This window comes from Myxocyprinus asiaticus, chromosome 36 (genome assembly GCF_019703515.2).
Source record: "Myxocyprinus asiaticus isolate MX2 ecotype Aquarium Trade chromosome 36, UBuf_Myxa_2, whole genome shotgun sequence".
In the NCBI taxonomy this organism is placed as follows: domain Eukaryota; kingdom Metazoa; phylum Chordata; class Actinopteri; order Cypriniformes; family Catostomidae; genus Myxocyprinus; species Myxocyprinus asiaticus.
The window spans coordinates 25,274,351-25,395,139 of NC_059379.1; the positions used below are offsets into that span (position 1 = coordinate 25,274,351).

The following is a 120,789-nucleotide window of genomic DNA, read 5'->3' on the forward strand; positions in this document are numbered from 1 at the left end:
TCAAAGGTCTGATCACCATCCACTTGCATTTCAAGGACCTACTGAGCTGAGATATTTTTCTATTTTTCTTCAAATGTGTTCAGCTGAAGAAAGTCATATACACCTGAAATGGCATGAGGCGAGTAAATGATGAGAGAATTTTAATTTTTGGGTGAACTAACCCTTTAACCTATTAATGGCTTACTTATAGTTGTCTCAGCAGATTAAGCTGGGATAGAAGAAATTATTTTAACACTGAAAAGTTACGTATTTCACCTTTAAGTAGAAATAATATAAATGTTAATTTTAAACAACATGATATTAGCTGTTAAATCTTATTCATGTGACATACCTTTTTAAGTAAAAGTTGAATGAACTGATACATTTGTGTATATCTAACAAAGGTTTTCTTGTTATGCTGACATAAAAGGACCATAAGTTGAATTTACTTAAAAGCGTGATGCAAAAATGCTACATATTCATTGGCAGCCAAAAGTTTGGAATAATGTACAGATTTTAAGGAAATTGGTACTTTAATTAAACAAAGTAGCATTCAACTGATCACACATCTTATCACGTGGCTTGTTGAGTGTTGAGAGACATAGCGCGTGTGGAGGCTTCACGCCATCCACCACAGCAACCACGCTCAACTCACCTCGTGCCCCACCAAGAACGAACCACATTATTGCGACCACGAGGAGGTTGTGACTCTACCCTGGCCAATTTGGTTGCTTAGGAGACCTGGCTGGAGTCACTCAGCATGCCCTAGGATTCGAACTAGCGAGCTAGCGAACTCCAGGGGTGGTAGCCAGCGTATTATACCACTGAGCTACCCAGGCCCCTGAGTGTTATGGATCTTAACCCCATTGAGCTTTTGTGGGATCAGCTAGACTGTAAGGTGTGTGAGAAGTGCCTGACAAAACAGCCACATTGTGGCAGTGGGGGCGTGGTCAAGCGTCCGTCTGAAGAGAGAGAAAGCGGTAAGGGTGCTTGCACCTGAGCTAGATTATGTTTAACACCTGTCTCTAATTCCAGTGAGCATGGGGAGAGCGGCATATAGACAGCCACGCCACCAGCAGTAGGGAGAGAGGGACTGGCACAAGGAAGGCCACAGTGCTACAGAAGCTGTTGTGTTTAATCTATTGCGTTTGTGAAGCTGATGTGTTTAAGTAACTATATGCCTGTGAAGCTGATGAGTTTAAGTAACTCAGCGCCTGTGAGACTGATGAGTTTGCGAAATTGTAAAGCACTGATGTGGCCAATTAAAACTCGTACCTGAATCTGGAAACCTTGCTTCCCTGTGTTCTCCTTCCCTTCTGCCTGTGAGGCAGTGTTACACACATCTATGGCAAGTGCTACAGGAAGCATGGGGTGAAATGTCACCCGAGTATCTGGACAAACTGACAGCTAGAATGGCAAGGATCTGCAGAGCAGTCATTGCTGCACATGGAGGATTTTTTGATGAGAACTCTTTGAAGTAGTTTAATTTTTATTTTATTTGTAATAGTAATTTTTCACATTATTAATGTCATGACTATACATTGTGATCAGTTGAAAGCCACTTTGGTGAATAAAAGTACCAATTTATTTCCATAAGAGCAAAATCTGTACATTATTCCAAACTTTTTGCAGATTGTTTGTGATAAGGACTTTTTTAAAACCATTTTAAACAGATAGCATTCACAAAAAGCAATTTCCATATAATGAAATGAGCATAACAAGAAATAAAATATATTTAATATAGAAATTTCCATGAATTTAACAGGACATTTTGTTAATTTGTTTTTTTCCAGGCAGGAAAATTACATTTGCAAAATTCCCTGAAACAGTATTTTCAGGTTTTCCATGACTGTTCCCTCAGTGTCAATAACAGGTTCATAAGGCACCATTCAAATCATGTAATAATATGTGTCACAGCATATGCAGGCAGTGTAATGGTATAAGAATTCCCACACTCATTGACAAATATTTTGGGTCTGAAGAAGTTGGTAAAAACTGTACCACCTTCCCAGACAGGCCACTAAACAGGTGGTTAAACTGCAGGCTTTATTCTCAGGCTGTTTGTGTGGTTGTTTGTCTGGCTGGGCTACTGTAGCCAGGGGAAACTTTAACATGGATGAAGAGACTGGAGGGAGACGTGCTCGACCCATCGGCCTTCAGCAGACCTACATGTCTGTAACCTGCAGGAGAGACATTACAGAATGCACTTGTGTAGTAAAAACAGAACAGTTTGTGTTATTAGCAACAAAATAGTAACAATATTAATTCACAAACAGCAGCATACCTGTACGCATGCTTATGAAAGGAAGAGTAAACTGGCCCAGGAAGTAATTTCTTGTGGTAAAGTCATGGTCTTCGACCTTAAAGCGCACTAACACCAGCTCGGGCACATGTAGAATGAACTTAAAGGTGCAGTCCCATCTGGGGTTAAAGCCTTATGGAGGGTGGGAGAAAAGGGTGTTTTATTATATTGCTCCCCAGAGGAAAGAAAGTGAGGAATATGACAAAGAGTTTTAAGATCTGCCTGGCTCTCCCAGGACGCATCATAATTGATGTACCATTATTGTCTATACGGTGTGTCTTTTTTTTATTGGTGTCTATGGGAACCCCGTAAGTCTCCACCCATACAAGGGGGTCTACAATGGAGCTCAGCTTTTCTTTCTCAGGTTTAGGCAGCTGCTGGGCAGATATTACCTAAGAGAGGAGACAGAAATGGGAGTGTCATTATTTACTCACCCTCATGTCATACCAAACCCGTATGAAATTATTTCTTCCATGGAAACCAAAAGAAAAATTCTATAAAATATCTTCACACATCCTTTTGCCATAAAATGAAAGTGAATAGTGACTCCAAGTGGCCAAGCTCCATAAAGGACAAATATCACCATACATTTCTATAAAACCACATTAAAAGTAGTAACGTTTGGTCACAAGACACACAAGAACCAATGAGGTTTGATATTATTGACGTGTCACCATATTTGATTTATGCACTGTATTCAGGAGTTGATTAATGAGTTGAGAGTGAATAACTACTTTCGGTCTGTTCATCAAAGTGATCAGATATATTCAGAAGACTTGGAAAATAATAATATTGTCAACTACTTTTGCTGTGATTTTTTGTTTTTTTTGTTTTTTTTTGTTATTTATGGAGCTTGACAGCCTGGAGTCACTATTCACTTTCATTACATGGCAAAAAGACATGTGAATATTTAAAATATATATATTTTGTTTTGTTCCACAGAAGATAGAAAGTCATCCAGGTTTGGATCGACATTAGGGTGAGTAATTAATGATAGGTGAACTATCACTATCCCAAGTCGATGGTATATCGAAACATCGAAAATGCACTTAATATTATCCATCTGGAAGTGATTGGAAAAGTAGGTGTTCCATACCACGATAGAGGAGTTTCATTACTCATTTAAAAGAGAACATCTCAGCATTATACTGTAGTTCCAATAGATATATTTAAAAGTCGAATGTATGAACATTTAGAACTGAGCATCAAAATCTCTCGAACAGGAAACAGAGAAGCAAAATCCTTCTTAACAATTTTGAGGGTAAGTTGTCATAAAGAGCCCTCTGTTGTTTGCTTTACCTTGATGGTGAGAAGGGTTGGGTTGTGGCCAAGCCCTCCACTAGTGTTCTCAGGGTTAAACTCTGAATCAGGCTGGCACATAAAGCTTGGTTTCAGCACGTAACCACAGCGGCCGTTTGGTAAAAAACGACCTCTGTTTAGATCCATCTCTTCACAGTGGGTTTGGAAGTTTAATGCCACTGCAAAATAATTGTTCTGTTAGCCATAAATGAGAACTATAGGACTTGCACAAATATTCATTTTTTACATGTTGACAAGTAAAAGTAGTTGACTAATCAGCAGGCTTGACTAGCTTAGAGTTACTTTCAGCCTCTGAGTGACACTTGATTACTTTCAGAGCACTTAACAAGAAAACGGGCCTGTATGTGAACACTTTAAACGGCTACTTTAAAGATTAAAGGTGCACTCAGTAACTTTTTGTTCATGTCATCTTGGATTTACAGTGACACCTAGTGGTGTGGATGCAGCATCATTCAAAATCAACAGTTTTCAGTTACAGATGCCATTGTTGAAATTCACTATTCACAATCAGCCATGACTAATTTAATCCATGAGTAAAATTGTCCAAAAACAAGACGGTTACTGAGATTTAGCGAGTAGTATTCAGCTGGTCATGTGATTCTAAAATGGCAGCCCCCATGAGGGCGCCCCTCTCCCATGTAGAATAAAACAGCTTTTATAAGGTTACTGATATGACTCTGATCAATACTGATTGAGTCCTCATCTCAAGTGAGTGGTCATGATTTTATACACAGGTTTCAAAATTACAATTCATTTCTTTAGATGTGAAACTTTTCTAATGGGGAAAAAATTACTGAGTGCACCTTTAAGTATGTCATTTCTGCACCACCAAATGGAATTGCAAAAATAAACAATGTTTATAAACAGTTGTCTGAATACACCCCCTGCCTGCCGTTGGTCAAAAACAGAGCAATCAAAGAACCACAGAAACACAGTGCTTACAGTTTCCGAGAAAATTAACCTATGATTGGCTTAGTTATAGTTGTCTCTGCATCTTTTAACACAGAAAAAGTTACAAACTTCAGCTTTAACATGCTTTGTGATCGTAAAGTGCTCCAGGTTCACTTTATTTTCACTTATATGAATATGCAAACATTTTTACATATACAGTATATAATATCTGTAATGATTGCCATACAAACATAAGTAGGGTACAATGGGGTTAAAGGCACCCCTTTTTTTTCTGTTCAAAAATGTATCAAGGTAAAAAAAAAAAAAGATTTATATTTACTAAATATTGATGGAGCAACATAATTTGTGTAAAAATAAATAATAACGGAAGGTTGTTTAGATTAAAATTCAGTTTTTAAAAAAACTGCCTTTTACCCCAAGTTAGGGAGCCTTTTACCCCAGGTGTGGGGTAAAAGGCCCCTAGGGGGTTTAAAGTGATATTGTGTAGATACCAGGCCAATAGTTACAGCAGCATATAGACAGCAAGATGATTTTTTGAGTAACAAATAAAGATGATGCTTACTCAAAATAACTACTTCAGAAAAAGTAAACCATTTCCTGTTAATTTCAAACACATTTGGCATTTTATTACATCTCAAGTATTCTATAAACAAACTAATCTCTATTATGATTGGATGAGTCAATGTGAGCCCACTTTGAACATTTTTCATAACAAATCTATTCGCCTCACTTAAAAAAAAAAAAAAAAACTTTTTATAGGGGCCTTTAGCCCCTACAACAGGGGAGCTTTTCCTCCCAAATACTATAATTTCACTTATTGGACAGTTATTGAAAAATGTTTGATTTAATGATCTTAAACAAAACTGAAAATAATAAGTATTCTGTCTCAAAATAAATGTGTTAATTTCAGTGATTTCCATTAGCTACATAAATTTGCAACATTTTAAAAAAGAATAAAAATTAAATCAAATTGCCTCAAAATCAAACTTTACACACCACATACAAAGATTTCATTGATCAGGAAAATTTTCCAGTGTATAGTGACAAACATACGTATGTTTAGGAAAGTACTATGGTAGTTTTTGTTGTTATGTAGTATTTTGGGAGAAAATAAAATCAATGGAGTCTTTTACCACGTGGAGCCTTTAGCCCCGTTGTACCCTACACATCAAGGCATGCGAAATCAAAGTTTAGTTCGGAGCCTTCAAATGTTTAGGACCCCACTGGCTGTCACCATTTAAATTAAGTACTACTACTGAAGTCATGTGACCCATGACTTCCAGCATGTTGACTACTGGCAGAACTTATCGACTAGTCGGTGGAGCCCCTGGTGGACTCTGCAGTAATCTGCATGATGTTTTACTTTTCTTTCTTTAAATGATATTTACCCAGCTGACAGCCAGCGTTCCACATGTCTTGAGGGTTGTAGTTGGAAGATTGCACTCGCTGACCAGATGGGTAGATTCTGCTCAAATGCATGCTGTTGTGACGCACAAAGAGCTTCCCTATAAATGAGAGAGAAACAAACACTCAGAAAATACAGTTCAGTTCATCAGTATTTGATGGTCATTGAAACAAGCTGTGCACTGAGTATTGAGTAATTATGGAAAAGTGACTATGATATGATTATTACACAAGGTTTTTCATTTGACTGCAGAATCTGGATAAAGGTGAAGTGTGTAATTTTTTCATAATTAAAATACTTTTACTTTTCTTGATGTAATGTGGATAGACAACTAAATGTAAGCCAATTGTAGGTTGACTTCCTTGAAAATTTTAAACAGAGTGGCTCTGTTTTGCTTTCAAAACATTGCTTTGTGTGCTTGAGCATCCCCGCCAGCTTGACACAACAACACTGGCTCAACCAACAGCATGAGTTTGAGTGACTATCTACTGTATCTGACCGACCAAAGGAAGATGGGGGAAATGTTCGAGGATCATGTCTGAAAACAGTCATAGGTTTTGCTATTCCATTAGATGACACTAGTGGCGCAAAAATTACACACTTCCCCTTTAAGAAAAAAATCTAATACAATTGCGGTTAGACACACACTCCCAAACATGCACTCGCAAACAATACCTGACTCTTTGATAAGTTTCAATGCGCCACTCTCAGAGAAAGAGTTCATCTCATTGGGAGGATTCTTGGCAGATTGATTAAATCCTTTGAAGGAAACACCGCAGGTGTACAACACCAGATCAGACAGCTCCGGACTCAGCTTAGAAGCCTTTTTAGGAAAAGCAAAAATATGCTGGAGAGCAATAAAAATCCAAAGATATACACCAGCACATGCATGCAAACACAGAGACAGACACACAGACAAACACAAATAACACTGAGACAAAATGAACATGCACAAAAACGGTGAGAACAAACACTTATGTACGTGGATAGATACTTTTAAAATCATCTTATACATAGGTAGTTGACATGACATGTCAAGCAGTGACAGTAGAGTCCTGCAGTTTGACATGCAATACTTCATTTAAAACTACTTTAAACTAATTTTTTCTAATTCTTTTACAGTATAATAATACATGCAGACCTCATATTAAAGGAATGTTCAGGGTTCAGAGTTCCTGGTAAACACTGGAACGCCAGTAAATCCCTGATTTCATGACATTAAAATCATCTTAACATGAATGTAGTTACATGATGTAGTTACATGTGGACTGGCCCTATTCACTTCCATTGTAAGTGGCTTTCTGTAATTGCGATTTCGGCTTTTTGTTTTTAAAAATTATAAAAGTTTATTTAATCATTTTTGTGTGGTAATAAACATAATGCCACAAATGCTGCCGATTGAACATAATTTGTACTGAACCCAGAATATTCCTTTAATTGGGAGACTATGTGGAATATTTGTACTTTTAGAAACTCATTTGTCACACTGCTGTGCTATTTAAGTGAACTTCAAAAACCAAAAGGTGATTAAAATTGAAAAGTGGTTATTGTAGTTACATCAACTAAAATATACACTTTCCCTTATATATTCACATAAAATTTTACCTGCTCAGTCAGCCACCCACATACAAAAATGTATACAGTACCTGCATAAATTAACTGACAAATATCAAGCTGCATACACAAGAAATTGAATTGGACAGGGCTGGGTTTCCCAAAAGCATCATAAGCTTAAGTTGATCATAGACACCACTGGCACCAATGGTCTCTACGATCTACTTAGGCTTACGTTGCTTTTGGGAAATGCAGCCCAGAACAGTTAAAAGCACAGGACATAAAGTGCATGCTACAAATGTTGATGATGCTTTGCATCAGTGATACTCAATTTACTTTACTTGGTGGCCTCCTTATTTGTTTTTGTTTTTTTAAATGCTGGGTAAACAGGGGCCAGTGTATTTAAAGATCTGATAACAGATAGATTTTTGCTGCTAAATGGAAGGTACATTTGAATATGCTGCAAAAAGCTGTGATGATGCACTAGTCAGTGATGACAGTATTTGCATATCCTGATGCTTTGCTTCATTATTATAAAAAATAGAGACATGACTTATAATAATGAATAATTTGTTAATTAATCTGAATAATTAACAAATCAAGAGTAACAATGTAATGCAAGCAAGCAACATGAAAAATCTAGAACACTTCCGTTTTAAGCCCTTGAAATGTAGACAGCTTTATGGTAGCACTTTATTTTACAGTACTGTTCTACATTTACTTACTATATAATTACAACAACTACAGTAATTACCAGGTACTAACCCTAAACCTAACACCAACCCTAACCTTAACCCATATTAAGTGCATATAGTTACCTAAGTTTACTCAGTTCTTTCTTGGGTAAGTACTGAAAGTACACATACTGTAAAATAAAGTTTAACTAGCTTTATTGATCATCTACTCTTAAGTGTAGATTTGGTAGTGTTATAATCAACACGCTTTCAGGGTGTATTCTCAAGTCCGGATTGTGGATGACAGGCCAATGATAACCTTGTGGGTGGGGCCAGGACTTTGAGTATCCCTGCTTTAGAACAGACATAAGCTTGACATACAAAGACACACACACACACACACACACACACACACACTTACACAAACACAGACCTTTCGGACTTTGGGCTTGCTTTCGCCTTTAGATTCATCTTCTGAGGAGCTTGAGTCAGAGCTGGAGTTGTCCTGCTCTACTCTGTTCTTCTTTCCTTTTAGCAAGATCTTTCCTTTAAGGTCCTACCACAAAATGAACACATATTTCCATTTAAGTGTTATTCTAACATCTGGTCAATGCTCAGTGGTCATGTCACCAAATAGCTATTGCAAATAATCATATGCTAGTAATTAACAGGTGTCTATTATATCATAAAAGAGAGAGCACTCTAACTCATCTCAAAACTTCTTAAGCCTTTGAAGGACATTTTCAGTGCATGCCAGGACACAATGGTAACACAGTACCTTAAAGTATGATATTCTGTAAATATCTTTACATTGATTACACATAAAATATTTTAAATATAACATAAATATAAAGTTTGGTCCATGCATGGTTGGGACAATCAAATAGCAATAGATACTACATCTGGTGTGTATGAGAAGTATCCTTATACAGGTAGGGCTATAGGAAATACCTTTGCAAAAAACTGTGCAATTCTCAGATTTCTCACAGTTAACATGTATGGAAAACACAAACTGTAGTGAATTTCTCTGCAGGGCATACTGAATTTTTGCATAAAATTTAAAACAGGCAAAAGAGAAGAGAGACTGCTCTTGTAGGATTTTAGAGTACAATTTATTAAAACTGTATGAAGGTAAATCAGCAGAAAGCCAACCCGCATTACCTCTGGTGATGGCAGGCACTCAAGTGGCTTATCATTAAGAGGTTTGGTAACTAGTTTGTCCCCCAGAATGGAGCGCAGCTGCTGGGCCAGGATCACCTGCTGCTCCACAGAGCAGTGGTTCTCCAGAGACAGAATAAGAGGATATGGTGAAGCCTACAAAACAACAATTTGCCCATGAGTGTATTTTATTTGCATTTATTCTGCTTTTTTAACCAGGCAGGACTTATTTGTAAGGACTGGAAGAGATAGCTACTGTATTTGGCATATAGAATAGTTATAATGTATTTATACATTCTTTCCTTTAAAGAGGACATTTTTGTAACTCAATTAATATGTGAAAAGGTAAGACAATCATAACCGAGGTAATTTACATAGAAGTTGTAGATGTCTAAAAGGTGCAGCAGCAAAAGAGCCTGCTTAATTCTAAAGGTCAAAGACAGGGTAGAAAATGGTCGTGTAAAACAACGACTTTTTTGGTGCAAGAAACCATAAATAACAAAATATAACAGTTAGTTCCAGTTCTCCAATCAAATTAGACAAGCAACTTTTGAAGAGTGCTGATATTTACAGCACTGGGACGCTACACTGTTTCTATCTTGGACTTAAAAAAAAAAAAAAAAAAAAAAAACTTTATAAAAAAAGAGAGTTTAAAATATGTTCCATATACAACATTATTTATAAACATGTGAAGGCTTTACTCCTTTACCAGGAATTTAAATGATTAAAATAAATTGATTTAAATGACACATTTGGGGCCGGTTGCATAAATATGTTTTAACCTAATCTTACAAGTCAATTGTCAAAAATTTTCATTTAAGACTTTTCTTAACTTTTTCCAACAGTTGCATAAAAACTTAGATCCGTCTAATGTTAGGCCATACTGTAAGACTGCATAACCCTGGGGCCGGTTGCATAAAACTAGTTTAGACTAGTCTTACAAGTTAGTTGTCAAAAATGTTGGTCTTAACTTTTTCAGTCCGTTGCATATGTAATGGTAGCCAGCTGGTAGGTAGCTGTGCAGTGTGTAAACCTCACTCCCCTGGCCTCAAGAGGTGCACTAGCGACTGACGCTAGGGGCTGTGGCCTTTAGCCTCCTTGTTAGCGTGCCCCCTCCCATGTTGGAGACTCTAGTTCGAATCCTGCTCCGAGTGGGTTGAACAGGACCGGTTCCAGTGGTGCCGTGACCCGGATGGGAGTGAGGTTTAGGGGGGTGAGTGAAACGGTAGCCATCTGGTAGATAGCTGTGCAATGTGTAAACCTCACTCCCCTGGCCTAAAGAGGTGCACTATTGATTAATGCTAGGTGCTGTAGCCTTTAGCCTCCTCGTTAGTGCGCCCACCTCCCATGCTGGAGACGCTGGTTCAAATCCCCCTCGGAGCAGGTCGAATAGGACCAGTTACACATAAAAACATAGGTCAGACTAATTTAAGACCAAAATATAAGACAGCAGACCTTTAGGCTAACTTTTGTTTACATTCCATATTGCCATGGAAAATAACTGTCAGCTAAGCCAGTGGGGGCTTCAGTTGAGTGCTAAAGCGGCTTGAATTGAGACTTTGCCTTCTACAGCGGTAACACAATAGACCTTTTTCACACTCTGGGTTTTGGAACGTGGAAGTAAACGATTGCAGGGTAAACTTTGACAGTGATGAATGGGAGTGAATGGGAGATCACAGCAAATATTATTTTCACTTAACCATTTGCTCCAAGACCAAAAGAAAAAATCCACTATTATGTTTGAATGACTTTCCAGGATAGGAAAAAAAAATAGAGAGCGGTGGATTAAGACTGTAAAATGGGAGAAGATGCCAAATTTACTGTCACTCTCTCAGCAGCTGTAATAGAAACCCCCTCGCAGCTGTGGTAATTCGTTTTTTAAAACTAATTCCTGGGTAATATAGCACAAAGCATAATGTTATAAATTTACACCCAATATTTAAAAAATGTATGATATAAAAAAAGTTTGATAGATTTACACTGATAAATAAGGCGGAAACGTGTTACCACAGTCTGTGAAAAAGGTCTATTCCTTACTTTTTTTAAATTATTATATGGGTTAAAATCACAAAATGTGTTCATTAAAATCAAAGCATTACATTCTAATTGACATACTTTCAGCAAAGGAAAACTGTGTTGACCGCCCACTGTGGGCCATTTTTTTAAGCTGTTCAGTGTCTTACTTTTCCCATAATGCAATGCAAATTAGACTGCCTTACTAAAGACAACTGTGAGCTTGTCTTATGCAACAGGCTTTCTCTGGTGTCTTTAGCTGGTCAGACTAATTGTTAGACAAAGTCTTAAGTTAATGGCTGTGTTTATGCAATCAGCTCCTGGTCTAACTTTTATTTACTTTCCATGTTGCCATAGAAAATAACTGTCAGCTGAGCTAGTGCATGTTGAGACTTTAGCTGTGTCCCAAATGACACACTATACACTATGCACTTACAATATACACTAGGCACTCAGCCATGCATTTTTAAAGTGTAGTACTGTCCCAAATGGAACATAACATTTTTGACAACAAATCAGCATTCAGTGTTTAACAGCTAATGGAAGTGACATTTCAAATGTATCCGATGTGTTGCTGCTACTGTAGCTTTAGCGAGTTAGCAAACCTCAGTTCAAGACTTATATCTCAAATAATGTATAGTACATATTTACACAGCATGATTTGATGCTAAAGCATTCAACTCACATTTGTTTGGCGCCATGTTCGCTGATGCCACATTCTCCATTATTTATAACTGTTTTGCCAGACCAGCAACTCAGCCAGTTAATTCCGCCCCTTTCCCTACGTACATTGAGTGCATGAAGTCTCCAACATTCCACACTCCATTTTGATGGTTAAAGAAGTGCATTATCCGGGTACTAATAGTACACTTCTTTTTGTTGCATTTTCAGCATTAACATACTACTCGCACTACTTACACTACAAAATGACATAGAATAGTGCAGAAGTGTGCAGTTTGTGATGCACCTTTTGTAAAAGACTTTTACTTCTACCACGGTAACAAAATTCCAAGTATTTTTTATTATTTGAATCAATCTAAAATTCAAATATTTTGAGAAAGGTATACAAGACATTGCTCCAAAAAGGCAATGAAGATATAGGGAGCCCCTTACCTAACCCATTCCTAAATTTAACCGTGAGTGGGAGCGACGCCCCCTTTTGGAGTTGGTGCAACCTCCTTTTGGAGTAACCATGGTGCATTTCCGAGTAACTCCGCCCTCTTTTGGAGATTCTGCCCCCATTTAGAGATCTCTGGCCTGCAGCTATACCTAACTGAATATTTTCAAAGGAAAACTGTGTTGAGTGCCCACTGTCTGCCATTTTGTTTAAAGTCATTCAGTCAGTGGCTGAGTTCGGAATGACATACCACCCATACTACACTTCCTAGTATGAGTAGTATGGTAGTATGCAATTCCGAACTCAGCCACAGTCTATGTCCGAATATCCATACTTCTCTATTATAAAGTATGCCAAAAACATGCCAAGTCATGCCAATGGAGTAGTATATCCAACTCCTCAATATTCATGAAACATTAAGTGAGAAATTCCAGAGTAACCATTCTATTTCCAGTGAGTTTCTGAAGTGTGGATCAACCGGACATTTTACTATCCCATAATCTATTTGGAGCTAAGAAGTCAATGATATCTATACCAAGACAGTTGTTGCTTGTGCTTAAATGGTGCTTGTTTAACAAAACCATACTAGATTATTTTCATGGTTGTGTCTGTGACAGTTCGTGGTTTTGGATGCAGGGAGTGTGTCTCATTATGAAGGCTGGTACTAGGTAGGACACATCCTTTGTAGCACTGAGTGTCCTCAACTTAGAACTTGCTTCGTTTAAAAGAGACGGCCTTCGTAGGACAAAAGGAAACAGAACGTATCATGTTGCTATGACAGCACGCATCACTCTAAAACTGCACAAGCACTCTGAATGAGAAGGGAATCTCTGAGGTAAATGTTAGGAGAGTTATAACAATGTAGAGAGAAAAGAAAATGGATTTTGTGGCAGTACTTTTATATTTATTTCATAACTTTATATATATATATTTGGGACATTCCCCTAGCGGCCACTAGAGGTCGCTAGGAGGTTTAGGACTTTTATTTTGAAGTATATGTAGGTTTCTTGTGTTTGTTCTGTGTGCTCCCCTTGATTGATCCCAGGTGTGTCTTGTTTACCTATTTAATCTTTGTATAAATAGGCCCTCTTGTTCTCTGTGTCTTTCATGGTTGTAGTGGTTTGTTCTGTTCTCGTGTTTCTAGTTTATTGTGTTTATTTTAGGGATCTAAATTAAAAGCCTACACTTAGATCCTCCTTTTCTCAACTTGTCTATTGGCAAACATCACAGAAGAACAGACCCAAATATGGATCAAGCAGCTTTGGAGCTTTAGTCTCTTCAGTAAGGCACGAACTCCACTGAGGATTACACAAAGCAGTTCTGTGCCCTGGCAAGCTGTTTGAATTGGGGAGATTTTATGTTAAAGGACCTTTTCCGGACTGGCCTCAATGAACCCATTAAATCTTGTATGCCAGGAGGCAAATACCATGTCTCTTCGGAAAAACTCATTGACTGTGTTAATGTTGAGTTCTTCCCCTTACATTGTGGGGTATGACAGTTCTCCCACTACAGTATCCACCATTCTGTCACCAAATGAGGCAACCAACACCCTCTTGCCAGAAGCTGCGAGTGGTAAGAGAAAGAGGAGGAGAAAAAAGGGAGGAAAGGTATCGGACCCAATCTAGATGGCAGAGAGGCTTTCTACATTCTTCACGATTGCCACCTCGGAGATTCCCTTGATTGAGGTCCCTCTAATCCTCTACTCGGTGGTCTCAACCTTGGCGGTCCCGGTGATCTCAACCTTGGTGGTCTCAGCTTCGGTTGTCCCGGTGGTCTCAACCTCGGTGGTCCTGGTGATCTCAACCTCGGTGGTCCCAACTTCGGTGGTGCAGCTGATCTCAACCTTGGTGGTCCCAACTTTGGTGGTGTCGGTGGTCTCAACCCCGGTGGTCCCAGCCTTGGTAGTCCTGGTGGTCCCAGCTTCGGTGGTCCCTGTGGTCTCAAACCCGGTGACTACACCCTGACCACGCCCTCTGCAGCGCTGGCTGCCCTGACCACACCCTCTAAATCTCTGCCTCCTGCAGCCTCGCCCTCAGAGTCTCTGCCTCCTGCCACCTTGCTTGCAGCGTCCCAGCCTCCTTGCCCGCTGCGTCCCGGCCACATTGACTGCTGCATTCCTGGCAGCCTTGCCCTCTGTATCCCTGGCTGCCTAGACCATTGCGTCCCCAACTGCCTCGGCCATGCCCTGGTCGCCCTCTGAGGCTCCACTTACTGTGGCCTCGCCTTCTTAGCCTCCGCCTCCTGCGGCCTCGCCCTCTGGGCCTCCAGCGGTCTCACCCCTTGAGTCCCCACTGGCTCTGCCCCAGAGTTACCTAGTGCCTTGCTCTCTAGTGCCTTGCTCTCTAGTGCCTTGAATGCAGAGTACCCTAGTGCCTAGCTCTCTAGTGCCTTGCTCTCTGAGTTCCCCAGTTCTTTGCTTTGAGTCTCCAGCTGCCCTGACCCCTGAGTCCCCAGCTGCCCTGTCCCCTGAGTCCCCAGCTGCCCTTACCTTTGAGTCCCCAGCTGCCTTGGCCCTACCTGCATCCTCTGCTGCCTTAACCCTGCCAGAGTCCCTTGTTATTTTGACCCTATCAGAGTCCCCCGTTGCCTTGACCCTATCAGAGTCCCCCGTTGCCTTGACCCTATCAGAGTCCCCTGTTGCCTTGACCCTATCAGAGTCCCCTGTTGCCTTGACCCTCTCAGAGTCCCCTGTTGACCTCCTGGCCTTTCACCGGATCCATGGTGGTCTCTTACTGCCTTACCTGGTCCACCTTGTTCTCCTGGTTATCCGCTGGGTTCCCAGCGGATACCTGTTGCCTCGCCTGGCCCACCCTGGTCTCCTGCTCTCCCGCCGGATCTGCCCTGGTCATCTGGCCTCCTGCTGGATCCATCCTGGACTCCTGGCTGTCTGCCTGGTTGTCCCTTTCCTCCTGGCCGTCCTTTGGGTCGTCCCTCACCTCCTGACCATCCATCTGTCCATACCTTGCCCTCTAAGAACCCTAGTGCCTAGCTCTCTGGTGCCTTGCTCTCTGAGTCTCCAAGTAACTTGCTCTCGGAGTTCCCCAGCTGCCCTGACCTCTGAGTCCCCAGCTGCCCTGACCTCTGAGTCCCCAGCTGCCCTGACCTCTGAGTCCCCAGCTGCCCTGACCTCTGAGTCCCCAGCTGCCTTGGCCCTACCTGCATCCTTTGCTGCCTTAACCCTGCCAGAGTCCCTTGTTACTTTGACCCTATCAGAGTCCTCTGTTGCCTTGACCCTATCAGAGTCCTCTGTTGCCTTGACCCTATCAGAGTCCCCTGTTGACCTCCTGGCCTTTCGCTGGATCCATGGTGGTCTCTTACTGCCTTACCTGGTCCATCGTGTTCTCCTGGCTACCCTCTGGGTTCCCAGTGGATACCTGCTGCCTCACCTGGCCCGCCCTGTTCTCCTGGCTTCCCGTCAGATCTGCCCTGGTCATCTGGCCTCCTGCTGGATACATCCTGGTCTCCTGGCTGTCTGCCTGGTTGTCCCTTTCCTCCTGGCCATCCTTTGGGTTTTCCCTTGACTCCTGACCATCCAGCTGTCCGTACCTTGTCTCCTGGCCTTCTACCTGGTTCATCTGCCATGCCCTGGTTTTCAGCTTGCTTGCCTAGTCCATCTGCTCCACTCTCCAGGCTGTCCTTCTGATCCCTCATGTTCTCCAGGCTGCCCTTCTGAGCCCCATAATCACCTGCCATTCCTGTCCTGCCCTAGCTTGAACAATTTTGTTGTTATTGTTTTTTTGGGCTTCGGAAGCCACCCATTAAAGAGGGGGGTTTTGAGCTTGTTTTATGCAAATAAACTTTCTCTGGTGCCTTTAGTTAGTTTGACTAATTATTAGATGCAGTCTTAAATTAATGGCTATGTTTATGCAACTGGCCCCAGGTTCCCATATAGGCATCTAAGCTTATTCAAATCCATTAGTAAAATTATTGCTTTTATATCACGTGAGTCACACAAAAATGATTCAGTGTTTACACTTTGAGGATACATCAGACTTCAAATGGCTTTCTTATGGTTGTTTCTGCATTTTAAGCTGGGATAGGAGAAAGAATTTTTACATGAAAAATGACACACATTAGCTTTAAGGCAATAACACACACAAAAAAAATAGCGCTTTGCATTATTTTCGGCAATGAAAGCATCACATACATATTTGAAGATGGCGACGTGGATGGCTGCCTCGGTATGGAGCTCTCCAGTTCTTTTGCTGTTTTTGTTTGTTTGTCCTGTGTTCAGTAATTTATTTCCAACCAGTTTTACCAGAGACAAGCTGCTGAATATTCGGCAGCACACAGCAGACAATCTTTTACCGTTTTTTGATTACTCGGACGTTCTGTTGGACATTTTATTCAGAGGAGCAATGGTGCTGTACAAGCGCGCTAAAAGACACAAGCGAGGGAAGCGAGCCGGCGTGCAAGGTCAAGGTCCGACAGCGAGGCTTTTGAACCGCGCTGCCAAGCATCCATCTAGCGAATCTCCGTTCTCTTCCTAACAAAATGGATTAATTACTTCTAGTCACCTGCAAAAATAAGGACTTTGCAAATTCTGCTACATTGTGCTTCACGGAAACCTTGCTGAGTGAAGCCATTCCGGACAGCACATTACATCTACCATGCTTCCAGCTGTTTAGAGTGGATCACATTGCGGAGTTAACGGGGAAAACAAGAGACGGTGGAATGTGTTTTTACATAAATGAATGTTGGTGTACAGATGTAACAACGCTGATGAAGTACTGTCCTAATTTAGAGGCGCTCCTTATAAACTGCAAACCTTTCTACTTGCCAAAGTTTTCCTCGTGTATTCTTGTGAGGTTTTATATTCTTCCACAAGCGTGTGTGAGCGCAGCACTGCAACAGCTGGCTGATCAGATCACAGACATGAAGCAACAACACCCAGACTCACTTATTATTATTCTTGGAGATTTTAACCAGGCAAATCTCACATGTGAACTGCCCAAATACAGACAGCACATTACATGCCCCACCAGAGACAGCAGTACACTGGATCACTGCTACATAAATACAAAAATAAAGGATGCATATCGCTCTGTCCCTCGAGCAGCTTTGGGACTCTCTGATCACTGTCTGGTTCATCTTCTTCCGATCTACAGGCAGAAACTAAAATCAGCTAAAACTGTAGTAAAGACTGTAAAAAGATGGACCAATGAAGCAGAGCTGGAACTACAAACCTGTTTTGACTGCACTGACTGGAGTGTTTTTGAGGCTGCAGCCACTGACCTGGATGAGCTCACAGATACTGTGACATCATACATCAGTTTCTGTGAGAATATGTGCATTCCTACAAGGACTTTTTTAACATACAACATTGACAAACCATGGTTTACAGCAGGACTCAGGCAGCTTCGTCAGGCCAAAGAGGATGCTTACATGAGTGGGGATAAAATCTTGTATATTCAGGCCAAAAACAGACTGACAAAGGAGATTAGAGTGGCTAAAAGAAGCTATTCTGAAATGCTGAAAAACAAGTTCTCAGCTAAAGATCCTGCATCAGTGTGGAGAGGCCTGAAGGACATTACAGACTACAAGACACCATCCCCCAACTTTGTAGGAATCAATAACTGGCTGACAATCTGAATGTGTTTTACTGTAGATTTGAAAAGCCCAGTCTCACACCCCACACTCGCTCCGACCTTCACATCACACAAACATTTACACCTTCTGCAACCCCCCTCCTCCCCTCTCCTGCTTCTCAACCTGCACTTAGTATCTGTGAAGAGGATGTGTGCCGGGTCTTCCGGAAACAGAAGACAAGGAAAGCACAGGGCCCAGAACGTGTTTCACCCACTTGTGTAAAATCCTGTGCTGACCAGCTGGCCCCCATCTTCACACAGATCTTCAACACATCACTGGAACAGTGTGAAGTTCCCTGCTGCTTCAAATGCTTCACCATCATCCCCATCCCAAAGAAACCCAAAATCACAGTATTTAATGACTACAGACCCATTGCTCTGACATCAGCAGTCATGAAGTCATTTGAGAGACTGGCGTTAGCCCACCTGAAGGACGTCACTGGACACTTTCTGGATCCCCTGTAGTTTGCTTATCGAGCTAACAGGTCTGTGGATTATGCATTCAATATGGGACTTCATTACATACTTCAACATCTAGACAGACCAGGTACATTTTCAAGGATCCTTTTTGTGGACTTCAGTTCAGCTTTTAACACCATCAACCCCACTCTTCTATGGACTAAATGAACCCAGCTCTCTGTTCCTGCCTCTATCTGTCAGTGGATCACCAGCTTTCTGACAGACAGGCAGCAGCTAGTGAGAATGGGGAAATTCACCTCCAGCACATGTACAATCAGCACTGGTGCCCCCCAGGGATGTGTACTCTCCCCACTACTCTTCTCCCTCTACACAAACAACTGCACTGCCAAGGACTCCTCTGTAAAGCTCCTGAAGTTCACAGACAACACTACTGTCATCTGCCTCATCCAAGATGACGATAAGTCTGCATACAAAAGAGAGGTTGAACAGCTGGCGGTCTGGTGCAGTCAAAACAACCTGGAGCTGAACACGTTCAAAACAGTGGAGATGATAGTGGACTTGCGGAGGAACACCCAGCATTCACCCCGCTCACCATTCTAAACAGCACTGTGGCTGAAGTGGAGTTATTCAGGTTCCTGGGCACTACCATCTCACAGGACCTGAAGTGGGAGACCCACATAGACTCAATTTTGAAAAAGGCCCTGCAGAGGTTGTACTTCCTTCGCCAGCTGAGGAAGTTCAACCTGCCACAGGCGCTGCTGATACAGTTCTACTCAGCAGTCATTGAGTCTGTCCTCTGCACTTCTACAACTTTGTGGTTTGATTCAGCTACCAAGTCAGACATCAAAAGACTTCAAAGGATAGTTCAGACTGCTGAGAGGATTACTGGTGCTCCCCTACCCACCTTGCTAGAGATGTACACATCCAGAGTAACGAAAAGGGCTGGTAAAATCACTCTTGATCTCATTCACCCAGCACACTTCCTTTTTGAACTGTTGCCCTCTGGTCGATGCTACAGAGCACTGAGCACCAGAACAGACAACTGCCACCAAATACTTTCCTTTTTGTCAACACAACCATGTGCAATATTCAATCCATCCATTCCTACTTATATATACATTTCATTTCTATTTTTTAACATATCCTACCTCTTCTTCAATACATTACATCACCTGCACATAACTGTATATCTGTATAAAATATTCGAACAACATTATCGCTCTATTGTATATTTCTCTTTTTATTTATCTGTTATATCTTATTGTAACTGGGTTCACAGTTAGGGAAAAGGAGGAAGCGGGAGATGGCGAATCCAACTCAAACGGTATGTTTATTTTTTAAACTCAAAATTCACGCTTTTCAGCAGACACTACAGTCTTTTTGGCTTGTGTCTCATAACTCTCTCTCCTCTCACTGGGGTCCGGCTCGCTCTTAAAGCCCATCTCCACTTTCACTGCAATGACAAAAAGCTGTTTGAGACAATCATTGCCAGGTGATGATCCTGACCGTTCTTATCTCCTGATCTCACTCTCCATTCACAAGCCGGCACTCAACCATGCCCCCACCACCACACTTATTTTTTAATTTAATATCACTATATGTATATATGTTTAAATGTATATGTTTGTATGTATGTATATATGGTTGCATTCTCTTTGCACTGGAAGCTTCTGTCACCATGACAAATTCCTTGTGTGTGAAAGCATACTTGGCAATAAAGCTGATTCTGATTCTGACATAGTAGTTGAGCTGAAGGGGAAGAGGACCTTTCCGTGCTCACCCTGAAGGCATATTCAGCAATGGCCTCCAACACCTCCTTTAATGGCACCTTTGTTGTGAGAGTGTGTCCATGGTAAATAATTGGCTCCTTGTCCCCGTCCCAACAGTCCAGTTCCACACAGTGGCATCCGTGGCAGAGCGCCCTTCACCACAAACAAACAAACATCACATGTATGTGTGTGTGTGTTATTTATATTATTTGGTCAATACCACTGTAGAGAAAGCTTGTTTGTTTTTGTGTGAAAGGTCCAGTATGCTTGTATGTGTTATATGTTAAAAGGGCCTTTTGTGTGAGCACTGTACCTGATATAAGGCTCTGTGCTGCTTTCACTCATGAGCTGGTCTTTAGTGAGGTAGGTGTTGTGTGAGGAGGAGATAAAATAGTGACTGAGTGGGCGGCTCATGTCCTGGTAAACTCTACCATGCTCTGGGTTATAAACGTCATTCTCCTTAGACAGCATGTACATAGTAAAGCCATTGGGGGTCATGAGCTGGTTCTTTTGGGCTGCAGAAGACAGATCACAGACACATCCTTTGGCTCAGGGCTACAAGCCTGATAAACAAAAAAACTAGTCAACTGCTGTGAGTGGGTTTCAAATACAGGAACAGTAAATTTGGCACCTTTCTCTTTTTTGACAACCGTAATTGATTTCTTTCTACTTTTTTCCTCTTTTGGAAAGTCATGGAAATGCAATAGTGGATTTTTTCTTTTGCTGTTGGAGCAAATGGAAAAGCAAAATAATACTTGCTATGATCTCCTATTTACCTCTATACTTTAGTGGCGATTTGGTCATGTCTAGAAGTTAACCATCTGGCTGGGAAAGTCTCGCATGAGTCGAATGCGATATTTATACATTGTGTTTATTGTGTTTATCTGGAGTCCCACAGAAACTCTACACCTAACCTTATCCATAAACCTAACCCTAACCATAGTAACAGCAAACATGACTCTTGCTAGACTGTCCCAACCAGACAGTTATTTGCTAGACATCACCCGGCGATGTGTTCTTTTCTATAGTTCACTTCTGCATTCAAAACCTGGAAATGTGAAAAGCGTCCATTTTCCAGTCTACAGGTTTTCTCACGGATATTTTTAAATGTTATCTACCAGGGATTGTGTCTTTAAGAATATCGAAAGCACAGCTTAAATACCCCATTCATTGAGCTCATAGGTGAAGATGAGACTCTGTGCATGTACGAGTGTGTTGTCCTCGCCCTGTTCTTTCAGGAATTGCTGCAAATCCATGGTGGACAGGACGCAACTGTTAGCTGAGTACTGATGGAACACAGCATCCAGCTCAGGCCGACGCAGGAGCTCACGACAAAACAGCTCAATCTCCTCATGTTCCAGACGTCCATCTGCAGACTTGTCACATTTCTGTTACAAAAAGATACACACAAAGCAAATACAGATCCAACTAGACCAAAACATTGATTGCACAGACATGCTAAGGGATTGTTCACCCAGGACGCATTAGGGGCAAAATTATTATAGCAAATATTCTGAGCTGTTCACACAGGGCGTGGTCTGGTGTTCATCTAAACATGCCCTTGATGGATGCCTGTATCTAGCTGTTTTTGAATGCAAGCACTCGTTCTGTGTGAACGGCCACTTACAATGCCTGAGGTATCACAATGTTCTTAAAATCCTTTTTGCCTTTTTATTCACTGTTATCTTTTGATTTCTCAGCATCACAGGCAGATCTGTTTTGTGATTAGTCACTCAAGTGATTACATTTTAAACATCTCAAGCAGGTCAAGTGCAGCTTGGGTAGAAAAGTGCACCTTGAAGAGGCATACTCCTCATTCAAGTTTATGTTGATCATCTTTAGAAGCATCTGCACCTCTTCATAGGACATCTTCCCATCTTGGTTAATGTCGGCTTGTTTCAGATAAGTATGGATCCATGTGAGAGGGGTCAAGAGAAAAGAGGTTAAATGTTTTGTGATGCCTAATAAATTTAAATCAATAATACACTCAGACATCTTCTTGAATAAGATGCAGACACCAGTGTTGTTATCATTAATGAAAACTATCCACCTTTTCCTACGTCCCGTGATGCTTAGCGAAAAATATGGGCTTTACTTCCATTGTCAAGTAAACATAGCTGTTGTTGCCACGTACGTCCATTCATTCTTTCATTGTGGTGTTGGGATTTTGAGGAGAGCATGTCTGATTTCGTATGGACATACGTCAATCACTATATCGGTGTGTTACTGAATGATACTAAACTACAAAAAAATCATAAAGACAGAGAAAGTGCAAACAAAACCGGCACGCTATTTCTCTCATATGCAGTTGAGATTTAATCTAAGCACAAACGCGACATTTTGAGCAAAATTATTGGTTGTTTTAGTGGAGTACCTGTGTTAGTTCAGCTTCAGATGTGTGTGCTTGTCATCTTGTCACCCTGCATGTTCAAATCAGACAGACAGACAGACAGAGGAAGAGCTGTGAAGTTCTCATACTGGGGTATGTCATCGCTTTTTCAACTCTTCTGATCGGACGGTTATTTCCTTTTAAATCCGCAGGTAAGTTTAAACATTTGTTCGCCGAGTGATTGACTGGTGACAGGTGGTGCTTTGCTGCTGTCCGGGACGCATCAGGATGCCATTTTAAACCTCAAATGCAATGTGGTTTTTGACTTCCTCTGTATGTATTTTTTGTGATCCAATCACAAAACATTTTGCACCCCGTTTATAACTGTATTTAGCGCTGTCCTTTGTGATCGGATCATCCGAAACGCATCTTATTACCAGCTGTAAACAGGGTCTAAAATGACTGCAGCCAGAGCTAGGGAATGCTGTAGAACCACTTCCGGCGGAAGTCCGACCCACATTCGTTCCCCATTAAGACTCCCAGGAAAAAGGTGGATAATAAAGGTGAATGAAAACATTTTGTTAAAAATAAAAAAATAACACAATTGTGAAATAACTGAAAATACACTAAAATACACTTTCCAATCCTAACTAAAATAAAATAAAAGGCTCACAAATTAATTTTAGTTTTTGATGCACGGAACGTTACAAAATTAGTTTACAAATTTTAACCACTAATAGTTCTAAACATAAATAACTAATATTGGCATTATATTAATTTATTTTCTGTTATAGCATAATTACATGTACAGCTGCTTTGAAACAACGCGTGTTGTGAAAATAAATTTACAAATAAATTTGACTTGACCTCCAGTAGACGTGTAAATGCCTCTAGATAGCGTTAAAGGCATAGTTCACCCAAAAATAAAAATTATCTCATCATTTACTCACCCTCATGCCATCCCAGATGTGTCTAACTTTCTTCTACTGAAGTCAAATTAAAATTTTAGAAGAATACTTCAGCTGTGTAGGTCATCACAATGCATGTGAATGGTGACCAGAATTCAGAAGGTCCAAAAAGTACATAAAGGCAGCAAAAAATTAATCCATATGACTCCAGTGGTTAAAATCATGTCTTCAGAAGCAATATGGTAGGTATGGGTGAGAAACAGATCACTATTTAAGTCATTTCTACTGTAATTCTACACTTTCACTTTCACTTCCACATTCAGCCACGTACTATTTGGGCTGGTCAAAGGTGGAGATTTTTAGTAAAAAAGGATTTAAATATCTATCTGTTTCTTACCCACACCTATCATATTGCTTCTGAAGACATGGATTAAACCACTGGAGTCTTATGGATTCATTTTTTGCTGCCTTTTGGACCTTCTGAGTTCTGGTCACCCTTCACTTTCATTGTATGGACCTACAGAGCTCAGATATTCTTCTAAAAATCTTCGTTTGTGTTCTGCATAAGAAAGAAAGTCATACACATCTGGGATGGCATGTGGGTGAGTAATTTATGCAAGAATTTTCATTTTTGGGTGAACTATCCCTTTAACACAATGGCCCTGAGAAATTTAACAAAATTAAATATATTTAAATTATATCAGTTAAAACAATGCAACATTGGCAGCCCTAAAAAAAAAAAAATGTTTTAAAATATACTGAAAAACTTAATATAAACTTCAACTACAAAACACTGGAAAAACTTAAACTGGTAACACTTTACAATAAAGTTGCATTTATTAAGATTAGTTAACTACATTAAGTAACAAGAACTAACAATAAACAATGCTTTTTCAGCACTTATTAATCTTGGTTATTGTTAATTTCAACATCTACTAATACATTTTTAAAATAAAAAGTTGTATATGTTAACATTTGTAAATGCATTGTAAATGCAACTCAAATGAACAATTGTATCTTTATAAATTAACATTAACCAAGATTAATAAATACTGTAAAATATATTGTTAATTGTTGTTTCGTGATACCTAATGCATATACTAATGTTAACATCTACAACCTTATTGTAAAGTGCTACCTTAAAACTAACATAGAGTGAACAAAAACTAAAATTGTTTTAAACTGTTCATTTAAAATAAAATAGAAACTAAATTAAATTTATTCAAAACTAAATAAACCTGGCAGACACTTGCTCTCCATTTAAAGAAAAAAATGCTAGAAGGACAACTTTAATTCATTATCCTGATGGAAAAGAGAAGAATAACTTTATCAGTACCAAATAACGGTAAGGATTTGTCATGTCTGATTTGATTATGACCTGGGTTGATAAACTGGGACTCAAGAGTACAACTGACTTTGATTAGTTGTGCTGCTGAAGGATATTGGTCAAGTTTCTCTTTCTGGGTCATGTTGCTGACTCTGCCCTGCAGGGTGTGAATACCACGGGCCCAGCACTGCGCTTCCTCTTTAGTGGCACATTGGAGATCCAAGCTCTTCCTCCCTCCCTTGAATACAGTGGTGAGACTTTCTCAACATCTCGGATTGACAGCCCTCCTGCACACACTCCACTTCTGTCACGGTAACTGAAAGCAAAGGAAGACAATGAGGTATAGTAAGGCAGAATGTATTTTTAATCCGACATAACCAGGCTTAGATCAATCAAACATTTTAACTGATGGTTAATTGACACATAACCAACATCAAGATTTTAGGTTCAAATGTATATCTTTTATAAATATTTATTTATATAGGTTTAAATGGAGTATATAGCATTTCTCACCACAGGACGTCAACTTTCCAAAAGTATTTCATGTCAACTACCCTAGTATTGTTAATATTGACAGGCATGCCAAAATAAGGAATCAAATACTGAATGGCAAACACACAGACATCTTTGCTTTTCCAGTCTCTGTGTATAGTTCAATATACCAAATAAGCCAAAACAGCCTCTAAAATTAGAAAATGCCTGTGCCAGTGTGCAGGAGGTAGACAGCAGTGGCCTAAATCACAGAGCATGACAGCATGTAAACCGGACTTTGTGATCTTTGAGCTCCAATGGACCACAAGATAAACAGATTCCCTATATTTGTGTTCTGTCAATTGTTAAAACCATTCAGTTTCCATACAGAATAATTTGTTGAGACTAAACCCAAATGTTAGCTATTTTTAACACTGATTTATAAAGAACAAACCTTACACAGCCTGTTTTAATATATTTCCTATGGGTTTGCATATCCTGATTTATCACTGCAATAAAAACAGAAAGCACACTGTAAATAATCTCTCTGTTTATCTCTATATTGTGGTTGAAAGGATGAGGTATGACTTGCAACAGAACATCACCTAGCATGACTGCGGTATCAAGAAAGTCTCATTGGACCGAAGAAATGGAGGAAATATTAGTGGAACATTGGCAGGAGCACCTGTGCCTATTTGATGTTTCCTCTGAACTGTACCACAACCGGGTGGAGAAAGAGAAGAGTTGAAGATAAATTGCCAATTCTCTTGGACACTCAGGTAAGCAAATAGGTCGATTTTTCAGTAGGAGGTACCTTTTCATATTGTAACCAATAAAATATATGATGCCTTTAGGCGATTAAAAACATACACATTATATTCTGAAATGCATTACATATGATCATGCATTTGTTTTCGTATCTCGTATCACTTCTCGCGTGTACTCTGTTGTGAAACGTAATCTGGAGTCCAGGCAGAGTCGTCGGGGATTCGTCAATAGTGAAATATTTTGTAATGTGTTCACCCCTGTCGCCAATTCCTTGTGTAATTTGAAAACCCTACGACTTCCATGACAAGACAGACAGTTGTGTAATATGAAAGATACCACAGTCCGACGTCTTTGAAAGTCGTGTAGTGTGTAGGAGGCATTAAATGTAGTCAGGTCACAGGCTTGGGCCAGAACACAGATAAATCGGTCCACAGGCAAACAAATCCAAAACGGTAATCCAGAGACGTAAATCCAGCAAACGTAAGCAATGGTCATAACAGTAGCCAAAAACAATGGCAGAGAATAACGCTTGGTAAGGCAGATAACTGGCAATACTTCGCAAAGTGCTACTGTGAGTACATGCCTTATATTCACGGTGAAAGACCAAACAGGAACTGATGTGGCAGGAACAGGAAGTGACAGAGTTCAATATTCAGGTGAGGGCTCCCTCTGGTCGACGGGAGCCTGTTCAGACGTTACAGATTCCCCACTTTTAAAAACACCTCTAGGTGTTCCTCTCCTGGGACAACCTCTTGGTCTTGGGGCCAGGCGATGGATGGGTGGGCTTGATGAAAGTCTCTGATGAGTGATGGGTCCAAGATGTCTTTGGCTGGTATCCACGATCTCTCCTCTGGGCCGTATCCCTCCCAGTCCACGAGGTGTTGAAGTTGACCACCCCTCCTGCGAGAATTGAGAATCTCCCGAACTAGGTAGGCAGGAGATCCATCGATTTTAAGCGGCGGAGGAGGTCCCACATCAGTAGCCTCAGGACTCAGGTTTCAGGAGGGACACATGAAAATAAGGAGAGATGCGGTAAGTGGCAGGTAATTCTAAACGGTATGTGACAGGATTAACTTGACGTAAGATCTTGAAGGGACCTACATACAGTTGTGCTCAAAAGTTTGCATACCCTGGCAGAAATTGTGACATTTTGGCATTGATTTTGAAAATATGACTGATCATGCAAAAAACTGTCTTTTATATAAGGATAGTGATCATATGAAGGCATTTATTATTACATAGTTGTTTGGCTCCTTTTTAAATCATAATGATAACAGAAATCACCCAAATGGCCCTGATCAAAAGTTTACATACCCTTGAATGTTTGGCCTTGTTACAGACACACAAGGTGACACACACAGGTTTAAATGGCAATTAAAGGTTAATTTCCCACACCTGTGGCTTTTTAAATTGCAATTAGTGTCTGTGTATAAATAGTCACTGAGCAGGCTAGATACTGAGCCATGGGGAACAGAAAAGAGCTGTCAAAAGACCTATGTAACAAGGTAATGGAACTTTATAAAGATGGAAAAGGATATAAAAAGATATCCAAAGTCTTGAAAATGCCAGTCAGTACTGTTCAATCACTTATTAAGAAGTGGAAAATTCGGGGATCTCTTGATACCAAGCCAAGGTCAGGTAGACCAAGAAAGATTTCAGCCACAACTGCCAGAAGAATTGTTCGGGATACAAAGAAAATTTGCCTCAATTCGTCGCACAGTTCGACGATACTTGAACAAAAATAAGCCTTTACTGCACCAATGCCACAAAAAAGCCCGGTTACAATATGCCCTACAACACCTTGACATGCCTCACAGATTCTGGCACACTGTAATTTGGAGTGACGAGACCAAAATAGAGCTTTATGGTCACAACCATAAGCGCTATGTTTGGAGAAGGGTCAATAAGGCCTATAGTGAAAAGAATACCTTCCCCACTGTGAAGCATGGTGGTGGCTCACTGATATTTTGGGGGTGTGTGAGCTCTAAAGGCACGGGGAATCTTGTGAAAATTGATGGCAAGATGAATGCAGCATGTTATCAGAAAATACTGGCAGACAATTTGCATTCTTCTGCACGAAAGCTACACATGGGACGCTCTTGGACTTTCCAGCACAACAACGACCCTAAGCACAAGGCCAAGTTGACCCTCCAGTGTTTACAGCAGAAAAAGGTGAAGGTTCTGGAGTGGCCATCACAGTCTCCTGACCTTAATATCATCAAGCCACTCTGGGGAGATCTCAAACGTGCGGTTCGTGCAAGACGACCAAAACTTTGCATGACCTGGAGGCATTTTGCCAAGACGAATGGGCAGCTATACCACCTGCAAGAACAGTAATCCAGAGATGTAAATCCAGCAAACGTAAGCAATGGTCATAACAGTAGTCAAAAACAATGGCAGAGAATAACGCTTGGTAAGGCAGATAACTGGCAATACCTCGCAAAGTGCTACTGTGAGTACATGGCTTATATACATGGTGAAAGACCAAACAGGAACTGATGTGGCAAGAACAGGAAGTGACAGAGTTCAATATTCAGGTGAGGGCTCCCTCTGGTCGACGGGAGCCTGTTCAGATGTTACAGTGGTGCTAAAACTAAGAATTAAAAATTTTAACGTGTCATTTTTCACATTCAGCTGGGAAGTATCACATTATTAAATAGCACAAGCTGAAGTAAGAGCTGATCTAAAGTACATAAATCATACATAAACAAATACAAACTGTAAGAGCTTTATGGTAAGGGCACCTGCAGCACACACATCCAGAGGAAAATTTTGTTGCCCAGAAATTGCTCAATAGCTCAAGAGACGGATGGAGTTCTTAAACATATTTAATATAAGGATCAACTTTGCCTTTGGAAAAATTAAACTACACACAACCTTTTTATGTGGAGTGTGGCTATATATAGCTATAAAATTGATGTGGAAAGTTTAGCTCAGATAATTTAGAATTTGAAGAGAAATATTTGAGTTCAAATCAGGGACTAAAAACAGTTCAAAGAGCAAAAACGAAAACGAACAAAATTTTTAGAAGAACGTAACCGGAAACAAAGTGATTTTAAAATTGTTCCGGAGTGAAAACATTATTTTTAAATGCTAATAATTGGTTATAACCGGTTAATTTTTGTTACGATAATTTTTACATGAAATCATAGGCCAAAGGGTTTATCACAGTACATTTTCGGAACTACACAACTTCATGCTGCCCGAAAAAATGAAACATGTGATATGATCCTGAAGGAAACCGTGGCATCACACATTTCTTTGCCTAATTGCCCGTTGTGGATGTCGCATTCTGTGAATGAAGACCTTTTTAACAGCTGTATATAATTACTACATATACTGTACATGCACAGCTAATCCAGATACAATGAAAACATTATTAGAGGTAAAAAGTACTTTTCTCAGTTGGTTCCAAGTCTTCACTGAATTATTGTTAGATATGATGCATTAATACAGATTTGATGCTGCCGAGTTTTGACTCAGAAGCAGATCTGTAATTAAAATTATACTTAGGTAACTGTTAATTAACTGCTTGTTATGATTTCTATGCCAATAAATCCACCACACAAAATAATTGCTTATTTTCACTTATTTTGGTGAGGGAAGTGGCTTATTTTGGGCTTGTTTTTCCAGAACAAGTTGCTTATTTCACTTGTGAGATCTGGCAACACTACAATTGGTATTTCACCCACCACTTAGCACAGAGTACTGTCATTTTAAAAAGAACGATATTAAACAGTCTTTTATTTTGTTCTAACCGGTAACCTTTTGGAAAGGAGACTGAGTAACTTCTGAACCGGAACGAAAAAATAATGTTTGTTTAGTCTCTGGTTCAAACAGAAATCTCTGACTTTGATTGCAGACTTTGGTATCTTAACAAATCTGAGCACTGTGTGAGATGGTGAGATCTCTTCTGAAACTTTAGATGTGACGCATGTGAGGTAACGGGTCGATTTCTTATGAGAAAAATCAAAGAAACACAAGACTTGAGCAAAATTCTCCATTTGCTCTCCAATTAATCCTATTGCCGTCTAGGAGAAGCAAATGAGATATTAAAGAGATCTCATTTGTGATTTTTCTTACTAAAGGCACACACACACACACACACACACACACACACACACGACAGTGTTAGCATACAAGTGGGTATTCACACACTTGCCTCAGCCACATCACACAAAACATGATCTTTCTAACTAGAGGCAATTAAAGACCATAATTCTAATTTAGGCCATGTGGCACAGTTGCCAGGGCAATGATTATTATTCATGTAACTATATGGAGCAAACCATAATGTGAAGGGCTGCTTTCTAACCACCCAGCCATAGACTGTAATTAGAGCATACAGTGAAGCTTAGAGAAAAAAAGAGGAACCCCCCCATCTAAACTGCAAATAGACCAGCCCTGTAATGACAGTCAGTGCTGTGGCCTGTTTATACAGCCATAATTAAGTGGTATATTTTCCGAGCGGGGCTCTCTTCATAGCACAGAGTACAGAACATCACTTTTCATCTATTCACCTACAGATGTATAAAAAGCCTTAAAACATTTGCTTTTGTGCATAAACACAGATAAATGGTGAGAATGGCAACTCACAGGACTGCTGAGATTTGGCTTTGCTGGAGCTCTTGTTGGATTCACACCAGACCGTGATTCCATCATCCAGCAACTTTAGCATACGCTTCCTCTGCCAGCGTGGAGATCGCACCTTCATCATGGAAGCGCCTTGCAGCATCATCTTCACATCCTCATCATCCTGGACCCCTGCAGGGGTTCATTTTAGAAAGGAATGATCATTGTGGTGCTCTAAAACTGAGACTTAAAGGGATAGCTCACCCAAAAATGTTTTTTTTTATTTTATTTACTCCCCTCATTATGTCATTTTAAACCCATGACTTTCTTTATTCCATGGAACACAAAAGCAGATGACTGAGACTGACAATGATAGAATTTTCCTTGTTGAGTAAATTAAGCCTTTTAAGTTAACTTAAGTTTGAACTTGAAACTTATGGTGCGTTCACGTCATATCGAAATTACTGTAATTACGAGATTCCGACTTGTAAAAAGCATTCACGTCTTCGTAGAACTTGTAATCACAAGTTGTAAACTCAGGATTCTAAAAAGGCTCCGACTTTTGAACACATTTCTGTTTGAAATGTAATTTTATTATGCCATTGTTAACTGAAGCACTTTCTTTGACAGTTCAATGCTCTCAATGAAAAGTCTCTCATCAGTTACTCACCCTCATGCAGATGTGTAGATATGACTTTCTTTCTTCTGCTGAAGATTTTTAGAAAAATATGTCAGCTGTTGGTCAATTCAATGCAAGTGAATGGTGACCAAAACTTTGAAGCTCCAAAAAGCACATAAAAGCAGCATAAAAGTAATCCATACAACTCCAGCGGTAAAATTCATGTCTTCAGAAGAGATATGATAGGTGTGGGTGATAAACAGATTTATGTCCTTTTTTTATTATAAATGTCCTCTTTCAAACAGCCCTCCTAAGCGCTCTCTTCTCTCCTAAGAGTTCTTCTTTTGTCTCTGATGATTTGCATCCCTTTCTATAGTAAGAAAGTTCTTAAATGTTGATTTGTTTCACACCCACACCTATCATATTGCTTCAGAAAACATGGATTAAAACACTGGAGTTGCATGGATTACTTGTATGCTGCCTTTATGTGCTTTTTGAGCTTCAAAGTTTTGGACACTGTTGATTTGTATTGAATGGACCTACAGAGCTGAGATATTGTTCAAAAAATTTTGGCAGAAGAATGAAAGTCATACACCTCTGGGATGGAATGAGGGTGAGTAAATGATGAGACAATTTTCATTTTTTGGTGAACTATCCCGTTAAGTTTAAACTTAAGTCCAAACTTGAAACTAAGTCTCTAACTTGAAGCAATTGCACAAACTACTATGCAAGGGCTTAAACTGTCTTTGGACTTTCTAAAGTTGCAAATAACTTCTCTTCTTCATCGCTCATCAAAACAAAAACTGTTACACCACCTATTCAAAATTAGGGTTGTACCATATTAACAACTCATGTGAGTCAAGTGTAGAATCATTTAATTTACTATCCATCCATTTGTTGAACCTGTACGGTTCTTTTATCAAAGAGCCTTACATTCTCCTTGGGCTGTCTACTGATCAGAAATAACCCCTATACAAGTCTAAAAAAAAACAGCTCAACTACATACTTCTGTTAACAAAGGTACCATTCTAACAACACAAATCATGGGTCACAGTCTGTTAATCATGCATGATATGATGCAGATATGCCATTTACAACTTGTTCATTTCAAGTCAAAATGACTAACAGTAAAGTACAATAAGCTAAAACTGGAAGCAATCTGTTTCAGAAACAGCATACTGAGTTCTTAAGATACCCATGCCCTAATACAATTAGCTTCCACTTTAGTCTGAGGAGTGATTAGTGAACTGCCTGAAATGGATCCCAAAGGGGTATTTCCTTCAGCTTGTTCTTATTGAGGATTCACTGAATTACAGCACTGGGGGTAAGGTATAGCAAGTTAGTCGAGGAAGGCTGTTATTTAATAAATGATGAGCTCTGAAATTAGGGACCATAGACCAACACTGTCTCACACAAAGGGAAAAAGCAATAATTTGAGGCATGCTGATGTATGGATTATATATAATTTTTAGTTTAACTATATAAACCATGAAATATGATGTTAATGAACCAAACTACTTATATATATATATATATACTTCTAAATTTATATTTGGTGCTACAACATATACCACCATAACAACATAGGCAATAAGATGGAAGGTCAAATAACTCCAAATTCATCAAAAGACACATTTTCATCAGACATGGTTAATAATAAACATATTATGGTCAAAATGGTAAAGCCCACACAAAACACTGGAATAACTCAAATAAAATAAGCATTCATTAAATAACATAAAACACAGCCTGATGTTGCTAACTAATAAATGAAATAAGAATAAACATATGATGGATCATGGATTTCTGGGGACACATATTATTTTCAGTTAGGGCGGCTTAATGTTCCTATTTATTTCTTTATTACCATTTTATTGCTTTACATTTTTTAATGTTAAAAACACTGTCATTTTTCAGTGTACATATCTTTTGGATAGTATATGTGCATTAACTTCATTTTCATTCAAAAAGGAAATGCAGAGAGAGGGTTTTTTTTTCCATTATCAGTTTGCATAGTTATTGTCTCATCGACTGGATCCATCCATGCAAATTTCTATAAGGACATTTTACATTTAAATTAAAAATGTATTTTAGTAAAGTTGTTGATGCTCATTGACCCCACCCATGGGTTTGACTTTACTTTGCTTAAATGAGTTCACATTTACTCTATAATGTGCTGTTCAAAATTGTTCATAATGTTACATTATTAACTCTTTTCTGACTAGACTATAAAGTAAATGTGAACTCATTTAAGCAAAGTGACATCAGTTCTGGGGGGCATGCACATCAACAGGTTACAAGAAACAATATCTAAATAGAATGAAGTATGCATTTTCCAATTTGGCTTCCCTAATTTCCTCACTCCCTCGATTCTCCCTTGAGAAACCTAAAGCATTTTTGTGAATAAATGATCTTAAACCTGTTGAGGAATTGAGATGGAATAACCACACACAGCTTTGCCAGCGCAAAATTGCCTGGGCTCATTGTAATTCACATTACTACAAACCATTACTGTCTCAGTGGCATTAAATGATTAAGCATGCTCTAGAATGAGCATCTGCTGAGATAAAAATAAATAAATAAAAAAATAAAAAATAATAATAAAAAGCCATTTTATAATAATAATGATAATAATAATAGCCTAATAATAATTAAATTCCAGATGTTGTTGCACATCTTACCCAGATTTTTCAGGGGATCGTCTGATTTTGGCTGGGACGTCCCGGCTTCATTCCTCCCCTTCCCGTTCTTCATGACGCAGTTTTGGTCCATTTGCGTCTTATGGCTGGAGGGTTTATGTGGACAAAAACACAGTTGTCTCTTCAGTTACTATGCAGTGCTGACTCAGTTCTTCTAACTGAAGGCTGTTATGTAGGCTGTATGTTTCATGAAACAGCAAAGATACTGCCCCTATGTGATGAGGTCATGAATGTTAAAGAGATGAATATGAAAGTAGATGAAATTAAACTTCATTGGATCGGTTTGCTTTGCTGTTATTTATTTATTTATTTATTTATTTATTTATTATTATTATTATTTATTTATTTATTTACATAATTATTATTTCAGTAACTCTACCATATAAACAAATTCTGACCTACGCAAATATAACGGTGCTGCATTAAAGCGTTTAAAGCACAGATTTAGCTTTCCAATGAAGATGCCCTGCTTCATCTATGCGCTAAAACCCCAAGGAATAATCGGATCCATCGAAGTATGTTAAGAGCACATCACGTTAAAATGAGAATAGACATAGACATAAAACATAAATGTAAATATGACGATTGTAATCTCAATTGAAAACGCATAAAATAAAACACACCATTATAAACCCACCGATATATATATATATGCGAACGGGACTGCTGGACTCTCCAGTCCACATGATTACTTCTGACAGTAGAAAGCTTTGTGCTGAGATGAGGATTTTCTCTGGCTCCCTCTTGTGTTCTCCGTTTCAAAAAAAAAAAAAAAAAAAAAAAAAAAAAGTACTGAATCTATCAAAGCTAGTGAACTAGAATCTGATTTCAAGCCCGGCGGACACACTGACGCTCTGATATGTCATTGATGCGATTTAAAAGCATATTAGATGTTTATAATATTAATTTGTTTTTTAAAAGATCCTAAAATGTCATTTAATAGTCATTCAAATGAACAGACTCGACACGTTCCCCTCATCCTATAGACCAGGGGTACTCAATTGGCGGCCTCGGGTCCGGATCCGGACAAAGGACAATTAAATCCGGACCGAATTCTGGAGCTTTCAGCTACTTATCTGACACCAGGCTAAGTGATTATGTAAGCATATGTGTATTCGCCCGCGGAGCGGGAATAAAGCACGTTCAGCGCTACGCGTTTTCATTCCCGCTCCGCGCGCGTTGCCTCTCTCCCCGCTATAGACATGAGGCGCCGCATCAAGCCTAATTTACTGTACGAGTTGCAGGTGCGGTTATTTTAACAACAGTAGCGGAGACACCGCTACATATACTGGCATCTTTCGCTTAAACACACTGCAGAAAACAAAAATTAAGTAAAGTGAAACTATTTTCATCTGTCTGATATGTGATTCAGAGGTTCAGCTAAGCCAGGTTTGAGTCAGGACCTTAAGACTATAACGTTTTTTCCATCTACATTTAGCTTCATTAATCAGCATGTTAGGAGCCTTTCATAATAAACAGATTTTTGTTCTACTTTTGTGAAAATTAAGCAGAGATGTCATCATGGCAAGGAAAGCTTATTTATCCTTAAATTAATCAAACAGATAATTAATGCTTCACTGTTATGTAAATTGTTTGTTTGTTGTTAGCAGATTCTCACTTTAAGGAAAATATCAAAATGGTCCATTCAGGCTTTTACATTTTTATACATTTTCTCTCTGGGGACACCTCTGAACCCACAGTATTTTATCTGTCAAGAGGTCTCCTATGTCCCATACATAGGTATAGATTCTGAATGTAAAAATATTTCAACAAAACTGGACTGCTGTCATTCAGCTTCAAAACAAACTGTTGACCTTATCTTTTAATATTCACATCTAAGTGCCCTCGACTTATGATATCTTGATGTAATCTTTTAATCTTTTGGTAGAAAAGATCTCTCAGACCCCACTTGGTGTCTCTGGGCCCCCAATGTCCTCATCAGGATTTTTTTTTTTTTTACAAAGTACTATTGCTGTCAACATGGCAAGATATAAAAACTATTAAAAAAAAAATAAATAAAAAAAAAAAAAAAAAAGATATATAATTTCCTAGCCACATAACTACTGACACCATGTAAGCTATCCAGACTTTTGCTGGGAAGGAAATGTAGAGACCGGACCTCTTGGAACTTTAATTGAGTACCCCTGCTATAGACTAACAATTTATGACACTAATATATATATATATATGTATATATATATATATATATTATATACATATATGTATATAATATATATGTATACGTATATATATGGAAATATGAAATGTACAGCATTTTTGACGCGTCACATTCTGACGTCAACACTCATGTTGGGACGTAACGCGGCGACCAATCATCATCGTAGATAATCCACCACGTGACCGAATCAGGAAGTGAACTCCTGGCTGAAATTCCAAGTAGTGAAAGATCGCTTTTTTATTTTTTTATTTTTTATTTTTTTGAAGACAGCAGTAAATAGTTTTCAGACACAAGTTTTGTGCAAAGAGTGAGCTCACCCCGCTCTTTAAAACTGTGTTTTCAATGTGACCGATCACTTAATTGTTTTTGTTACAGTCATATAGGAGTGATCGGGTGTTATGGCAACAGCAGGAGTACAGGACAGGTGAGTTGAAGCTCGCTAACTCTGCTTGACCTCCTGACAAATGTCCTGAAGGCAGAAAAGCAAAGTCACTTGGACGGATATTTACATGAAGGGGTTGTAATTACAAATCCTTTCTGAAAATTGTCGTACATGAACTGAAAACACAAGTTCATTCTCTTCCTAAGCTTGCTTTCTGAATATTGTATAGAAACTAGAATGACACATGTGTCACCGGTGAATATAATTTACAGGTTGTCCAGTTAATGAACTTTCGGCCGCAGGAGTGTGGAAAAGATAGAGACCGTATGGTATGCCAACTCTTACAATGTCAGGGACCGAAGACTGTCAAAGGCGCTTTCAGGCGGCTGTCGACGTCATACAAAGCCTACCCAAAAATGGTAGCCTTGCTCACAATTGACTAAAATAACACCATCACTGTCATGCAGTTGACATCATCATCATAATGTTCCAAAAGTAAAATCTTCATCGCATGTCATTGCAAACATCTGTAGATTACTATCTAAACCAGTTTAAAACCAGTTGACAAATTATATGGGAGTACACCACACACTGATTTGCAATATTGGCATCTGCATTTTCAGACCTTTGCAACAACAAGTGACTCTTGTGTTAAATTGTAAACTCTGCTTGCACAGGTTCCTACAGACCCTCTTATGAAGTGATGCTGCACTTTTATGGTCTATACAAACAGGCAGTCTGTGGCCCATGTACAGTGTCCCGTCCTGGCTTCTGGGACCCTGTAGGCCGTTACAAATGGTTAGGTTTTTAACCTGTTTTCCACAACATATTCAAGTCCCATAATGTGCCTAATTAAAGTGTGATCCTGTTGATGGTTCCAGATCTTTTGGAACATTTTAAACTTTCTAAAATCATTGTAGCATTGTAGCATTGAAGTGTGGTTAACATAGAGATGGCATCTTAATGACATGTTTTCCTCTTGTGTCAGGGATGCTTGGAATCAGCTGGGAGCCATGAGCCGAGAGAGCGCAATGGCTGCTTACGTGGATGAAATTAAGAAAGTTGCACAAGAGGTGGGTCAACGTACAAAATTTCAGTGCAAACCCCATAAGTCCATAACGTAAGCTTAGAGAGAAGAAAAATATTGCTAAACGTTTAGCACATCGCTGTAGGTAACTTGCAAATCATAATTTGTTTTCAGAGAGGCCGTGCAAAAGAATTGTTTTCTTATGAATTAATCTGTTGTTACATGTTAATTTACAGGTAATAGACACTATGCCAATAAATGAGAAGACTGCACCCTTTTTCCACTATTTTGAACCTCTCTATCATGTCATTCATGATATGCCCAGACCTCCAGAGGCACTTATAACGCTAAGATCAGGTGTGTATGCATTAGATTGCTTGTAAAATGTGTGTTTGCGTAGGTGGCCGATTATGGAGTAAATCGTATACCCAGTAAATGCCAAATTTTGCCTTTTGAGAGTTGTATTTATGATTTCTGAGTTTATATTTGAAAAATGTAAATGCCAAAGAATCAAATGATGGTTTGACAGAATGTGAACTAGAAAGTGCAACACAAGAACTGGCACCTCAAGAGCAGGACCTCACAGAGACAGTCCCTGAAAGTGAACCTCATCTGGAAAGCACAGGTAGTGGAATGATAATCTATATGTGTGGCCTTTTGTCAGGTTGTCTATTGAGAATATTTTGCGGTCCACCAAAAACTTCCATTGTAACATTTTGTGAGACCAGTGAAGCACAATTCCCGAACAAATGACTCATATGTGCCGGTTCTTTTGAATCTGCTGTGAGAAACAAACAGCATGACCAGTGTACCCCTGTTCTTGAACTAATGACTCTTATGAGCCGGTCTTTTTAATCTACTGTGAGAAACATACAGCACAACCAGTGAACCCCGATTCCTGAACAAATGACTCTAATGAGCTGGTTCTTTTAAATCTACAGCACAAAACATACAGTGTGATCAGTGTAGCCCAATTCTCTAACAAATAAATCTTATGAGCCGGTACTTTTGCATCTACACCGCAAAACATACAGCACGACCAGTGTAGTCTGAATCCTGAACTAAAGACTCTTCTGAGCCATTTTGTAAAAACAAGGGCACGAAACATACAGCACGACCAGTGTAGCCCGATTCCTGAACAAATCAGTCATATGAGCCAGTTCTTTTGAATCTATAGCACGAAACATACAGAGCGACCAGTGTAGCCCAATACCTGAACAAATGACTCTTATAAGTCGGTCCTTTTGAATCTACACCACAAAACATACAGCGCTACCTCCCAAACGAATGACTGTTATTAGCAGTTCTTTTTAAAAAACTTCCTGAACAGCAAGTCATTCATTTCATCATGTCTGAATCGAATTATACCGAGAAATGTCACTGTGTTACAGTATGTGTAATGAACAATTAATAAAATATCTTAATTCAAATGTTTGTGTAAATGCACCTTGTGCTCGAATTTGTTCTGTTAAAATAGGAAATCATCTCAGCTTTTGAAAACAGGCTGCTGAGGAAAGTAGTGTAAATCCAGTAAGACTTGCATTTCTTATTTCCAAAAATTTATTTCTCAAAAGTACTAAAACAATTGTTAATGGAACCATTAAAGAACCGGAATTGTTACATGCAAGTTTATCGGAACTGGAATCGTAAAATACTTGTTTACCGCCTAGACATGTCTGGCCAAAGTGACTGTTAGAGCATTTAACTGTTGCATAACTAACAAGTGATGCCAAGATTTTCTGCACTATACCACTTCCCTTTCATCCCTGCATATGTTTGTAGAGCTAGCTTTGTCTGAGGGTCAGGGGCCGACTAGTGACTCAGAGAGTGAAATCTTCTGTGACTCACTGGAACAACTGGACAGTGTTAAGGTATGATTTTTGACAGATTCAAATTCTACATCCAGTTAATGTTTATCCAAGCTACAGTGGTTGCTATTGTTTGCCTTTTTTCATGTGTAAACAGCTTGCTGCAATGCCCGATAGTTTCCAAATTGGGCATGCACGCTCTGAAACCCCTGTAGTCCAGGAGCATCACTACACCCTGGTCTCTCAGGTGACTCAGATGGGTGCTGGACATGGTGGCGAGGGGGCAAAGGAAAGACATGGTAGCACCTTGAGAAGGAACGCAGGAAGAGAGGGTCAGCAGCAAAGCTGGAGAGAACCCTCAGGTAAGTATTATCTATACAGATTAATCCCACATTAGATACACAACCAATCTGAAATACACACACACACACACACACACACACACACATGTTTGTTTTTCTTCTTCAGTATACTAATGTCATTGTTGTTCAAAGTAAGTTGTTATGGAGTCTTCTGTGAATGAATGTGCTGTTCCATTGTAGATGAAAGTAAACCTAGCAAAATCCAAAAAAAAGCTAGCTGTTGGATTTACAATAGAATTTGGTGTTTAGTGGAGTTTCTTTTTGGTGGTTGGGAACTGTGAACTAGCCTTAAAGGAATAGTTCACCCAGTAATGATAATTTTCTCATCGTTTACTCAACCATTATGCTGTCTCAAACTTGGTTGACTTTCTCTTCTATGTTACACAAACAAAGATATTTTGATGGAGATATGATGTGATTTTATCCATAAAAAGCAAGTCAATGGGGTCCTACACTTTCAAGCTCCAAAAAGGACATAAAGGCAGAAAAAAGGTAATCCATACTACTCAAGTGTTTTAATCCATGTCTTCTGAAGCGATACGATTAGTTTTGGGTGAGAACAGACCAAAATGTAACTCCTTTTTCACTATTAATCTTGCCATCCACAATCTCCTTTGGAGCTCCTTTTTGGAGCTTAAAAGTTTGGGTCCAATTGAAATTGCAAGTTTGAGACAGCAAAAGGGTGAGGAAATGATGAGAGAATTATCATTTTTTGGGTGAATTCCTTTAAGAATCAGGGCAACCTCAGATCAATATTTTTATCTTGGTAGATGACAACAACAGTTAATTCCCAATAACTGTTGACAAAACACACAGGAAATGTTCTGTTATTTAAGTGAACATTCAGATATGAAATTGCCCATGGTACCACGTAATCAGTGCAGAATGACCAGGCTGATCTCTGATGCCCTAGATTTTTGGGTGCTGTCTCATATCCCTTAAATGTTGAATCCACGTTAGAGACGTCTGAACTGAGACAGATGCTCAGTCTGTGTCCAGTATTATTTAGTATTTGTTTTGCGTGTATATGTTTGTATGTGTGCATACATGTTTTGTTTCAGGTTATGCGGCCCACTGCTATGCGAGATGGATGGAGCGGTCTGCCTCGGGTGCTGGTTCAGGGGGAGAGGGTGGAGACAATTCTGAGGGAGGGCCTGAAAGGCTACAGGATTCCCAGGTGCAACAGCAGATCGTTTTAGCCTTACGGCAACTAAGAGAAGACATGCAAAGCGTTATGGAAAGACTAAAGGTGGTTGAGGGTCTTGCCACCGCAAATGTAAGCATCTTTTTGTCAGCAAGTGCAAAGAACTTGACAATGCAAGGCTCAACAATAAAGAAGCCTGCTGGCCCGGAGCCAGTTAACAGAACTGTCACTTACCCTATTGGGCCACTGCTGCTTTGTCCTTATTACAGATCAAAACTTGTGTTGATCATATACATGTGTTTTTATGCCTTAAACAACTTAAAGGGATAGTTCACCCAAAAATGAAAGTTCTCTCATTCTTCTGCTGAACACAAATGAAGATTTTTTAAATAATATTTCAGCTCTTTAAGTCCATACAATACAAGTGAATAGTGACCAAAACTTGAAGCACCAAAAAGCACATAAAGGCAGCATAAAAGTAATCCATACAACACCAATGGTTTAATCCATGTCTTCTAAAGCATTCCAATCAGTTTTGAGTGAGAACAGACCAAAATGTAACTTCTTTTTCTCTATAAACCATTACATCAGTACAGTAGTCTCCTTGGCGATCATGATTTCAAGCTCGATTACACTTCCTAGTACTCTGCGCATGCGTCAAGCACTAGGAAGTGTAATCGAGCTTGAAATCGTGACTGTGCCTAGAGATTGCAATGGCAAGACGTAAAGTGAAAAAGGAGTTACAGATTGGTCTGTTCTCACACAAAACCAATTGGATCACTTCAGTTGGATCGCATTAAACCACTGGAGTCTTATGGATTACTTTTATGCTGCCTTTATGTGCTTTTTGGAGCTTCACATTTTTGGTCACTGTTCACTGGTATTGTGTGGACCTACAGAGCTGAGATATCCTTCTAAAAATATTTATGTTCTGCAGAAAAAAGAAAGTCATACACATCTGGGATGGCTTGAGGGTGATTAAATGATTAGAGAATTTTAATTTTTGGGTAAACTATTCCTTTAAACAATAATTTTTCTATTTACTGAACATTGATGTTGCGGATTCTAATGGTTTAAACTTGTCATCAAGATGGATAACAGAGATTAGGTTTTGTTGAAATTATGAGAATGATTGTCTATAGAGGCATGAGTTAGAATGGTTTATAAATCTGTAACCCATTCAATAAGTAATATTTTGCTTCGTATGCCATAATTTTCCAGCACAAAAATGTCTCCTTAAGTTTATAGCTGTCATGAAGTTACTTTATAGCTGCTAGAATTGCAAATCAAAAGAAAACTCAACATTTCATGAAAAACATACATATCGTTTTTCTGGAACATTTATAAAAATACTGCTAAAAAAATCGAATGTATATTTTGCGGTGGGGTCAGAGAAAATATTGTCAGGACAAGTACAAATCTGAACTACTGGCCCAACTTACTGTTGAGCCCTGCAATGTGCATGGAGTCTCACTCGCATATGATGACAGCACTAAAAATAAAAGCACAGAAAGGTGCACTCGATTTGTCAAAACTGACCACTGTAAAGTACAGTTTGCATGATTTAAATGTGTGAATATTTTAATACTGTTTTGTTTATGGGTTTGAGTATGAGTCAAAGTTTAAGAATTCTAGATATAGCTCATGGTTATATAAAAATGGAATAAGATGAGTGTTTTGAATGGCAGAAACCTTAAACGTAACTCCAGTCAGCTGAGACTAAAATGTCCCTACAACCTGACAAATATAATTTAAATAGGTGTCCTGGGATATCACACCTGTTTCTGTGGTAGCAAAAAATAATCTGATCATGGAATGCTATTGTTTAGCCAATTAGAAGACTTTGAGGTGCTCTATGCCTGTCAGTCATTTTGAGAGTTCAGGCTTGCTGATATGGGGTCTGCTGACATGTCTTTGGAGGGTGGGATTTTGGAGAGAGAGGGGTGGTGTAACTCGGTCTAAGTATGGTGGAAATTAACGATACAGGTGACATTGCTTACAGAACCTCCACCATCAGTTTTTTGATGACTGAATTTAGTCCACAATTTCACTTCTATTCATGTTTAATGCCCAGAACTCACAATGGAGATCCTATGTACAACTGACATCCCCAGAGACAAAGGTAAAACTTATGACAGACTTGCAATGAACCTCAACATTAATTTCTACTAAGTCAAATACATTGTAACAAGTAACATTGACTGGGGGAAAAATAGATGTGTGTTAATTGTTATTTAAATTTCTCTTGTGCCCACAGGAGAAATGGTGGCCATTCGACATCTCTGGGCGCACATTGCTGCTTTTGTTGGTGTGGCCTTTTGTGACTCAGGGCTTGCTGTTCCTACTGAGGCAGAGGAAGAGAAAGCTTCACATGTGCATATGAATTTACCGTGCCGAGTGGAAATGAAAGGAAAAGTCATGTTATAGAATGATCAATAATACATTTGGCTTTCAGTGCTTCAATTAAAGCACTTGATAAGCAGACTCAAGTGAAGAGAGGAAATATTCTAACCTCATTTCTTAAATGGATCTTACCATTTAATATTAATATGTGCAATTTTCAGAGAAATTCTGGGTTTAATTGTGTAATTTAATGTTTATAATGTAATTTGTTCTGTGTAATTCTGGTTATATGTAGCAGTGTGCCAAGGCAGTCACTGACTGTCAATAATGTATGAAACCTATATTCTTTTTTAAATAAGCACCATTCATTAGTACTGGTTGCTGAAGTCTGAAATATTAACCATGTAAATGCCATCTGCACCAAAAGGATTTATAAAAATCTTGCTTACACTATGCCATAGGATGCCATGCACTTTGTGGAACTGACTAATATTGGTGTAAAATGTATGCAATCAAATAGTCTTTAATAACTACAGGGGCCTTCACTTGAGTAATATGTACATGCAGAAAGCTATCACTCTGAAATGAGAAAAAAGAACCACAGACTATTTTTGACTGTACACAAGGTGTGTGGTCCTGTAATTAGAGGATACTAATAAATGCACAAAACAGTTCCCTTGTACATGCAATAAAGGTCACCCACTTAATGTTTAAGAGATTAAGCATGAGATTAGTAAGCAGTTACAGACAGATGGAATTAGCGATTGCTGGTATGTTTTACTTTGTGTAGCTGCAACTAAAAGTGGGTTTGAATGGATACTGGATTCATTTTGTAATATCAAGGGGAGTAAAATCAAACTAAATCCATTACTTGAGGAACGGATTGCGTTTCATGTTAAATGCATTCAAGTGCATTTTCTTCTATCCTCAAACTCACACACCCATTGTTACAGTGCAAATAAAGCAAATATCTAGTCTCTTCTATTCATTCTTTGAATGTGGTCGTAGAAAACTCAGTCACGGTATGTCATCACAGTCTATTCTGGCTTTGAAAGTCAGTGGTTTGAATTGTTAAACCAAATGTCCTCAACAATCAATTGTCATGGTCTTTTTTTTTTATCAGTATTGATTAGGACGGTAAACTGAGATCTATGCTATAGATTGGAACTGTGCTTTTACTCTGTTTCGACTAAAAACTCTAAAGTTTCTAAGAATGCGGACAGAAAAACACTTGGAAACGTGAATTGCTTTCGAACAGGCCTAGTGTATTGCTTCGCGTTGGCTCTTGTTTAACAGATGTGAAGCAGCTAGCGAACTACCCTAGCACGACTACATTGCTGTGCCAGCAAACACAATGTTTAACAATCAAACTAAGAATTTAAATGTATATAGTAAAAATGCATCAGTGACTTCTATCGTGATTTCTTAAAAAATGCCTGACAGTCGTAAATCTAATCATCTCACAAATACGAGAAGGCTAACTGGTTCACTTTGCCAGCTAGCACGTCCGTAAATCCGCCTAATATAAAATGTTTGGCAGAGACTGGTAGGAATTTCAAGTCTAGCTTCTATATTTGAAATACATGTAAGGGCAAATTTACTTTGTTTATAACTAAGGCGGCTGGTCTTAGTTTCTATCAGTTTGCTTGTGCTAGCTTATTCATGTTAATCTAGACCTCATTACTCAGCTAGCTAGAAAACAAACAATGCTAATTTCTTCACTTCATCGTTACGGATAAATTCAACAAACAAGCAAAGGACATGTTATATTTTATATTGAGATGCGACTTTTCATTTCAACAAGGACAAATGATTGTAGTAAATATAAATTGCAAGTTCGTTATCTCCTTGTATACAACCGCTACTAAACTGTGAGTGTATGTACGGCTGTGGAAAGTAGAACTATTTTATGCGTGAGGGGTGATTATTCCTACCGAGAGTCCGGGGGTGTGTTGCATTTTTTGTGTAGAAATGCAAAAGAAACAAATACGATATCATATTATAACCGTATATGCTTTGTACGTGCAATCGTACATCAACAGATTCTGCAGTGTTATTTCAGTATTATTCAGTGAAAGTTTAAAATGTCCTAAACTGAGGCGGATGTTTGCACCCGCTTCGGGCGCGCTTGGTAGCGTCCACTAGAGTAGCCGGGACAGCTTTCGGTTTGATTGACTATGGAAAAGACCAATCAGAATGCTCGGATGGCGCAGCGAACGCGCAAAAAACTTTTTAGCCAATGAGAATGTCGAATGGGCGTATCGCGATCGGGAATGAAAACAAGTGATGAATTATGGGAAATGTAGGTTTTGCGGTTGAAATGTCGTTGCATTTCAATGCTGGGCGGGACTTCAAGTCCCACAAAGCAGAAAAAACGAAGACTAGACGCATGCGCCTTTATGTGGGGGAGGTAATAAATTCACAAGCCTCAGTCTTTTCCGTAGCAGAAGCGAATTGGAGTTTGTGCTGGAGGGAAATGTTCTCTTGGTCGCCAAGAAACCAAGTCAATAGTACACGGAACGGAAAGGGTTAACATTTAACAGTCTTAGATAGCATAATAACTCAAACACGAGATTTGAGTTGCACGGTAAGGTGATGGTACTTTTAACTTGTGCGAGTTTGTTGATGATGTGTCTTAGGTTAAAAACCAAATAATAACGTTCACTTTTTTCAGTAGACGTTTTCGTGTTTTTCTTAGTATATGGTGGGCTGATTTAAATGGCAGCTTTTTCTTTTAAGCTGATTTCTGTCCATACATCAGTTTTAACAAAGGGGGGTGTCAATTCATCACACTGATCACAAACTTGTATCTCCTTCAGGTGGGAGTGTACAGTTATGGAGCTTATTAAAGAAGAAGCCACACCGGAGGATGACAGCAGAGGGCGGCAGAGAGACGCTCTGTCAAGAGTCGTCACCTCGAAACAAGTGCAAGCAAATCAGCTGGAGATCTGCCCGGGTCTGGTGTCTGGAAATACACATCCTATGTGCCGCGGCCGGGATAGGAGCGATCCTGAGCCCAAGACTGGCGACGCTGCAAGCGACGACGGGTTTCCTGTTGATAAAACGTCCGGCGCCGTCCGCCAAACCCACGAGAAAGACTCTCGTTGCACTGGAGAACATACCGAGGGATTGTCAGATGGCCGCCAGGGCAAGAAGAAACACCGGAGGCGACCCTCCAAGAAGAAGCGCCGCTGGAAGCCTTACTTCAAATTAACCTGGGAGGAGAAGAAAGAACTGGATGAACGGGAGACGGCACGGGCATCGCGAATGCGAGCCGAAATGTTCGCCAAAGGACTCCCCGTCGCACCGTACAACACTACCCAGTTCCTGATGGAGGAGCACGACCGCGAAGAACCCGATCTCAACACAGAGCTGGTCGGCCGGAGATCCGGGGCGATCCGCTCCGACGACACGGCCAGCGAGGAGGAGAATTTTGAAGCCGAGGAGGAAGACGAGGAGGAAGGCTTTGACGGCGGGGGGAGCGACGGGATGGGCAGACCCGGGCAGGCAGGCGGGGAGTTTCTGCAAAGAGACTTTTCGGAGACCTATGAGAGATACCACGTCGAGACCCTCCAGAATATGACCAAGCAAGAACTGGTTAGGGAATACCTGGAGCTGGAGAAGTGCATGTCGCGGTTAGAGGAGGAGAACAACTGGCTCCGCCACGTCCGGAGAAACCCCGAGCCCTCTGCGGCTGACAGCAGCACCGCCGCCGCCGCTCACGGCGATCAGCGCGTCCGGGAGCTGGAGATTGAGCTGGAGAGACTGAGAGCCGAGAATAACGAGTTATTACTCAAAACCCCCAAAACTGGAGGGCCGGGACTCAACCAATCTCAGCCGTGCTGAATGAAACCCAGTGACGGACTCAATTTCGATACGTTTTATTTCTGTTTTACTTGTCAAATCGATTTAATGTTTCTCTGTCTTACTGTAAACAGCAGCATCTCTGTGGTAGCTAATACTCTCTCAGCCTATACCGTCTAAAGGTAATGTTTTTATGACAGAACATTGGTTTATTAAAATCTTATGTGCGGTCCCACATATTTGGTCAGTCGATAATAATATATGTGTTAATAACAGTGTTTTGCACTATTAAATTGACGGAATTAATAGCCTTCAATGCCTTTTTGTTATGTAAATGATTAAAAAGTCAGACTTCTCAGACTTGTTAAGTTTGCACGAGCCGTTGCCATGAAGTTACAAAATAACTCCTCAGCTTCTTTGTTTATATACCGTAATGAATGTCTTGAAGCGCCTTTCATGTAAAAGACTCAAACTAGAACAATTAAACAGCGTTTCAGATTCATTATTGATGGCGCACATGCTTCAATGTGTTAATGCATGACAAAGACAGTGTTGTAAACAGTGGAAAACCGTTAACGGTATTTTATCGTGCTTTACCCAAATATATCGTCCATTAAATTATTCCACATTTCAGTTCCAATTTATTTACTTTTATATGGTGACTGACTGTTCAATCACCTGTCCGGAACGGTGTTTTAAATTCCAATATAATACATTTCTAAGGGGCCGTTTTCATCCGTTCGCAGTTTTCAGTCGTTTTTCTACGTAAACAAGCGCTAGACGGACGCGTTTGACCGTGTCAAGTTATAAGCACTAGAAACTGTTGAAGGGATAGTTCACCCAAAAATGAAAATTCTCTCATCATTTGCGTTCATGCCACCCCAGATGTGTTAGACTTTCTTTCTTATGCAGAACACAAAGATGTTCTGAAAGTCTCAGCTCTGTTGGTCCATACAATGCAAGTGAATGGTGACCAGATCTTTGAGTCTCCAAAAAGCACATACAGGCAACATAAAATTAATCCATAAGACTCCAGTGGTTAAATCCATTTCTTCAGAAGTGATATGATAGATGTGGGTGAGAAACAGATCAATATTTAAGTACTATTTTTACTATGAATCTCCACTTTTACGTCCTTGTGTTTTTGCTGTTCTTCGTGCATATCACCACCTACTGGGCAGGGAGGTGAATTTATAGTAAAAAAGGATATACTGATGTTTTTCACCCACACTTATTACTTCTGAAGATTTGGATTTACCCACTGGAGTCTTATGAATTACTTTTATGCTCCCTTAATATGCTTTTTGGAGCTTCAAAGTTCTGGCAACCATTCACTTGCACTGTAAGCACCTACAGCTGAAAAAAAATCTTAAAATCTTTGTGTTCAGCAGAAGAAAACTAATCATACACCTCTGTGAAGGCATGAGAGTGAGTAAATTATGAATTTTCATTGTTGGGTGAACTATTCCTTTAAAAGTCTGATCTGAGACACCCGTGTTCTGTTCTATTCGTTGTGCTTTTTTATTTATTTATTTTTAATGAAAGAACGCGTTTTGTCTGAACAGCCCCTGACAATTCATTTGACACGTCTCCTTATATGGTCAAACCCATAACGTGATTTTAAATTATTATAACACAACCGTAAGGATTTCATGTTTAATCAAAGATCTCTCATTTTGCCTAACGTTCACAAAACCTGTGTTTGTGTGAACAAATATTTGTTTTGCCATTGGTCTGCACCAAATCCTTCCCTTTACATGTGATGGGATAAGACTTGGGACAAATCAGAAATTTGTCATGGATTTAAAACACAGTTTGAGCAGTTATTACATGGCTGTAGAATTGTTATAACTTAGAAGGTAACATCTATAAATGTTCATATGAACCCAAATCTTTTCAATATCATATAGGTCTTCTAGGCTTTTTCTGCACACATGCACCACACAGACACAATATATTCTTTATGTAACAGCACAAAGGAAAACCAGAATACAGAGTATTGCACAATAAGAAACGATTGAAAACAAATTATATATATAATGTCATAATTATCATTTGTACACAGAGGTTAACTTAGCAAGATTTTGTACATTTGTTACAAAAGTTGGTCTACACGGTCACCCATATATATATTTACATGCACATGGGGGTAAAAACACACATAACCATCAGTATAGGGGATTAGATCACAAGGGGATATGAAGTTGACAAACACACTTGCTGGTCACAGAAAATGAACTGTCTTGTACAAGTTTATCAAAGCCATTTTGGAGTGAAACATACCGAAGAGCACAGTGAGTTGGTATTCCAGGATGACTGCTTTGATGTCTGTTAGTATGACAATTCTGCCACTAGCACAGGTTTTATTGCAATGGAGCCTTTTTAAAGGACAGGTATTCCTTTGTGAGGCATAAGAAGAAATTTAAGACTACGGTACTTATTTTTAAGAAACAGTTGGGAGCACTGAAAGGTATTTTTACAAACTGTTTAACCCATACAATTCTCTTTAAGATTGCTGCACCAGAGACTACAGTAGGTTCCACATTGTGCTTGAAATTAATGCTGAGCTGGTGTGCAATCCCTTGTTAATATAGAATGAAAAGGGCGCTCTGTCATATGGTCGTGGCATAGGCTTTAGTAATAGAAGGTCATAGAAGCCCTCCACTTGGGCGATTCTCACAAAACCTGTCAAGAAATGTCCTGGTCATATTTAACATTAAATCAATAAAACATTTAAAAAAAAAAAATGAAATTGTATTTTGCATAAAGAAAATGAAGTCTACGTTTAGGACCATTGTTATTTTTTTGTCTTTTGATATTAATTTCAGGACACTTCCGTGCATTTTACCCTCCAATTCTCATTATTGTAACACCTCCAGTTGTTTTTAAATACTGTGATATATAAATACTTTACCATTTAAATAATATATTTGTTTTCCACATTGCAATAATGAGAATATAATAATGACCATCTTTTTCCACATTGCAGTATTGAGAATTGCAGAGTAAAATGTGCATAACTTTTACGAAAATGTCACAATGTAAAACATTTTAATTGTCCTAAAAAAAAAAGCCTTAATTTTCTATAAGCAAAATATATATTACTGTTTGTTGATTTTGGAGTGAAATAGGACCAGGATATTCTCTTGACAGGTTTCATGCGAATCAACCACTTGGGTTGTGAAGGAAAAGAAGCATTAAAGAGATATTTTCCCCAAAAATGAAAATTCTGTCATCATTTACTTACTCTCATGTTATTCCAAACCTGTCTGACTTGGACCCCATTTACACCTGGTATTAAGATGCATTTTGGTTGATCCGATCACAAGTGGTCAGCTTTAAATACAGGTGTAAAATTTTGTGACCGGATCACAAAAAACACATAAGGGAGGCAGTCAAAAACGCATATGACCACATCGCATTTGAGGTGTAAACGCTAATGCACTGACAGCAGTGAAGCGCCAATCCTCACCTGTCAATCAACCACTGCACTAAAACGAGTTCAAACTTTTCCGGTTATGAGTGGCTTTAAAAGGAAATAACAGTCTGATCTGAAAATGTGAAAAACCAGATACATACACATACACAAACACAAACTTCAATAAACTTCTTCAGTGTGTCTGATATCAACATGCAGAGACACAGATGAGAAGCAAACACATCTGAAGCTCCACACCTCCACTAAAACAATGGATATTTCTGCTCAAAATGTTGCGTTTGTGCTTAGATTAAATTACAACTGCATCTGGGAGAAACAACGTGTTTTCTTTGTCTTTTTATGACTTTTTTGCAGTTTATTATCATGCAGTAGCACATTGACATAGTGATTGATGCATGTCCTCATGAAATCAGAGACCCCTTTAAATCCGAACACAAGTGGTCACAGGAGACACATTTAAGCGACCAGGTGTAAACTGTTTTGTGTTTCGCCTGACCACATGTGATCAGAACATTGAGGCGCATCTTAATACCAGGTGTAAACGGTCTTTCTTTCTTCCGTGGAAAAGGAGATGTTAGGCAGAATGTTAGCCTGTCAATCGTTTCCAATGAATAAAAGTGAATGGTGACTGAGAGTAACTGCCTGACATTCTTTTGCATTTCATGAAAAAAAGAAAACTCAAAAATAATACAGTTGAGTAAAGAACTGTAGATTTGACAGAATTTTTGGGTGAACTATCCCTTTAAAACTGAGCATGGCTGAGGTAAGCAAGGGGTGGGTTTTTGTTTACTGTTTTGAAGTGTCAGAATGCTCGCTCATCCCTCCCCAGGCATATTAACCAACACTGTGTGGCGCCTCCAGTCTCTTCTCCTGTGCCGCGTCTCAGTCGATTCCGGCCGTTGCTGACCCACCACTCCCAGAAAGCCATCGGTTGGGGCCAGGAGACTGGCCTGCTCTTGGCTCATCCAGCTCTGCTGGTAAGAGAGCACCTTGGTGCTCCTACTGGGCGACACTGCTTGACGCAGCCTCTCTTGGCCTCTAACAAGAGAGGCTTTGACTCTAGAGAATCCGAGAGGGCGGGTGTGAGTGACAGGCAGCGTCCCCGAGCCCTGCTCCTCTCCGGTCCTGCTCTGTTCCACATACAGCGAGTGAGATCGCACTCTCTCTCCTCTCAATTTCCTCCGGGTGAGAAGGTTTGCAGTGATACTTGAGGGCTGTGGTGAGATGGAGCAAGTGGAGGAAGAGGAGTTGCTTTGCTGTGACGATGCTCTAAGGCCTGACACACTCTGATGGTGTGAATATAGAAAGCTTCGGGGTCGTTGAGATCGCATCAGACCTGTCTGTTCTCTCTCACAAACCTCGACTCCTATACCAACCTCCCCCTTTTCCAGAACAACACTCTCCTCTTCCGTCACCCTCGCTCCTTCTTGGTCCTCCTCCACCTGTTCTTGTGTTCCCTCCATCTTGCCTACTTCCGTTTTGCCTTCTGACGTTCGGGGTCTTGCTTTGCTTCCCCCATCTCTGTCCTTATTCATCTCCTCAAAGTTGCTTGCTTTGATTGGCTCGTGCTCAGAGTCCTCATCAGTGCTGCTACCTGAAGGGCAGGTGCTCTGGTGTTTCTTTCTCTTTCGGGTCACGGCTGATATGATGGACAGGGGGAGGAAGTCCTTGGCACTCAGGTCTTTTTTGGAAGCCGAAGCTCCCTGTAATGAAACAGAAAGTTGTTATTTCGTACCAGACATTATTGCAAAACCCAATGTTATCATGCTTTTTTAGCTGAATCTGAGAAAAACAATGAGATTCCTACCTTAGGTTTAGCTGAGTCGCTGTTGATGGAATCTATACAGGTGAAGAAAAGTGAACACATGGATGTGAAATGAGGGAGTGAAATCTGTTTTCTTCTAAAAATCTTTGTTTATGTTCTGCTGAAGAGAGAATGTCATACACATCTGGGATGGCATGATGGTGAGTAAATGATAAGATAATTTTCATTTTTGGGTGAACTAACCTTTAAAGAGGTCATATCATACTTTTTAAATTATTTTTTATTTTTATTTTTTATATTTGTTTTTTCCTGAGGTCCACTTAAAAAGTGAACAATATTTCCACTGATGTTAGTCTCAATTTAATTTTTCATTACCATTTCCCACTCTCAGTTTTTTTCTCTGTTCTGGCAGTATATTTGCAGCTGTGTCTTTAAGGCATATATGTAAACACCCTCTTCACATTTGAAATGAGTAACAGTACTTTGCTCACACATGGGCTGCGTTTTGCTGTCAGCCCCAATATACTGTAGGTTTTAACTGCTCACTCCTTTAATATCGGTTTCTTCGCACAGCCTGCATTACATTGTGTCAGATTATAGAAATAAAGAGCTGTCGGATGGCAGTTAGCATGAACAAGGGTGTGTATCTGAGGTACTAATCTTTGGAGTTTAATTCCTCATTAAAAATGTTTTACTCCTAATGAAATGAATTGTAAATTTGAAACACATGTATAAAATCATGATTACTCATACAAGAGTTGAAGAATCCAGTCATATTAATAACCTTATATAAAAGCTTTATGTGTCCCCCTAATGGGGGCTGCTATGCCGTGTTATCACACGACTGCCCTATTATTGGAAACTTTCACTCATGGATTAAATTAATCATGGCTGACTGTGAATAGTCAGTTTTAACAGTGACATCTGTAACTGCGAACTATTGTGTTTGAATAATGCTGCATCCAAGCCACTACTGTAGGTGTCACTGAAGTTCCAAAATGACATAAAAAAATTACTGAGTGCACCAAAACATTTCATGCACACGTCCCCAGGATTTGGCTTGTCAGACCGGTAAACGCCCACTAAAGGAAGACCCCATTGTTTCTCATAGAGCACAGTTAAGGCTTAAGTATACTTCTGTTTTGAAGCGAACGCTTAGCATCTGCATATAGTAAAATGCCAGCCTTTCAAAGTATACTTCATTTGACAGCGCGTGCATACGCAGGCAGTTGGCGCGTAAGCTATGACTGCAGTGAGATATTGGACTACTTCTCTTCAGGAGTTTAGACCCGTAAAGATGTCTTTATATTCCTTCAGACTCCAGTACAAATGCAGGTATCTGCTGAGCTCCTCACACATGTGTTCTGCACATCCACTTGTTGTTTCCACCTTCTTCTCCTGTTGTTTATCGGCGATAACTTCTAGCGCTTTTTGTGACACCAATGGCTCAACTGTGAGTTTTTCCACCTTGTGGACTAACTAACAAGTGCAAATAATTCCAAGAGCATGCACATTCTGCGTGTTCAGAGTATGCATAGTTAGAAAAAATTGGCGCACGTGTTCAGTGCTCGAGCACTCTGCTTATGATAAAATTTGCATCACACATCCGTATGCAGATGCATTGCGTTCGCATCTGACCGAAGAATAATTTAGTAGCTAACAGCATTTCCCGCCCAATGTGTCAAATTCACAAAACAATCCTTTTTAGACTGGGGAGGAAAGATGAAAGAAAATTAGATTTCTCATGATATGACCCCTTTAAGAGTTTAAAGGGCACATGCCCTTGTAATGAGCAACACATATTTGTAAAGCAAAGATGCTGTTGTCAAGGTTTCTGGTGAACATGAAGCAGAGATGAGATTACATCAACAGAATTGAAGGTAGAACATGAAAAACAGCAGCAGATGGTCAAATAAACCATCTGCTGAATTTGATAAATACACAATGCACAAACACACTCAGGGTGTGGTGGGATTCCTGCGCCTACCGCAAACTTTGCTCCATTGGCTCAGCTAGCAGAATGATGCAGAGGGTGTCCAGAGAGTGTGTAAGAGAGAGATGAGAGTAGAAGGAGAGAGAAACAAAAGAGACATAATAGGTGAAAAGTGAGTGAGTTTAAAAAAGAATAAAGGAAAAATAAAAATAGAGATTATAGTGTAAAGGTAAACAATTTCCCAGTTAGAAAGAAGAAAATTACTGAATAGATACTTAATAGAATGAGGAGCAAGATTTTGTGAAGAGCTGGATGTGTTAATGCCGTGTCTTAACCAGGTGTGACAAGCAATTTTTTTGTCTAAACCAATCAGAACTGTGTGGCCGAGTTTCCTGTTTGTGTGCTCTCTTACACTTTCAATCCACTCACTGTAAAAATATTACTATTTTTGTCTTGTTTTTAATAAATAATATCTAAACATCCTTCAAACAAGATACATTTACTTGATAAGCAAAATGACTTCTCAAAATTAAGTCTTGTTTTTACAAAAGTATAACAAAATTTGTAAGGCTTAGGCTTAAAACAATTTGCCAATGGGGTAAGAAAAAAAACTTTTTTTATTTTTTTATTAAGTTCATTTTTCTTACTCCAGTAGCAAACAGACTTTTCATTTTATTAAGAATAAACCTCACTACATTTATCTGAAAACAAGACTTAGCGCTCTATTTTCATGACCGCGCTAGGCGCAGCACAACTACCGTTCGCAACATCATATCTAATATTTGTGAGAGCACTAATTCTAAGTGCAATTTTATGGCAGCGCATAGCTCAAGTGGGTGTGTGTGGGAGTGTTTGTGCTATCTGTGGGTGTATGCGCGCAAACTGTGGGTGCATTGTATGTTAATGAAGTGGCGCAAAGTGCAGTTTGCTATTTTCCTGAGAAATAAGTCACTGTGCTAAGACGTTTCAGAAGCACCTCTATTCCTCAGTTCCTGCATTTGAAGTTTGGAGATTTCACCATTAGTTTGTTATGAAGTTCATGTCCAAACTCTGTAAATATAATGGAACATCAAATTATGTCCCAAAACATCACTGTTGTAGTCGTTTTATGAAACAAAAAATTATGAGATTTGTGTTGAACTTTCTAAAGGTCATGGTTTATTTTTCAATTATTATTATTATTATTACATTTATACTTACAATTGTATTTATGGTCAAATTTGTAATGGTATTTTTCCAGTCGTAGAGATTTTTAAGTCACTGCAAAAGGGGCCAGTGGAAGTTTGAGAGGGTAAAATGTTTGGATTTAGGGAGGTGGTTATGATTTCCTTTTTTTACCACTTAGATATTTTAATTATATTTTTGATAGGTTTGAAATGTAATTTGAATTTAAAAACATTTTTGGTTTATGTTTTTCATGTTTCAATTAATACATTTTATTCATTAACCAAATTAATTTACACTATAAAGTTCTTATAAATGTGCTGTCTTTGTTTATATCGCTGGTGCTTGACAGGAAATGAAATATTGAATATAATAGGACGCAGACGGTTCAATAACTGGAGAAGAACCTCAGAATTAAATTGTACTTGAACCATTAGCGCTTTGCCTGCACAATTTCACCAAACCCATTTGCGCCTAGACTTAGCGCATACTTGCATGAAAATACCAAAACTTAATGGCCATGTCCACTGACTTTGTGCATATGACATATTGCATAGCACTGCGCTTGGCGCTAGCGCTCTTAAAATTGAGCCCTTAATATCTAATGTAATTTTGCTTCTCAAGTAAATGAATCTATTTTAAGGATGTTAAGACATTTTCCCTGGAAAATAAGACAAAAATACTGGGTAAGAAAGTGTTCATTTTATAGTTTTACTTGTGGAACTTGAGGGATTTGTCATATAATATCAGATGTTTATCAGCTTCCCCAATCAGTCTCTCCTCATCCAGATTTGATGTTTAATATTCATGAGTTGCAAGATTTTGGTCCAATAAGTTTCCAATGTGGGAGTGGCTACCCATCCCAACACTGCAGAAATGTGGCATGTCTGTCTTGCAGATAGTTAGGACTTTTATCGGTGGTCTTTTTGTTGCATTGCACTTGGTTACTTGGTTACATGTACAGTACCTGTGACAACAAGCCACACATCTCAGCTCATCTCATGTCATGCCAGTATCTCTCACCTGAGGAGTCTCCCAACGGCAACGTCCTGCCAATGTTTGACAGTAGGTGGTCAATGTTTGGAACAGGCTGTACGTCCTGCTGGTCCTCTGGTGTCTGCAGAAGCAGCAAGAGATGGATGACAACTTTTATCGGCTAATACAGAATGTTGTTACACCAGGTTGAACAACACTTAAGTAACTGTGTACAACCTTTTGTTTGCACCAAAACAGTAATTCTAACTATTAACATCTGGATGATGAGACAGAAAGCAAAGACTCTCAAGAACTCTGCTTGGGGCTAATTCTCAAGGGTGAGCCCCCTTATTAAATGTAATACATATTTAATATGGTTATAAAAGAGAAACAGTACCTTCTCATCCTTATCCAGCTCATCACTGAAGAACCACATATGCTGTAAAAGCACAGAAAGAAAACTTAAAAACGGGATCTTCTATCTTGTCTTAACTTTGTCAAGCGCTAAATGGAATGTTTCAACATTATTTGTGGCATAACGGTGATTACCACAATAAATTGTCCCTCGCCTCTTTAAAAAAGCCAAATTTGTGGTTACAGTAATGAACTAACCATGGAAGTAAATGGGGCCAGTGCATAAACAATAAAATAACAGACAATGTTTCAAAAGTGTAGACACAAGACGTACACACTACTTGTGTTTACATGATTTAAGTGTGATAAAATCAGGGATTTACCAGAGTTATGGCATTTACGTCACCATGACAACGAAGTTGTGAGATTGGATATAACTTTACACAGATAAGGTTAGTAAGCAATCTTATCACACTAAAATCAAGTTAACACGTATAATGTTTACATCTTGTTGCTATACCTTTGAAACAGTGTTTATTTTAATGTTTATGCACTGGCCCCATTCACTTCCACTGTAACCGCCTTGCTGTAACCACAATTAATTTTTTTAGATAAATGAGAGACGAGTCAAAATTACTTTTTGTGGTAATCAAAATAATGCCATTAATGCTGCTAAATGAACTTAACTTGTATTAAGCATGGAGCATTCCTGTTTTCTCCCCAATTTGGTATGCCCAATTCTCTAAGTCCTCGTGGTGGCGTAGTGACTCAACTCAGCTTAACCAGAGACTATTTAGCAGAGATGGGCCACTTCTATTTAAATGAATGGGAGAAATTGGAACGCCCAACCAAGAAGCTCTGAGCGCCCAATGGTCAGTGTGGATGTAGAAAGGAAGTCCCACCTTACAGATAAAAGAGCCAATCACCTTTTAGATACATCTCCTGTCAAATCAGCTCGCTAACACACATGCGCATTAGCTATTCAAGTTGGGAAAATTGCGGTTTAGTGTAATATGAGGTAAAGAAGCACAATTTATGATTCCAATATTATAAAATTTTATTGCTGATTTGAAATATGTTCTTTTTTCTCCCCTTTTTTTCCCCAATTTGGCATGCCCAATTCCCAATGCGCTTCTAGGTCATCGTGGTGGCGTAGTGACTCGCCTTAATCCGGGTGGCGGAGGACGAATCTCAGTTGCCTATACGTCTGAGACCATCAATCCGCACATCTTATCACGTGGCTTGTTGAGTGCATTACCACGGAGACGTAGCACGTGTGGAGGCTTCACGCTATTCTCCGCGGCATCCACGCAAAACTCACCACGTGCCCCACCGAGAGCAAGAACCACACATTATAGTGTCCACGAGGAGGTCAACCCAATGTGACTCTACCCACCCTAGCAACCAGGCCAATTGGTTGCACAGGAAGCCTGACTGGAGTCACTCAGCACGCCCTGGATTCGAACTTGCGACTCCAGGTGTGGTAGTCAGCATCTTTACTTGCTGAGCTACCCAGGCCACCGAGCATGGAGCATTCCTTAAACTTGAATCTGGAAAATTCAGTTAATATTTAGGTAGGCAAGTCAGAGAGAAAACAGACAAAAAAAGCATTTTGAATAGGACTTACGTGCACAATGAGATTCTCTATGATCTTGTAGCGGTCTGGCATGTGAGTGACCATGTCTGTCATGTTGTCTTCTGAGGTTCGCACCAGTGTGGGGCCAAACACCAAGGCCAGGTTCCTGGGCTCCATCTAGAGAGCGAAGAGAAAAGGGAGTTTATTCAAAGTGACAGTTTTATCCCAATTTTTTCTTGAATATTAAAATGATTGTAGACCAGGTAAGCCTGGCACAGCAAGAACCTTATTCTTTTCTGAATGGTCTGCAACTGTTTTCAGGTGACCAATTAGAAACTTCAGAGTGTGGTAGTAGTGATCTGGAAGGTCACGTATCTAAAAGGGACAAAAATAAACGCAGATATCACAACATTTTGGTAACCAACTGCAAAAGAATGGAAAATAATTAATAAAAAAACTGAATGGCACATACCAGTTTCCTCATAGTTTTCAAACGGTTTCCTGCATCCTCCAAACGGTTGGCATCAATGAAGTCGTTATATTTATCTGCAGATAGAGGGCAGCAGTGAGCTATTTTATGAAATGTAACGCCCATTCAGTCTGACACCCATGTAAAGGCTTTGTGTAAAAGCATTAAAGAAGGAGCTGAATTCAACATACCATCTGTAAAGAGAGGTTCTGGAAGCTTCCTGAAGAAAGACTTTAATAGACTGCTGATGACGTTCAGGTCTTGCCATCTCTGTGAACAAAAAGAAGGGATCCCACAGGGAAGAAAAATTGCAAATGAGAATGAATTGTTTCTCCTAGTCAGAAATGAGATTAAAAGGAGAGCACACTGAGACTTTTTCTCATCTCCTGCTTCTCAGCTCATTCTCCTGAGAAAAAGACTCCAGTAATATCAAATGTTCTCAACAACAACAACAACAAAAAGTAAATCTCAACAATGTCACAAACTGTGCTCAGGTTTGCAGAGAAATCTGTAATCTGGGCTGGGGTGGGCCTGGGCCCATCCAAATTAGACCCAGGCCCACCCACAATATTACAGATTATTCTTTGACTTTAAAAATATATTTATAAGATAGTTTAAAAAATGCATAAATTCCAATTTCTGAAAGTGTGAAAGAACTGTTTGAATGTATCGCCTTTCTGTTATTAAGGAAAATTTGGTAAAAAATTGGGCAAAAATTTGTCTGATCCATTTTTATTGAGGCCCCCACAAAAGTAATATCCTGGCTACGCCCTTGGAGACAGCTTTGCTGTCCAGAATATCCATATTCATTTTACTGTATGTCAACAATTTTATGATTTGTGTTTTTTTGTTTTTTTTCCCTATAGAAGTTTAGGATTAACATCTGTGATAAAGTTGACATTATATGAAACATAACTTAAAAACTCAATGAAGTCTGCCGAGTTACAAAAGAGCAATACGCAATAACATGAGCAATAAAGTTTTCCTCTGGGGTTTGATTGCTTTTCTGATTTTTCTTTTTACTCCCTCATCACCTCTTCTGCAGTGTTTATGTCCAGGCCCTTGTTGAGCTGGTCCTGAAGAGAAGACACCATGGCATTGTTCCCTGGCACTCTGTAGATGCCAGTATATTCCAAACCCATCTCCTCCACCAAACGACAGCAAGTCTCCACTATCTGTGGGACAAACTACACACAAACACACACACACGTTGATGCGGCTATCTTTATGAGGACTCTCCATAGATATAATTATTTTTATACTGTACGAACTATAGATTCTATCCCCTAACCCTAACCCTACCCCTAAACCTAACACTCACAAAAAACTTTCTGCATTTTTACATTTTCAATAAAACATCATTTAGTATGTTTTTTTAAGCAATTTGAATTATGGGGACACTAGAAATGTCCTCATAAACCACATTTATTGCATAATACCCTTGTAATTACCAGTTTGTAACCTAAAATAAAACCTCGTAAACCACCCAAACCCGCCCGCCCACACACACACACACACACACACACACACACACACACACACAACACTTAAGAAATTATTACTACATCCCTCTGTCAATACTAATTTATACAGGTCTATTATACAGCATTAGAGTTTAGTTCTCAATTTACCTTATTTTTAAGTCTTCTGGCCCCTTCATAAGAAATCGAATAACAAATGGGTGTGACATAATACATAATAAACATAAAATATGGCCAAAACTTTCAGAAAAACCAACTGCCATTGGTCCACGTCATCGGTAGGTGTGACCTGGAGCTTCACCTACTTTGAGGCGACAGCTAATTCCCATTCAGTCAGTTAAGATCATTCAACATGAACACACCAGCGTACAGAGTTATTGGCGAGCTGGTGCAGATTTACCTTCATTAGTATGATCGTTCGCGTAGACACATTTACCAAGACCATGTCCATTAGTCTACAGAAGAAATCATATCTACTCAAATACTCTTAAGTACCTATTCACTCTGTTGTTTGGTATGCTGCTTCGCTCATGTGCCGTCTGCATCGAAAGCCATTCACACATTCACCAAAGTGAAGAGATGCCTATCATAATTTTTTTTGTGTCTGTTTTCTACCCATTAACACTCTTTTAGACACCCATCTTCGCAGTAGTATCAGTGTCGTCATAAATATCGGCACATATTCTGGCCAAGTATAGCATGTTAGCACTTTAGTGCCATCAATGCAAAATGTAAACAAGACAAATTACACATAATCTAGTGCACATACGTATATTACATTTAATCATTGAGTAGTTACATCTCACGTGAATTCTTCTCATAGAATGAGGCATGAAGTCATTGATAACACATTTTAATATCATATTAGTTTATGTTTTACATGCAGTCTTGAGTAGTCCTCATATTTAAATGAACCTCTAAACGCCTCCCACAGCAGCGTGGCCCGTGTCTGAATGGTTGCAAGCATTATGTTGTTGCTCAGCTTTTTCAAACTTCTTTTTGACGAAGAAACACTTTGCCTTGAGTGCACCGTGCCTCTGTGGTAATACTTTATTTTACAGTGTTACACATATTATATGTTACTAAAATTAATTACTGTTGTAATAACTTATGTAAATACACTGTAACACAGACAGAGTAAAATAAAGTGTAACCGATTTAAACCTAGTTTTTTCATAGATACAAACCCAGTTATTTAGGTTTGGTTTAGAGAGACGGATGTATGCTTAAGTATGCTTTAAGGTGAAGTGTGTAATTTCTGTGCCACTAGCATCACTGAGCAGAACTGCAAAAAAATAATGACTGTTTTCAAAATAGGTTTACTGAAAACTCCCCCGTTCACCATTGGTCGTTCAAACAGAGAGTTCAGCCCCAAACTCACGCCATTGGTTTAGCCAATGTGTCTATGTCAGGATAGTTGGGGGGCTCAAACAAACACAGCAGTATTTTGATAGCACCACACTGTGCTTACACTGTTCAGATAAATCAACCTACAAATGGTTGTGTCAAGCTCTAAAGTAATTTTGCATTTCCCATAGGGGAGCACTAGATCAAGGCTCTGATTTTAGCATTCGTACTGACCTTATTATTGGCAGCATGTGGGCAGTCCTCCAACCTCACTCCAAAAGCTTTTGGACCAGTTTTCTTTCCCTTTTTCATGATGTTAATGCCCCATGGAGCCTTAGGGGGATTACTGTCATCTATTATAGTTGGGAGAAAGTAAAAGATTTGACATAGAGAGGTTAGAGATTTAAAAAAAAAAAAGACACAAGATACAAATCCATATTATTCTCAGTATTCTTTGAACAAAGAAGTTATTTTCATTTTGCCATTTTTCACCTTTATTTGATAGGTAAGTAAGGGAGAAAGGGAGACAAGAAATGACAGGAAAGAAAAGGGGGTACAGGATCGGGAAAGGTCCTTGAGGTGGGACTTGAAATAGGGTCGCCTGTGATGCTACTGCACCATATGTTAGAGCACTGCCCACAAGGCTACAGCTGCGACAAGACTTCCTATTTTGAGCAGAGAGTAGGTGAAGGGGTGGGGCTTAGTATCAGAGCGAGTTTATCATGGTTCACTGAGATCACCTTTCCCTGGGGTACGGTTCACTCCTGATGTGTTTTCGGTCTTTGAGATTAGGAAAGGTGGCATCATCCGATGGATCCTAGGAGAAGTATCTGGCTTACTGCTTGTTGGACTGCAAAAGGAAAGAGATAAGATGTATAATAAACTGAAACACTAGTTATAGTTGGCACATCAACAACATAATAATGGCATCACCACACCATAAATACCATTAGGTAGGAAAGAGAAATCACCTCTGTTTCCTATAGTCATTTAGCCTCTTATTGATGAGAGCCTGTCTGGAGAAACCGAGTTCCTGCACCAGAGAACAAAGACAGCTTCTTATTTAGCATCCTTTATATTTTATTCATTTATGCATGCATACACATTTAGAACAACTGGCAAAAAATCTCTGAGCTGTGGGCTATGAGAACTGTGAATATATAAAATACTTTTCACATGCATATGAGTTTGAATACAAGGCAGAACTTTATTTTGTTGTTCTTGTTGTTGTTGTTGCTCGAAGCTCTTAAGGTGCGGTCACACTAGACTTTAAGCATACAAAATTACTTTGGATCCAGCAACAGTATACTTTTGTTTTAAATAGGGCTGTCAATTAATCAAATTAATTACATGATATGGTAATTAATTAATTGAATTAATCGCAATAGCATAGACTCTATATAGCAAAGACATTACATTTTTGTGGCAGAAGAGTAAATAATTTATTAGACAATCCTAAAAGTGGCTTTAGAAGTCAATATATTGTTTGCTTTACAGGACATGTTCCGTCTATACACATGAGCACTTTTAGAGCGTCTCACAGTGGTTTTGTTGTGTTTAACTGGTTTTCAGCATGTCTTGCCATTAAGGCTGCATGTTTAGGACGCTGTGTCAAGTTAAATTTAGTTTGAAACTTGAAAAAGTCTCAAGACACCTGCACTGTTTTCCGTCCAGCTGTCTTCGAACAGCTGTTGGTTTGTTGCCTGTTCAGCTGGAGCTGCGCTGACTGTCCCTTGTTGACTGCAGCTCACAAAAACATGAATGTGAAACATGAAGTACTTCAAGCATGAATTGTTCTGTTGGCAACAACATTCTTTATTATGGAATTTACATGCAGTCAGGGGGCATGATTAATTGTGTACATTTTAATAATATGTTTTTTTATATATATAATTAATCACACTGAATTACCATATTAAATCGACAGTCTTAGTTTTCAATAAATTATATGTTGCAAACAAATAATAATAACTTTGAAATGTTCAAATATATGGAGAGGTCATTGTTAAAACATATGTCCTCCACTTTTGCTGCAATGCATGCAGCTTTACAGTTTATATTCTTTGTATTGAGCCAAGAGGTCAATCTGTGACATTTAGATCCATTATTGGTCAGTCATTATTTGCCAAACTTAAATTTTGCTACGCAGCAACAGACAAACCTTTTTCGCATGTGCATGTGTTTCAGCTATGCGTAAGAATGGAAGTAAATGGAGCACTGGTGTGACCACACCTTAAGTCACACATTCGTGAAACAACAAACCTCGTTGTCAGTCTTGCTGTTCTCTCTGATGACTCTGATCCAGCTCAGCATGTCATCCCTGTCCTCCGCCTGTAGCAGGTACTCGCAGAAGTCTTGAGTCGTCAACCGCAAGGTGTGCTTGCGCTTTGTCTCGCTGTAAGCGATGTCAATCAAGCAGCCTCGAATGCTGATTGGCTGCTCGTCCTCCCCTTGGCCGTTGCCGTGACTTCCTGCTCCAGCCGAGTGAAGCACCGCCTCACGCTTGTCCTTGAAGAGGAAGAGCGAATGGGAGCGCAGCACAGAGAAGACACGTTTCCATGGCCGCATGCCTCCACCCACTTTCTGTTTACAATACAGTCACCAGAGGATTTAGGAAATGTGTGAGCGGTCACACAACCACAAATTCTCAAAGGCTTAATATAATTAAATGTTAAACATAGCCGTAAACACTACACTTAACCCAAGGTTCAAGTATGAACAGTGTGAAACATGGAACAAGATAACTCAGGATAATGTTAACCTAATAAAAAACTCTGAAAACAAATGACAAATAAGCAGATTCATGCCAGATAAGGGGGAAAGCGGGTGTCAGACCTTTCCCTTCTCAGTAAGAATCTGTTTATAGTGAAGCCAGCCTTCTTTCCTGATGTCAGAGAGAGTGATGCTTCCCAGTTCAGAGGTGGAGTGACGTTTAGAGCGTGCTTCCTCTGCCACTCGAAGGCTCTCCAAAGACTGGAAAAACATGCAAGAAACACACTCTCTTCACTTTCCATTCCTTAATAGACTCTTAATGGATAAAAACTACTGTCTGTTGGGTATAGAAGGGAAGAACTCACTCCATCTGCAAAAAAGCTTTTCACCCTTTTTGGTAGTCTTCTGTAAAAGGAGAAGACAATGTAATCAATAACAGACTTCTGTCAAAATTGACATCTACAGGGTAAATCACAACAGAAAGAAACACACTACATACATACATTGGCCCCAAACTGTATTTATACACTTAAGCAAGACTTAAAGGGATAGTTCACCCAAAAAGGATTTACTCACCCTCATGCCATCCAAGATGTGTATGACTTTCTTTCTTCTGCAAAACACAAACTAAGATTTTTAGATGAATATTTCAGATATGTAGGTCCATTCAATGTAAATGAATGGTGGCCAGAGCTCTGAAAGTCCAAAAAACATAAAGGCAACATAAAGTAATCCATATGGCTCCAGTGGTTAATCAATGTCTTCAGAAGCGATATGATAGGTGTGGGTGTGAAACAGATCAATGTTTAAGTCATTTTTGTGCTATAAATTTACTTTCACACAGTCATCCTATGCACGTTCACTTGAGTTCTTCTGTTTTTTGCGGATTCGCATTCTTTGTGCAAATCACCACCTACTGCGCTGTTATATGTAAATATGATTTATTTATTATTTTCCTTTGGTTTATCACTCCCTTTTTTTCTTTCTCCTTCCTGCCCTGTACCAACTAAAGCCTTAATCAGCCAAATAAATGGACACTGCATCTACTTGCACTTCTGCAAACAATTTGGGATGGAATTCATAGACACTTAATCATCAGTCTTATAGTTCGTACAAAATCTTTTTCATTTAAACATAGGCCTCCAACACCTACTCAGTTGACTTACTTAAATCAAGACTTGTATTACACATAGATAACTAATACTGATGTTGTATTCATGCTGTTTAGCCCCACGGTGAGCCTGGCTTCTCCCAAGGTTATTTTTCTCCATAATCTGCATCTTATGGAATTTTGTTTTCCTTGCCACGGTCGCCTTTAGCTTGCTCACTGGGGGCCTAAAGACTATAAGTTTTAAGGCATGCTTTTTAATCTCGTTATTCATTATAAATGCACAATGAGGACTTTAATAGCATAATTTTCAGTTACATCATAATTTTCTGTAAAGCTACTTTGAAATGTGTTTTGTGAAAAGCGCTATACAAATAACATGACTTGACTTGACAATAGGTGGTGATTTACACGAAGAAAGTGAATTGGCAAAAACAGAAGAACTTGGTCCTCTCGTGAATGTGCTAGTAGGGCTGGTGAAAGTGTAGATTTATAGTAAAAAAGGACTTCAACTTTGATCTGTTTCTCACCTACACCTATCATATTACTTCTGAAGACATGGATTAAACCACTGGAGTCTTATGGATTACTTTTACTCTGACTTTATGTGCTTTTTGGAGGTTAAAAGTTCTTGCCAACATTCACTTGCATTGTATAGACCTACAGAGTTGAGACACTCTTCTAAACATTTTTGTTTGTGTTCAGCAGAAGAAAGAAAGTCATACACATCTGGGATGGCATGAGTGTGAGTAAATGATGAGAGAATTTTTGGGTGAACTATCCCTTTAAACACATCTGAATGTCATTGCATTAGATGATGCTAGAGCTTTTCTCAGAACTAACTTTACTTTTCAGAGACATTTTTGTAATAACTTTCAACTAACTGGTCTAAAGCTCATTTTTAGTGGATGTATGAAGTTCCCCTAAAGTATGAAGTTCCCCTCATGTTCACACAGGCGTCCTAGAAAAGTAACCACAGATGTAGCTCATCACATTAACTATGGACATGTTCTAATTAGTTTTGTCTTAATTTTGAACAATATATCTACAGTTTTATAATTTAAAACCTATTAAACTTCTTTTTGTAAAGTGTTTGGCTTGAAAAGTGTTTTTGTGCTATATTTCTTTAAAATAAATACCACTTGGTTTGACATTTATATATTTTTGTATGTCCAAATACTTTGTGTGACCACTGTAGAATGTATTTTCACACTTTTAAATACATAATGCAGTAATCTGTATTTCAAATATCGAAACCTCAGTTCTATTAGAGGAAACTGAAACTATGCCCATGCACAGACACTACTAAAATAAACCCTAAACACATCTACTGAGAATATAATTTAAAAGCTGTAGTGTTGTGTGCCTGAGTAGCCTTGTAAAGAGACAACAAACAGTATGTTATGTGCACTGGTTGTTCCAGAGAACAAAGTTGTGTTATTTCCGATAGTCCTGTGACACCATTCACCCCTTGCACTCACGTGAAGACGCGGCCCTCCTCCCTGAAGGTGTTCAGGCCCTCGTCACATGACTTGGAACGCTCTGTAGTGATGGCCAGCAAGTAGGAGGAGCGTCGGCTGTTTTTGATGTTGCCTGTTAAAAAAGACAGTGAAGTGAGGGACAAAAGAGAAGAAATGCATGAAAAAAAAAGAAAAGAAAGAGGAGGTGGCGATGGATAAGACAATCAAAAGGACGAATACAGAAATTATCTTCATGACTGAGTTTAGAAAAAAATAAATTAAAGGAATAGTTTGTTTACTCTCCTTAATTTTGTTCCAACCCTGTATGTTTTTTTATGAAAAGAATTTTGAAGAATCTCACCGCAAATCTTTTCCATACAAAACCAGTTCATAGTTACCATGTCTGTCAAGCTCCAAAAAGGAAAAAAACGCTAAAAGTAGTCCATACACCAGAAGTATTCATATAACCAATGACAAATCAAAACTAAGTCCACATAACCAAAATCATTAGTCCCACTAAAATCAAATTTTATTCACAAATCATTAAGTACCTTTCAGATCAAATATGGCACAGGTGGGGGGGGGGGGTATCAGTGAATAATTTAGTCAGTTCATCGCACAAAGCTTATCCATTAATTTCTAATATTTTTATATAATTTCATTAGAAATACTTGGAAGCACATGTAACTTAACCTGTACACATATAAATATCAAATGAAAGGCAGGGATCTGTAAAATATCAAACAACACAAAATTAAACTTACAATTTTATTTCCCATAAAAACTGCCTATGAAAGTTGTGTCCTCACTTTGCATCACTTTGCATTTTATAATCTTAAATAAATCAGACAATGTCATGGTCAGCTATAACTTTGAGGACCCCTTTACCACTTTCTGCTCATGGTGGATGCAACAGTAGGACACATAGTCTGGTAAGTTTAATATTTTTTATATTTTAAACAAAAAAATTTTAAGTCTCTGTGGTCATGTCAACACCGTCATCCCATTGTGATAATTTCTGTTAAGAATTGTGGGATAAATTCTGGCATTTTAGTTTACGTTATAGAGGCAGCTTTAACTGAGGAAAAAAGCAAAATGGCTCCTGAGTACAACACATGGTTAAGATGGAAAAATATTCAATTTTGTCAATACAGAATTTTCAGAATAGTGTGCAAACAGAAAATAAAACAACAAAAACAAAAAACGTTTTTTTTTTAGAACTCCTTTACTGAACACCATTATTTGATAATTAGGTAACACTTTACAATGAGGTTCCATTTGTTAGCATTACTTCAGAACATTAATTAAAGGTGCTGTAAGCGATTTTTTTCATGGAAAAGTATGCAAAAAAATGTCCTACTCCCTTAAAGACTTTAATTAAATAAGTGTCCTGAGATATCTCACTGGTCTCTGTGACAGCTGTAGACTTTGTAAACAGCAAACAAAAATGTGTCTGCGGACCGAGGACATTAACGCTTTTCACCTGTCAATAATTTTTCTCATTCTCATAGTGTTGTATTTGAAGCAGATCATTGAGTCTGTAATTCATAATATTTGTCAGTTGATGGCGCTATTGTGCCACTGTTGAATTTAACAGCCACAGGAACAAACAATGCTGCACTTTGCTCGGTTTTGGTCTCAAAATTGTCTTTGGAGGGCGGATTTTGGAATGAGGAGGCAAGGCTAATTCAATGGCTCAATCACGTAAAAGCTTCAGAACGCTAAAATCGCTTACAGCACCTTTAACATGAATTACCAATGAACACTTTTACAGCATTTATTAATCTTGGTTTATGTTCATTTCAACATATAGCAATAAATGTTTTCAATCAAAAGTTGTATATGTTAACATAAGTTAATCCACACTGAAGTAACATGAACTAACAATGAACAATTGTATTTGTTAAACTAACATTAACAAAGATTAATTAATGCTGTAAAAAATACTTACAGCAGTTCATTGTTAGTTCATGATACCTAATGCGTTAATAAATGTTAACAAATGGAACCTTATTGTAACATGTTACCGATAAAAAAGACTTAACATTCATGCTTTATAGTGTGTCTGACCGAGTTGACAAATTACAGTGAGACGTAAGTTATGAAGCGAATAAATATAAGTTTAAAAAAAAGATTACGTGATTCGTAAGCTGAGACCTTTGTCTACAAATATATCAATTTCAGGTTTATTTAGTATAAAATAAATAAATAAGATTTAAAACATGTTTCTCCAGCGGACTAATTTTATGGTGATTTTTTTCCCCTTTTGGGAGCTTGACAAACGTGGTGACTTTGAACTGTTTCTATGTGGGAAAGAGCAGTGTGAATTTTATTTAAACTTCTCTTTTTGTGTTCAACAGAAAAATAATAGCATATGGATTTGGAACGACATGAGAGTGAGTTAATAACAACATCACTTTTTTATTTATGGGTGAACTATTTATTTAAAAGTGTTACAATGCAACCCAAATTACCAAATACCAGTTGGAAGGCTGTGAACTTTTGGAAAACTTACCAGTCATTAGTAATATTTGCAAAAATTTGTCTTGATAGCTGTTAAATTTGTAGCCTGTGTTGATAACAGATGTGAAACAGGGGAAAATGATGGATGTTAGAGACACTGAGTGGCAATGACTGAAGACAAACACCGATATAGTGACACAGTTACAGAGTAGAGATATTGAAACAGAGATGAAAGGGTTAGATGAGATATTGCTAAAAGACTGCATGGCAATCAGCAAGATAACAGGCAGTGTGATATATGCTGGGGGGAGAGACATAAGTAAAAAAATAAAATAAAATAAAATAAAGAAAAACATGAAAAAAGACTCTGATATCTACAGGAAAATTAAAAATGTGCGTATGCGATACGATGCTGGTTTTTGATTGACAGATGACCATCAGAGCCAACAGTCAGAGAGAGAGAGACAATGAATGAATGAGACAGATGACAAGTGAGATAAACTGTTGGACAGGCACCTGGCAGATAGGAAAAAAAAGATCACCATGGTGATGCCTAACAGACCGTACATGCATGTGTGCTAGAAAACCTACTAAGACGGGACTGTTCATTTTTGTAGAAAGATTATAATTCAGAGGGACATTAGAGCGCAACAGTCTTGTGACGGAATCCTACACTCTCAAACTACCAATATATTTGTATATTTTGCTCAAAAATGGTAAAATATACTCTATACATAATTTGGGGGGGGGGGTAAACTATCCCTTTAAATCAAGTCTTGTTCCTTTATCTCTTTTTTTCCAGACTTTCTTTCACACACTTAAATCCCTGTGGAGAAAATGAATCGTAAAAATACTTCTGGAACCAAAGCAACAAAAGAAAATGCATTGTTACTGTTGCGCTCTATACAGGCTTCTGTGAACGGAGCTGGATTTGGGTGGCAAGGAGCGAGGGACTCACTGCAGTCTGTGTAGAAGAGGCTGGTAAGGGGAGAGGTGAGGATGGGAGAGACAGGATTGGTGCTGTGGGCAGACACCTGGCACAGGTTGCTGGACACCACAGAGGATGCTGGCACATGGCGGGCACAAAGGTCTACACTGGGACTGGTGGGCTCATCTATTAGAGGAGGTGAGAGTTAGAGGGGTGAGGAAAGTTTTAGTGGAAGATGCTGGGAAATAAGGCACAAGGTGCTCCACAAGACAAAGGATATAAAAGCATTTAGTCTTCTTGAGTTAAATATGGAATTAAAGGTTCTAGTAAACATGGAATCCTTTGTAGCAAGCAGTACCCCTATAAGATGACTCAAGATGGTAACTAGGCCCTTGTGGAATATATGGACTTTTTTCACATTTTATGCACAAATTGTGAGGGGAAGTCTGTGTACATCTGTGAATTAGATTGAAATATGGTGAAATGTGTTGCACAGAGCTGAGAGTTGTACATTCTTATTGTTTAGCTTAAAGGGTTAGTTCACCCAAAAATGAAAATTCTCTCATAATTTACTCCCTTACACCCTCATGCCATTAAAGATGTTTATGACTTTCTTTCATCTGCTGAACACAAAGATTTTTTTGAAGAATTTCTCAGCTCTGTAGGTCCATACAATGTAAGTGAATGGGTGCCAAAATTGTGAACCTCCAAAAGGGCAACATAAAGTACTCCAGATGACTCTGGGGGTTAATGCTGCCTTTATGTGCTATTGGAATCATCCTACTTCCCACTTCTGAAGTGGTAATTACGAGTATGTCATATTCACGTGCTTTGTTGTTGGAAATAACAGAAACATGGACTATGCCAGGTTCATTCATACATATTAATTGAGGAACTTTTATTTTGACACCATAGTACATATCACTTAGCTTGCTGACAGAATAATAGAATTTTGGTCAAATACAAGTTATTTTCATAGTGTAAAAATGTACAACATGCATAGAATGGTTGCTGATATACATAAATGAATATGACCAAAACGGCAAGCTCCTCCCATCTCGGAAACTCATTATCAAAATTATCTCAGAGTTTCCCAGTCATAATTACGACTTGAGGGGTCACTCATGTGCAACTTCCGAGTGGGAAACTCGTATTTACAATAATTCCGATGACACGAGAAGGCAGCATAAATCCATATCTTCAGAAGCGATATGATAGGTGTGGGTGAGAAACAGATACATTTTTAAGTCTTTTTTTTACTATAAATTCTCCTCCCTGCACAGTCAATCTCAGCTTCAATTTCACTTTTCCATTCTTCTTCTTCTTCTGTTTTTGGGTGATTCACATTCTTCGTGCATATCGCCAACTATTGGGCAGGGAGGAAAATTTATGATAAAAAATGACTTAAAAATGTATCTCTTTCTCACCCTGTCTAAAAATATTGATTTAACCACTAAAGTTATATAGATTACATTTATGCTCCCTTTATGTGGATTTTGGAGTTTCAAAATTTTGGCACCCATTCACTTGCATTGTGAGGACCTACAGAGCTGAAATATTCATCTAAAAATCTTAATTTCAATTCTGCAGAAGAGAGAAAGTCATACACATCTGGGATGCCAGGAGGGTGAGTAAAACATGAGAGGATTTTTGGGTGAACTATCCATTTAAAGAAAAGTATCCAAAGCTCTTTCAAAATGCTATTGTAATAGGGAAAAACAAATAAACAAAGTCACAAGGTGAGGGGATGTGATGGATTTTGTGAAGGATGGGCATTCAGATTCAGTGGAATTCTGTAGGCGTAGATTCCATGTGGGCCTACACCAGTGTCTGAAATTAACTTTTTTTTCTAACCATATTATAAGCACACAGCATACTTTCCATTTATGTAAAATCCTTTAAAACCATACTTAACTAGACAGGCCTAGAATAGAATATAATAAAATAGGGGAGACCAGAGCTAGTTGTCACATGGGGAAGTTGTCACAAGTACTATATCTCAGTAACAATAACATTTGGTGTCAAAAATCGGGGCAGGTTGCCACATGTGTTGTAAATTACACATTGTGAGTTTAGTGAACTGTATTTTTTTTCTGGGCAAGAATGGTAAAAATTTAAATAGATTTTTTTGTAGCCTAGACTTCCAGATATGTGGCTATGTAGAATTTGACTCAAAAATAAACCTACTCTGAGAAATATTCACTGGAGTAAAAAGTGTGATAACTAGCCCCAGTCACTGCTATATCAAATGTAAGATTACACAAAAAAGATACAAATAAAAGATAACATAAATAAAAAAACCTAGAAAACATTTGGGACATTTTTGCCCCAAGCCCTGGTTAATTTCTGATCCTGGCCTACACATAGCCAAAGTGAATTTACATAAAAACTTTAAAGTGATCCTTTAAGACAAAGACTATAATCTCAAATCAGGTTGCAGGGTCCTACAGCTTCCAGACTGACCTATGAAAGGAATGCCAGCCAGGGAGTCCTGCTCCACAGGTGGAGGAGGGAGCCCACCATTAGTATGGTGCACTGGGTCTCCTGACCATGATGCTGGGGCGGTCACTGAAAGGGGTTCAGACGAATCCACAGGTAGAGCATAATGGGGATGTCGCACTCCATGAGGGGTCTTTCTGCCTGAGGGGGGCTTTTGTCTGAGGACCACCTCCTGAATCTGAGCCTGAACAAGCTCTTCTACAAACCCACCAAGCCCTGAGCCAGCTCTCATTGAGTCCTGGGGCTCTGCAGTGGGGGGCAGTGACTGAGGAGAGGACTCACGGCCTGAGGCCATACTTTCTGGGGAGCTGGATTTAGGGGTCCAACTGAGGTGAGGTCCAGTGTAGGATGGATCCCTGAAGGAGTGAGACTGCTGCATAAGATGGGTGGCCTTTCGGCAGAACGAGGGGCTATAGCTACGATAACCTACTGTCTGGTCATCAACAGTTTGTGCCGGTAAATGTTTGATCTGAGCAGCCTGCTGTGATTGAGGTCCCATCTGCTGCTGCTGGTGGGCATGGCTTGAGGCCCGCCCTGAGGGTGGCACTGATGTGGAAATGATTGCACAATGATTGGCCAGGCTGGGGCGTTCCTCAGCCTTCATTGGCTGATTGCTCTGATGAGGCCAGGCTGATCTTTCATATCGTGGCGAGATCATAATGGATGCCTTTTCTAGAGTCTCTAGTGAACGGCCGTAACTTTGCTCATACGAAGCGTAAGCAGCCAGTAGGTTCTCTGAGCAGGAACGGCTAGAGGTCTGACCTCCAGACATGCCCCACCTGCCCAGCCCGTAAGAGTCAGTACGAGGGGAGTGGTTCGCCCCAATTGCTGAACTGTAGTGGAGCAAAAGAGTGTCCTGAGAGGCGCTGTGTGGCCATCCACCAGGAGAACCTCGTAGAGCGAGTCCCAGCTCAGATAGTCGGTCTTGAGAGATGCTCCGGTGGTGATGTGACATCGCAAGGCCTGGGCGCTCTGCTTGGATGTAGTACCAATCAGATAGAGCTTGGTGGCACAGTTCACTGCGGGCTTGGGGAAGACTGCCTTTCCTAGGGTGGGGGAGAGTGGCGGAGGCAATGGCTGCATTGTGGTTGGCAAAGTGGAAGTCTAACGGGCTTATTGTTATCCCTGCAGAGGAGGAGGAGCGGGCGCGGTGGTGGGTCAGTCGATGATGGCTGGGGAGAGCGTGCTGAGTCGCTATTCCCTCTAAGTCATGTCTTACGATTACAGAGCTGTCCCCTCTAGAGCATTTGTCCAGAGGGGGGTTGGGTTTACAGTTCAGGTTGTCAGGAAGACCATGGTTCTGGGTGGTGGAGGTGGGTTTGCTGCTTGGGTAGCAGATCGGAGGAGGTTCTGGAAGGTTTTGGGCTTCTCCAGTGTATGGCTCATTCCCTCTCAAGTAGGCATCTTGAGAATACGCCTGTAAGAGATGGAGAAGAAACTAAGTCAATGTTAAATGGTGGCATCCCCATGAACAGAAGGCAAATAGGCAATCCTTGCTGGGATATCAAAGGGAAAAAATAATGAAAAAATAAGTTTAGGTGATGCTAGAATGTATATCAGAGCAGATAATTTAGTTTCTTATAGATGTGTGTGGGTGTTAGGGAAATGGTGTAGAAAAGGAGAAAGTAGAGAAGAAAGGTCATACTCACACTTACCAACTGTAGAACATCCTCATCTTTAGGCATAATGGATAACTCCAGCACATTCTCACTAAACACGAACACATGCAGCTTTGAAGTACAAATTAAGAGCAGATACCAATCCACTTTTGTACTTGGAATAACTATTAATTAAAGAGCTGTACTAATTACAAGGTAGCCTCACCTATTCTGAATCAGTGCAATGACCTGAGAATAAGTTTTCCCCAGCACACTTTCTCCATTCACCTTCACCAGCCGGTCTCCTAAACACAAACACACACATACTGTATTTACCATAAATGTTGTGGATCAGGTATGTGAACAGACAAAGCACAACATGTTTTAAAAGTAGTCATACCATGTTCCCCTACCTGTGCACAAGCCAGCCTGATGGGCTGGGCCTTTCTCTTTCACATTCTTCACAAAGATGGTGTCCATAGGCTCCAGGTGAGAACTGTAACCTCCTGAGCAAAAGCATAAAAGCATTTTACAGGCACTCATGAAATACTTAAACATAATCTAATATTTTTAGATTAACTTACCTTTGCCATTGCCATTCTCCTCATCCTGAAAAAGAAAGGGAGTGACTGAGGTCAGTTGAACTGCTTAAGCCTGTATTGTAACCTTCACACCACTAGAGGGAGTGCCCAAATGTTCAAGGCATTTGGCTGTTACTCGTTTAGCACTCTTTCTTATGCAAAGCAATTTACAGTACAGTACAGTGGCAGCCACCCTGCATTATACACAAATGCAAACTAGGACTTTACAAATACAATTTATGCTTCCATGGAAACACATAAAGGTGGACTTCCTTAAATTAGTCACACACATACACAGAGCTGAGTGTGCAGTTTTCTTGTAGCTAGCTGTGTGTAAACTTTGGGGCTTCGCTGACATGGCTCATTCCTAACACCCACAGACAAAAGCAAAGGGCTTTGCAGCCCAAGATATGCAAGCACCAGTGTGTCCTGACCCCCTCTGTGACACAGAGGCAGGTGACATGAGAAGGAGGTGAGGGCTCTGGGGTAATTTAGAGGTGGAGGGAACATGTCTCATGGGGTGAACAGGGGTGAGGTCCCTGCTTGTTGTCTCAAATGGCCTTCTGATCATACTGGTGCCCCATGTGACCTGCATACTAAACATGTTTGTCTGAAAGACTTAAAGGAATAGTTCACCCAAAAATGAAAATTCTCTCATTATTTACTTACCCTGATGCCATCCCAGATGTGTTTGACTGTCTTTCTTCAGCAGAATACAAATTAAGATTTTTAGAAAAATGTTGATGCTCTGTAGGTCCTTATAATGTAAGTAAATGGGTGCCATCAGGCTGCTGGCTATTTGATGGTCCAAAAGGCATATTTAGGCAGCATAAAAGTAATCCACACGACTCCAGTCGATCAGTTAATGTCTTCTGAAGCAAATCGATAGGTTGGTGTAAGAAACAAATTGATAATTAAAAGGTTTTAACTTTAAATCGTTGCTTCCGCCCAGCGCTGTATTTCTGTTTGAAATGAACTAACTTGCCCGTGATGTTCGTTCTTGTCGTATACAAAGCGCGCACTTCCGACTTCTCGTGTGAACGCGCCATTGCGCTTACATCACTGACGAGTCAACTGCTGACAGGAAGCGATATTTTAGAAGTTAATAAAGTTTTAATTATCGATTTGTTTTTTACATCAACCTATCGATTTGCTTCAGAAGACATTCATTGATCAAATGGAGCCATGAGGATTACTTTTATGCTGCCTAAATATGCCTTTTGGACATAAAATTGACCTTATTCATGCACCATCTTTTTAATGGGAAAGACAATGAGGCTGTGAGGGATAGATGTACAGTCTCTTTAATGGCACGAAAGGTATAAAACTATATAAAGCTCCTAGATCACATCTGATTTTCCACAACTCATGTTGTCTGGAGTTCTTTGTGTGCTGAATGTTTTTGGACAGATATTTTATCAATGTTTTGTCCATGGAACAATCCAAAAACACTTTAAACTGCAGTACAGCCCATTGAAGAGACTGTAAGTCTCTCCCTCTCGGCCTTGTTGTCATTCCCATTCAAAATCAAAGATGGCGCTAGCATGAATAAGGTGTATAGCCAGCAGCCTGATGGCACCCATTTACTTACATCATAAGGACCTACAGAGCTTCAACATTTTTATAAAAATCTTAATTTGTGTTCTGCTAATGAGAATTTTCATTTTTGGGTGAACTATTCCTTTAAGGCTTTATCGAACTGTGGGCCAGATTTAGTCAGAAAAACAGAAGACCACTCACACCATGTCCTAACAAGATTTAATTTTCTAGCATCAGGTCATTTTACTGTCTTTACTAAAAGCGTAGATACTGTGTGATATGATAAAATCACAGTTGGTCAGGACATATCTGATTTTTAAAACTGAAGTATATCATTTTTGCACCATCAGTATCACCGAACAGAATAAAAAAAAAAAAGAAAAGATTTTTCCAAAACACTCACTATGTCTGCCATTGGCTGTAAATACAGATAGTCCCACCTAAAACTCACGCATTTGGTTGAGCCAGTGTTGCTGTGTAACCTGGACGGGCCACTCAAACAAACAGAGCAATGTTTAAATAGAGCCACAAAGCTAGTATTTCCAGTTTTTAGGGAAATCAACCTACAAATTGCTTACTCATGGTTGTCCTTGCATATTAATCTGGGATAGGAGAAAGTGTAATGACAGGCAAAATGTCTTGTTATGCATCGCTTGTCGTAATAAGTAAAGAGTAATAATGACTAAATCAGTTGATTTTTGGCATGTACTAAAACAAAACCTCATTGTGAAGATTTTTTTTAATTAAGTGGATAGGTCATTCCTTAAAGGGATAGTTTATCCAAAAAAGGAAATTCTGTTGTCATTTACTTCTCCTCATGTAATGACATGTATGAATTTCTTCTGTGGAACACACAGAATGTTGGTGCTGCTCTTTTTCCCATACAATGAAATTGAATGGTGATTGATGTTCTCAGTTACATTCTTCATTACATCTCCTTTTGTGTTCCAAAGAAAGAAATTCATACGGGCACGAAATGACACGAGGGTGAGTAAAAATTATAGAATTTTCACTTTTGGGTTAACTATGTCTTTAAAGTGGATGATTTTGTTACCTTAGTGTGGAGGGCAGACTCCGGTGGATAGACGATGAAGTGACGCAGTGTAAAACCGAAGCCCTGAGAGTTCTTCTGCAGCACCACAGTGCGGGGACCCTTCCAGGCCACACCATCCCCTGACATGGGTCGAGTCTTCTGACTGGAAGACAATCCTCCATCCTTGTGGCCTTTAGCCTATTTCAAACCAAAGTAACATGATGAGAGTAATATAAACATCCACAAAGCAACTTCCCAGTCAGTTCCCAGAATAAAAATTTATTATTTTCTAATATCTAAAAAATGTTCCGGCTCTTTGGATGAGTCAGGGAAGTCTGCTGATGTTCCAGCATTGTGACAGATTTCTCTCCATGTTCCGCTCTCCATAAATATGTATTAACAAAGGAATTAGTGGGAGAGGGGTGGGCTAAATTACAGACAAAGGTAGTTTCAGTAAACTCCACCCACCTTGAGGGAATGACCCTTTAAACAGTGGAATGAGGAATGTCTGAGGAATGTCTATTTTAAATGTAGATGCTAAAATAAACCACCACATGGGACTTCACAACAATGCAAGAGGAGAAAATAAATACAGTCAATCCTGATGTGGAAAAACTGGAGCAGAAGAGCCTTGCAGCAATGCACACACTTAACCCATAATGCAAAATGTGTGAAAAGGTCATCTTTGACTCCAGGCCGAAGATTTTTATAAATAAAGAAAAATAACAAAATGGAGCATAGAGTCCGTGAGATTATACAGAAAAATCAGGGAAATTTATGACAAATTCTACATGAATGTAGAATGAGGTATGGGTGTACTCAGGGCCGTTTCTGAGCACATGGGGGCCCTAAGCGTAGTCCTGCTTGTCTAATTGAGCCATAACAGCTGCCTGATTCTTATTTGCAGCTTTTAGTATATTTTTTTAAATAAATAAAATATATTAAGCTGCCGCTTATACCGCTTATAGTTAGAAACAGCCCTGGGTGTACTGTTATCCTACTGATTAGCTCTTTAGGTTGAGTCAGGTTTTTTTACTTCAAATAATTAGTTTGAGCTTCCTTTACTAGAGAGTTCACACCATCGCAACTAAATGTGGCCCATATCTGATATTTTCTCTCACATGTAACACAGATCTGTTCATTGGCTGACAGTGTGAACAGACACAAGCGTTTTGAATCTGACATTTTCAATCCGATCTGGCCACTTTAATATGAGGAAATAGATCAGATGCATATCAGATTTTTTGCAATATGCCTTCAGTGTGAACAGCCAAGTCTGATTTATGGTGATTTGTACATCAATCTACAGTAACTCACAATTGATCATTTCCACACTTGATTTGACCCTTATAGTTATTTTAAGGTTTAAAACATTTAATTGCGAGACATTTCTTATCTTGTTAACAAATTCAGTTTCTTTTAATGAACGAAAGAGTCGAGTTCAGCGATTTTTTTGGATTACATGCAGTAAAATATGCGCATGAAAAGATACCGGACAGAGGGAGAACTCTTTTTAACTTATATGTACCAATGCTGTTTTTTTTCCTGCTGCTCTTTAATCTCATGATGTGTTTCTCTTGTGATATTACATTCTTGAGCTTAGATGGTAATTAAATTCCACCGTATGACTGCAAATAATGTATAAATAGCCTACTTCATTATCCATCAAGAAGTATTTCTTCATCACTTGCTGATATATTATTAGATAAACTGCGTTAAAAACAAAAATAACAATTACTTAATTACTAATACATATAATAATGATAAATATAGCTGCAAGCAGCAGTTACCAGGGCCAAGCACACCAAGCACACCAACGGCATGTTTGTAAGTGTCACTGCACATCAGTGATTATGACTTTAAGAAAAGCAGCATAAAAATATAGGTAGAATTGCTCAAATTTAAATACAATCTATTATAACTTTGACCAGGAGGTGGCGCTGTCACAAAATGTATATAGAGAGGTCAGGATGTGGTCATTATGACACACATAAAGTTTCATGAAAATACAGCAAAGCGTTGCAGAGATACATGCTTTTTTGGCAACATGTCATCAATTTCGTTGGTGCGCTGTTCGAGAACCGTTTCGTCTATCAAAAAGCTTTTGATAATTTTTTTTTTTGTCATGAGTGTACCTAGATGATCCACGACAAATTTCATTCTAATTGGACAGTCGGCCTAGGAGGAGTTTGATTAAGTAGGTTTTCAATTCAATTCAAAATGGCGGACAGACAGTATGTCCTATCATGGAAAATTTGGTATCAGCGTATTCGGCATGACACAAGGAATCTAAAATAGCCATTTTTCATATCTCCTGATCACTAGGTGGTACTGTGGGGAAATGCTTGTGATGACATGTAGTATGTGATGCATAGTTATAGCCTCCCATCCATTTTTGGTGTGCTCACGGACAAATTGGTTGAGGCGTTTTTTCGCGAATGCTGTGGTCTATCAAAAAGCTTTTGAAGGGGGCCTGGGTAGTTCAGCGAGTATTGACGCTGATTACCACCCATGGAGTCGCGAGTTCGAATCCAGGGTGTGCTGAGTGACTCCAGCCAGGTCTCCTAAGCAACCAAATTGGCCCCATTGCTAGGGAGGGTATTTGGAATTGGGCATTCCAAATTGGGGAGAAAAAAAAGAAACCAGCCTCATAATTATAGGCCAAATTATTCAGAAGTTATAAGCAAAAATAGCAATTTATTTATATCGCCTGACCCCTAGGTGACACAGTGGGGAAACGCTGCAGGTAGCTTCAGGGCATCCTTGTGATGATAGGTAGTACGATTCCTGTCAATATGCCAAAGCGTTGCGGAGTTACAGTGTCACGCCCATTTTTGCGTGTTCGCAGTCGGATTGGTTGAAAAGGTATTTGCGAACAATGTGGTCTATCAAAAAAGATTTTGTCAGCATTGTCCCTAGATTATGCATAACAAATTTCAAGCAAATCAGACAAACAGTCTAGGACAAGTTCGAAAAAGTAGTTTTTTTGCATAATTCGAAATTGCGGGAAATCTAGGGGGTGGAGCTAAAATTTGACGTTTGACTCGGCTTTACCCAAGGAGTCACAGGAAAATAATTTTGATTCTAGGCCTTACGGTTCAGAAGTTTTGAACAGTTGGTGGCGCTAGAGGGTATGAGTCCAAGACCCCAAATTTGGGTCAGATGCATTTGAGAGTAACCTCTATCAGTGTGCCAAATTTCATAACTTTCCAATGTACGGTTATATGGGCTGCCATAGACTTTCGGCATTAGAAGAAAAAGAAGAAGAACAATTACATTAGGTGCCTACGCACTTTCAGTGCTTGGTCCATAAAAATAGCAGGGTTTGTTATATGCATGCTCAGGGAGTGTAATACACATGCGGGTCAATTTAGGAGCATCGGCTGTTCACACCAGTATTAGGTTTGGGCTACATTAAAATGTCATGTGAACAAAAAATCTAATTTGAGCAGAATATCAGATTTGGGCCACATTTGGCTGCTGTGTAAATGTAGCCTAAGAGAAATGGCCAGATCTTGCAATGACACTACCCTCATTCCCCGTCTGTCCACTCACTTCCTCTTCCCCTGACTCCGTTCCATGGCACCTCACCCTTGCATTCCATCTTCTAGCACACCAGGCGGTGCTGCAGTGCCAGAAACAAAAACAGGAAGTGGAAACTCTGAAGCAGGAAGTGCAGTAACTCCCTTAACTGAACATTAAGGGAATCCTCTATTTTCCAGAAATATTCCTGACTAATAAACCTTTCCAAAATTTAGCCAGTTACCTTCAATAGACTGTCTGAACACCTTTAGTCCTTCCCAGAAATCTCTCCTACCACTTCCTTAACTCATGTTTACTTGTTCCGTCTCCAAGGTAACACTTCCTGCTCCAGTTTCCCTGAAGTATGTCAAAACTCCACTGTCCTTCTGTCCTATTTTTCTTTCTGCCCTTACACCTGGAAACAGCATTGACCTTGACCATGGAAAATGCATAAGGAAGTACTATCCAAACGAAGAAAAGATAAAGATGGAGAACAAAATCGAAAGGAAATGAGAGCAGACAATAGGAATTTGTTGGTACAGTTGGTACATGTGGAGACATGTTACAAGGACAATGGCTGACACAGAGAGTGAAGAACAAATAGCAAAAGGTGGAAAAAAACACAGTCAAGCAGGGAGAGGCGTAAGAAGAAGTGAAGGACAGAGACTAAAGGGCTGTTCAGACCACATGCATTATTGCGCTAAAAAAGATAAATGCAGCGAAAAATGAAACAGAATGCATGCGTCTCAAGACGCATTTTTAAAAGTTCATTTAAATTGACACTGCCTCTTATAAACATTGCTCTCATGCGCAAGACGCTGAATAACCAGCGAGATGCGGCGCAATGTTTAAAGACGCCCATCAAGTGCATGTTCACTTACAAAACTATATAAAAACCGAGCAGACAGATGCTAAAAAACATTTGGTGTGAACGGCCCCTAAGAAAACAAATGGGGGTGTTGTAAGTGATGGAGCTATTACTTCAAAATGACAGGATTCCTCATTGCGTTCCAGGACAGGGCATGACACACCGTGGTGACGATACACACACAAGTGTTAGGCTACATTCCAGTGATTTCATACACAAAAGATAAAAGTACATTAGATCTTATTGGAGTGAACAAATTGAAATTTCTCTAGTTAACATTAATGTTTAAATTGGATTGGACTTGACTGGACAGGCACGATCATTAGAAAAATAGTAAATTTTTCCAACACTTAGGTTGTCTGTTTAAATTAAATCCCATATAGCTTTCAGGCATCTGACCTATTTCTCACCTGCTCATTACAGCTGCTCATCATTGGTGAAAACCAATCAGATAACATTTTAGGTAAAGCAGGAAGTTCTGTGGCCAATAAACATGCAGTCCATGTTCAGTCGTTGTGCTTTGGGGGAGAACAGAAATAGGTCTACAAGATTGTGGAGCACATACTGTGATTCACTCCCACCATCATACATATGCAACAAACACGCAAACGCTTACTCTAGGCATGGGAGCCACTCTGAATCTTTTCCTCTCCACTTGGCTTTAGCTCCTCTCCAAGCACCCCTTACATAAGCCACACCAAGACAAACCACCAGTTTTAAAGTCTAGAAAGCAAATGTGAACGCATTACACAGGCCAGCCTAAAAACATCAATCAGAGCCACATACCTACTGAGCGACGCAACACATGAGCACTGTAGCCAGACACACAGCTGAGTTTTGCGTTACACGTTGATTAAAGACCTACAGTACACACACAAACAAAAAGCAGTTCACAAACGACCTGACTGGAAAACATAATGCCATTGTTTTTAAATTTTCTCCGGAAACTGGAGCTGAATTTGCTTTTGACAAAACAAGACGGGTGACGTGATGCATTTGAAAATTACATCCCTGTTGCAAAGATCAGCATATGTTGTGTTTTGGATGCTGGAATGCCATCATCGCTTCCAGATTTCTTAATAAGCTTAACCAGTCAGCCTCCCAAGGTCAACCAGCTTCATCAGAAAGACCATGAAGGTTATCCAGCATCTTTTGCTGGTGAACAACATGGATATGCTTGTCCACCAGCTAGGCCAGCACAAAACCAGCATTAACCAGCTTGGACCAGCATGGAAATTCACGTTGGCCAAAAATGGCTTCAGCTTTAATGAGGTATTGTATTGTAGTTGATCTCTTACCCTTCTCTGATCCCATTGCATCGTGCCAGTTCCAGAAATCTGTACGTAGTGTGGCTGGACACCAGTGCTCCTCAGAATGGCCAACCATATGCAGCGAGGCTCCGGATCGCTGCAATCCACGCCCACTGAGAACTCAAAACACCACTCCTTACCCACCGGAGCTGGGACCCTGGATACATACCGCTTTACTGAACACATAATCAGCCTGTCTGAACATAGGGGACCACCAGGTCCTCCATCACAGGGCAGAATGCAGCAAGGTCAGCTGGCCACAGAGATTACACCCATGAACGTAAATTTTTGCTCACCTCCTCTTGGACATGAGCACTTGTCCCTTGGTGATCAACAAGTCAACAATTCATCAAAAGATTTCAGAGTAATTTCTAATGATTTTGAGATATGATGATCCACAGAGCAAAATAATCCCATTCTTGGCTTTCCACCCTGGTTTGTCCAGGAATTATTTGTAGATCCATCCTTGTAGATCAATAGATCTTCACACATTTTGTAGTAGTGACCGATAAAAGTGTTAACCAACAAAAAACACCATAAGAGTAGAAAAGCTATTAACTTTTTTTTTCTTTTTCTCCTAACGTCCTCAGCGATCTGGTAATGCTTTAGGACACTGCTCTTCATTCTCCATTGTCTACAGGCTCAGGGTAGATATAGAGTCACCTCTCTTCCTTCTCGCTTACAAATATGTCCCCTTCTTCTGCAAGTGACGATACATTCTTCTTAATAGAGATTAATCCGGCACATTCCCTTGACAATCTACAATATGATTCAGAGCTTCTGGAAGGTCTCCCTTTCAGCAAAATCTTTCATTCATATAGCTTACCTTGCATGGCTAAAGTGGAATGAATCATAGTCATCTGCTCTTCATCTCAGATTGGTCTGTAGGTTGTTGTACGCTACAGACTTCAGAAATGAATAATGCCAGTGTTGAGGCAGCCAGTCAAATCAAAACTAGGTGGAAAAGTCTGCTATCCAAAGCTGTTGTCCAAAATAAGTTTGAAAAGGCTGAGCAATATGCGGTCCACTTTGAACTGTTACAATCCATTTGAATCTACAATCAGCAGTATCACATCCAAGTAATTTGTAATTTTTTCCTAGTTCAGTCCTCCAATGTCCAATTGCTTTGCTTCTCTGACCAATGAGTGGCTTTCCAGAGCTTAGAGTTCAACCTTTTTTCACAAAGCAGCAGTCGTTGTATCTGTCAGCTCAGTGTAAACTCTGCCAAACACGACAAATGGGGGGTTCAGTCTCTCTTATTTTCCATCCCTCAATACCTTTCTCCACCTCTCTTTCCTGATCCACTCTATCCCAAACCCAGTCCATCATGCTGGTAGTATGCTGAGCACCTCTTTGCATTCAGGCACACATCTCTCTCTCTCTCTCTCTCTTTATGCCTCCCTCTAGTTGACTTGCCCTGCTTCTCTGTCAGCTCATTTTAGACTCAGAGACCTGGCCGTGGCTGCTGGTTTCCTACAAAACTACAAATGAAGAGGATAAATCCAGCAACTCTTGTTGAAGGGAGAACATTTATTTAAATAAAACCGACATGTTTCGGCACACAGGCCTTCATCAGGGTTAACAAGGTTAAAAGAAAACTTGTGCAGAGCTGTTATTTGAATGCAAACAAGGGTAAGATCCAGCCACTGAAATGAACAGGATAATCATCAGCCACTAGGGCTGGGACGATTCATCGACGTAATCGACGTCATCGATTACAGAAATACGTCGATTTGCATAACATGCGTCGGCATGTCGCAATGGAGTAATTAAAATGGCAGCGCCATTTAAATATGGATTCCCCCGAAGAACAAGCTGCAGCTAAAAAAAACTTGCCTACGGTCATCTAAAGCATGGGAGTATTTTAGCCAGAGACCCAACAATGTGGTGCTGTGTAAGCTATGCAAATTGGAAATGGCTTATCACAGCAGTACAACCGCCATGAACGAAAACTTGAAGCGAAAGCATCCCGGAGCACTTTGTCAAGATGGCAGCAAGGCAGCACCGTAAGTCCAGTTTACTTTTTGTCCCCGCCCAGGCATGACATATTAGTATTACAACACTTGTTTCTGTTAGTAGTAGTCACTTTAAATTGATTTTATAAATGTTTCCTCATCGCCCCCATGTTAAAAGTAATTTCTGCACCGCTGCTAACGTAGGGTTACCATACGTCCTCTTTTTCCCGGACATGTCCTCTTTTTTGGACCTTAAAAAAGCGTCCGGCCGGGATTTCTACATTTGCAAAAATGTCCAGGATTCGGCTTTAGTTGCATTATGATGCGCATCTGGTCTAACACTTCACTGTGTGTGCGCGCATATTTGCATTGCTTTAACCCCTCTTTGTAAGTCCCGCCTTCTCACACACACCAATTGGTCAATTATAAGAGGCTTGCAGCAACTACTGGCCAAATTCCTGCCTGTCAATCTCTCCGCGAACGCGCAAAGCACTGTTGTGTTCGGCATCAAACAGTTGCTTAGCAGCAGCAAATGACAGCTGTGTGGAAACAATGCCCAAATGAAAGTGCAAATTTACAAAATATTTTAACAAAAAATTCCCATGCTTTCGTCCAGGTCGAGATCCGTAGGAAGCAGAATGTATGACATGTTAAGCTGGCACTTAAGTGTCAGTTGCTAATAAAGGTGCAAGTGATTTAGAAGCACGCATTAGCTCTGCAAAGCGTAAAGGGTCAGCAAAAGGTTAAAGTTCATCAGGTAAATTAACTGACTACTTTTTGCGACCAGGTAAAATTGTTATCACATTGCTTCATTTTCCATGGCCATTCAAAATAATAGTAACAGTTAATGAAGGTACACTCATGGCATCAAATATTTTATTTTAGTACATGGACATTCAAAAGAATGTTGGAAATTTGTATTTATTTATATATATATATTATGTTATGCTAATAGAGTGTCTTTTTCACTGTATTAAAGTTTGCATTCATAGTAACACTGTTTTTTGTTGCAGAATAATGCCCTGCAGTGCACACTTTGTTTCTTGTACATTTGTTTGTGTTTAAGAGAAGATGATTGAATAAAATATAGAAATATTAATGACAAGTTTTTTATATTTATTTTGGGTTAATTAATTAATATATTGATTATATATTAATCAAGTAATAATTATAACAAATCTTTAGAATAATCGGCAAATTAGTCATTAGATTAATCGACTAATCGGAAAAAGAATCATTAGATTAATCGATAAAAAATAATCATTAGGTGCAGCCCTATCGGCCACCAATCAGAACACACCAATCTGGTTGTGCAAAACAAAAATCTGGGTTACAGTGAGGTGCTTACAATTGAAGTGAATGGGGACTAATCCAGAAATGTTAAAATACTCATTGTTTCAAAAGTATAGCTGTCAATTGAGCATAACTTGTAATGTACCAGGTTCAGTGGTGAGGAAGAAATGCTTGTATGATTCATTAAAGAACATATTTTTTTATTAATTAAATATTGCACAGAGGACAATAAACATTAGAGTAGGCCTTACTACCCTTTATTGGCTCATTCTGATTGGTCAGTCATTGTATTCATAGGTCAAATGTTGTTGGTTTTTCGTGTTTTGTTAAAGTAATGGTTACATTATGGCTAACATTAAACACCTAACAGCTCGAGCTGGGCTTGAGCTCTAAGATCCACCTCCATTCCCCCCAATATAAGAAATATAAAGGTGGAGATGGGGAGGTAGAGGGATGCCGGTGTGAGGGAAGCACAGCCACTTTTATATCCTTAGGGTATGCAGTGCTGTGAAAAAGTATTTGCCCCCTTCCTGATTTCTTCTATTTTTGTGTATTTTTCATACTTAATTGTTTTAGATCTTCAAACGAGACATGACATAAACAAAGGAAACCTGAGTAAACACAAAATACAGCTTTCAAATATATATATATATATATATATATATATATATATATATATATATATATATATATATATATTTTTTTTTTTTTTAACTTAATAGCTGGTTGTGCCACCTTTAGCAGCAACAACTGCAACCAAACACTTCCGATAACTGGAGATCAGTCTTTCACAATGCTGTGGTGGAATTTTGGCCCACTCTTCTTTGCAGAGCTGCTTTAGTTCAGCCATATTGGAGGGTTTTCAAGCATGAACTGCCCGTTTAAGGTCCTGCCACAGCATCTCAATCGGGTTCAAGTCAGGACTTTGACTAGGCCACTCCAAAACTTTAATTTTGCTTCTTTTGAGCCATTCAGAGGTGGAATTACTCCTATGCTTTGAATCATTGTCTTGCTGCATAATGCAGTTGTGCTAGAGCTTCAAATCACAGACTGATAGCCAGACATTCTCCTTTAGGATTTTCTGGTAGAGAGCAGAATTCATGTTTCCCTCAATTATTGCAAGTCACCCTGGCCCTGAAGCAGCAAAGCATCCCCACACCATCACACTTGCTTGACCGTAGGTATGATGTTCTTTTTATGGAATTCTGTGTTTGATTTACAGCAGATTTAATGGGACCCCTGTCTTCCAAACAGTTCCACTTTCAACTCATCAGTCCACAGAACATTCTCCCAAAAGGTTTGAGGATCATCAAGGTGTGTTTTGGCAAAATTCAGACGAGCCTTAATGTTCTTCTGGGTTAGCAGTGGTTTTCACCTCGCCACTCTTCCATGGATGGCATTTTTGGCCAGTGTATTTCTGATAGCGAAGTCATGAACTGTGCCTTTTATTGATGCGAGAAGGCCTGCAGTTCCTTGGATGTTGTTTTTGGCTTTTTTGTTACTTCCTGGATGAGTCTTCGCTGTGCTCTTGGAGGAATTTTTGGAAGGATGGCCACTTCTGGGAAGGTTCAATACTGTGCCAAGTTTTCTCCATTTGGAGATAATGGCTCTCACTGTGGTTCTTTGTAGTCCCAGAGCCTTTGAAATAGTTTTGTAACCCTTCCCAGACTGATTTATTTCAATCACCTTTTTCCTCATCATTTCTGGAATTTATTTCGACCTTGGCATAGTGTGCTACTGGGTGGGACCTTTTAGCCAACTTCATGCTGCTGAAAAAGTTCTATTTAGGTGTTGATTGGATTGAACAGGGCTAGCAGTAATCAGGCCTGGGTGTGTCTAGTCCATTTGAACCCCATTATGAATGCAGTTTCATAGATTTGGGGATTTAGAAACTAACAGGCAAATCCTTTTTCACATATGCCCATAATTAACACACTTGCTTTCTGTGAGACAGGGAGACTGAAAATGCTCATTTAATGGCTCGAAATCAAACAGCTGCTATCGCAAGCTGTCAGAAAAATCATTGTAACAATCTCACATATGCAAACACCTCAAGGAATTCTCACAGTTTGACTCATGCGTCCCTGTGAGTAGGAAGTCCAGGCTATCTCTCTTCAGCACAACACAGAAATATGACAGGGATAGAGGACTGAATGATGGAGTGATCTCAGCATGAACAGAAAGAGGAAAAGATGGATGGATGGGCAGATAGATAGATGGTGACAAAGAGGACACAAAGTCACTACACAAACACAGTCGCTCTGACAATACATCCGCTGACACAGAGGAACAATAAGACACGTGGGACCGATCAGTGTCGGAGGACTAAACAAACACACACAACAGGCTTACAAACAGTGTTTACACAAACAAAATATGGACACATAAAATGTATATATTCCCAAACACACACATCCATCACTATTTATGTCATGATAACTCATAAGTCTGTATAAAGAATCTAATCTAAAACTCACAGAAGGCATTCCCCTGAAACTTACCATCCTTGAAATTCATGTGTAATTGCAGTTAAAGGACAGTGGTGCGCATCAGGACAAAATAATCAGGTTGTCTTTGGAATGGAATACCAGTGTACTGTATACTGTGCACTATACACTGTCAACAAATTTTTTTAAGGTAGTACGTGAAACAGTATGTGTATTGCAAAGATAAGATAAACATCTCAAACGCATAATTGTCACATGTTCTTGTGACTTGAGAAAAAGATGTTAAAAATCATGGTTGATATTACTTCAGTGATCACACTTGAAATGGAAGGTCAAGAATAGTGCATTGCAATGTGGGATCCAGTATTCCTCAAAGTGTGTTCTGGTTGTATACTAGGGATGGGCATTTTTGGGTAATTTTGTAGTCGAGTACTCTAACCCACAAAAAACATGAAATGAACAATATGCCTTAATAAAAATCGAAAGCAAACAAGATTAATAAAAATAACAGCAAAAACATTTTCACTCACCTGGAGCTTACATAGAAACCAATACTGATGGCATTACGGGTAACAACGCACATATAAAAACTTTGAGTCTACATAAAGGCCATCACAGTTTTACCATTTCACATGTTATTATTCAGAAAAACAAGTTATGAAAGTTGGCTTTTTGTAAAACGCGCACTGCCGGAGTACAGAGATTTAATGTTCACACATAAATACTGGTCTGATAAGCTTCAGAGTTCCTTCAGAATTCTTTCCACCATAAAAGCAGATCCTCATCAGTTGGTTTGCATGACTCCAACAAGAACTGAATACAAATAGAGTAGAATTCAATAAGAATCAAAATATTACAAGCATTGCCACACTTGCCCGTGTCTCAACCAGCTCCCTATGTCTTGAATCAGTGTATCGTAAACTAGGGCGGCACAATTAATCAAAAAAATAATCAAGATTACAATTACAGCTGTCGCAATTATATAATCGTGTAAAGTGTCAGTTACAGCATTCCATTTAGGTGTACTCCCACTGCACCAAAGTTTTCTATTTACAACATATTTTTGGGGCCGTTGTGTGCAGGAATGCAAAGGCAAATCTGACGTGTTTAAATTAGTCTAAAAGCACATCAGTAATGCTCACCATCTAAATTATACTGTGCACAGTCAAAATGTGAATAACCCTTTGTTTTTCATGCAATTAAAATATTAAAACAATTCAGGAACAGTTCTGAAGTTGTTTTGATGCATAGCCTACATAAAGAATATGGCATGCAACTGCCCCATACAAAACAATATTTTAATGTCAATTCTATTAATGGAAATGAATAATCGCAATTACAATATCTAAGGAAATAATCGGCAATTATGATTTTCGCCTTAATCGTGCAGCCCTATTGTCAACACGAATTCAGGCACTGGCAAGGGTGTTCATCCACTGAACATTGGGACACTTATGACTCAATAACCTGCGACACAATAACGAGCTTGCGCATTTAAACGCAGCTGTTATTAAACAGCACCACCGCTGTATAAACGACACTATCGTTAATTTTTGTTGAAGATTTTCAAACATACTGTGTTATTATAACAGATAAATGGCATAAATAAAGAAATAAAAATATATAGGAGTGTATTTTAAACCTTCTTTTAAGGACTCAAATATTTAAAAGATTGTTTCACTTTCATGGTAATTATGAATGAAAGACATTACAAACAACATCTCTTTTAAAGAGAAAATAATGCTTGGACTTCATAGTTTTACACTTGTGCTCGTCTTCTTATGACTTGAGAGACTTCAGAAAACATGACTACATTTCCGGTAAGGGAACATAGTGAGCAACGATGCTCCCTGGTTTTTACGGTGCATTGTGGGATTTTTTAGGGAGCAAACGTTTCAGTGCACTTGAATGATTTTGCGATTGAGACAGCTCTAAAAATGGCTGACTACTGAACTAGGGAGCTAATTGAGACGCACCCTTGGATTTGCTTTCTAAAGCATAGACACCTTCATATCTTCTTCTCTCATCCAACATTTTGACGACACACATCCACAGCGCCACCCAGTGGACTCAGTTGTCACTGCGAGATTTAGTGAGAGTTCAGACGGCAATTACAGTATAATTCAGAGTTGCTCACAGCAGACAAATGTGGAAAGGAAAATTAATTTACGATATTCAAGTATTGTTTTTAATACTAGAGTTGCTGGTGCTGAACAATTACTCGATTACTCATGCACATCCCTTTTGTATAGGCTACTGCATATTTGACATACTGTATGCAATAGATCCTTGCCAGTGTTCGAAATGAGTCAGAGCTCTTGGGGGCCCCCCTAAGTCCCCAAACCCTTGACTCAATGCATGACTGGATGCAACTTTTTTGCAAAATGATATTATGTGGTTCCTTCATGGCAGTTCCGAGATGAAGCGTCCACTGTGTGGTGCTAAAAGTGAGATAGCTTTTCTCAAAAACAGATGAGGTTTTTAAGGTTAATGCTCTAGCTAGTTTTAAATCAACAAAACCTACCTTCGTACCCTAAGCCTTAAACCTAACTGATAGTGTCATTAAAAGCAAATGTAAGATGAAAAGTAAGTGATTATGAACTGATAATCTGCCGTTTAACTCGTGATGTTGTGCGAAAGGGAATAAAAATTGTTGTTGTAGTGCCTCAAGTGTTAATTTCACCAGTAAAGTGTTGCAATTCGTACAATGAGCCAAGTAAAATAATTTTGCAAAAATGTAGGTGTAGTAATGTGATTCTAAGGGCAGGTTGCCTGTTATAATTAGCTACTTCAAACAGTATAAACATTTTTAGGTAATCAAAATGGAGCTGTGCTACAACAGAAGATTTTATTAGACGAAATACAAACTTGCTCTTTTCATTAGGTTAATTCTGTAGCATCCATTAATGTGACACTTCTCACTTGCATAACCACACAGCTCTGAATGGGAGGAAAGACCTACTGATTGACCTATATTTAGTCAACTGTAAAATTGTTCCATGCTAAAAATAATTTTCATATTTCTAAACAAAACGTCTATGGCCCCCTGACTCTTGTTTTCCACATAACTGCAGATGTTCCCACAATAGAGTTAGCAGCAGACTAGCCACGTAGCCAATGACTTCAGTTTGATCTCTTCTACGGACCGTGATTGTGATTCTAATGTAACCACCATATCTGGACTGAAACCAGAGATCAGTTCAGCTCAATAGTTGCATAAGATTCAGAGGACTTATTATACATCCAGGATTCAACCCATTCAACAGACTTGAAGCCAGTTTCACTTGAAATCAGTCAGTCCAGATGATAATATGAAAAGAAGTCATTACTTTTTCTTGAAATTAATCCCAAATTTAACCTCCCTTATCACAGAGCAAATTATAAGGAATTTTCCATTACCATTTTTTGAAAACCGAATACGAGCACATATACTTCCTTTATGGAACTCACCGATATGATACATGTTACATGTTGCAGTTTTAAAATACAGTACTGTAAGACTGATGATTTGAGGACAGCGTGTTTAATATTTTTAAGAAACTGTTATTCAGAATCATTAAAAAGTCATTTTCAGCTGTCACAAAATTGTCAAAATCATAAAGTTCAAAGAAAAAAAAAAGAAAAAAAAGAAAAAAAATCACTATAAACAAAACCAAGAGAGTTGACCTGCTGACTTTATTGGTTTCAGCAAATGTAACTAAAAAGATATTATCCAAAAAAAAAAAAATAAATAATAATAATAATAATAATAATAATAGTAAAATCTTTTGTTCTCACATTGTCAAAAATGATCAAATATCTAACATTTCTCAGAAAAACAAAATGTAATAACCAATACGTAAAGGCTATCTATCAATAAGAATTATTTTGTAAATCTAAGGGGCAGGTGTATTCATGAACAGAAGCATCTCTGCATGTTAACATGTACGGGCCTATGAAATATATATATATATTTTTTTAATTCTGTTTTTTTCCATTTTATTTTTTTCTGAATTCCATATTCGATCAAAAGGGTGTCTAAATAAATTAACTTGAATCAAAATGAAAGTAGAACAATTCGTTTTCAAAATAACATTGCATTATTTTTATTATATGAAGTACTTTACACAGATCCACACAGCACAATCCAAAACACAACATTGGGATTCTTTTTGTCAAATAAAGTGCTGCACAAAAGAGCGTCACAGATGTGAGATATTGCTTAAATATAAAACAATAATTATTGATCTATTATAATTTGTATTATTACAATGAATAATGCATAACTATGCAGTAGTTATATGTATATTTCTGTCGTATTACTTTCATTTAAGTGGAGCTTTTATTTTGGCAGAAAACTGAGAGAAGCCCTTTCAGTTTGTGAAGTGTGTTTTTGACGACAGCTTCACATCTTCGGAAAAGCAGGTCGCTACATGACCCAATGTGACTGTTAAACCGCAAAAAGCTGCAATTTAATAAAATAAACTTGTAGTCTGTATGTGCAGTGCGCTTATGTGAATAAGGTCTGCTCTCGGTCATCTACTACACACAGAGCAAACGTGATGCTCACGATGAGGTGTTATCAGTGTATGAGCTGGCTTCTATGCAATGTCATCTTTCAAACCCACCCTCTCAATTGCATCCCAGTTATCTATTACTCTACAGCACCTGCTGCTACACTTTACTATAAATATACACATTTATAAATCTCTCTTTCTCTCTCTCTCTCTCTGCTGTTTCTCCCTCTGGCTTACCAAATCCACAGAATAGGCTTATGTTGCTGACTTGATAAACAATTAATCGCACGTTTTGTCCTCTTCAGCCCACACAATGGAGTCTGAAAATGACAACATGGCTCAAATATTCCTTCTGAAAAGAATAAGACTACTCTTCCTCTGACTGTCCGTCAAGCCTCTTCCCATTCCATTCACATTCCACTTGAGCAGAGAGGCTGCCAGATCTGATTTTCCACCAAGCAGGAATAGAAAGTGCCTCGATATTTGTGGGGAAAATAGCATACCAATCATGTGATGCTGACAACTGGGCCAAAGAAACATGTCACATCATCCATAAATTCTTCAAAATATTTGAGAAACAAGCTCAGATATTCCTAATGTGTGTTGATGAAACCTTAAACAAATATGCCAATGAATTGAAAAGTAAAGAAATGAAAGCATAAAACACTAACCTTCTGTAATGTTTGAGGTAAAATTCACAGACGATAACATCTCAACTCTGAGAATCAGGCTTATAGAAGTTTTATTGTTATTGGATTCATACCCTTTTTTTCCCTACTCTTTTGTGTCCCTTGGAATGTTTTGTAAGAGCCAGCTCTCTTATATTGGTGATTGTGATTTTGCAAAGTAGTACGTTTTCCTGGATCAACATATTTTTGTTGTTCCTGGAACAATGTTCTTGTCAAACAAACATAGTCCTAATCCTGTCCCTAACCCTTTTCCTACCCCTAGAATCTAACTGGTTGATAGGAATATTGTTCCAGGACAAACAAGCATGTTTATCCAGTACCGTGTCCTACTTCACAATATCACTGTAGGAATCTTACAGTTACTTTTTATGTATCTCATACATGTTTTAGTATTCCATTTTCATTTATTTTAGACCACTGATGGGATTCATATAGGGCTGCACAATTATCCCCGCCATTCACTGTGAACAAATCACTGCAAGGAAAAAGTGGTAAAGGCGGTATCGTACCCGAGTCCTCTGCACAAAAAAAGCACATCCACACTGTTGTTACACCCCATGCCACTACAGTGACACTAGGAACACAGTTTGTGCAAATATTCACTCTATCACTATTAATGTTGATAAAAAGAAATTACATGAATACTTACTTGTTCAACTTCATGCCATTTTATATGTAGGTTACACATTCAAAACAAGCAAGTAGAGAACTGCTGAGCTGAATTACTTTATTGCAGTTTTATACAACTGTACATTAACATTGACCCACTAATAGCATGACAAAACTAAACTGTTATTTTTTCAGTAAATTGTACACAGAAATCGAGCAACACGACCATATTAGAACTTTCCTATTATTATCACTAAAGCGGTCACTTACTGCAGATTTACACTGTTTGAGCCCTGTAGTTCAGCACAAGCTCACTTACGTTTCGCACACAGATTTCTGCTCTCTACACGGCACAATAAATTAATTATTTACATTGCGTCTATGCCTTGCTTATTGTAATGGGAGCGTTTTAGTTTTGTCGCGTTGCTTGTTTGTGGTGTATTTACTGTCTACATTGCTAGCGAACTGCGTAACAAGTAACAAATCCAAAATAATTCCAAATTACCCACTATGCTTTTCACTTTTTTCTCAAGGTTCTTTTCAAGTGTTAGGTTGTGTTTCTTTAGCACGCATTTTCGTTTGCCACCGCAAACAGAGGTGAAACAAATCAAGCATCTGTGCATTAGACTACTTAAAACTTGCACATTAGGTTGTCATTACAGATAGGACTGCAGAGTGCACGTACTGTTTCTATGAATGTGCGCGGAGACTGACCGCCAGTCTCATGTAACATCAGCTTTGCTCAGATATTGTTTGTTGTTGTATAACTATAAGTGTATATTTTTCCTCTGTAACTGTGCTGTGATTCAGCAATCCAGAGCACTACTGTAAATCCTCCTGAAAATGGACACCTCACAATGCATACACATTTGATATTGATGAATATATTTTTGATGATGAAGTCATAATTCGGGCCGCAAAAGATGGCTCTACGAGGGCCGCATGCTGTACTCGTCAGTTTTCAAGATGAATTAATCGCGGCAGTCTTAATTGTAATTTTCAAATTGTACAGACCTAGATTCATAGAATATTTCTTATAATACAACCTTAGAGTGAGTAGGAATAGTATGTGATGGTCTTCTACTGGGTTACCTTTTCCCAAGGTAAGGACTAAGGAGTGCACTACAAATAAACACAACTCAAACACAGAACTTATGAAGCAGACAGGAGGTCTTAAGAATGGAATGCCCAGGGCGCATGTTGCACTTTGACTAAATCTAAAACTAAAGCCAAAACTAAGCGCAGCTATGCTAACTTGTTTTACATCAGGTGAGTCCAATAACATGGGATGGACAGCTCAGAATCACTGGGGCTTGCCATAGCAATTCACAGAGTACCATCTGCACATACAAATGGGGCTGTTGTACAACCAGGTCACTGTGGAAGTACAGTAGACGTGTGCCTGGCAAATCCCAACCTCCTTATTCACACTTAGGCTATTTTTACACCTGGTATTAAGATGTGATTCGATCACAAGTGAACATGCGAAACACGACACACTTGAGTACGTATTTCTAGGGGAAAGTGTCTTGATTTCATGATTGTTGCATCAGTCACTACCTCAGTGTATTACTGCATGATAATATAGCGCAAAAAAGTACAAGACAAAGAAAACGCAAACAAAACATTGCACAGTTTCTCCCAGTAAACTTGCATTTAATCTAGGCACAAACATGATGTTTAGAGTAAATTCTCAGTTATGTTAGTGGAGTGCTTGTGTAAGCTGCATGTAACCAGCAAAGTTAAAAAACTCAAAAGGGCAGCAGTTGATTGACAGGTGTGTAGGCAGTAGGGCTGGGCGATATGTCTTAAAAAAACTATATCTCAATAATTTTCAGCCTATTGACGACATTCTATATATCTCAATAATTATGTATTTGCTCTAAAATGGCTCAAAAGTTGTTGTTTTTTTTAATCAGAGGAACCATCATTTCATCCAAACAGCCACTGTAGCCAAGCAGATTCAATATTTTAAAGACATGAAATAAAAATCTATTAAAAAATAATTTGTTTTTCATTAAATAAACACAAGGGAGAATGAAATTCAGTCATTTTCATTGATATGGACTTTATATTTATATTTCATTTAAAATTATACAGAGTAGCTTAATAAAAATCATTATTTAAAATACTAATTATTTAAATATCCTTCAAATGTTTTTACTAATACATTTTTGTGAATGAACAAGGAGTGCAAAGCTACTTCACTGACTTATTTTTGAAACCCCAGTTGAACATTACATAATACAAAATTATTACTGTGGGACACGTCAGGTTTTATTATTATAATATAATGCTGAATTATCATTATTATTCTGATTATTAGATTTGAATTATACAAAAGTAATATATTTATGACCTTTTTACTTCACCTCCACCTGGGGCTTTTATTTTGACACCAAAATTGCTGTTGTATTCACTTCAACTTCACAAGGAGCTTTTAATTTGACACAGAAAAGGCAATGTGTATTTGACAGCTTACAATGTTCTGCATTTCCGATATTCACGATATTGGTCAATTTTATATCGTCAGCAAAATTATCTCGATTATATCTTTAATATTCGATATATTGCCCAGCCCTAGTAGGCAGTGCTTTGCTGCTATTCAAAGGCATTCTAACGGCTGGGTGTTTATACTACGAGCCCAGGGTGATCACGTGTTTTTGACCACCTCTGAATGTGGCTGAAGTGGACAAATCTTAAAATGTTTTTGACCCCATTTTCACTCATTGTCTTAGTGTTGTGTTGTTTCAAACAGGTTACTCAAAATGCATCTTAATACCAGATGTAAACGGGCCCTAAAACCTAGCACACACTACATGACTCTAGCTCATCTCCTTTGATGCTTTGAGAAGGAGACTGGTCTGCAATTAGAAGTCTCAGATCGCAAAACAGATGGTCGTATAATGTGTGCACCCTTGCAACTGGCTCCGACTAGTCACAAATGCTACAACGGATTTCAAACCCGTGGTCAGGTGTGCGCACTGTCCCAACAACTGAGAGACCGGCAATGAGCAACAGCTAATGAATTTTAGACAAGGCATTAGACAAGAAGATAGCAAGGCACTGGGAAGCAGGAGCCAAAATAATAATAAGAAAATTAAATAAAAATATATCACCCCTCTCCCAAAACACTGTCTCAACATTATTTTCAGCGAGTTTTCTTTTTTTCCCCCAATCTGTGCAAATTAGTGCAATATGGTGTGGGCCCATCTTTCATGTTGTTTGTTGACGTTACCATGGATAAACTCTCATGTTGCTATGTGCGTGAGTTTGTGAATGAATTTCAGGATCGTAGCTTTAGCTGGGGACGAATGATTGTGTTGTTGATATACCCAGTCTGCGATCAGTCGTGTACTGTGTGCACCAACAGGACTGAAAACAAAGACTGTTAGTCGTTAAGTGTGCGCTTGACTTAAGAGAACAGAACTTTGTTTACTGCATCTAAGGCTTCATGTTTCATCAAACCATGTTTGCTCAGTTGTACCGGTAATTCTCCTTTTGCTCTTTTATGGTCTTTTATGTACTGTTTTTATTTTTTTTGGGGGGGGGGGGGTCTTGATTTTTCCTTTCTGTATTTCTTTATATCACACACATTCTTGTACTAGTCCCCAGCTGGGCTGAGAATGTTCCCTTTCTGTTCCACAAAAAGAAAATTGATTCTTTCTCCTTCTTACCTCCCTTTGAGTGCAGCAGGTCTCCTGTGATCCACTGTCAGTCTTCAAACAAGGCCTCTTGAAGCCATCTCACCTCTGAGAAAGGGGTGAAGCTATTCTGTCTGACCTTTTACCCCCAACCTACCCAAGCCCCCACACTCTCATTAAACAGGAGCAGGTCCCACTCCACTCCAGCAGGGTACAGACAGTGGCTCATTGTCAATACTGCATTTCAAAGGCAACATCAAGCCTGTCTTGTACCTCCCACTCTCAGATATGAGCAAGGCCCATTCAGAGGCCTACTCTTTCTCTGTTTTTACCCTCATTCTCTCCCATTATTTTGTTTGCTCTTTTCATATATTTAACAAAATTGGGACTCTGAAAAGTGTCACTCAATAACAAGCTCAACTGGCTCCAATCTGTATCCCGGCCCCACCTTATTCTTGTGCAGACGGGTCAAAGTTTAAGCATGCTCCAAACTCAATTATTCCAATAATGAGCTAAGAAGTGTTTTTGTCTTAAGCGAAAGGACAAGGGATGAGGATTGATGCAGACCACGAACACAAGTAGATCACTTAAGGAAGAGAAAGACCTTGCTTCAATGCTCTTCAGTGATTTACTTGTCACTCTGAGAAGGTCAATGCTGAAGTCTGACAGCAAGTTAATGGCCAGTCTTGAATCCCCGAGGAAGAGCAGAGTTCTGGGAGGCCCGCAGGCATTTTCCCATGTGGAAATGGCACCAATCTCTGCCTCTTCAAGATCTTACTGGATTAGCTTAATTGGACCAAGAGCTTCTCTCGTCAAGCCTGTAGAACTGTCCTTTGCTTCTGATGCACAGGGGGCATGTTCAATCCCTCATACACAAAGTCAGCAAGTTGGGGCAAGGGCCAAGTTAATTATTGAGGACAGTCTATAATATATACAGAGATAACTGGTAACCCAAGGCCCCAATGGTATGGGAAAACTAAGGATTATAGGCTGAACGTTTTCAGCTTCTCAGCCTTGGTGAATTGTATCTCAATCCATTCCTTATCACTTAAGAGATGAATTAGACTAAGTCACATTTTGAAATATGACAGAAGTGCTGAGGAGGGTATAATGTGTTTAAACCTGATGCTACCTTGCTTTGTTCTTGTAACTGTTACCACCGTGTGTATGTCTAAGAAAAGCCTGGAAATCAATCGAGTGTAGACTTTTCACAAATAGACAGAGACAGTTTTATGGTATTCGATTCAACTCTAAGTTTGTGGTGTACACAACTTTAGATCTGGATATCTTGTCCAGCTCTCAATTAGATATCTGTCCCCCCAACTTTCACCAGCTTCTCATAACAGTACACAGTAAAAGTCATTACTTGAAAGTATCACCTTTCCAACAAAAAACAACCTAGTCTCATAGAATCACATTACTATACCTTCATTTTTGCAAAATGTTTAAGTGGCTTGTTCTACAGGTTGCAGCAGTTTCCTGGTGAAATGAACCCTAGAGATGCTACAACATTGAGTTTTATTCCCTTTCTCACAAATCACAAGTAAAAGGTCAGTTCATAAACACGTATTTTTCGCCTTTCCTCACACAATGCTATCTTATGACATCAACATTTTTTACTATAGAGCATGACTTGTAAGGCGATAAATAAACATGTGCATTACATAACCGACAGCATTTACAAGCTTGTCCAAGCGTGATCAAATCGCACTGTAGCTCAACTGATAGAGCACTGCACTTGCGATGCAAAGGTCTGGGGTACAATTCCTGTAGAACACATGAGTGGACATATGAGCCCAAATTACCTTAGAAGCGCCACAAAATGGCATGGCTGCTTCAACATTGTGTTTTTTTATGTCACATTTGCTTTTTATGACACTGGTTAAATTAAGGTTTAAGGTTTTGTTGATTTAAAATTTGAGCATACATCTCTATCTGTTTGGGAGAAAATTTAACTTGCCTTTGGCACCACACAGTGGACATTTCACATAGGAACTGCCGCAATCTGTGTAAGGAACCACATAATATAATTTTGCATAAATGTCGCCACAGTCATGAATGTTCATAAGATCAGGCTGACAAAAAACAGAATGCCCAAGTTAATTTCTAGGAACACATCGCTTGGTGCTTGTGTGGTTTCCAGTTGTTTTTGTCCGTTAGGTGGCAGTAGGTGGCTTTGAGCTGAATACTGGTCCTATGGTATGCATCCAATTACTGCCTAACTTACTGAATTACTCAATGTATGGAACCCCACTGCAAACACAGCAAAATGAAACTAGCGTTTTTGCTTGGAACAGGAATATCGACAGATGCATTTAGAGCTCTAATGCCAAGCCATTGATTTCCAGTATTCGATTATTAAGTGGGGCTGCATCGGCAGGCCTAAGCATGATGCCATTATGAAACTATATTGTGACAGTGATGTAAGTCAGCATGAGTACTGTTTGTGTCATCGTGGTTAAATACACTAGTATCTGTTGTTTATGGAAATTTGTATCATTTTTATGCTTTAATAATAGCCTTTAATTTAAAACAAGCCCACTTTGGACTTACCTTTACCTAGCTTACTTACTAAGCTAGCCTATAGACTACTTTGCTTTAGATTGACACTTACCATACTTTCCTGTCAAACAAAAGCAATACTACTCCAGTTTTATGTTATTAGACAGTGCTGCAAGACTAATTAAGCAGCCTTATTCTGAGCTTTATGAGTACTGCCTCAGTGACTCAAATAGAACATGCTGAATGTACTGTTAGCAATTTAGCAAACATCAGTCATGTCCAAAACCGAATAAAGCAGGTGTCTGAGCCTGTTGTACTCGAACTGCTCTGCGAATACAGCTGTGATTCTAATACAGCTTTCCCAGCACTCCGAGGAATTCTACAAGTGCCACGGCACTCCTACATGCAGTAAAACTCATGTTTATGTGCATGGTTCAGTAAAACAGTGGGTCATTATAGGTGGACTTTGAAGAAAAATCAACAGCATAAATGAAAAGAGCTAATTACATAATTTTTTTTTTTTTTTTTTTTTTATCTGTAATTGCTATACCACTAGCATCACCAAGCAGAATTGCACAAATAATTGATGTTTTCAAACAGGCTTCTTGAACACTCTCCCTGGCTAAACTTGGAATTACATACTACCATATTATTCTTGCTATTTATTGTGCGGCAGACATAGTAAGAGAAATATCAAAGTACAGTATACGAATCCAAATTTAGCCTCTATGTTCCATTGCGGTTACAGAAGAGCACAGAAGGGCACTTGTACTGGAGGTAAATGGAGCAAGTCCAAAAATGTAAAAATGCACACTGTTTTAAAAGTATAGTCACAAGAAGTCAAAATTAACCAAATCGCTACGGCATGTAATAACGGTAAACCTTGTAATCTGGTATACATCATAATACTCGTTAACTCGTTCATGTTATCACACTGAAATCATGTTAACATGTTTAGGCCTACATCTTGTGTATATAATTTGGAAATAGGGACGAACCGATCCGATACCTAGATCAGTATCGGCTCCAATACTGAAGCTTTTAGACGGATCGGATGTCGGTCCGACGAGCCCGATCCAAATCCGATACTGTGTGTTAGTCATGTTCGTTACTGTCAAGCTCCAAAAATGACATAAAAGAACCATTAAAACACTTGAAGACGTGCGATAGCTCTGTGAATCACAAAAGGCTGTGTTTATTAAGTAAATATATAGTATGCGTAGCACCAGCGCGTTAGTGAATGGTGCTGCTCTGTTGACACAAACTCACGCACAGGCTGGTGATGCACTCGTGGCTATTTTTAGCCTTCACAGCGGTGCGCAATATTTGAGCGCTACTCAAGAACAGCATCTCTCAGATGTAGATGCTCAATAGTTCGGTTCACTTATAATATGCATTTAGAATGGCACGAGGTGCATTTGACCAGAATTTGAATAAGAAGCTAATTAAACTACTGTGAACTTGCCTATAAACAGACACATACAGGACTTCCTGGAGAGTTTAGAATGTCAAAATAAAAGTGTGAGGGTTTAAAAAGTGCACGATTTAAATATATTACTGTTGTATTTAAAATTAAAATTAAATAATAATAATATTAATAAAAATTTATTATTATTATTATTATTATTATTATTATTGTCATCATTAGTATTTGTTTACAATTTATGATAATATTTAAGTTGAATGGGTTCCAAAAAATAACTGTGAATGAAAAGTGGACTAATGTCTTACAACTAAATTGAACAAATAAGAGATCTGAATCCTTTAAAGTCCAGATACAAGTTGAAAAAAAAAAAAAAGCTTTCTTTTCTACTGATGATTTATACTGGAATCACTGTTAATTTTGCAGCTACATTATCCAGTATACTAGTTAACAATAAAGTTTTTCTTAATAAGCTATACATTTATATTGAAATAATGTGTAGTTAGAGGTTTGTGTTTCTTTACATATTAAAGAGTACACCCAATTAGTTCCACACAATAATGTAAAGATATTCTAAACCGATTATGCAAAAAAACAACACTGGTATCGGATCGGGATTGTTATCGGCAGATACTGAGATTTCCGATATCGGAATCGGATTGGAAGAGAAAAAGTGGTATCGGTGCATCCCTATTTGGAAACATTGTTTATTTTAACATTCATGGACTTGCCCCATTCACCTCTATTGCCTCTAAGTGCCTTTCTGAAACTGCGCTTTTTTTATTATTATTATTTTTTTTTTTAATAGTGAGGGATGATTTGCAATTATTTTTTTGTGGTTATCAACATTAGGCCATGTATGCTGTCGATTGAGCTTAACTTGTACAGAAGCTGGAACATTTATGCTGGTATAAGAAAATATTTAAATGACAATTACACACTTTTTAATTATAACATACAAGTTACTACATAACTTTGTTCAACTGTTGACAATCCAAACATTTCATAATCAATCAATTCCTCCCTGATATCAACAACATTCCACTTTTTCCCTTTAGGTCCAATGCAAGGCCACAACATTAACCACATCATACTGTACTGCTAAGTATCCAAGACAAAATAAGTGGGCTACAACCACTGAGGGTGGGGGAGTTCCAGTGTTTAACTGACTAAGTTTTACAGCATGGGTAGGATGCAGCTGGCATCATGGACCAGTGTGCGCTTCAGTGTTCTGTACTGTATGGAACAATGGGCACTGACATGCATCACCCCCCCCCCTTCTGTGTGGGGTCTTGAGTGACAGGCACAATGTCCCCTCTGTCTGTCTCTGGGGGCAGACATATGGAATTTACTCTAGTCAGGCACATGTTTTTCTTCCAGTTCACTTTTGTTATAATACTGTACAGTATATCTGTCTGTAAGTTAAGACGGTTAAACCTATAGCTTAACCTCTAGCACCTCACTGCAAAAAGCAATTTGCAAGCAACTGTGATGTTATACATATCCTAGAATGTTAGCACACTTCTTTTACATCTCCGTAAGTCTGTGTAGCCATTTAAGAGTCATATTGGATAAAACATATTGACATAACTTTTGACAACCTAATTTCCAATAAAAACTAAATAGGACCTATGGAGATCTCATTCACCCTCTTCAAAGAAAAGCATGTCATGGCACTGAGTTATTAAATTACCAGTGAAGTTGCAGTAAACAAGTATGCAAGGAAGTCACAGACACAGTCATCTTAAAATATATCAAGAAGTGAAACTTACTCCAGTTTCTGCATTTGGAGGTATTCCAACAAGGCAAAAAGCAACTCCATTCATTGGGCTATTTTGTTCAATCAATAAATAATAATAATAATAATAATAATAATAATAATAATAATAATAATAAAAACACTATAGAAAGGTTGGCATTGACTTGCGATTACAATCTCCAAGCAGAAGAAAAGCGCAAAGAATAAACTGAAGCTAAACACCGTAACACTATTCTTGTATGTGGCTCTCAGCGAGTGGAACTCAATGTAAATGTAAATTTCTCCAGAGCAGTTATTCATAACTGAACATTGCGTCCAGATTGACTCGCCCGACACAAACATCCCGCCCTCAGCGCGATGGGCGTGGCCTTCAGAACGTACAACAACTCCTCTCAGCCAATGAGCAACTAATATTATTTATGCTTTGGGCGGAGTCTAGAGATTCCCAAACCAAGCGCGGGGCTCAAAACCTCAAATGACACCGTTTTCACAACAGTGTGTGATTGGCGGTGTAACGTCATAAAGTAAGATTTTTTAATTTTTTTAAATAACTTTTTTTTTTTTTATGCATAATCAAATTATTACAATAACAGGCAACATTGTGTAACTCCAAATATACAAAAGGTAGAAAAAATAAAATGAAGTTAATTAAATAAATTAATAACATCTTTACACGACGCCAAATACAGATTCATAGTGCTTAGGACTAATAATAGGCATACTTCTTCCATTTCTCATTATATTAATGATTGTATTAATGAGACAAATTCGTAACAGAAAGCCTTGTAAGACTGAAGAGGTTTGGATATTGTACTTAAATTGTCCATACTTTTGTCTTCATGTTCAAAGTAAAAAATAATATATTTAACTGACCGCATTATATTTATTATCCACAGAAAAAGAAGTACAATCTTTCCAAAATTGCATGACGATTTTTGAATGTGCTGTTTTCTATTCAATTTCGATTTCAAACTGTAAATTCAAACTTCAAACACAACAGTAGATAGGCATGTGCTTTAATGAAAGATAAACTCTCTGTGGCCTTCTAATTAATCTGATTAATCTTGCTGTGTCCTATTATCAATGAAATACTTCTAACTGTACTTAGAATACATATTTCTATTTCCTTAGAATTTATTTTATTTGTTGGATAATGTACACTGGCGGACAAAAGTTTGGAATAATGTACAGATTTTGCTGTTTCGGAAGGAAATTGGTACTTTAATTCACCAAAGTAGCATTCAGCTGATCACAGCGTATAGTCAGGACATTACTGATGTAAAAAACAGCACCATCACTATTTGAAAAAAGTCATTTTTGATCAAATCTAGACAGACCCCATTTCCAGCAGCCATCACTCCAACACCTTATCCTTGAGTAATCATGCTAAATTGCTAATTTGGTACTAGAAAATCACTTGCATTATATCAAACACAGCTGAAAGCTATCTGGTTAGTTAAATGAAGCTTAACATTGTCTTTGTGTTTGTTCTTGAGTTGCCACAGTATGCAATAGACTGGCATGTCTTAAGGTCAATATTAGGTCAAAAATGGCAAAAAAGAAACAGCTTTCTCTAGAAACTCATCAGTCAATCATTGTTTGAGGAATGAAGGCTATACAATGATTGAAACTGCCAAAAAACTGAAGATTTCATACAAAGGTGTACACTACAGTCATCAAAGACAAAGGACAACTGGCTCTAACTAGGACAGAATGAGATGTGGAAGGCCAGATGTACAACTAAACAAGAGGATAAGTACATCAGAGTCTCTAGTTTGAGAAATAGACGCCTCACATGTCCTCAGCTGACAGCTTCATTGAATTCTACCTGCTCAACACCAGTTTCATGTACAACAGTAAAGAGAAGACTCAGGGGTGCAGGCCTTATGGGAAGAATTGCAAAGAAAAAGCCACATTTGAAACAGAAAATCAAAAAGAAAAGGTTACAGTGGGCAAAGAAACACAGACATTGGACAACAGATAATTGGAAAAGAGTGTTATGGATCTTAACCCCATTGAGCTTTTGTGGGATCAGTTAGACTGTAAGGTGCGTGAGACATGCCCGACAAGACAGCCACATCTATGGCAAGTGCTACAGGAAGTGTGGGGTTAAATGTCAGCTGAGTATCTGGACAAACTGACAGCTAGAATGCCAAGGATCTGCAAAGCTGTCATTGCTGCACTTGGAGGATTTTTTGATGAGAACTCTTTGAAGTACTTTAAGAAGTTCTGAAATTTAAAAAAAAAATTGTAATAGTAATTTTTCACATTATTAATGTCCTGACTATACATTGTGATCAGTTGAATGCCACTTTGGTGAATAAAAGTACCAATATCTTTCCACACAGCTGGCACTCCGCTGTGTGTTGTACCTAACAACATCCTTTAGCCAAATATTCCAAACTTTTGGCCGCCAGTGTATCTATAATCTAAGACAGACTCTGTTCACTGAATTAAATGGTTTTGGCCCTCTTCATACTATAGATGTAAATTAGTTTGTCCGCCTGGTTTGTCATTCTGTGTGCAGCTGCATCATCATGTCCCATGAGTGTGTATGGAACTATTGTTAAATGAAGCGAGACCTTGTTTTGATGCTTATATTAAGTGACAAGCCCTAAGGCAGTACAGACTCACACACACTCTCTCTCTTTTTTTACTCTCACTCGCTTACATGTATTACATAACAAACACTGTGGGACAGCACAGAGGAAAATAAAAGAGGAGAAAACATTAATATTATGCATACAGTGCTCAAAATTACACAAAGAAACCTCATACTGACATGTGGGGCCAATGATCAAATTTACAGACCCCCACAAAAGTTTGAAGCAATGTGTAGTTATTACAACTTTATCACTTAAAGAACATTAAACTTCAGCTTGTTCAAGTCTTGTTAGTCCGGTTAAAAATAAAATGGCTTCAATCTAAAGAGTCAATAGAGGAGGTGCAGAAATCTAAATGCTTTGTATCTTTATATTTGAATTTAACCTAAAAACACAAGAACACTAATGTCCTGCAAGTAAACAAAATTTCTGTTGCCACATTTTATCTCCTGTTATATCAAAAAGAATTTAACACAATGCATAACATCTGCAACACTGTTTATCAGCATCACTTTTGCAGTAACTTCTTTTACCAGCAGAGGGTACTGAAACAAATACATTTCCCTTTCTCTATTATCAGCTTGTCAAAACAATATTTACAGCTTTATCTCGGATTGCATTAGGAAAATATTCCAAACGTCATAACATCATAAAAACAATAAGAGCAATCGTGTACATTTCAATTGTGCATCAGTTACTGTTCAGCAGTAATGATGATACATATAAATTTAACTGTTGTTTACATGCATTATAAATTCTATTTGGTATACTTTATACATTTTTGAAATTGAAAATCCTGGTCCTGGCTGCTGATTGGTCAATATGGTATTTCTGCCATGTTAAAGTACATAATATAGTAACAACCATGATGCAAAACAGGTACTGAGGTACTGTATCAAACAAGTAGTCCCACCCAAATTGGTTGAGTCTGACATTATGTTAGACCCAGTGGGGCCTCTTAAACAGACTGCAATTCCATTTTGTGGTGCAGAAATTACACGCTCCACCTTTGATCAAAATGTGTCTCTAATATTGTTGTTAAGTAGTAGCCATTTTATAAAACGAATAAGGCACTTGAGGCCTTGCTATATTGCGAAGATAGTCACAGCTGGCACTCCGCTGTGTGTTGTACCTAACAACACCCTTTAGCCACATATGAAAAGGGCAAATTTCTTAGACACTGCAATCATAACATTAACATATGCACATAATCCCCAAGTATTTATGAACTGGTCTCCAAAAAGTTGCAAGCATTGTCCTAAGACCTAATAACATAGGAAGAGGGATGTGTTACAGTAATAAGTAATGTGTTAGGGGGCAGGTGAATAGAGAGAGAGCAGATGGTGGGACAGTAGAGGGGGCAGTCCATTTGGATGCTGCATGCCACAGCATTGCTATTGCCATTTAATCTCAGACAATTTGTGAGATCACCTGTATGCCACTCACAGCCCTAAAGCCCTGGGTGGAAAACCCAAACTTTAATGCAAATATCTTTTACTCCCTTGAAATCCCAATCATTCTGCTGTCTGTACAGGACTTGATTTTTGTGGACATCTTGACCTATGATTAAATAAAACACAAGTTATTTATTTTGCTGGATCAAACAGATATAAAAACTTTTCTACAAACAAAAATGTCATTGTCAGAAGCGTGCTATCATTTAATGTGTTACAGGTCAAGCGAAGACAAACATCTGCCCTTTTCTGGCGTAGACAGGACAGAAAAGTGGGTATACATCTGTCAATCCCCAGTGTGCTAGAGTTCCCTAATTATATAATCTACTAATCCTTCCAGCATGCCAATGCAAGCCATACACACTATCACAGTCTAACCACATGAAATATATAGGATTGGCATCTAACCAAATAAACATTAAACAAATTTACAGGATCTGTTATGCTTTCTATTTTATTAATGTTGCAAAATGATTCTTTTTCTTTTTGATGAGTAACATGTTGTGACGAGGAGGAGGGCAGGGCTGGGCCATGAGTGCGCACGGCCGGCCCCCAATTGGGCTAATCAGCCGAGGAGAGGGATAAGGCCAAGCCGATGTGGCAGTTCGGGAAAGAGAGAGCCACATGCAGCTGCCGTGTGTGTTTCTCTCCCGAACTGCCACATCCGGCTCAGCCATAAACACATAAATATATGCCACAAATAATTCCTTTTTGAGCATCTATTTATATAGGGTAGACCGAGTACAGTTGTATAGAGTACAGTTGTAATACTTTCTCATGCAAGTTTGAACATAAGTATGGATGACTGGACGGACAGATAGACAGACAGACAGATAGATAGATAGGGATATATTAGGCAGCAAGTCAGTCACAGTCAGTTCTTGATTTCATGTGTTGGAAGCAGTAAAAATGGGCATGTGTAAGGATCTAAGCGACTTTGACAAGGGCTAAATTGTGATGGCTGGGTCAGAGCATCTCCAAAATGGTAGGTCTTGTGGAGTGTTCCCAGTATGCAGTGGTTAGTACCTACCAAAAGTGGTCCAAGGAAGGACAACCGGTGAACCGGCGACAGGGTCATGGGCGCCCAAGGCTCATTGATGCGAGTGGGGAGCAAAGGCTAGCCCGTCTGGTCTGATTCCACAGAAGAGCTACTGTAGCACAAATTGCTGAAAAAACTTAATGCTGGCCATGAAAGAAAGGTGTCAGAACACACAGTGCATCACAGCTTGCTGCATATGGGGCTGCGTAGTCACAGTGGTGTGATGCTGACCCCTGCCCCAGTAGGCTCACATTAAAGCGCCTACAATGGGTACATGAATGTCAGAACTGGACAATGGAGCAATGGTAGAAGGTGGCCTGGTCTGATGAATCACATTTTCTTTTAGATCATGTGGATGGCCGGGTGCGTGTGCGTCATCTACCTGGGGAAGAGATGGCAGCAGGATGCACCATGGGAAGAAGGCAGGCCAGCGGAGGCAGTGTGATGCTCTGGGCAATGATCTGCTGGGAAACACTGGGTCCTGGCATTCATGTAGAAGTTACTTTGACATGTACCACATACCTAAAGATGCAGACCAAGTACACCCCTTCATGGCAATGGCAGTGGCCTCTTTCAGCAGGATAATGCGCCCTATACTGCAAAAATTGTTCAGGATTGAGGAACATAACAAAGAGTTCAAGGTGTTGACTTGGCCTCCAAATTCCCCAGATCTCAATCCAATTGAGCATCTATGGGATGTGCTGAACCAACAAGTCCGATCCATGGAGGCCACACCTCACAACTTACAGGACTTAAAGGATCTGCTACTAACATCTTGGTGCCAGATACCACAGGACACCTTCAGAGGTCTTGTGGAGTCCAAGCCTCGACAAGTCAGAGCTGTTTTGGCAGCACGAGGGGGACCTATATTAGGCAGGTAGTTTTAATGTTGTGGCTGATCGGTGTATATGTGCATGCCTGATGTATGCTGGTGGACACTTGCAAGCACAGATAACGCCTACATCAACTCTCATTTCCCCTTCAGAGAGAGCAGGGTGTGGTATCGTGGCCTAGTGGTGTGATTGTTTTTGGGACCTTTCTCAGACCGCTGAAGATACTTTTACTTTGGTTGCAGCACCGCATGATCATTACAACGATTATTATCATCATTATTACAATCAGTATGAATGATAGTTTAGATGTTGCAAAATAGTTATGTGTATGAATAGTTATTAGCTAACATTAATCATAAATAATCCTAAACCAGTGGCTGTCTTTGTATTGCAGTGGTTTCCCTTTTAAATGATTAATCAATTTAGCTATTGTATTTATTGTGAATGTCGGTTTCAGATCATATTATCAGATTAACATTGTTGTTTCACGAGCTGATCCACAGCACATCTAACATATAACGTTCCCATAATATTTACCCAACCTCTCAGTCCACCGTAATGTACTTAGATGTACTGTATTGATGCAAAATGGTTAGAAATGAAATGTTTGTTGAAATTATTCAGCTTCATCTGTCATTAATCCCAACCTACATCCGCAGCAACCCTTACATTAACCCAAATTAAGTCACATGATCCAGCACAAACAGCCATTCTTATAGCCAGTCAAATGTGTACTGCTTGTATTAAAACAAAAATACTATACAGTACCTTCACATTCACATTAATATTTAAAGTTAGCTCAGCTAACTAATATAAATAATAATGTCATTAATATAGAATATCATACAGAAGAGTGGCAGTGTACACGCTCTGTTTTAGTTCATCCCCACAGACCACAGTTGTTACACAACAGACTTAATCCCGAGTACTTAAGCCTCCCACATCACTCACTACCCACGTTCCCCTGTTGCTGCCGCCCACCCTTTTCACCATACCATCCTGCCCCACTACTAATACCTCTCATCACACACACACATGCATGCACCCAAGTATGACCTCCTACTCCACTGTGTCTGGCAAAGGGTAAAAATAAACACACAATATGGTTAGCTGAGCTGAGCATGTTTACTTCCTGGAAACGCCTGCTTTGTTCTCGCAGAAGCCCTGCTCATATGGTCGTCTGAGAGTAAAACCCTCACATTACAGGCTAAAACTCCAAATTATTCCTTCTACTCTTCCTTAAATCTGAAGTATTTTTGATGTTAAAATACTTTCTCTTCTTATGCCAGCCTTTTTTGCTGAGACAACTATATAAGTAAGAAATTTCCCTGAAAAGTGTAAACAAAAAGTGTGCTTGGTTTGTTTGAGCATCCCGACCAGCCCTTCACAGCAACATTGGCTCAACCAATGACGTGAGTTTGGGGTGGGACTATCTTATTAGCTTTAAAGGAATATTCCAGGTTAGAAGTTCAGCTCAGTCAACAGTATTTGTGACATAATGTTGATTACCGCACCTCATTTATTTTAAAATTGTGGTTACAGTGAGGCATTTACAATGGCAGTGAATGGGGCCAGTCCATAAATGTTAAAATACACACTGTTTCAAAAGTATAGCCACAAGACATAAACATTATGTGTTAACATGAATTTAGTGTGATAAAACCAATGTAAGGGTTGTTGTAATATTGGATATAACTTCACACTTTTAAGCTTAGTAAGTGATTTTACCCCTACACTAGCAAAACAGGCCTGTGCAAAGTTTTAAGTTGCAATTTAATTTAATTCATTTTATGGATTAATTTCTAATATGAATAGTTTTCTGCTAAAAGAAACTTGAATTAAAAATAACATTAATGTTTTTTTAATGTTTTGAATGCCTAATGTAGTTATACACAATAATTATAAATGTTTTTTATTGTTCTACAAAACTCTTGAGTTTAAATGTACAGTACTTATTGCATGTTTTAATCCTGAAAAACGTAATTATTTGTCCAAAATAAATGAGGTACCATGTTAACATTTGTTTACAGTGTGGTTTATTTTACAACATTTGTAGAGAATAAAACAACCTGAAAACATTCACCCACTTAAGAGATCAAATTAAGCCAAAATTCCTGTAAAAATGAAACAACATTTGGGTTGAATAAACAACCAATTATGCTAGGTTAAATGAACAACCCAAATTGCTGGGTTAGATTAGCCCAACATGTGCCCTGTCCCATATTTAAACAGTAGTTGGGTTAAAATAGCCCAGTTTGGGTTGTTTTTAACCCAGCATTTTTTAGAGTGTGGGTTTGCAGTGATCCTGTTTTTGTTGAAACGAAGACTGAGGGTTTCTCTGAGACATAATGCACTAAGAAAAATTCATGTCTTCTTCACTATCTGACAGCCACCATACGTCCCACGCAGTACAGTCCAGGCTTACACTGACTATTTATAACCTGGATAAACCTTAATGAACAGCCATTGTGAATTCCACTCTGTATGAGAGTGGAAGCCAGGCCACAAAAACGTACTGTTTACAATAAATTCACAATATATTGACTACAACATCAAGTATGAGCACAAGAGAAGAGTAAGTTAACACACTGTCCATCATGCCTCAAGGTGACATCAACTTCTCACAGCGCATGATGATGTCATGTTGATGCGACCTCTTCTCATCAAGCTGGCATCATGAAACGGGGATTTGTTTTGCCTGGAGACATGCAACATGCCTCCTGTGAAGCATTTTAATAGAGCTATTAGCATCCTTACGAATGACAGGGTTGTATTGCTGGGGAGAGATTCCGAATGAGTTGCCACTCTATATTGATATACTATATATAGTGCCACAGAGGGAATGTCTATTTAGGAGCCAAGAGATGGGGCCAGAGATGATTATCAAGGCATAAAATTCCAGCTAATGTTACACACAGATGCCTATTGGCCTATTGGTTATTCTCCTGTATGACTGAGAATAAAATACTAGAACCAGATTTTAGAGTATATTTGTGACAATGACAATGTGTAGCAAGTGTGACATTTATTTATTTTTTATGTTAAAATGTGCAGAGACAACTATAAATATGCCATTCAAGAGTTGATCTCCCATAGAGTGTAAACAACTTCTGGCTTAATCGATGGCATGAGTTTGGGGCAGGACTCTTTGTTTAGCCGATCAGTGTTTGGGAAGCCTTTTTGGAAGCAATGATTATTTTTGTGATTTTGTTTGATGCAGCTAGTGGTTCATAAATTATACGTTAGAGCTTTAAAGGAATAGTTCACGCACCTAAATGCTATTAGCACTAAACGACGCAAGTTCTCGTGTGAACATTTCGGGTTGTTTCTCACCATAACCTATCATATTCCTTCAGAAGACTTGGAATATGACACATAAGTCACATGGCCTACTTAATACTTTTGGGTCCTTTTTAAAGCTTTAAAATGAGAAACCATCCACTGCCATTGTATTGAAAAGACAAACTGAGTTATTCATTAAAATCTAATTTTGTTTTCTGCATAATAAAGAAAGTCATACACATTTGGAACTACATGAGGGTGAGTAAATTATGACTGACTTTCCATTTGTGGGTAAACTATTCCTTTAAGAGAGGTCTTAAGATATATTTTATAAATACATTGGTCTTTTATAAAACTAATGAGCAGTAAAAAATACTGTGACACAACCAGGTACAAGCACTAAGATATGTATCCAACAGTGGAAAAGGAACAAGTGAAATCTCAGTGAATTCAGTGTAAAAACAGAGTTGAGCTCGTTAAATAAACCCTGCTATGTTCTGTGCCACAAAATGATGAATGTTTATTTAAGCATAATGTTTCTATCTAAGTCATTCTGACAAAGGCAATTCTGTGTGGTAGAAATAAAGAGTATCCATGACTCTCTATTTAGGTTTTAAATAGGACACAATTCAGTGCTCTATTTCCCTAACCCTCCCCCTGACACATTCTGCAGAAAGGAGATACACGAGATCTCAGGGTCTACAGTACAGACTTTGGAATAAAACTACTATTGCTGCAGAATTTAAAGTACTTTGCAGAGGAAATGTTTATTGCTCAGATGTTGCTCTTTCACAATAAAATGTGGTAACCTAAAAATGTGCTTCTTGTGGTAACATCTAAATTAACTGGTTTCATTCAAGTCCAAAATATTATTAAACATTTCCGAACCATTTTTAAAGGGTTTTTAAGGGATAGATCAAATTTTAAGGGTTAGATCAATTATAAATAATGTAACCTGCAAACTTAAGGTATCAATCGCAGGTTGGCACTTTTACAATGTAGCTCAGGAGACTTAAATCCTTAGTATCTAATTTGTCTCAGATGTTTCTCCTAAATGTTTTTTTTTTTTTTCTTTTTTTTTTAGGATCAGTAAAAATTGAAGCAAATGAGACAATTGTTGACATACAGTAAAAGTATAGACCTACAAAATTAAGGTGGATAGCATAGCTCAGATCATTTTTTATATTAAATATTTAAGTTCATATTGAAATCTCTGAATTTTGATTGCAGACTTTGGTATCTTAGAAAATCTGCATACAGTTTTGTGACATGGTTGAGATCTCTTCTGAAATTCTACAATAGACGCATGTGAGATTATTGGGGTCTTAAACAAAGCAGGAGAGTTCCCCAATTGCTCTCCATTTAATCTCATTGGTGCACATGAGAAAAAACACAAAGATAAGGCAGAGATTTTTGATGTTTCCTGTGTTACAACAGTATCTCATAAACAAGCATGGGAGAGAGAACAAATCTTGTATGGGAGTAGATCATTATAAAGACTTCAAGAACTTCCCAGGGCTTGTTTGCTGTTGCTGTTTGTTAGTCTGTCAGTCAGAAATGAGGAGCAGATGACAAGCATCAGAAGCACTGCTCATTTACAGAGTCTGTGGTGGCTGTATGTGTGTGTATGAGAGAGAGAAAGAGAAACTTAGTTACCATATAATAACTAGAACAGAACTGGAACACGGGGTCTGATTTTTAAAAGGGTCTTGTTATAAGTTCAGGAATGTGCAAAGGAAATTATGTTCAAATAGGTATGGGTTTGTAGAAGTAGTAGTATGAATATGAAAAATAAAATGTAAAAATAGTGGTTTTGCATATTGAACACAAGGGTTTGTATTGGTAGCATGTCTATATGTATGATTTTTTTTTTTTTTTTAATTTTTTTACATGCACAGACATTTTATATTGCACCACTTGTATACGCTATTGTACTATGCTGCACCATGGCTTTGATAAATATGCTAAGTCTTTTAGATGTTTTGTCTATGACAGTATGCTCTGTGGGCCTGGTTGAAAAAACAAAATTAAGTAGCTTAAATGTAGCAAGCTACTCTTGGTGTGTAGCTTGTAGTGTAACTTGCTGCTTTCCCTCAAGTGTAGCTTTTAGCTTAGCTTAACACATTTTTCTGTTGTGTTGCTGGTAGCTTAGCTTGCTACATTTTTTGCCCAACACTGCCTCTAAAATTAAATTTTTACTCCACTGACATTTAGGTTTAGGGCTGAGGTTTGGGATAGGGAGTTGGATCAATAAAATCTGCATTCCTGATGACTTTATCTCATAATTTACAACTAAAAATACAACTCTCTTCTGGCACCACTCTGTGGACAATTCAGCCAGAAACGAGCTCACATGTCCCTATATGTTCAACAACACTTCCAGCTTTGGCCACTGGGGGCAGTGGTTCAAATTTCAGAATGCACAGACTGATTTCAGCAGCAAAATGTAATGTTTACATTTACTTTTATGCATTTTGAAGACAGTTTTAACTTTATCAGTATCAGTATGCACATTTTATCAGTAGGCCTATGTGTTTCCTGAGAACCAATAACCTTAGTGTTAATAGCACCACTGTAGTATATGTAATGTCACCAAAATCTGCTTCGCTGAGAAGTCTTTTAAGGACCTTGCCGTTCATTTGGCTTTTCTGAAGAGTAAATCTGTAAAGAGTTTGGGAACTTTCCTTTCCTTTTGCGAATAGTCTTTAGTTTCCATGCGTCCGCTGTTGCTCGATAAGTATGGACTCAACACAGTAATAATAATCAACTGAATATAATCTTATTATTTAAATAGTACCATTTTGGGACAACTATTTTCATATGTTATATTGTGCCAAGTTCTCTTTCTTATTTCTCTTGATATTATAATTATTTTTACAGTGTGGGGAAACAGAGAGAGGGGAAGATGAGAGAACATGAATGAAAGGAAAGTGCAGTGAGAGAAGGAACAGAGAAAGCTCTAACTGCTACAATGAAAGTACTGAGACACGGAATGAGTTGGACCGAACCCTGAGGGTGATAACAAAACTAAAGCTACAGTTGCCGACACTCTCTCTCACATACAAACATCAACTGCTCACGTAATTGCCATGTCTCTTTTTTGGAGTCTAATGCTTCTGATATATCCTCAGATCTGTCTTTCTCTTTTTTCTTCTCCATTTCCTCCATGCCGCTCTAAGCTTTAGTTTCTGTCCTGTTCTCTTATTGCCATTTCCCATTTCCTCAATTCTCTCTCAGCACATCTACAGCCCATTACAGTCTCATATCAAGTAACTTACATTTACATGTACAGTTTACACACCCATTGCACTTTCCTGTCTTCCAAGTGTTTATGTTATCTGTAACATCTTAGTGATATGGCCACCACTCCCTCCAGTGTTGTCAAAGCCAGTCTGTGATGTGTGGCAAATGCAGGTTTTATCGGGATCCCCGCTGACCTGACTTCAGTTTGGTTGTGTCAATCAAATCTTTCAGTTACCAAAATAGTCCTCTCCCTTTCACTTGAATGCACACCACTCATGATAAAACACTCGGGCCTGGAAAAAAGACACACTCACATATAAAGGGATAGCTCACCCAAACATGAAAATTCTGTCATAATTTACTCACTCTCATGTTGACTCACATGTTTATTTATTTGACTTTCCTCCATGGGACACAAAAAGAGATGTTAGGCAGAATGTGCAAGCTGTTTTTTTTTTCCAAACAATGAAAATAATAAGTGGTTGTCAAGATCCAAAAAAAAAAAAAAACACCATAAAAGTAGTCTTTAATCCAAGTCTTCTGAAGCCCTTTGTGTGAGGACAGAGTGAAATATAGTTATTTACTGAAAATCTGGATTGACAGCCATGGTCACCATTCACTTTCATTGTATGAAAAAGAGCAGCCTGGCAAAATAACTTATTTTATGGTCCCCAGAAAAAAAGAAAGTCATGATGACATACTGTAACTGCCATTTTTGAGTGAACTATCCCTTTAACATAAATCATGTGTTCCACAACCAGCCTTCTTCCCTCCAATTCAAACCACAAACTGAACTGTAAAACTGATCTGAAGACCAAGTAAAATAGCAAGTTCTACCCACAGAATTTTTACACTTCTCACAACATGCCAACAACAGGAACAGAGTCAATGAGCCAAGTTTCCCTAAGCATCCTTGACCCTATTTTCTAATGATTGCTCCAGGTTTTTTCACAGAACATTTACAGCAGCCGAGACGTTTCCTGCCATCTATGCCTGGACAAGGCTTTATTTGTAAAGTTTTGTGTTACTGTAAATTTTTACATGCGACAAAGCTGGTGGAATCATTCATCAATTTCATAATGCCTTTGACCAAAGTCACACTGCAACAAAGACATTTCTGCTTGGAAATCAAGAATGCCCTTGTCATTTTAATAAGAAACAAAAACACACATATTTTACTTTAAAGGATAGGTCACCCTAAAAAGAAAGACAGAGGTAGAATGTTGGCCTCATTCAAAATTCCCTTTCACTGAATCTTTTTTCTATACAATGAAAGTAAATGGCGACTGAAGCTTACATTTTGCCTAACATTGTGTTCCACTGAAAAAAGAAGGCTTGGATTGGAACAACACGAGGGTAAGTAAATGATGATATAATTTTAATTTTTGGGTGATCTGTCCCTTTAACATCCTCACACATTCACAAAAACACACAGCAATGCAAAGCTACTATCTGTGGCTATGTGCCAATCTCCTGAATAGATTTTCCATAAATTTCCATAAAATCCATAGGCGATCTGGTATTTAAACAACCGTGGCAACGTAATTGTGACTTCTTTCACATTTGATCACTTTTAACATTTTCTGCAACAATGCTCAACCAGCTTTCAAACACAAAGAAGTAAAGGTAACACTTGACATTAATGTTCCCTTTGTTAAGGGTTTATAAATGGGTTCATTAATGACTAATATGTCAGTGCAGTTACAGCAAGATGCATAAAAAGTGCAACTTTTATCTAATACTTGCCAAATAGTGAACATTTTAACTTTCATGTTATAATGGCTCAAACAATACATTTATATACATACTATTAAAAAAAAACAAAAAAAACAAAAAACAAAGTGATTCATGATTTATGTCTTAATGTAACAAAATAGACTAATGTAGTGAAATGAAATTGAAAAGGAAGGACTACATCATTTTTCCAGTCCGCTTTGTGTTTATATTAATTACTGTAATGTCCTGACTCACTTGTATTGTCACTTTCCTTATCATGTTGATGTCAAAAGAACGATTTTATCTTGTCCTAGTTACCTAAAGTTCTCTGCAAATCATGATTTTATGCTCATACACAGCATATAGAAAAGTCTGATGACCATATTAAACCATACTGAACTTTTGTGTACAGGTTTCTAATGTTGAAAACCCCATAATAAATGCTTCACTGGTGTCCACTTTACACTGAGGTACATTTTCATAGGTTATGAATGTTGAATTATTGTTATTAAGCATTTATAACATGAAAAGTAAAATGGTTTGCTATTTAGCAGGCATTTCCTGAAAGTCACCCTTTTTATGCATGTTCTTATAATTGCATTTCAATGACTTACAATGCATTTGTAAATCAGTTATTAGTAATTAATGAACTTCTTTATAATCCTATAACATTAGTGTTACTAAAAAAAAAAAAAAAAACTAATTATACACAGAGAATAACTCCATTCCCCCACCCCTTTCCCATACTGTTGCTCATCTAAGCACCTGAAGGGTTTGCCGGCGTGACACAGGGACTTTGAATATTAATGTTACACACTCCCAGCATGGTGTGCCTGCATTGTGATATTTGTTTAGACCTGTGAATATGTGTGCATCTCACTCTCTGCGAATAAAAAGAATTGTGTGATACGTGTGTGAGTGACCCACCCTCAGTCCCCACCTCACCTGAGCCATGTCTTCAGTGAGCGTGCCCGAGACTCCTAGTTCTTGACATGGCACAGAACATCAGCTAATCTCTTCAGACACCGTTCACACACTCTCCAGGACATCAGACGTGAACACAAGCTGCTGTGCCTCAGAAAAACCATGATCCCTCATCCCCTGCGTCTCTCACACTCCTCTTCGCTCTCAGTGGCAGTGGAGTCACCGGTGTGCCAATGTCCCCTCCTCAAAGTGCTGCCCTCCACTTCTCTCCTCCCTCCTCCTTCACTGTCGCTCGTTCACTCTCTCCTTTCTTTCTAGGGTTACGGAGTGGCTGTGAACGCCTGCTCTTTCACGCACATGTCCTTTTACCAGTGCATTCGCTCTGTAGGCTGTAAGCTGGGCTCATCTCTGTGCCTCCCTCCTCTGTGTCCCCTCCTCCCCCCTTCCCCTTAACCACCCCTCCCCCTGCCTTCCTCCCTTCCTCTGCCTCTACACACACAAACACACACAGAGAGCAAATTATAGGCTGTGAGCAGGGGATCAGAAGGATAGTAAGGAGGTCACATGACTACAGATAATAGTGAGTGTTCTGGATCTTCCAGCAGCTGTCACACCCATTCCTCCATGGAGAGATTCGTCACCATTAACAACCACCAGTGTGATCCTACTAGTGTTATCCAGCCATACGTCTCCTGCACTAACCTTATTGGGCTGCCACCAGCCTATGCCCTCCTACTGTCTGTGGAGCATGGGAAATGTAGGACTCCATGTTTCAAATAATGAATATTTTTTTGAAAATTCAGTCAAAATTGAAATTCTGCCATCATTTACTTACCCTCACGTTGTTTTAAACCTGTATGACTTTTTTTGGTCCATGCAACACAAAGGAGATGTTAGGCAGAATGTTAGTTTCAGTCACCATTCACTTTCATTGCATCTTTTTTCCATACAATGGAAGTAAATGGTGACTGAGTTTGTCATTTTGCATAACATTTCCTTTGGTGTTCCACAAAAGAAAGTAAGTTATAAAGGTTTTGGAGTAATTGATGACATAATTTTCGTTTTTGAGTGAACTAACCCTTTAAACATTCAACCCTTAATAGAAACTGCTCACACACAAACACACACACACACACACACACACACATATTGAGCAGCCACAGGCCCTCGGGACATCGTCCTGCATTTCCCTAAAACTGTATTGCGGGAAACTCCCAACCCTCAACAACAGGAAGCTGGCTCCTGATGTGGTCCCAGTGCTTCCCACACCTCAGATTCCTAAAAAAATGCATTAAGTTCATTCTTTGGAATTGCAACAGTGCTGTATTTCTCCTTTTTTCCTCTGGACATCCCAATCCCCTGTTTAGAAGAAAAAAAAAACATCAACAATGATATAAAATATCCTCCCTTTTACCTGAACGAGAACACAATTTCTCTAGAGTATGATCCAATCATTTTTACAATCCTGATCCAAGCTTAGATTAAAAAGCTAACTTTGATTGATGAGACTTTGCTAAAGAAGCAAGGCCATCAGCCTCTCGCTTTGAACGTAATCGCTCACAAATTTACATTATTGTCTGTCTTGTAAGATGGCGACATCTGCTGGTTAGAAGTGGAAGTGCATAAAGGGGCTTGCATTGTTGAGAGAAAGTTATAGAGAGGTCAGTCTTAAAAACATGTTGCAGTTTGTTGATTGTTATTATTACAGTATGCGAAACCGCTGTCTAATGTTCTGAGGCTTAGTCGGTTAATTAAAAACAGTATACCTTGTGTTATTCTACATAAGAGATGAAAATGATGT

At 38.9% G+C, this 120,789-nt stretch overlaps 3 protein-coding genes and 1 pseudogene across 7 annotated transcripts; 2 read left to right on the forward strand and 2 right to left on the reverse strand.

Moving 5' to 3' along the window:
- Positions 1–1,694: 1,694 nt before the first annotated feature.
- On the reverse strand, positions 1,695–34,564 carry LOC127426799 (1-phosphatidylinositol 4,5-bisphosphate phosphodiesterase delta-3-A-like; annotated as a pseudogene).
- A 1,703-nt stretch (positions 34,565–36,267) lies between these two features.
- On the forward strand, positions 36,268–44,126 carry LOC127426860 (acyl-CoA-binding domain-containing protein 4-like). Of its 3 annotated transcripts, XM_051673897.1 has the most exons (11): positions 36,268–36,507; positions 36,738–36,884; positions 37,143–37,263; positions 37,454–37,538; positions 37,729–37,849; positions 38,022–38,117; positions 39,275–39,363; positions 39,458–39,662; positions 40,724–40,938; positions 42,881–42,928; positions 43,064–44,126. In XM_051673897.1, exons 2-11 carry the CDS (start codon positions 36,797–36,799, stop codon positions 43,187–43,189), a joined length of 1,194 nt encoding a protein of 397 aa, XP_051529857.1. In that variant the 5' UTR covers positions 36,268–36,507; positions 36,738–36,796; the 3' UTR covers positions 43,190–44,126. The 3 variants fall into 3 exon arrangements, with proteins under 3 accessions (XP_051529857.1, XP_051529858.1, XP_051529859.1); XM_051673898.1 differs by lacking the exon at positions 42,881–42,928; XM_051673899.1 differs by lacking the exon at positions 36,738–36,884.
- Positions 44,127–45,578: 1,452 nt separating this feature from the next.
- LOC127426861 (protein HEXIM1-like) lies at positions 45,579–47,313 on the forward strand. The gene is made up of 2 exons (XM_051673901.1): positions 45,579–45,736; positions 45,969–47,313. The coding sequence occupies exon 2, from the start codon at positions 45,985–45,987 to the stop codon at positions 46,993–46,995; it is 1,011 nt and encodes a 336-aa protein (XP_051529861.1). The 5' UTR covers positions 45,579–45,736; positions 45,969–45,984; the 3' UTR covers positions 46,996–47,313.
- A 1,586-nt stretch (positions 47,314–48,899) lies between these two features.
- LOC127426858 (rho GTPase-activating protein 23-like) lies at positions 48,900–119,360 on the reverse strand. Of its 3 annotated transcripts, none has more exons than XM_051673896.1 (24): positions 119,010–119,360; positions 77,399–77,575; positions 74,809–74,833; positions 74,638–74,730; positions 74,451–74,529; positions 74,282–74,336; positions 72,591–74,064; positions 70,158–70,313; positions 66,758–66,869; positions 64,534–64,573; positions 64,292–64,429; positions 63,719–64,039; positions 62,428–62,489; positions 62,197–62,306; positions 61,691–61,809; positions 59,663–59,815; positions 58,820–58,898; positions 58,632–58,705; positions 58,445–58,534; positions 58,211–58,336; positions 56,627–56,668; positions 56,278–56,371; positions 52,200–52,231; positions 48,900–52,095 (listed from the first exon to the last, which is right to left on the reverse strand). In XM_051673896.1, exons 1-24 carry the CDS (start codon positions 119,016–119,018, stop codon positions 51,208–51,210), a joined length of 4,548 nt encoding a protein of 1,515 aa, XP_051529856.1. In that variant the 5' UTR covers positions 119,019–119,360; the 3' UTR covers positions 48,900–51,207. The 3 variants fall into 3 exon arrangements, with proteins under 3 accessions (XP_051529856.1, XP_051529855.1, XP_051529854.1); XM_051673895.1 differs by lacking the exon at positions 119,010–119,360 and adding an exon at positions 103,908–104,168 and having other exon boundaries at positions 72,591–74,043; XM_051673894.1 differs by lacking the exon at positions 119,010–119,360 and adding an exon at positions 103,908–104,168 and having other exon boundaries at positions 72,591–74,043; positions 74,276–74,336.
- Positions 119,361–120,789: the final 1,429 nt, after the last annotated feature.

What these genes read in the sequence shown, in the direction of transcription:
- LOC127426860 (XM_051673897.1), top strand. Translation starts at nt 36,797, where the DNA reads ATGCCAACTCTTACAATGTCAGGGACCGAAGACTGTCAAAGGCGCTTT. An exon ending in ACAAAGCCTACCCAAAAATG is followed by an intron (nt 36,885 to 37,142) that starts GTAGCCTTGCTC and finishes CTGCTTGCACAG; the next exon opens with GTTCCTACAGACCCTCTTAT. An exon ending in TGACATCCCCAGAGACAAAG is followed by an intron (nt 42,929 to 43,063) that starts GTAAAACTTATG and finishes TTGTGCCCACAG; the next exon opens with GAGAAATGGTGGCCATTCGA.
- LOC127426861 (XM_051673901.1), top strand. Translation starts at nt 45,985, where the DNA reads ATGGAGCTTATTAAAGAAGAAGCCACACCGGAGGATGACAGCAGAGGG.
- LOC127426858 (XM_051673894.1), bottom strand. Translation starts at nt 103,961, where the DNA reads ATGAATGGAGTTGCTTTTTGCCTTGTTGGAATACCTCCAAATGCAGAA. An exon ending in CTCCAAATGCAGAAACTGGA is followed by an intron (nt 77,576 to 103,907) that starts GTAAGTTTCACT and finishes GGTTTGAAATAG; the next exon opens with GCTAAAGGCCACAAGGATGG. An exon ending in TGAAAACTATGAGGAAACTG is followed by an intron (nt 58,535 to 58,631) that starts GTATGTGCCATT and finishes TGTCCCTTTTAG; the next exon opens with ATACGTGACCTTCCAGATCA.